The following is a 144,179-nucleotide window of genomic DNA, read 5'->3' on the forward strand; positions in this document are numbered from 1 at the left end:
GGAGGCTTCCCACGGTTCATGTCATCTGGGCGAGATTTCAAGGTTCATGCCCTTGAAAGGAGCTGTGTGTGCACAGGTCCAGCACAACACTCCAGGTGTGCCCTGAATGTTGCCAAGCACATAAACCTTGTATGAATCCTACATCCCCTCCTTTTTTGTTTATTTGTGCTCGGCCATCTCATGGTAGCCATCAATTTTTCTTTTGCAAGCCAATTAACTCCCGGACAGACAAGGTCATAACTCGTGGAGCCTGCCCGGGCGGTTCTCGACAAAGTCTTAACAAAAAGGAGATACATTGCACACAGCAACAGCAAAAAATGAGCTTAAGAAGGTAAAGTGTAATTGGCCGGGCCCCAATTAGCCATGCTAGAGTACTGGGAAGAGAGGTTCGCGTAAGCAGCGAGCATCATCTAATTTCCAATTTCCTCAGGGTGATGACATACTGGAATAAGGCATGTACCTAACAATTCTTCATCTGCTACAAAATCAGATAAACAGAAGTGGGTAACATTTGCTATTGAAGCCAATCTTTCCCATAGGTTATATGTCATTCGGGCGCATAATGGAGAAAGCGCTCCCGAGCCAACCCCTACAGGAAATAGCAGGCACAAAAGGCATACAGTTAATACAGAATTAGCAGTAATTTGGGCGAGAATTGCCACAAACAAAGTCTCAAAAGTCTCTGGCTGTTGGTTTGCTGCCAGTCTTCGCTGAGCCGCGGCGACCAATGCTTTTACTGCTCCCCATGTCACGGGCTGGCTTGGGACGCTACGCCTCCTCCGTTTCCGTCCCGCCGTTGTCGACCCGGGAAGCACTGCGTTCTCCTCCAAGGTCAGCTGAAACTCCGGTATGGGGTTCAACAGCCCCTGGTGCCACGCCATGCTGTTTCAGTGCCGGTCGCACACACCAGGCCGGAACACACAACGGTCCTGCAGGGAGAGACACAGCAGCATATCCCCGACCCCAAGTGATTAGAGGCACTGGGACCAGCCATTGCGGATCGGGCAGCTGACGGTAATAGACACGCGGTCTTTCCAGTACCTTGGATTTATGAAAATGCCGATCCGTGGGGGTCTGCTGATCTGCGTTCAGCGTTAAATTATTTAAAATAAACAAAAGGATATGCGATTGTTGCTGAATGTCTCCTAAGGTTCGGAGACGCAGCTCCCCTTGTTTTAATTCTTTGTCGAGCAAGGTTTTTAGCGTGCAATTTGCATGTTCAACAATAGCTTGGCCTGTGGAATTATAAGGGATCCCGTGTTTGAGACAGACGTCCTATTGGGCACAAAAGATGGAGAGGGCTGTGGAGCAATAGGCTGGGGCATTATCTATTTTTATCTGGCTCGGGCGACCCATAACAGCAAAACAGGCTAGCAAATGGTGAATAACTTTGGGAGTGGCTTCCCCACGCTGTGGAGTCGCCCAGAGGAATCCTGAATAGGTATCAATAGAAACATGTAAAAACGAATAGGGGCGGAATTGTGGCACATGAGTGACATCCATTTGCCACAGCTGATTCGCTGCGGTGCCTCTGGGGTTAACAGCATAAAAAAGGTAGGGGCAGCAGCGGCACAGTTGGGGCAGGAACGAACAATAGAACGTGCATGATCAGCAGGAATGTGAAACTGTCGGGCCAAAACAGAGGCAGACTGATGAAAAAAGGAATGGCTTTCAATGGGGTCAGAAAAGAGGGAATTTACCTGACCACGTAACGCGCGATCAGCGCGCACATTGCCTTCAGTAAGTAGCCCAGGCAGAGGGGTATGACTGCGAATATGAGCAACAAAATAAGGGAAATTACGAGTGGTGATGAGATACTGTAAGGACAAAAACAGCCGAAGAAGGTCCACATCGACCTGAGGGGTAATGAGGGCAAGGGGTAAATGATCACAATTACCTGATAAACATAATGTGTGTCCACAATCAAATTAAAGGGACAATCAGTGAAAAGTTGAAAGGCCAAAATAACAGCAGCTAGTTCCAAGGACTAGTGAAGCTCTCCAAGCGCTGTGCATGCAAATATTGTTGTACAAGTGAATGAAGCGCTTTCAGCTTTTCTAGGGGGAGGGGCCACTGGTCAATCTATACGGGCTCTAAGGATTGCCATACTAATGGTACTGCAGATGGCAAGGTGGGTGAGGGAGGATTTCGGTCCATTATATATTAATATCGAGGGTGGTGTCCAGCTTTGTAAGTAAATCACGGCCCCAAATATTGAGGTGGACAGGGAGCACAAAAGGGCAGATTGTAGCAAGGGCATGGCCTCCTGGTTTAGAGACCGTGACCCAAGACAAACTTTGGCGCCCGGGTTTGCTACCCCCGATCCCCCACAACTCTTTAGAAGGAACTGTTGGCCAACCGACCGGCCACTCTAGATCACGAATCACCGTAACGTCAGCTCCAGTGTCCACCAGCCCTGTAAAAGGAACATTATTTAAGAGAAGTGTTAACTTAGGTTTCGAGGGGTGGACTGACATTGTTAGAGCAACAAGTGGAGAGGACGTGTTGTGAGATGGCGACTGAGCCAGCGTCGATCCAAAGCCGCCTCCGCCCCGGGCTTGATCCTCTGCAGCTGGCACCTGATAGGCGACTAAAATCAATTGCGCAATTGACCGTCCACACGGGAGCGACTGTGGAAGATGGGTCCACACCTGGACCTTAATAATGCCGTTGTAATCGGCGTTAATGACCCCTGGGATGACAAAAACACCCTGTTTCCCAGCGTGTGAGCGAGGGAGAACCAGACCCACAAATCCGGCAGGGAGAGGTCCCATCACCTGGGTAGGTATGGCGCAAACCTCCCCCGGCAACTGAAAATCAGCGTCCTCCTGCATAATCAAATCAAGCCCTGCACTTCCGGCAGTCGCCGCCTTCATGGAGTCTATGGGTTTTAAGGCAGAGTGGGAAACACCCCCGTTTGGCCCTGGGTTCGGGGGGAACCCGTCGTGCGGTTTTCCGACCTGCTACGACACTGATTAGCCCAGTGATAGCCCTTCTGACACTTGGGGCACTTCTTTGAGGGGTGGGCGGGCGCCGTTGATGAGCGGCACTCCTGCTGAAAGTGACCCTCCTTACTACAGCAGTAACAACGCTTCCCCTCCTTCCCGTTTTTCCGCAGGGCGGCGGCCAGAACCCCAGCTTTATGTGCTTGTGTGCCGATGTTTTGGCACGCCTGCAGCATGTCCGACAGCTCTAGAATGCCAGCAGCTTGAGCCACCTGGAGAGGACGGCGGCAATCCTCGTTCGCATTTTCAACCTCCATTTTTAACAGGATCTCCTGAGCTGCCGCAGGGTTATCCACCTGTCGGAGGATAGCCTCCTGCAATCTGTTGGTAAAATCCATAAAGGACTCTGATGCATCCTGATGGATACTGGCAAAGCTTTTGGTAGGCTTGCCTGAATCTGGGACCTTCCGGAAAGCATGCTGGGCGCAGGTGGAAATAATGGGGAAGATAGCCTGAGGGAGTTGAGACTGCATCTGAACGGTAGCAAACTGGCCCTCCCCTGCCAACTGCTCATAAATGATACCTTGCTGTCTATACACCTGGGCTTGGCGTTCCGCCATCTGCCGATACTCACTAAGCCAAATAACATACTGACTGGGCGTCAGCATCATGCGCAACAGCGCCTTCCAATCTTCAGGGATCAGGGTGTACCCAGTACCTAGCCCTTCAATGAGACCACTTACATACGTGCTAGTGAGGCCGAACTCGCGAATCGCTTTCTTTACGTCTCTGACCACCGAGTAGGGCAAACTGACCCAGTTTGCAAGCTGGTTGCCCTGGCCATCATCCTGCCAGGTCACCGGACAAACTGAGACCAGATCAGCCAGCTCCTCTGCTGTAAGATCTGAGCGAGTCTTCGCTGCGTGAACCATTTGTTGCACCAGCGAAAGCCGCTGAGCAGACGCGGATGACCCCCCGGGGGGCCCCGGAGCATGGGGCCCCACGGGGGGAGGGTGATCACACACCGGCTCCGGTGGGGAAGGCCCGGGAGGTGGTGGTAATAGAGGCACTGGGGGCGAAGCAGGGGGAGGGATGGCTGCAGGAGCGGACGGGGGTGGCGGGATCGGCAGCCCCTCTGTTGGCGCGGGAGAGGGTCTTTCCGAGGCGACACACTGTGTCGCATTGCCAGGAGGGGGGATGGCTGCAGGAGCGGACGGGAGTGGTGAGAGCACTAGCCTCGCGAGGGAGGGCCTGTCCAAGGCGACACGCTGTATCGCGTCGCGGCAGAGATGCCAGGCATGTAGAGCCTGCACGGGCGCCCGAGGCTCTTTGTGCAATGTCTGGCCCAATCGCTCCCAGTCCGCTAGCTTAAGGGTTCCAGCTTCAGGGTACCACGGGCATTGGGCACTCACCTCCTGTAGCAGGAGAGTGAGTTCTCGAGTGGGGCAGTCATGCTGAGCCTTATGCAGCAAATACTGTAGCTCACGGCGGTGTTGCACTTGCAAAGCAGAGAGGGACCTTTCCATACTTACCACAATGAAAAATACTCACTGAGATCCGCGAAGTGGATGAGTGACGCGTCTGAAACCCTTACCGGGCGAGGTGAGTGCTGAGGGCCCCACGTTTGGGCGCCAGTTGTGGCGGTTCAATGACAAGACAGCACAGAGCTTTAAACAAGCAAGCAAGCTGGTGTGCTAACGGGCTTGTGCCTGTCAGCTTTCCACCTTCCCCTTTATTCTTTCTCTCCCCCCGCGCATTACATTCTCCAACAGATAAAAGGAATCCACTGGCTTTGTTTAACATTCTTATTTACCAGTTTCTATCTACCGCATTCCTTGCTCTTGGGCCTTGAGCCCAGTCCTGGGAGGCTTCCCACGGTTCATGTCATCTGGGCGAGATTCCAAGGTTGATGCCCTTGAAAGGAGCTGTGTGTGCACAGGTCCAGCACAACACTCCGGGTGTGCCCTGAAATTTGCCATGCACATAAACCTTGCATGAATCCTACATACTTGAACTAGAGAACATCTTTTAGAAACACATCCAATATTGAATTTAAAAGTTCCAGTGATGGAGAATCTGCCATACCCCTTGGAAAATTGTTCTAATAATTAATTATCCTCACTGTTAAAAGTCTTCACTTTATCCATTCCAGTCTGAATTTTTATAGCTTCAGTTTCCAGTCTTTGGATCTTGTTATATTTTTGTCTGTTAGACTGAAGAGCGCAGCTTTTCATTAGCAAAGTTTTGTTCCTAGTATAGGTACATAAGGTATGTCTACACTGAAATAAAATACTCACTGCTGGATCACGTCAGCTGAGTTGGGTTTGCAGTGTAGATGTTCAGACTTGGGGTAGAGCACGGGCTATGAGACCCCAGGAGGCATGTGTGTTTTATTGCAATGTAAACATACGTTAGTGGGTAATTTGATCACAGTCACTAACCTTCCCTTTGTTAGGTTAAACAGATTGATCTCCTTGAGTCTATCACTATAAGTAGGGTTCTAAGAGTTCCATTTTTTAAAATAATTTTGATGGATATTATTTATTTTAAACATTTTTCAATATTTATCAATTTAAATTTTTACAGTTCCAGAAAATCATGGGGAGGCCAGACAGTAGTTATTTCATAGCAGGTTGGTGTTGATGTTCAAAAACCTAAAGCTTTATGAATTCTGCAAAATTATCTGTAGCTCCAGCTCTATTAACACAGGAGTCGGCTATTTTAGCAGAATTGTAAATGTGTGCTTTGTTCAACAGTCATTACAACATCTTTTATATACATTACAGTGGGGATTCTAATAAGTTATCAAACAGAATTTTACTTCGTTTGCCTATGTGCAAATTTATTATTAATTATTATTAGTATTGATGGAAATATTTTGTTGTCTGTGCATGTAAGGTTTCATCAACAATTAGTGACAAAAATCTAATTCTTCTAAGCATAATTATTCAGCATGTCTTCTAATTCTTTACCCATTTCTTGTGGCTCTTCCCTGAATCCTCTCCAATGTATCAACATCCTTTTAGAATTGTGGACAGCAGAACTAGAAACAATATTTCAGGAATTGTCACACCTGTGCCAAACGTAACCTCACTACTCCTACTCAAGATTCTCATGATTATACGTCCAGGGATCACCAGCCCTTTTAACCACAGCATCACAATGTTCAGCTGATTATCCACCATGACCCTCAAGTCTTTTTCAAAGTCACTGCTTCCTGGGATCACAGGGACCCCTATCCTTTAAGCATGGCCTACATTCTTTGTCCTAGATGTATACATTAACATTTAACCATATTACAACATATATTGTTTGCTTGTGTCCAAATTACCAAGTGATCCAGATAGCTCTGTATCAGTGTCCTGTCCGCTTCACTATTTACCACTCTCCCACTCTAGTGTTATTTGCAAACTTGATTAGCAATTTTATGTTTTCTCCCAAGATATTTTAAAGGTTTTAAATTGCACAATTCCAAAAACCATTCCCTATGGAATCCTACTAGAAACACACTTAATCCAGGATGGTTCCCTGTTTACACTTACATTTTGAGACATGTCCGTGAGTGAGCCAGTTTTTAATAGATTGGCTGGGAATTTCTCAATGAAACATCTTTTTGTTGAAACCAAAATTTTTAGTGGGACTATACCAGTTTTGATTAAACTTTCATCAGGAAAAGTTTCTTGGGCCCAGGATGGAAAAGAGTGAGACCCTAGAATAGCCAGTCACCCAGGATGCAAGAGACTGAGCTTTGAGTCACTGCTGTGCCTGACCCAGAGGTACTTGAACCTAGGTCTCTGACATCAAACCCAAGTGTCCTAACCACCAGGCTAGACAGGTGGGGTGGTGGGTGAAAAATTCCCAAAGTCTCGATTTTGTCCTGTTGTGGAAAGAGAATCTTTTTGAAATCTCTAAATTTACATGAGATGGAAAAAACATTTCCTCCCAGGCTCTAGTTTTTAATCCATTTAATTTGTGCCATGTTAATTTTGTATTCTCATTTCTTCATCAAAATAGTAATGTGCACACGTGCACGCACACACAAGCACTTTGACACTTCATTCTGATATGTAATTAAGTCATGATCACTTGTATCTAGGCAACCATTAACTTTTAGTTTTATGATCAATTCCTCTTTTTCTGTCATGATAAGTTCCAATTTAGAATTCCCTCATTCCAAAACTTTCTGTTAGGAAATTTTCATCTATAAATTCTAGAAAATTCCAAGGTTTATCTGGCAGCCTTGTGCTGCCTACATGAGTCACTTAGGTTGATGTGCCCCATGATAATGCAGCTTTTCCCCCCCTCCTCATTTTATACTAGTGATTAAGATTCTGATCATCCTGTTCCCTAGTGTGATTAGATGCTCTGTAGCAGACACCAACTAGTACCTCATCTTGTGTTTTATATGATAAAACTATGATCCATAAGCATTCAAAATCATTTGCTTTCAACTTGTCAACGAGCCAAGAAAAGGTAATGCTGTTTTTGATAGAGTGCCAATTCCTTTCCTTTTTTCCCTACTCAATCATTCCTAAACAGGTTATAAATCAATAATTTTAACAGTTCAGTCATGCAGATCTTCCCGCTGAGTTTCAGTAAACCAACTGTCACAACTTGGTCCATTCCCTTGGTCATTGATTACACTCCTGTGTCTTCCTCCAGATCTCTCCATCATTCTCCATCCTAGCTTAAGTCTCCTGGGAAACCTGCATTTCCTACAAGGGAAGTGGGCCTCTCCTCTATGTCCTGGTTTTGGACTGGTACCCCATTCTTCTTCTTGTCACCTTCATACAGCAAAAAGAGCAGCTGTCTGCTTATGATCAGCAGTTGGCAGAATCCTTTGCAAGCATAAACTCACAAGCATATCTTTCAGGCCTTAATAATTCAGGCTTGGTGCCTGTCTTTCCTGAACAGTCCAATATTCTACTCTCTGCTTGTGGTTTAATAGAGGTTTAGTTACTTGCAAAACCCGCCTTTACAAAACTTAACCCTGATCCCTGCTAATCCCAGCACTACTACAAATATGCTCCTAACCTTTGTTACCAGATACACCCATTACTTTGGGGTATGCTCATTTATTAGGGTTACTCTTCAGGGGCCGTGGGGGAGATTCTGTAATTCTATTAATATACTGCTTATGTCACTTTTGTGTTCATATGGAGCTCTAATCCTTCCTTCTGCAAGTCCCCTCCCAATGGAGCTATCCTGCATTGATGAGGATGAGCGCGTGCACACACACACACACACACACACACACACTAACAGAGCAAATCTGAGCGGAGTGGGTCAATTAGCACTCTTACACTGATCCCCTTATTTGTCACTGTACTCAATGGACTGGGTTAAGCAGCACTTTCAAGCTGTCACCCTCATGTGCCCCTGGGCTCAATAGCCTGGGCTGAGCAGCACTTTCAGCTGCCCCCGCTCCCTTATGTGCCACAGGTTTAACATGTTCCTATCCCACTTTCACATTACACTTGTACTGATAGTAACCCACCTGATGAGCAAACCCCACAATATTTTTGGGCACTACAGGGATCTTTAGCTTACATAAAAGAAGCGTTGCTGCAGAATAAATGAACACAAAACACAAAAGAGTAGAGTTCAGAGACAGAGAGAGGCAACCAGCTTAACCATAAAAGTTATTTATTGAATAACAGTGATAACTACTCAAGGAGAGCCTAAACCAACATAACATACATTATTAAAGGTTAATACCTGAGGTAGAAAGGGAAACAGAGAGAGAGAAAGAGGGGGAATCTCACCCACTCCAGGAGGCTTGAACTGGTCTGGGTTCCCAGGTGATGGTGGTAGCTCAGGGTCCTGAGGGCAGGAGACAGGCAGAGCTCCCAGCACGATCAGTTAGGAGAAGATGGAGTCCCAGTAGAACTGATGCATAGTTTGGATCTAAGCATCAGAACACTGACTGGAGGGTGAGTAGGGATTTTTGTAGAGAAAATACAATGGTTCAAGGGAGAACACTAAATTTGTTTATAGGTAAACTGATGACTCAAGGGTTTTCTTTAGGGTAGACAATAGGAGCTGATCACTCTTGGCTCTGGGTGGTATTTTCTTCCAGGGAGCTCACAATGCAGCTAGGTTGCTTCAGTATTTTGGATATCAATCAAGGATTTATTACTAGAATTGGTCTGATACTTGCTGAGTTGGATGTGTGCAGGCGTAGGTTCATTAACATCTGGAGTAGAGATTCCCATGATGCAGTGTGTCCCTGCTTTTCTGTTCCCAGAGTTCAGCGAGGTTCTCCATTCTGTATGCAAATTGAGATGTCTCCCTGTCCCATTTTTCATGCAGATGAGGGGAATTGTCTCTGTTCTTCATTCTGTATGCTAATAGAGAGGTCTTAATCTTGTCACCCTTGTCAGGAGGCGTCTAGGTGTGTCTCCCAACGCCCTTCACTGCTCTCTGCAAGTTTTTTTCTCTGATGGGTTTTGGTTTAAACAGAGGCTGGGCCGGGATGGGGGGTGTCTTTCATGAGTCAGACAGGCTGGATACTGCACCCTGGTTCCCCAAGAACACAGAGCTGACTGGTATCACCTTCTCTCTGGATGAAAGTCAATGGTGAATGGACCCAACTGCTGAATATCATGTTCGTCTATGCCCCCTGGGTCTGAGTAAAGACTGGTCATTGTTCCTAGCTCTGAGTCTCTCAGGCACAGATTCAGTGTCTGAGACTTCACAGTCCAGGTGTCTTAAACCGAAAGACCAGTGGCTCAGACCTTTTGAGTCCCCGTTTGCTTAGTTACGTTTCCTCAGCATTCATCTGGCTGCGGGAGTGCTGGCTTCTCAATTAACCCTTTCAGGGACAATGTGGCAGAAAAGTAAAGAACATGGACTTAGCAAAGGAATGTCTTAATCACACAGTGATTGTTACTGTTAACAAAGCATCTTAAAGAGTTATAGACCTTCTGGAAAAAAACAAAACTGAAAGAATACCTCAAATTTAATCTCACCCCTGTTGTGGGCCCTGGGTTTAGAGAGAGTTCTTAGGCTAGGCAACCCTTCCTTAGTCTGGTCTTCAGGCACATGATACTGGCCTGGCCCCCTTAACTAAGAGCACTCCCTTTTAAATATAGTCTCTGATCCACTTTGGCCATATGCCCAGGCAAAGGGACTTCCCCAAGTCAGGCTTCAGTGTAGAGTTCAATGTTCTTATGGGTGGGCTGGTAGTTGAGACAGAGTGGATGGCTTTTCATAGTTCTCACATTCATAGTTCTCACATGTTCTGTTCTACCCCCTTCAGAGCAGAGCCATGTCTGGAACAGACTGGCCTTCTCAGGGCCAGGCTGGTTTTGAAACACAGAACACAAAGTGTCAACACACAGAATAGAAAAAACAAAACAAAATGAAGGTTACAACACAACATGAAGGTCACACTGAAAGTAACAATCACAAAATGGTATTCACAGACCAAATTGGACTTCACAATTTGACATAGATATACCTTAAATCTACTAGATCAGTAGATTGAATTTATGCTCATAAACAAGTAACTCCAATTCCTCTTGTTTATTACCCAGGTTCATAGCACTGGTGTATGGGCAGTTAAAATATTTCTTCTCTACATGTGCCTAGGTGCTTTGATTAATTTTATACTTGACATCTTGATTTTGTGTTAAATTAATATTAATCCGTTTCCCCTTTTCACCCACCTCTTTCATCTAGTCTATAAATCTGAACAGCTATCCTCAGGAATGTCCCATTCAGCTCTGCATTCCATTTGAGCAGCTGGATTTTCAGAGACATTTTCTGCACTTTCCTTCCTGAGACCCTGATAATGATTAGATACTTCCAGCTATGTGGAATTCCTCATGGTCCTCTTCTCTCTGATAGTCATAGCCTGCCCACCTTTATCCACCTCCAGATGTATAGATCATCACCTCTCAGAGTCCATTGAAAACTTTCCTGTTTGCCACCCCTGTTCATATGCTAATAAATTCATTTGGCAACTGACTTCTGTATTAAGCCTCTCTGCCAGCTCCACCCCCAGGCTAAGAGGAAGGGATTAATCACTGAGATTTCAGAGACCAGGGCTGATCAGAAACCTAGATTCCCAGCCACATGGTCCTCACCAAGACCCAAATGGACCTGTCTCACTGGCACATGCAGGAGCCCAAACCCTACTTCATGAAAAACAAACCAACCAAGTTCCTTTCCCTCTAAACACTCCCCTGTTGACACTCCTGTTTATCTCCTCTGGTATATATGCTGAAAAGTATGTCTCATTGTTCACTATGATGTTGTATGTATTAGCTTCCATAAGTGCTGGAATTAGGAGTGCTACAACACCCCCTGGCTTGAAGTAATAACAACATCCCAAAATACATGGTTTCCACCTTCAGCACCCTCCCCCCGCTAACATTATTCCAGCATCACTGCCTGATCCTGCATGTAATTATATATCTAATTAACTTATATGTGAAAGTGTTTGAAAACTGGGGCCTGGGTGTTAGACATTGAGTGATATTGCCCTCTAGTGCCTGATCTACAAGGAGGGCAAGAGACTGAGTCCTGCCAGCTACAGGTATGTTCAGGCCATTCTGAAACCTGTGTAGGCAGCTAAGTATTTGATTTATGACTTTTTTTTTTTAAAGCGGGTGATGGCAGAAGAAAAGAGAAGAAGGCAAGCTGCTGTTGATTTGCACTACAAATAGTCACCAGATATTTGGCCTGCTCTAACAAATGTTTTATAATGTGGTTTTGCTCCAATCCCTCAGATAGAGACAAACACCTACAGGATCTCTATCAAGCATTCTTAAAACTACAATACCCACCTGCTGAAGTGAAGAAACAGATTGACAAGGACAGAAGGGTACCCAGAAGTTACCTGCTACAGGACAGGCCCAACAAAGAAAGTAACAGAATGTCACTAGCCGTCACCTTCAGCCCCCAACTAAAACCTCTCCAGCGCATTATCAAGGATCTACAACCTATCCTGAAGGATGATCCCTCACTCTCACAGACCTTGGGAGACAAGCCAGTCCTTGCTTACAGACAGCCCCCCATCCTGAAGCAAATACTCAAAAAAAAACAGACAGTCTCTATGCAAAAGAATAAATGGACACAAATCAGACATCAAGAATTATAACATTCAAAATCCAGTCGGAGGACACTTCAGTCTCCCTGGTCACTCAATAACAGACCTAAAAGTGGCAATTCTTCAACAACAAAACTTCAAAAACAGACTCCAAAGAGAGACTGCTGAATTGGAATTAATTTGCAAACTGGACACCATTACATTAGGTTTGAATAAAGACTGGTAGTGCATGGGTCATTACAAGAACTAAAAACTGATTTCACCATTCTAATTTTCCCCTACTGTTACTCACATCTTCTTGTCAACTATTTGAAATGGGCCACCCTGATTACCACTACAAAAGTGATTCTTCCTCCTGTTGATAATAGCCCACTTTAATTGAATTGTCTCATTAGAATTGGTAAGGCAACCCCCATCTTTTCATGTACTATGTGTATATCTATCTATCTATCTTCCTACTGTATTTTCCACTCCATGCATCTGATGAAGTGGGTTCTAGCCCACGAAACCTTATGCCCAAATAAATTTGTTAGTCCCTAAGGTGCCACAAGTGATCTTCTCTTTGCTTCTGAAGTCCACCACTGAAATGGTTTGATTTTAAAAATAATTACCACCATTTTGGTGCGATCCTATGGAAAGAGAAGGCATGCGTATCTTACATACATTTCTCTGTGTTAATTACAATGGTAAAAACAAACTGCGTCTCCACAAAAATGGAGAAACTGCAAACAGAATACATTGTAATCTCCTGGCACATATCTAGCTACCCAGCTATGTGCATATTCCTGTTATGAACAAAATGCTTGGTGCGCAGACGGAGAAACGGGAGGAAAAAATATCAGCAGAACTGAGTGCAACTGAGTAGAAAGTTAGATGGGAAAACCATTTTGTTGTCAAGGACACGCTTCAAAAGATGGAAAGTTGAGAACAAAAAGTAGCCTCTTCACTCTGCCAAGCCAAGCTGAACATTTCAATGGTTGGTTTGATAAAGGCGTGCCACAGCCAAATACATGAGGAGCCGTAGGCCTGCAGCATATAAATAAAGAGACTTTTCTCATCCTCCTCTGACCATTGCTGGGGATCCACACCAAGGTCTTCTGAAAACTACTGTTTGCTCTTTGGCTTACTATCTGGGCTCTTGTTTTGTATTGTATTGTATTGTCTATGTGGAGCCATGGTCTGGTGACTTACACACCTAAGAATGGTTTCAGAGTAGCAGCCGTGTTAGTCTGTATTCGCAAAAAGAAAAGGAGGACTTGTGGCACCTTAGAGACTAACCAATTTATTAGAGCATAAGCTTTCGTGAGCTACAGCTCACTTCCTCAGATGCATATCGTGGAAACTGCAGCAGGCTTTATATATACACAGAGAATATGAAACAATACCTATTCCCACCCCACTGTCCTGCTAGTAATAGCTTATCTAAAGTGATTTCCAGCACAAATCCAGGTTTTCTCACCCTCCACCCCCCCACACAAATTCACTCTCCTGCTGGTGATAGCCCATCCAAAGTGACAACTCTTTACACAATGTGCATGACAATCAAGCTGGGCTATTTCCTGCATAAATCCAGGTTCTCACATCCCCCCCACCCCCATACACACACAAACTCACTCTCCTGCTGGTAATAGCTCATCCAAACTGACCACTCTTCAAGTTAAAATCCAAGTTAAACCAGAACATCTGGGGGGGGGGGGTAGGAAAAAACAAGAGGAAACAGGCTACCTTGCATAATGACTTAGCCACTCCAAGTCTCTATTTAAGCCTAAATTAATAGTATCCAATTTGCAAATGAATTCCAATTCAGCAGTTTCTCGCTGGAGTCTGGATTTGAAGTTTTTTTGTTTTAAGATAGCGACCTTCATGTCTGTGATCGCGTGACCAGAGAGATTGAAGTGTTCTCCGACTGGTTTATGAATGTTACAATTCTTGACATCTGATTTGTGTCCATTTATTCTTTTACGTAGAGACTGTCCAGTTTGACCAATGTACATGGCAGAGGGGCATTGCTGGCACATGATGGCATATATCACATTGGTGGATGTGCAGGTGAACGAGCCTCTGATAGTGTGGCTGATGTTATTAGGCCCTGTGATGGTGTCCCCTGAATAGATATGTGGGCACAGTTGGCAACGGGCTTTGTTGCAAGCATAAGTTCCTGGGTTAGTGGTTCTGTTGTGTGGTATGTGGTTGTTGGTGAGTATTTGCTTCAGGTTGCGGGGCTGTCTGTAGGCAAGGACTGGCCTGTCTCCCAAGATTTGTGAGAGTGTTGGGTCATCCTTTAGGATAGGTTGTAGATCCTTAATAATGCGTTGGAGGGGTTTTAGTTGGGGGCTGAAGGTGACGGCTAGTGGCGTTCTGTTATTTTCTTTGTTAGGCCTGTCCTGTAGTAGGTAACTTCTGGGAACTCTTCTGGCTCTATCAATCTGTTTCTTTACTTCTGCAGGTGGGTATTGTAGTTGTAAGAAAGCTTGACAGAGATCTTGTAGGTGTTTGTCTCTGTCTGAGGGGTTGGAGCAAATGCGGTTGTATCGCAGAGCTTGGCTGTAGACGATGGATCGTGTGGTGTGGTCAGGGTGAAAGCTGGAGGCATGCAGGTAGGAATAGCGGTCAGTAGGTTTCCGGTATAGGGTGGTGTTTATGTGACCATTGTTTATTAGCACTGTAGTGTCCAGGAAGTGGATCTCTTGTGTGGACTGGACCAGGCTGAGGTTGGTGGTGGGATGGAAATTGTTGAAATCATGGTGGAATTCCTCAAGGGCTTCTTTTCCATGGGTCCAGATGATGAAGATGTCATCAATATAGCGCAAGTAGAGTAGGGGCTTTAGGGGACGAGAGCTGAGGAAGCGTTGTTCTAAATCAGCCATAAAAATGTTGGCATACTGTGGGGCCATGCGGGTACCCATAGCAGTGCCGCTGATCTGAAGGTATACATTGTCCCCAAATGTGAAGTAGTTATGGGTAAGGACAAAGTCACAAAGTTCAGCCACCCGGTTAGCCGTGACATTATCGGGGATAGTGTTCTTGACGGCTTGTAGTCCATCTTTGTGTGGAATGTTGGTGTAGAGGGCTTCTACATCCATAGTGGCCAGGATGGTGTTATCAGGAAGATCACCGATGGATTGTAGTTTCCTCAGGAAGTCAGTGGTGTCTCGAAGGTAGCTGGGAGTGCTGGTAGCGTAGGGCCTGAAGAGGGAGTCTACATAGCCAGACAATCCTGCTGTCAGGGTGCCAATGCCCGAGATGATGGGGCGCCCAGGATTTCCAGGTTTATGGATCTTGGGTAGTAGATAGAATATCCCAGGTCGGGGTTCCAGGGGTGTGTCTGTGCGGATTTGATCTTGTGCTTTTTCAGGAAGTTTCTTGAGCAAATGCTGTAGTTGCTTTTGGTAACTCTCAGTGGGATCAGAGGGTAATGGCTTGTAGAAACTCGTGTTGGAGAGCTGCCGAGCAGCCTCTTGTTCATATTCCGACCTATTCATGACGACAACAGCACCTCCTTTGTCAGCCTTTTTGATTATGATGTCAGAGTTGTTTCTGAGGCTGTGGATGGCATTGCGTTCCGCATGGCTGAGGTTATGGGGCAAGTGATGCTGCTTTTCCACAATTTCAGCCCGTGCACGTCGGCGGAAGCACTCTATGTAGAAGTCCAGTCTGCTGTTTCGACCTTCAGGAGGAGTCCACCTAGAATCCCTCTTTCTGTAGTGTTGGTAGGGAGACCTCTGTGGATTAGTATGCTGTTCAGAGGTATTTTGGAAATATTCCTTGAGTCGGAGACGTCGAAAATAGGATTCTAGGTCACCACAGAACTGTATCATGTTCGTGGGGGTGGAGGGGCAGAAGGAGAGGCCCCGAGATAGAACAGCTGCTTCTGCTGGGCTGAGAGTATAGTTGGATAGGTTAACAATATTGCTAGGTGGGTTGAGGGAACCATTGCTGTGGCCCCTTGTAGCATGTAGTAGTTTAGAAAGTTTAGTGTCCTTTTTCTTTTGTAGAGAAGCAAAGTGTGCGTTGTAAATGGCTTGTCTAGGTTAGAAAATAACAGAACGCCACTAGCCGTCACCTTCAGCCCCCAACTAAAACCCCTCCAACGCATTATTAAGGATCTACAACCTATCCTAAAGGATGACCCAACACTCTCACAAATCTTGGGAGACAGGCCAGTCCTTGCCTACAGACAGCCCCGCAACCTGAAGCAAATACTCACCAACAACCACATACCACACAACAGAACCACTAACCCAGGAACTTATGCTTGCAACAAAGCCCGTTGCCAACTGTGCCCACATATCTATTCAGGGGACACCATCACAGGGCCTAATAACATCAGCCACACTATCAGAGGCTCGTTCACCTGCACATCCACCAATGTGATATATGCCATCATGTGCCAGCAATGCCCCTCTGCCATGTACATTGGTCAAACTGGACAGTCTCTACGTAAAAGAATAAATGGACACAAATCAGATGTCAAGAATTGTAACATTCATAAACCAGTCGGAGAACACTTCAATCTCTCTGGTCACGCGATCACAGACATGAAGGTCGCTATCTTAAAACAAAAAAACTTCAAATCCAGACTCCAGCGAGAAACTGCTGAATTGGAATTCATTTGCAAATTGGATACTATTAATTTAGGCTTAAATAGAGACTTGGAGTGGCTAAGTCATTATGCAAGGTAGCCTGTTTCCTCTTGTTTTTTCCTACCCCCCCCCCCCCAGATGTTCTGGTTTAACTTGGATTTTAACTTGAAGAGTGGTCAGTTTGGATGAGCTATTACCAGCAGGAGAGTGAGTTTGTGTGTGTATGGGGGTGGGGGGGATGTGAGAACCTGGATTTATGCAGGAAATAGCCCAGCTTGATTGTCATGCACATTGTGTAAAGAGTTGTCACTTTGGATGGGCTATCACCAGCAGGAGAGTGAATTTGTGTGGGGGGGTGGAGGGTGAGAAAACCTGGATTTGTGCTGGAAATCACTTTAGATAAGCTATTACCAGCAGGACAGTGGGGTGGGAATAGGTATTGTTTCATATTCTCTGTGTATATATAAAGCCTGCTGCAGTTTCCACGATATGCATCTGAGGAAGTGAGCTGTAGCTCACGGAAGCTTATGCTCTAATAAATTGGTTAGTCTCTAAGGTGCCACAAGTCCTCCTTTTCTTTTTACACCTAAGAATGTTTGTTGAACCATAATGTACAGCACACAAATTTACACCATATATTAACATGTGGATTATACTCTTAAAAATATTCTCTCTAAGAAAGATGATTGCTGAAAAATACACATTATGTATTTACATTTATACACTGTAGGAACCAGGAAACATTGGGTCCTTTCTGAGGTGGGCTTTCGGCAAATGTTTTAAGAACAGAACTGCTGCCAGATGTTCTTAGATTCGCTATGTCAATATTAGGCAGGAATGCACTGCATATACTTTTGTTAAAGTGGAGAAGACACTACACTTGATATTTCTAGGATCCCTGGAGGCAAAATATCATCTAGTTGTTCCTTCTGTTAACAGTTAACAGTTAGAAGAACATATATTTTTGTAAGATGAACATCAAACTTTATCAAGAGAAGAATTCACTGTATATGCATCCAAAACTTGACTACACAGACATTCTGCAGTATTCTCCTAATATTTTTTTCCCAATCAGACCAGAAACTTTTTTGCCAGATTCTGATTAGACATGGGAAGAAATCAGATTTTTATTTAACAAGAAATGTCGTGAGTTTTTTTATTTTTTAATCTATTCCTAAATGGGACAAAAGTAAATAATTTACTGCAAAATAATGTGGGTTGTTGTTTTTTTTTTTGGGGGGGGGGGGGTGAGAGTTCCAGGTCCATTGGAAACATTTTGTGCTGATTTTGATTTTTTTATTTTATATTATATAATATTTAAAACATTGAAATGAAAAGTCATTTCAAAAAGGAAAAGTGAAACATTCCATTCTGTAAAGGCCAAAATGGAATGTCTTGATTCCCCCAAAATGCTTCCTTTTCACCCAATTTTGCTTTTGAAATGAACTTTTGTTAAAATAGATATGTTTCTGCGAAATGTTCTGCTTTCAATAAATTGCAGCTTTTCTCACGGGGAAAAAAAATTCCATGAGAAAATTTCAGACCAACTCTGATTCTGATACCTTACTCAAGATGAGGAGTACCTTATGCCATAAACAACCCCTCTAAAGTCAATAATCAGACTATTTGTGGACTAATTCAGTGTGGATAAGCATATCAGAATTTCACCCAAAGTGAGTGGGGTAATGGAACACTTTGAAACCAGACCCAGAGTGATACTGAATCAATACTTAACCTAAGCTTCCTCCCATCTCGGACATGCTTCTGAAAAAGACTAATGACCAGTTTTTCAAAAGTCCATGAGCACCTTTACATGCACCTGGCTTCCATGCATGCAAATCCCAATTTGCATGGGCATACAGAAAATGCCTGCCCAAGTCTAGGTTTAGCACATAATTGGGAGAGCGCAAATCCACATGTGCACTTCTGTACATAAATTACAGTCTTACCCTTGCAGTCATTTCCCATTGGGCTGCCTATCCTATTCCCTATTAAATTGGCACCTCTAAAATTAGCATTTCCCTCTTGTAGTAAGGGTTGCTGTTTCTGAAAGTATGTATACATTGTGGCAGAGGTAATGAGATTATTAATTCTATATTCCAGATACCTCAAACCCAGATGACTTCAACAGAGTTATGCCAATTTAAAATAGGTGTGGATCTAGCCCAGCACAGTTTTCTGTATTTTGTGGAGTTACGTATGTTTATTAATGTAAAGGTCATATGTGTGTGTGTGTGTGTATGTAAGTAACTCCATATAAACTAATGCAAGGGTCTTTGTGCCTCTGACTGTTACAAGTGAGGTATTGTTATTTCACCTATATGCTATAAACAAACACTGCATCAAACCTGAATCCTCCCTTCACTATGATTGATAAGACTACTTTTAGTTGAACATCTGCAGGAAAGCAGCTATATCCACTGCACTCCTGTGTTCATCGTAGATAAATGTCAAGATAACTCAATTCTACAGTACATTGTTCTACATGGAGGGTAGCATTCTCATGTGGATGCACAGAAAACATATGTAACTCCTCACACATCCAAATGAGAATATAAGGGGAAGGTAGCACCCCTTGGAGCTGCAGTTATGTGATTTTATTGGGTTCTGTTTCCAAATACACTGTGTGACCTTGATAGGGAATAGGTGTACTTCTCAGTTTCCCCATCTGCCTAATAAGGATAATAATATACATCATAGGGACAGGTTTCAGAGTAACAGCCGTGTTAGTCTGTATTCGCAAAAAGAAAAGGAGTACTTGTGGCACCTTAGAGACTAACCAATTTATTTGAGCATGAGCTTTCGTGAGCTACAGCTCACTTCATCGGATGCATACCGTGGAAACTGCAGCAGACATTATAAACACACAGAGATCATGAAATGTTTCATGATCTCTGTGAGCATATAATGTCTGCTGCAGTTTCCACGGTATGCATCCGATGAAGTGAGCTGTAGCTCACGAAAGCTCATGCTCAAATAAATTGGTTAGTCTTTAAGGTGCCACAAGTACTCCTTTTCATCATAGGGACACTGGACTATGGAACTTCAAATTAATTAATAGTGGGTGAAATCAATCCCTGGATATAATTCCACTGAGTGAAGTTATATTTGGAATGAATTTGTCCCTGTGGCTCCAATTCGACAATGCACTTAAGGATATGCTTAATTTTAAGCACAAGTTTAAGCCTCAGTGAAATTTAAGCAGGTGCTTTGCTAGATAGAAATGTAGTTAAGCACATGCTTAAGTGCTTTGCTAACCTGGGGCCTATTTGAGAACATATGTTAATTGCTCTTCCTATTGCTTGCAAATATTTTTTGGTAAAGGAATGCTCCATAATCAGTTGAATAAGGTACCACCATTATAAGTGTAAGTAATAGAAAAGATAATCTTTAGTTAGAGAAAATGAGAACTGTATATATGTTATCAGAGAGAATTCAAAATTACCAAAAACTTCTAAAAGAATGCTGTCAATTTCTTTTTTAATATTTTTCCTCTCTTGCTGCTTGCCACAGTTTTCCCTCAAAAGAATAATCATCATAAAACTAACAATGCAGAATTTCTTCAGAGACTACACTGCTCACACACTGAGAAAAAGTGCTTGTAAGTAGAGGTGGGTGAACAGTTGATTTCTGAAAAAGTCCATCTGGGTCAACAAAGAGAGAGTGGGAGCTTGGGTCCCTTATACACATTAGCCCAGGGGTTAGCACACTTGCTTGGTATATTAGAGACCAGATTTGAAGCTGGGACTTGAACTCAGATCTACACCATTGCTGGTGAACGTCTTAATTGCCAGCCTATAGGATATTATGTGGTACGGTGCTCTCAATCTCTCCTGTTGAAGCTGTTCAACTTTGTAGCAATATCTAAATATTCATTGGGCCAAAGAGGGATAAGGGGGGATTACCGCCTAGTGATTAAAGCACTCACCTGGGTGGTAGGAGATGTGGTTTCAAATCTCTGTTCAGATTCAGAGCAGATTTGAATCTATATTCCTCATGTTAGTACCTTAAACAACAGGTTATAGAGCCATTCTCACTCTCCCTCTTTGGCCCAGGAATATTAAAATATTTCTACAAAGTGGCACAGCTTCAACAGAAGAGACTGAGAGCCACCCTCCACAGAATATCCCAGAGCCTCGTGGTTTGGATGCTTACCTAGGAGGGGGGAAATCTGAAGGTATACCTAAACAACAGAGAAAAACCCATAGCTGGCCTATGCCAGCTAACTCGGGCTGCAGGGCTATTTCATTGTTTTGTAGACATCCAGGCTAGGCTAGAACCCAGGCTCCAGGACCCTGTAGGGTGGCAGGGTCCCAGAGCTAGGGCTTCAGCCCGAGCCCAGAAGTCTACACAGCAATGAAAGAGCCCCTCAGCCAGAGTCAGCTGGCACAGGTCAGCCCTGGCTTTTTCTTTGCTGTGTAGCCCTACCCTGAGTCCAAGTCTCTTCTCCAGAGTGGGGATTCAGATCTTGGTCTCCCACATCCCAGACAAGTGTCCTGACTGCTGGGCTAAAGGTTTTAAAGGTGGATGGACGGACGGACGGACACACACACACACGCACACAGAGTTGACCGTGAAAAACTTTTCCCCAGACAAAACTGCTGTGTCAAATTCATAAATAGTTTTGGGTTGGCTCAAACTGCATTTTTTTAATCAAGTACTCATCTTAAAAATTTCACCCAACCCTATGTGTAAGAGTGCCACTGGTGATTCCTGCCATAGCACTCTTTAAAAGAGGGGTACTGCCATATGTTTGGAAGTATGCTGCCCATTCAATTACTGTGCATACACCGGAACTGCTATAAATAGATTGCACTTGATAAATGTCATCGTCACACTCCTGCCTATCCACAATCACTTTTAATCTAAACTCAGACCTAAATCTTGTTTTGCTTTCTTTCCTCCTAATTTCTTTTAAACATGGCCTCATCCCATTTCACTCCACTGCTCTGTAGTTTCAAGTGTTTTATTTTTGTTTGCCCACTTATCTTCTTTCCTCATTCTTTTCTGGTTTTACAGTTCAAGGCAAATCTGCCCAGCCCCATAATTTCCTCAATTTTTCTTGTTCCGCTTTCTCAGCTCTCCCATTTTTATTGTCATTGATATTGCTCCATCTGCTCCGGAGCCAGATATGGAGACCTCTACAAAGCAGCTGCACACATTCATCCACTGGGTGATTAGTTCAACTGTCTACCTAAGAAAGCAACTGATCTCTGAGAAGAAGAATTAGGCAGACTGTTACACTGAAGAGTAATGAATCTCTGAGTCAAGGATGGTAATTAAAAAAAAAGTCAAATTGATCTGACTGGCACTTTTCTACTCAGATTCATAAAACTGATCTGATCAAAGTCCACCTAATCTCTGGCCTGATCTTGTGTCCATCCTTATCCTGCACTAACTACTTGACTGGATGTGTTAATGAATTGGAAGTCCCCAAATAGGTTCTGTTGCGCCATGTGTCAGGTGTTCTTTAATCATTCCACTTATCTGAAGAAATTGTTTATCTAATCTAATTTTTTGTTACTTAAGGTTTTAGTCATCTTTACAAATGAAAATAAAAGGCAAAGCCTCACATACATTGAAAAGGATATGCATTCTAATCTACGAAGCTTTACGGAAAACATCTGAACTATATATGACAGAATCTCAAGGTGACAATAGGCAAGTTCAGCATATTCCAATATTTTATAATATTATATTATGAATTGAGCTCTTGTTGTTTTGGTGATAGACAGGCTTTCTCAGTGCCTGAAGCTTAGAGCTTCATGTGGAATGAAAAATGCATGAATCTGCTCCTTGAGAGTTTTGTCTTGTGCTCATCCATATTTTCTTATGATGAAAGTCTGAAACTCATATAGACAGTTTGTTGCCCAAAGGTGAAGAAATTTTTGAAAATACACAGGAGTTCTAAGTGGCACACAGATATTACACAAACACATACACACAGAGAGAACACATCCCATTGGCCAGGATAGGTTTTAGGATTTTGCAGGACAATTCAGCTAAAATTAAATTACTCTTCACTTCACGTGACATCTTAATGATGTTAACACATCTGCTCAATTTCCTAACAACAGTTTTGTGTTAACTTTAGTTTTAGTTTATTGGACAACACCTGGTCAGATCTATGACACTCGCTCAAATGGCAATTAATTAAAGGAAGTCCTTTGGGTTGCATTATAAGAAGGGCAGACTGAATGATCACAATGTTCTGTAGTGGCCTTATAATCTATGACCTATACAGTCACTGACTGAATAAACTTAATATCTCACTTGATCTTTTCCTATAATCATACAGTAAGTGGAAAACTCCATGCACCTAGGGAAAGGCTTTCCACATTTCCTTAAATTTAATTTAGTACTTATTACTGGGAGGTGGCTTGCTGAAATTGCTTATGCATGTGGCACTCTATGTTTAGAAACTAATAGATAGCTTTTATCGTAATCTAAATAGAGCTTCTCCCTTTCTGAGTTCAATATAAAGTTAGACTGAAAATAAAAATGATTGGCCATATCCGACTAAAATATTAGAGCAGCTTCAAAGCACAGCTGTTTGGAAGTTCGAAGTGAACACTTCATCTTCACTAGAGAGAGAGAGCAAGGCAGAGAGAGGGGATATGGGCTTTTCCTGTAATTTTGACATTTTGATATCTTATTATTTTGCAAAATGTGACTTTGGATTTGGGAGTAAGGGATCAGAAAACATAGGAATTGCCATGCATCATAGATCAGATCAGTCATCCAAATAGTTTTATATCCTGTTGAAGGCCAGCACCAGCTGTTTCAGAGGAAGTTGGAGAAGAACCAAATAAACCAGCAGTCACCCACCCTCAGGATGAGTTCTTCCTAGTCTCCAATAGTTAAAGATTGCCCTGAAGCATGAGGGTGCATATTCCTTCCAACACAATTTTTAAAATATTTAAAACAATTATGGATATTCTTGTTATATAGATATTCAAATGTCCAATCCTTTTTAAATCCTCTTAGGACCAGTTTTTGAAGGTATTTAGGTGCCCAGTAGGATTTTCAAAAACTTAACTCCTATTGAAATTAATGGGAGTCAGGTGCCAACCTACATCTTTAGGAGCCTAAATACCTTTAATAATCTGCCCTGAGACTGTTATCTTCACTCATCTTAGGTGGCTCATCCCAACACTATTCATTCAAGCTCACAAAGGGCAACAGATAAATCTTAATTTTTCACATAGCAGATATTAGCCAGTGTAACTCTGTGACAACATATCCTTGAGACTATCTTAACACTTCGTTATGTACTACTTCAGGAATTCAGTTTGCAGTCCTACTGAAAAGGGAAGATCCAATAGAACAAGTTTGTGTCAACTGGGCACTGTCCCAAGGAAGAGATCCCAAAGTGAAGTGTTTTTTAACAAATACATAGGAAAGCCTGAGAGAGTGTCTCCTGGCTTGGATGGAGCCTCCCAGAGACAGGAGAGGACAGAGTGAAGGGGTCTCAGGATAAATGTAAGCCAGACCATGTGATAGACTAATGTTGGCTCATTTTCTGTCTTCTCCCATGTCCTTACTCATGCCATGATATTTCAAAGAGAATGCTTGGCCTAGATTCTTTCCTGAATCAAGCATTACTCAGCACAGGAGAAAGGAGGATGGGGATTTCAGGAGGTTAGTTATGAACCCAGCCCTGACACAATTTGCAGAAGCTCCTTGGCTGCTCTAAAAGCAAACATTCCACTGGCTGCACTAGTGGATAATTGGCATAGCAGAACTGTGTTAAGCTTTCCCCCTTGCTGCCTCTCCCCCTCTCACACACACACATACACACCTTCTCCAGCCCTTCTATGCTGAGTGAGGCAAAGGACACTGGCAAAGGATGCAGCAACGTCACACTTGTGCCAGACAGGAGTTCCCCTGTACCAGAGCAATTTTCTTTTGGATATTTGAGGCCAGATTATGTCCTTGGTGACCTAAAGGGGCTGTAACACACAAAAGTATTTGGCCTTCTAATTGTTCTGAAGATACTTATATCTTTCCTTTTATGACCAATTTTCCATAGCATTAATGCCATTTTTTTATAATACATTTTGTGTTCCTTTTTCTTCATTCTGTATTTTTGGCTTGTGCTTGTCCAATCTCAACCTTCTGCCAGTTGTCCAACACTACATTTTGGTGGCTGATATGCACACTGCTCTATAGCAAGGGTCTCTGTAGTTAGGTTTGAAGGTACAATGCCAAAGTGTTAGGGCTAACTGGGTGATGCGTGAATGAAAACCTCAACACCTATACAATCCCCCTCAAGAAAAACCTGGGTGTCTTGCATCACTATGGAGAATCTTTGTATATTTAGAGAGAAATGGGAAAATATATCATGGTACATGGCATGGTCTCAAAATCAGTGTATAAATATTAACTAGTAATTATTACCCATGCTACCCCTAAGTACAATGTAACTATGAAGAAAATGCCATATTTGGGGGGAAAAGAGAAGATATTTTATGTCTTTTTAACAAATTGTAGTGATATAAAATTGTTCAGGGGTTTGGAATATTAGGAGTAGCCCTAGTGAAGACAGATTAGTGGGAATAGTGCATGAGGCAAATGCAATTTGTCACATCATCCTGACATTTATCACCTTAGAATCATAGGAAGGGAAGGGACCTCAAGAAATCTTCTAGTCCAGTTCCTTTGCACTCAAGGCAGGACTAAGTATTATCATCTGGATAATGACTGCAGTCATTATTTAGTAAATCTATGAATCTCAACATGGAACATTTTGGTGGATTATTAATCTCATAGTATGTATTAGTAAAATCTGGGCCAGATTAAGTTATTATGGGAAGGAACCAGACTGCAGAAAAAAGTAATGTTAAGCAGCTGTTGCCAGAAATATTTATATACACATTTTTATTAAAAGGTGTTGGAATGCCATTTGGTCCATAATATTTGTGGTTTTATAGGTCTCCAGCCTTCAAATTATGTTTATGGTTCTTTTCTGAACCATCTCCATTCTTTCCATATCCTTTTAAAAAATGCGGATACCAGAACTGGACACAGTATTCCAGTACTGGTCTCACCAAGGATGTATACAGAAGAAAAATCACCTCCCTACTCCCACTAACTACTCCTCTGTTTATTCATCGAAGAGTCACATTAGACATTTTCCCAACCCGGTTGCACTAGGAGCCCATGTTCAGGTGTTGGTCTGCTATGACCTCTAAATCTTTTTTAGAGTCAGTGCTGTCCAGGATACAGTCCCCCATTCTGTAGATAGAATTTGATATCTCTAGGTCTCCCATACTCTCTTCAGGACGTTTCTTCATCCTTCTCAAAGTGCCCCTGCCTGATATCAATATTCCACACCAACACTTCCTTTAAAGCCTTAATTTTAGATCAAGTAATCATCATATTACTTTGGTATGTCCCAGAATAAACTAAACATGCTCCAGGCTGTCTGTCAGTTGTGCCCTTTTGTGCCTTGTGTGCCACAGCAATACCACTGCACATTCTTCATGGGGACTATGGCTCAGATACAAGCCCTCACTCATCTTGGTGAGTATTCATTCACAAGAATAATACTGTTGATTTTAATGGGATTACCCACATGGAATAAGTTTTCACCAACATAAGTAGTCCCAGTTGTGCAGCCCTATGTGGGAAAAAGGGATTTGTATAAATTTTACTTTGCTGTACTACAGTTAAGGAAGCATGGCATGCCATCAGGGGAGTCCAGAGGTTAGACTGAAGTTTTCACTTGTTCAGACTATAAGCAGTGTGTATCCATATGATGAAGTAAGGTTGTATAAAAGCACTCTATATTCAACTAGCTCCTTCCATGTCTTAGCACTCAGTTGTCCAGCACATGTCAGCAGGACTATAAATCACTTTAATTCAGTCTATGAACAGTTTGTGGAAGCCCTTGAACCTTTAAATACAATCATACAATTTAATGCTCATCAAATTACCACAGACAACTCACTGTAAGCGAGAGCACCAATAACATATGCTGAGATAAAAGCTGTACCTTGTCATCCCCTTTGGAGTCTGACATAGCAAATGAGAAAGCTTGCAGTGTAGCTGTTCTGGAGTCTGTTGTGGAACATACCACGAGAGCAGAAAACCCGAGGCATAAAAGATAGCTGAAAGGTGACTTCAGGCGCTAACAATTACTGGAAAGAGCTTTTTAAAAAGAGGTTATTCTAAGAGATTATGGCAGGGTTCACAGCATGACCAAGACACTTGGACAGAAAGGGAACTGCAAATACTGCTCAAAACCATATTGGCTTCAAACATTTTCCTAAGGCCTCATCGGGGCAGAGAAATAGCTCTCCCTGTACAGTGACCAAACTGAAAGGTCACTCCCAAATACTGGTTACCAAGACTGCAGCACTCAGCACTCCTTCTCAGCTACCAAAAGGCCTATCTTAATGTCACTTTAATTAGTTTCTGCTGGACCAGAATCTCACAAAAGAAGATTAACTCCCATCTAAGTGTCAGGCCTGGTTAAGGATGTTGCCAGTCACAGTACAGTAGTTCATAAAGATGCTATAAGATTGGTAGGATTGGTAGGATCTGCAACAAAAGATTGGTAGGATCTGCAACAAAATTAAACAAAGCCAACAGAGGAGCTAATTCACTTGAAAATCATGAAGGGTTGCCTTCAGCATGTACTCTGATTATTTTACACAGAGTGGCTTCTGAAAACCAGGTTTGTATGTCATGTAATTATTGGCACTAAAATATTATAATGAACAGCCTTTGTGATGTGTTCCAGCATGGGAAGAACCAATCATTTTACATCAAAGATCCTAGCAACACTTTAGAGGGATTATTTTATATAAATCCATTGATATCCAGAGGGAATAAGTGATATTAGTCCCACATAGACAGCAAAAGTGCTTCCTAAGTAATTAGAACATTGGAATTGTTGGACAGAATGATCCAAATTCATCCTTGGCAAAACCTCTCACTTCAGTGCAGTAACAGTAGGGGTAAATTCTGCTGATTATTTTGTTTTTCTTAGAAGTGTGTACATTTATTTCCATATATATATGGAAATTATTTTAAGCTCCATTCTTAATGATTAATGAACTATGTTATAAATGATATGTGGATTCATAAAAGATTTGCATTTTAGTTGAGAGTTCAAAGAATCATTCTGTCTTTATCACAAACAGAAGACCTTACTTCTTAAACAAAATTGTGACTGGAAAATAAGCATATGTAATTCCAATGCAGTCAATGGAATGACTTTTCTAGAATGGCTGATATATGTAATATGTGTAAAATAAAATGAAGTAGCTCTGTTTTGGCCAAGAGATCTCTTGAATGGGAGGTGTTTCAGGTACAATAAATTCCTAGCCACTAATTTGAAACATTTCTGTTCTGTCCTCAATACATTTTTTGCCACTGAGCATAGAGGTTGCCAGGAAACAGGTTTGGGGATGAGATCCAGTGAGGGAAAATTGTACCAATTGTACCAAAAGTATATAAAACATTCTTCTTAAATTGTTTGAGATATATATCTTACAAGCCAAAGGGATTGTTATTAATTTTTGCTGATATATTTCATTCATCATTTAGTACAAACTATGCATCTCTACAAGCAACACTGTGGTGGGTTATTAATCTCAAGTATGTATTAGTGAAATCTGGGCCAGATTAATTTATTATGGGAGTGAACCAGATTGCAGAAAGAATTTATGTTAAGCAGGGGTTGCCAGAATCATTTACATACATTTTTATTGAAATGTATTGGAACACCATCTGGTCCATGGCACTGGTAGTTTTATAGGTCTATAAAGACCTCCTAGACTTCACTTGCAGTTATCTCATTTACAAAACAAAAACAAACAAACAAAAAAAAGCCCACCTAATTTTTCCAGAAGAACAAGGATCTGTTTCTCCCTTGTCTAGGATTTAATTGATTATGTGGGGTGGAGAAATAGATCTGGAAGGGAGTAAGTTTTTAATCATATTGCAAAAACATATTAGTAGTTAGTTGCAGGTCTGTTGTGGCTTGGCTATCTTCCAGTTCTACTTCAGAGTTATGTTATGCCTTGAAAGGTAGGGACAAGAAGTTTGAAATTCACATAATGGATGAGATGGGACTGAAAGTGAGTACAAAGAGCTAGAAGATGACCTTCCCAGCTATGTTTCAAACAGACTGGAGGGAGGCAGTGCAGGAGTCCGGGGGGCCAGAGCAGAGGAAGTTGCAGTAATGAAGGACAAAGATGGTAAAGGCCTCGACAAGAGTTTTTGATGTCTACAGGGAGGAGAAATGTTGGATCTCTGAGATGCAGGATGACAGATGAGTGACTGAAGAGAACAAGTTTTTAAAACTGATACATTTCTTTATTGATACAAATGTATCATTGTTCTTTGAATTATAACAGAGTCTCAAAAGAGAACCAGGATTTTAAGCCTCTGCAGGTGGGGCGGGGGTGGGGGGGTTAATTCTTTGGTTCTACAAAAATGGCCTTTATTTTGATATTTTCTGTGGTTTGTTTCAATGACTGTATATTATTTACCTACAAAATATATATGCAGTTCTGAGATATGATAAATTCTAAGACAATCATTTTTATTAATTGTTTTTTTTTTTTAATTATATACCATAGATACATTTCTCACTTCCATTGGATTTTGTTCAGGTGCTAAATTGACAACACTGGAAACCAAATGTTTTTGCATTCCAAAAGATTTGAGTTGTGCAACCAAATGAAGTTTCCAGTCTCTTCGAACAATTAAGCCCTTCATGTCAGCTAGTATCAAAACATACTTATCTCTCCATCCAAAGATTCTGAAGTGTTCTTTTCAAACAGAATCAAGATGTTAGAGAACAATAAATTCTTTGTAGGTGCCCCAGAACAAAATTACCCTGAATATTTTGTTTCTCCTATTATTTATGCAAATAAGTAAAGCCCCTTAAAAAGAAAACAAAGTAAAAACACAGTAAAACACAAATGAAAGACCTTTCCTTGAGATTAATGAATTATTTCCATTCAAGGACAAGTGTTAGAATTCTATCAGCTCCCAATTTTATATAAAGTGACTTCCATTTAAATTACTCAGATCCTTTACTAAATAATTCAATTTAGAGCCAGTACTATATCACCCTATTCTATGATATGATGCTATGTCCTTACATTGGGAAAACAACAAATTTCATGCTAAAGGAGCTTTGAATATTGAAATTAAAGTGATAAACGTTCATTTAGAAACACATAATTTAAAGGAGGATGGATGATCAGATAAGCTATGCTTTGGTATGGCATCTATACTCCATTGTGCTGAAGTCTAACTATCATATACCTGGGTTTTAAAATGCAATAAATAAAAAGAGTTTCCAGAACTCAGATTTACAAACAGTCCCAAAGATTTTCTTCAGTCTTGGTTGTAAATGAAGTTAACCCAAAGAAGGGCTCTTGCAGCCAATATTTTAACCCATTGAAAGAGGGCTATTTCTGTTGTTATTTCCTCTTTTCCATAAGGAAAGTCTGACTAGGACATACACCTCAATATACTTTCTTCTAATAATATAAGGCAATGCACAACTTGCCATAGCTGGTCACAATCCATCCCTTATAGACTGGATTCCCCCAATGGCTGCATCCAAAGTCCACTGAACTCAGTGGGAGTCTTTTTGTTAATTTCAGTGAGCTATATATCAGGCTCTAATTGAGGAGATGCAGCCGTAGTCTTCTATCTGCTTGGGAAAAGAGGATTGGCTTGCTCCCTGTTGACCTCTGGATGGTTTTTGTGCACCCCCTACAGGGAGATGCTTATGAAATTATATGTGGGAGGAATAAAGCACAGACTTGAACTCATTCTCTTTCCCTCTACCTCAATATTTTACAAGATGTACTGAAACTATTTATTGTGTTAAACATGGAAGAATATAAAATAATGTAATTCCACAGCCCTGCACAAAGCTGGCATCCTTTAGCTCTATAAAGCCCTAGGATGGCAATTTTAATTATGGAGACTATGATCTACAAAACCTATCTGTGTATATATCCCAAATGCAAACACAAGGTAATATGTGCCTCAGTCAGATTTCAATGAAGGCATTGTTAGATATTTATTTAACACCCCCTAATTTGCCAACAATTGTTTGTTTCCAAATGATAAAAGCTCTGTATTCTACAGCTCACATCTTGTTAGGCATGAACCTTGAAAGGTCAGAATTCAGAACCCAATAAACAAACAGAAGTTCTGATGTTTCGCCAAAGCTTACATAAAGCCATTCAGGACCCTCAGCAGCCCTAGGTCTTTCTTTCTTCACACAACCCCCCTTCCACAAAAAGCTCCTTGACTGCCCTCTTAAGGAAGAGTAGGCTGGAAGGAGGTAGTCTCCTCCAGCCTTGGGGTGAAATCCTGGCTCCATTGAAGTCAATGGTAAGACTTCAGTAGCTCCAGGATTTCACTCTAGACCTTCTTTACAAGGAAAGGAGCAGCCACCTCTATCCCAAGTCTCTTCTTCACACTCAGACCATTCTGAACACGTTAATCCACAAGCTAGACACAGATATCTACTGAGGTTGAATTTACACCTTCACAGTAGGTATTTTTTTTAAATCACACATTTCATGGAGGGAACATTTTTCAGTGTTATTTCACTACAACAGGCATCTGAAAAGACAGCTAAACACAGCAAAAAGTAACATATCTGAGACAAAGAAAAATAAAGTCTATTTTTGTCATTTGAAAATGTATGTGCCACATAGGTATATGGAGGGCACTGGGGATATGTGGATGCTACTTCAGACCTTGGGCTGGAGATGCAATGTGAGAGGGCTGTGTTCCAGCCCCATATCCTGGCTCAGGCAGGGGCATTGCAATTCATCTGCCTGATTTTATCTGTGGTACTTACTATGGTGATGGAGATCTTTTTATACACACAAAGCATGAAAAAATGGGTGTTTACCACTACAAAAGGTGGTCAGCTCTTGTCCCCTAATGCCCCTACTCTACTTGCGCTATATTGATGACATCTTCATCATCATTTCTTTTTGCGAATACAGACTAACACGGCTGTTACTCTGAAACCTGTCACTATGGTGATGGGAGCTATATATCTGAGCACCTGATAATCTCCAGTGTATTTAGCCTCACAATACCCCTGTGAGGTCTTTTGAAAAGAATCACCTTGCTTAAGAGGCTGAGAAACGGCAGAGGAGGAAGGAAAGGGTACAGCGTCCTGGCCAATAGTTGTGCTCTTTCCAAGCAACCACCTATCATAGAATATCATAGAATCATAGAATATCAGGGTTGGAAGGGACCCCTGAAGGTCATCTAGTCCAACCCCCTGCTCGAAGCAGGACCAATTCCCAGCTAAATCATCCCAGCCAGGGCTTTGTCAAGCCTGACCTTAAAAACCTCTAAGGAAGGAGATTCTACCACCTCCCTAGGTAATGCATTCCAGTGTTTCATCACCCTCTTAGTGAAAAAGTTTTTCCTAATATCCAATCTAAACCTCCCCCACTGCAACTTGAGACCATTACTCCTCGTTCTGTCATCTGCTACCATTGAGAACAGTCTAGAGCCATCCTCTTTGGAACCCCCTTTCAGGTAGTTGAAAGCAGCTATCAAATCCCCCCTCATTCTTCTCTTCTGCAGGCTAAACAATCCCAGCTCCCTCAGCCTCTCCTCATAAGTCATGTGTTCTAGACCCCTAATCATTTTTGTTGCCCTTCACTGGACTCTCTGCAATTTATCCACATCCTTCTTGTAGTGTGGGGCCCAAAACTGGACACAGTACTCCAGATGAGGCCTCACCAATGTCGAATAGAGGGGAACGATCACGTCCCTCGATCTGCTCGCTATGCCCCTACTTATACATCCCAAAATGCCATTGGCCTTCTTGGCAACAAGGGCACACTGCTGACTCATATCCAGCTTCTCGTCCACTGTCACGCCTAGGTCCTTTTCCGCAGAACTGCTGCCTAGCCATTCGGTCCCTAGTCTGTAGCGGTGCATTGGATTCTTCCATCCTAAGTGCAGGACCCTGCACTTATCCTTATTGAACCTCATCAGATTTCTTTTGGCCCAATCCTCCAATTTGTCTAGGTCCTTCTGTATCCTATCCCTCCCCTCCAGCGTATCTACCTCTCCTCCTAGTTTAGTATCATCCGCAAATTTGCTGAGAGTGCAATCCACACCATCCTCCAGATCATTTATGAAGATATTGAACAAAACCGGCCCCAGGACCGACCCTTGGGGCACTCCACTTGACACCGGCTGCGAACTAGACATGGAGCCATTGATCACTACCCATTGAGCCCGACAATCTAGCCAGCTTTCTACCCACCTTATAGTGCATTCATCCAGCCCATACTTCCTTAACTTGCTGACAAGAATACTGTGGGAGACCGTGTCAAAAGCTTTGCTAAAGTCAAGAAACACCTGTCACATATGTGGAAAAACCTATTAAGCACAAATTGGAATCCTCAGCCATCTTAAGTCTCATCAATGACTTTTCCCTCCGGCAGACAATCATCCTTGTATTGAGGGATAGCCAACGACCCCTATGAGGTAGGGAAGTATTATCCTCATTTTACATATGGGGAACTGAGGCACAGAGTTAATAAAGCCACATCTGCACCACAGGAACTACAGCAGCACAGCTACAGTTCATAGCTATGCCACTGTAGCGTAAACGCTTCCTACTGCAACAGAAGGTTTTTTTCCATCATTGTAAGTAATCCACTTCCTCCAGGGCAGTAGCTAGGTTGATGAAAGCATTCTTTAGTCAACCGAGCTGCATCAACACAAGGAGTTTGGGCAGAGTAGCTATGGGACTGACACCCAAGGGCTGTAGTTATGTCTACCTAACTTTTAAATGTAGACAAGGCTTAAGTGACTTGCCTTGTCACTTAAAGGGGTAGCTTAAACAGTTTGCAACAAGAGCTGAAAGCAAGCAGGGAAATATAAATATTTTTTGGACTTGAAAATGTCAGCCTGTTGTCAATGATATCCAAGTCCTGAATACTGTCATTCAATAATGCAATAAAATGCAATAAAACACTGATAATTTACATATTTACTGAAGTAAAGCCTGTTGTAAGCATCCTTACATTTTTTCCAGTAAATTATACTTTGCTTTCTGTATACAAACAAAGCAGTGTATTATAAACATGTAAATACTTGTTACGACGTCAGTGTGTGCGTGTGTATAGACTTGACAAACATACTCCTATATTAGCTCAGCTAAAATACCTCCTCGTTTTGTGTACTTCCTCTTTCAGGAAACTGATTTGCCATTTGTATCCAAGGAACCTTTCATGATGCTATGAATCTTGCAACAGAAAAGCAAGATGATTGCTCTTGACTAGAGCTGTCAAAGTTTTTACAGGCACGTTAGAATTTATAATTCCCCCTCCCTTTTAACTTGTCAGGCAATGCCTCCCCCATCTCTCTAAAGTACTTATTGACAATATTTATATATTAACAAAATCTCACATTTTTTCCACACATCTTGTAAATGATGGGTTCACAAGAGTGACACCATATTTGAAGTCACACTTCATAGCATTTGATTCATCTCTTTCTGCAGTCCTTAGTCTTGATGCATGCAGATGTTTTCCCCCCTTACAGAAAATCTACTGTGAGCTGTCATATATGCTTCCAGTTAATACATATCTGTCATAGTCCAATGGCTCTAACAAACGGAAAACTATTAACTATTTCTTCAACTTCCCCTAACCAGGTGTTGCCATGGTATCTGATCTGGCAGGCAAAAATTATATGGCCTGTTCTTGACAAGTGTGTTGACAAGCACAAGTGCCTTGTACTAATAGTTGTAATAAATACAACTCTATACTTATAACTATGTGTAAAGCTAATGAAAACATACTGTCCCTTTGGTTAATGTTTGCATATAACTGCAGGAAGAATTTATTATAATCCCATTAGTAATTTTATAGTTCTATCTGCAAGTGGCCATATGTAGACTGCATTTTTTTAACATCTACAACCAATTTGAAACATCAGATCACCTGATTTGTTTTCTTTAAAGGCACACGGTAAACGAATAAGGGAAACCCACAAGAAGTGGTAAAATATTACCCTAAGAGTGAAATTTGTATAGAAGTAAATTTATTAAAATAAAATGGCTTATATATTAGAGTAACATGGACATGTTAAATAAAGACTTGATTAAAAAAATCTTACCACAGACTATTGTTAAATGATCATGATTTGTAAGCCCTTAAATGATATCAAATAATACTTTAATTAAATAATGTGAACTAACTTGAATTAGGTACTTTACATGAAAAGCAGCAGAATTAGTTATGTAGCTAAAGATTAACCTATCCAGATTTATCTGAAATAATGTTTTTATTGGAACTTGCAATTTCAGTTCAGTTCATGCCATACCAAACCCTCAAGTTAGCTCATATATAATACAGAAAAGGCAATTTTTCATTGCACTGCAATTTTCTCAAGGCATAAGGTTTTCCACCTACTTCTTCTCCCCCACTCCACCCGAACACATGCCAGTCTAACTATGGACAACACCACCAATTAGGATTGCTGCTTTTGCTGAAAGACACGTGATACAGGAATGAAAGGAAAAAGTGAGTAGGTAAAACCTACTCAGAAAGTTGGAAACTGAGCCACAGCAATGTGGTGCTCACGAGTCTGCTTCTCTGCTGTATTTGAACCATTTACGTAACAAATAATCTTAAAGTAAGAGTTCCAAAAGAACTCCAGTAGTGCAATGGAGATGTAAAGTAAGCTTAAGAGGCCAAATAAGGATTCTCCTTGCATATGGGAATGCTCTAGTGAGGGAGAACTGAAACAGTTAATACCTAATTTTACTGATAAATAGGAAGAACAAACAAGGTATATATCTGCAGATATCATAAGCCAAACATTTTAGAGAGTAGAAGACAATGGCTTATGTCATAATGGAACTATTTTGGAAACACAGAAAAAGTGCAGAAGAAAGAGCAAAATAAGTTTAAGGGCAAATGTTTAAAGTAGCCTCAACATGCATTTGTCCGTTCAGAATTTCCAGACCAATTGTGTGGTGTTCAACTTTGGGGAAGTCAAGTTGTTACACTCAGAAAACTACCGATTAGCAAATGCAGAGATGGTGGTTAAATGTGTAATTAATTTACATATGCAAATGAAATGTGAGCTCACCAACCCTGGAATGAGCAAGTAAGAGATTACCCAAAACTGCATGCACAAACATTTATGTATATATTTTTATTTGCACACATTTAGTGGCCACATTTGAAAGTGTGTCCCTGGAAAATGTATAGGTTTTTTTCAAAATTCATATTATTTTAATATATTGCTAGCCTTATGTAACTTAAAGGGCCAAATTCTATGCTGGTATTAATGGTGCAACTCCACTTAAGTTATTATATTCACTGTTCATAACTGATCAACAGTTTGAACTATTTCGCCTATGGGTTTTTCAAAACATGTTCACTTTGCTTAGGATTTATTAGTCATGATTTATTTGATTAGTCAAATAATACTCAATATGGTATTTTTTCTCCCTGATTCTGTATTTCCAATGCATTTGTTGTCCCTCGTACTTTAGTTTATAAGTAATTATCATTTGCTATTTTTCAAAATTGTGTGTAAAAATTCAAGTTACAAAACCAACAACGTATTTAAGCCGGTGCTAAACTTTAAACTCAGGAGCATCCCTATAAATTTAAATGGAACTATCCAAATGCTTAAATCTCAGCACATGCTTAAATACTTTGCTGGATCAGTGGCTGAGTTCTCTGATCAGGAAGCAACAATGCCATGGAGATACAACAGTAGGGATAACTATGACATAACTCACTCAAATGATCAACAAACAGTGAAGAACGCAAGAAGCAAACACTTTGTGAACAAACTACAGGCTGAAATTTGGTCACAAATTGAATGACTGTAAACAGTAAATGTATTCATAAAAAGCAAAGGATGTTCAAATATGATTCCTGAACAGAAAAAAGAGCTAAACTAACAAGGGCCAAAATTTTCAAACAATTAGTTAAAGTTAGGCTCTTTTAAGCTTCCCTGATTTTCAGAAGTGCTTAGTACTCGTCAGCTCCCATTGAAGCTACGGAATAGGAGCTACTGAGTGCTAAGCACTTCTTAAAATCAGCACTTGATTAGGAGCCTAAACGTAGATTTAAGAGCATAACTTTGGGCACCCATGTATTAAAAATGTGACCTAATTTTATCTGTGGTGATTACGATAAACAGAAAGATAATCTATTGTCATAACCATACAGCTAAGGGTAGCCTAGAATTTCTCCTTACCTGTAAGGCGTTAAGAAGCCCAAATAACCTGGTTGGCACCTGACCAAAAGGACCAATGGGGAAAGAAGATATTTTCAAATCGTGGCAGTGGGGAAGGCTTTGTTTGTGCTCTTTGGTTGTGTGTTCTCTGGGGAAGCAGAGAACCATCAGGTCAGAAAACTCCTTCTCCTAAAATCATCCTAAGATGAGTCTCAATATTGTAAAAAGAGTAAGTAAATAAGGCAAGAGCACGTTAGATTATCTTTTGTTTTTAGCTTGTGAATTTTCCCTGTGCTAAGAGGGAAGTTTATCCCTGGTTTGGGGTTTTTTTTTTGTAACTTTAAAGTTTTGCCTAGAATCCTCTGTGTTTTTTATCTGATAACCCTGTGAAGTTACCTTCCATCCTGATTTTACAGAGGTGCTCTTGGGTTAAGCTAGGCTAAGTGCAGAAAGGCTAGGATGACGGAAAGGGACATCTAGAAAAAAAACTGGAATTAGCCAGATTTGAAGCAGAGGAAAGACAGAAGGAACATGAAAGACAGTTGGAACTCAGACAGGTGGAGATTGATGCACAAGTGGCCAAAGAAAAAGCTGCTAGGGAGGCAGAAGAGGCTGCCCATGAGAGAGCTATGGAGGCCCAGTGGGAGGCCCAGAAGCATGCTCAGGAGGAGAAGGAAGAGGAAGCATGACCTGGCTGTTACGGAGTTGAAAAAACAAAACCCTTCAGCTGCTGATTCCACTTCCCCAAAAATCCACAAATGGGAGCGACTGTGTCCACAGTATGATGAATCCAGTGATTTTGCAGAATATTTCCTCACCTTTGAGAGACTGTGCACCCTCCATGCAATTCCTGACGATCACAAGATGATCACAGTGGTAGTAAAATTGACTGGAAGGGCTCTGGACATATTCAACAAGAAGCCTATTGAGGATGCTTCTAACTATGGTAAATTTAAGAATTTGGTTTTGAAACAATTTCAAATTACACCTGAAACTTACAGAGTAAAATTTAGAGCTCTTAAGAGTGCTGCTGGACTAAGTAATGTGGCTTATGTAAACCAGATGAAGGATCTGTTAGATAAATGGGTCAAAGGCAGGGATGTAACTAGCTTTGAAGGAATGTGTGATTTGGTTGTCCAGGAGCAGTTCCTGACCATGACCAATGATGAGATAAAACATTGTTTATGGGATAAGAAAATGGACTCAGCAGAAAGTCTTGTTTCTTATGCTGATCAATATGAGCAGTCCCAGACTGTCAGAGTGGTGGGGCAAATCAGAACAAAATGGGTGGAGGTAGCAGAGAGGAACAACCTTGGTCGCAGATTGGGCGGATACCAGAAGGGACACTCTGACACCACACACTACCACCGGGGGCAGCCCAAGGTCCCAACTACACCCCAAGAAAAAACCCAGACACCTTATCGTCCCACCACACCATTCTCCAGCAACCCACCCCACCCCAGTGACCAGTCAGATGGGCGATATTTTAAATGTAACGAGCTGGGGCACGTAAAGGCCGATTGCCCCCAGAACCCCAATAGATTACAGTTCATTGCACCGGGATCACACCAAAAGTCCTCAGGCCCAGATGCCTCTCAGATTCCCTCAGAGCGGACGGAAACTGTGAGTGTGGGCAGGAAGAAGGTTATCACTTGGAGGGACACTGCAGCACAAGTGTTGGGTATTCACCAATCCTTAGTGGACCCCAGCTTAATCAACCCAGAGGTCCAAGTGACGATTCAACCCTTCAAGTCAAACTCTTTTGACTTGCCTACAGCCAAGTTGCCTGTCCTGTACAAGGGCTGGTCAGGAATGTGGAATTTTGAAGTGTATGATGATTATCCCATCCCCATGCTGCTGGGAGAAGACTTGGCCAACCATGTGAAGCTAGCAAAGAGGATGGAAATGGTCACCCGCAGCCAAGCTAAGCAAGCCTTCACACCTAGCTCTCTCCCTGAGCCTTCTACAAGGGCCCCGTCTGTGTTACCAGAGACCCAGACTGAGGTGGTGGAACTGGACCTCATGCCAATGTCTGCAACAGCAGTAGTCGATCCAGTCACGGAGACCCAGCCAGAGCCAGGCCCAGAACTGGAACTGGCAGAGCAACCCATACCAGAACCATTGCCAGCACTGAATCCAGTGCTTGCAACCCCGTCTACAACTCCAACAACAGAGGGCACCACCAAGCCTGCACTGGCAACAGCAGATGACCCTACACAAGAGGCTCAGCCGGAGCCTGAACCACAACACAGTGCACCAGTGGAGAGTGGTTCACAGTCAGCGGAAACAGCCCCATCCCCTACATCGCTTCCAGAGGACCAAGTCCACAATCCAATGAGGAACTGATGTCTCTAGCATCAAGGGAACAGTTCCAGACCAAACAGGAAGCAGATGAAAGCTTCCAGAGAGCTTGCATGGCGGAATGGAGCAACCCACCGCCTCTCAGCTCTTCTAATCGATCCTGGTTTGTTTTAGAAAGAGGACTTTTATACAAGGGAACTCTTTCTGCTGGGCACCAGGAGGACTGGCATCCTCAAAGACAGTTGGTAGTTCCAACTAAGTACCAGGTAAAGCTCTTGTGTTTAGGCCACGATCATCCTAGTGGCCATGCTGGGGTGAACAGGACCAAAGACAGTTAGGGGAAGTCCTTCCACTGGGAGGGAATGGACAAGGATGTTTCTACCTATGTCCGGTCTTGTGAGGTTGCCAAAGAGTGGGAAAATCCCAAGACCAGATCAAACCCCTCTCCAGACACTCCCCATCGAGGTTCTCTTTCAGCAAGTAGCTGTGGATATTCTGGGTCTTTTTCTGAAAAAGACACCCAGAGGAAAGCAGTACATACTGACTTTCATGGATTTTGCCACCCGATGGCCGGAAGCAGTAGCTCTAAGCAACACCAGGGCTAAAAGAGTGTGCCAGGCACTAGCAGACATTTTTGCCAGGGTAGGTTGGCCCTCCGAGATCCTCACCAATGCAGGAACTAATTTCCTGGCAGGAACTATGGAAAGCCTTTGGGACACTCATGGGGTGAATCACTTAGTTGCCACCCCTTACCAGCATCAAACAAATGGCATGGTGGAGAAGTTTAATGGAACTTTGGGGGCCACGATACGTAAATTCGTAAATGAGCACTCCAATGATTGGGACCTAGTGTTGCAGCAGTTGCTCTTTGCCTACAGAGCTGTACCACGTCCCGGTTTAGGGTTTTCACCATTTGAACTTCTGTATGGCTCTGAGGCTCAGGGGCCATTACAGTTGGTGAAACAGCAATGGGAGTATTTTGCGCCTTCTCCAGGAACTAAAATTCTGGACTTTGTAAACAACCTACAAAACATCCTCCAAACCTCTTTAGCCCTTGCTAAAGAAAACATACAGGATGCTCAAAAAGAGCAAAAAGCCTGGTATGATAAACATGCCAGAGAGCGTTTCTTCAAAGTAGGGGACAAGGCCATGGTCTTGAAGGCGCTCCTGGCCCATAAAATGGAATCGTTGTGGGAAGGGCCATTCATGGTCCAAGAGCGCCTGGGAGCTGTTAACTATTTCATCTCATCCCCCACCTCCAACCAAAAGCCTAAGGTGTACCATATTAATTCTCTAAAGCCCTTTTATTCCAGAGAATTAAAGGTTTGTCAGTTTACAGTCCAGGGAGGAGACGACGCTGAGTGGCCTGAAGGTGTCTACTACGAAGGAAAAAGTGATGGTGGCATGGAAGAGGTGAACCTCTCAATGACCCTCGGACATATGCAGTGACAGCAGATCAAGGAGCTGTGTACTAGCTTTGTGCCAATGTTTTCAGCCTCCTCAGGGCGGACCAAACAGGCATACCACTCCATTGACATAGGTAGTGCTCGCCCAATTAGAGCCCAACCTTACCGGGTGTCTCCTCAAGCCAAAACTGCTATAGAACGGGAGATCCAGGACATGCTACAGTTGGGTGTAATCCACCCCTCTAACAGTGCATGGGCATCTCCTGTGGTTCTAGTTCCCAAACCAGATGGAAAGATACACTTTTGCATGTAAGCTAAATGCTGTAACTCGCCCAGACAACTATCCAATGCCACGCACAGATGAGCTATTGGAGAAACTTGAACGTGCCCAGTTCACCTCCACCTTAGACTTAACCAAGGGGTACTGGCAAGTACTGCTGGATGAATCCACGAAGGAAAGGTCAGCCTTCATCATCCGTGTAGGACTGTGTGAATTTAATGTGCTCCCTTTTGGGCTGCAAAATGCACCCACCACTTTCCAAAAAACTTGTTTTGGGCACCCATGTATTACAAATGTGTCCTAATTTTATCTGTGCTGATTATGATAAACAGAAAGATAATATATATATCAGCCCCTGGATTTTTTTTTAAGTAAGACAAATTGCAATATTTATTGCAAAGGAGTTAGATCCCACCAATGACATCAATGAATGGAGAGGTAGATTTTGAAAGACAAGTGCAGAGAAGGGTGATAAAATAAATTACAATACAAGACCTATTCCTTTTCATTCTAAAATTGCCCAACTCTCACTCTTATTTTGCCCTATCTTCTATATATTATATCAGAAAGCTGGCATAGGCTAGTGGTAAGGACATCACTCCATCTCACTATTCCCACTGTTGGGATGAATTTTGTAGATACAAGGAATTATAGCAGACTATGACAGAATTTTGTAAATTCCTGGAAAACAAATAAAACTCTTAGGACTGATACAATCTTTTATCACTTGAATCAGTATAGAGGACTTTTGGATCAACAACATTAATTAATAGATTCTGCTTCTCTCTCGTCAAAACTTTATGAAAAATTAACATTTATTTTGTATTATATTTAAACAACCCAGCCATGGCGGGGCACCATTGTGCTTGTTACTGGACATATGCTCAGTAGGTGACAGTAACTATTTAATATCTGGCATCAACACTTGTTGGAGAGGAAAAGGTGAAAAGTGGGAATGGCGTGGAGAGTCCAACTCAAAAAATAATTAGGAAAAACTGTTTAATGTTGAAATTTTCCTCTTTCATTATCTAATTTTAACATTCTTGATGTGAATGCTCATGAGGTACTGTTCTAGTAGGAACATATGCTATACTGGATCTGTTCCATGGTCCATCTAGTCCACCTCCTGTCTGCAATATTGGCCAATTCAATACAATCCAGAGGAAGCTGCAAGAAATCCAAAATAATAGAATTATGGAATAAATGGCCATAAAGAGGTTTAGGAAGAATGTTGCCCGATCAATTAGTGGTTGGCTATTCCCTGAAGCAAAAAGATTTGTATCCTTTATGATATTTGTTCATTATTTAATATTTGCTAACATAATTTGGGGTGATCTCATTACCTAAGTAAGTGTCTAATCCTTTCACTGAAATTTTGCTAAACTCTTGTGTAATGTAATGAGTCATCCCTGAACTAGAGCATGATTAAGCCACATGAGTTGATGAGTCATTCCTGTGGTACACTCCAGCCATTCCATAAGCCGGTCTGGTGACTCTCAAGGCAAGTATTATATGCCTCACCGGAGAAACAGCAGCTGAGTCTGCTCAGTGTCACTCCATGGCTTGGAACTCTCCCATGACTGACTATGGTAACAGACTCCACAAGCCTTAGACTGCTTCAGCCTTGTTCCTAGTCCTGCTCTGGACTTCTGATTCTGGCTCTGACCACTGACTTAGACCCACTGGGCCTGGCTATGACCACTAGGGATGACCATCCCCTTCACAGTTTCTGACTTCTTGAACTCACTAATGTCTTGTGGTAATGAGCTCCAAAGGTAAATTATGCACTGTGTAAAAGTATTTGCTTTTTCAGCAGTTTTCTGTGTATTGCCTTTCAATTTAATCAAATATCTTTGCTCATTATAGTCTATGGACAGAAGAACCTGGTTTATCTCCTCTAAGCCCTTAGTTCCTTTGGACTTTCATCATGTCCCAGCTTTCTGTAAACAGTCCCAATCTTTACAGTCTATCCTCATTGCCTTTTATGATGAGATTACTGGTTCTGTGGATGAAGGGAAAGCAGTGGATGTATTGTTTCTTGACTTTAGCAAAGCTTTTGACACGGTCTCCCACAGTATTCTTGTCAGCAAGTTAAGGAAGTATGGGCTGGATGAATGCACTACAAGGTGGGTAGAAAGCTGGCTAGATTGTCGGGCTCAACGGGTAGTGATCAATGGCTCCATATCTAGTTGGCAGCCGGTATCAAGTGGAGTACCCCAGGGGTCGGTCCTGGGGCCGGTTTTGTTCAATATCTTCATAAATGATCTGGAGGATGGTGTGGATTGCACTCTCAGCAAATTTGCGGATGATACTAAACTGGGAGGAGTGGTAGATACGCGGGAGGGGAGGGATAGGATACAGAAGGACCTAGACAAATTGGAGGATTGGGCCAAAAGAAATCTGATGAGGTTCAATAAGGATAAGTGCAGGGTCCTGCACTTAGGACGGAAGAACCCAATGCACAGCTACAGACTAGGGACCAAATGGCTATGCAGCAGTTCTGCGGAAAAGGACCTAGGGGTGACAGTGGACGAGAAGCTGGATATGAGTCAGCAGTGTGCCCTTGTTGCCAAGAAGGCCAATGGCATTTTGGGATGTATAAGTAGGGGCATAGCGAGCAGATCGAGGGACGTGATCGTCCCCCTCTATTCGACATTGGTGAGGCCTCATCTGGAGCACTGTGTCCAGTTTTGGGCCCCACACTTCAAGAAGGATGTGGATAAATTGGAGAGAGTCCAGCGAAGGGCAACAAAAATGATTAGGGGACTGGAACATATGAGTTATGAGGAGAGGCTGAGGGAGCTGGGATTGTTTAGCCTGCAGAAGAGAAGAATGAGGGGGGATTTGATAGCTGCTTTCAACTACCTGAAAGGGGGTTCCAAAGAGGATGGCTCTAGACTGTTCTCAATGGTAGCAGATGACAGAACGAGGAGTAATGGTCTCAAGTTGCAGTGGGGGAGGTTTAGATTGGATATTAGGAAAAACTTTTTCACTAAGAGGGTGGTGAAACACAGGAATGCGTTACCTAGGGAGGTGGTAGAATCTCCTTCCTTAGAGGTTTTTAAGGTCAGGCTTGACAAAGCCCCGGCTGGGATGATTTAACTGGGAATTGGTCCTGCTTTGAGCAGGGGGTTGGACTAGATGACCTTCTAGGGTCCCTTCCAACCCTGATATTCTATGATTCTATGATTCTATAACTCTTTGCAGGTCTCTAATCATTTTGATTGCCTGTCCTTGATTTTCCATTCTATATTCTATGATACAATGTCCAGAACTGAACAAAGAATTCCAGCTGTGCTCTTACTACTGATTTAAGGAGTAGCATTGTAATAATATCAGTGTTTTTATTCCAGTCTAACATTGTGTTTGCTTTCTTGATAATACATTGCATTGACTAGAGGTCTTCACTGAGGTGACCTGAATGACATACAATATTTTTCTCTAGTAATTACAATTAATTTAGAATCCAGCAATATGTACGAGTAGTTCAAATTAAACCTTCCAACATGCATTGCATTGCATTTCATCTCTGGTCATGATGACCTGGAGAGAAAATAAAGTTGTGTGTTCATTCACAGAATTAGTATAACCAAAGTCATGTGACTGAAAGCTTCCATATTCTAGGCAGGAACGATGGTCTTGTGGCTAAAGGCATAGGTCTGGGACTCAAAAAAACCACCCAGTTCAATTTCTGGATCTTTCCTCAACTTCCTATGTAAGTCAACAACCTTTTGTTTTTCTCATCAGTAAAATGGGGATAATAATGCTTCCTTTCCCACTCTTTGTGTTGTATTTTTAGGATACATGCTCTTCAAGGCAGGGACTGTCCCTTACTATGTATTTCTACGGTGCCTAGCACAATAGGGCCTCCCAATTCTACCGTACTACAAATGAATGGTAACAATAATTACTTCTCCAGTGTGGCCCAGCACAGTATGAAAGTAAGGTTCAGTGCAAAATAACAACACATAGGAAGAGCTGTAAAACAATGGGTTTCAGAGTAACAGCTGTGTTAGTCTGTATTCGCAAAAAGAAAAGGAGTACTTGTGGCACCTTAGAGACTAACCAATTTATTTGAGCATGAGCTTTCGTGAACTACAGCTCACTTCATCAGATGCATGCCGTGGAAACTGCAGCAGACTTTATTTATACACAGAGAATATGAAAAAATACCTCCTCCCACCCCACTGTCCTGCTGGTAATAGCTTATCTAAAGTGATCATCAGGTGGGCCATTTCCAGCACAAATCCAGGTTTTCTCACCCTTCACCCCCCCACACAAATTCACTCTCCTGCTGGTGATAGCCCATCCAAAGTGACAACTCTTTACACAATGTGCATGATAATAAAGTTGGGCCATTTCCTGCACAAATCCAGGTTCTTTCACCCCCTCACCCCCCTCCCAAAAACCACACACACAAACTCACTATCCTGCTGGTAATAGCTCATCCAAAGTGACCATTCTCCCTACAATGTGCATAATTATGGTGGGCCATTTCCAGCACAAATCCAGGTTTTCTCACATCCCCCCCACCCCCATACACACACAAACTCACTCTCCCGCTGGTAATAGCTCATCCAAACTGACCACTCTCCAAGTTTAAATCCAAGTTAAACCAGAACATCTGGGGGGGGGGTAGGAAAAAACAAGAGGAAATAGGCTACCTTGCATAATGACTTAGCCACTCCCAGTCTCTATTTAAGCCTAAATTAATAGTATCCAATTTGCAAATGAATTCCAATTCAGCAGTTTCTCGCTGGAGTCTGGATTTGAAGTTTTTTTGTTTTAAGATAGCGACCTTCATGTCTGTGATTGCGTGACCAGAGAGATTGAAGTGTTCTCCGACTGGTTTATGAATGTTATAATTCTTGACATCTGATTTGTGTCCATTTATTCTTTTACGTAGAGACTGTCCAGTTTGACCAATGTACATGGCAGAGGGGCATTGCTGGCACATGATGGCATATATCACATTGGTGGATGTGCAGGTATACGAGCCTCTGATAGTGTGGCTGATGTTATTAGGCCCTGTGATGGTGTCCCCTGAATAGATATGTGGGCACAATTGGCAACGGGCTTTGTTGCAAGCATAAGTTCCTGGGTTAGTGGTTCTGTTGTGTGGTATGTGGTTGTTGGTGAGTATTTGCTTCAGGTTGCGGGGCTGTCTGTAGGCAAGGACTGGCCTGTCTCCCAAGATTTGTGAGAGTGTTGGGTCATCCTTTAGGATAGGTTGTAGATCCTTAATAATGCGTTGGAGGGGTTTTAGTTGGGGGCTGAAGGTGACGGCTAGTGGTGTTCTGTTATTTTCTTTGTTAGGCCTGTCCTGTAGTAGGTAACTTCTGGGAACTCTTCTGGCTCTATCAATCTGTTTCTTTACTTCAGCAGGAGGGTATTGTAGTTGTAAGAAAGCTTGACAGAGATCTTGTAGGTGTTTGTCTCTGTCTGAGGGGTTGGAGCAAATGCGGTTGTATCGCAGAGCTTGGCTGTAGACGATGGATCGTGTGGTGTGGTCAGGGTGAAAGCTGGAGGCATGCAGGTTGGAATAGCAGTCAGTAGGTTTCCGGTATAGGGTGGTGTCTATGTGACCATTGTTTACTAGTACTGTAGTGTCCAGGAAGTGGATCTCTTGTATGGACTGGACCAGGCTGAGGTTGGTGGTGGGATGGAAATTGTTGAAATCATGGTGGAATTCCTCAAGGGCTTCTTTTCCATGGGTCCAGATGATGAAGATGTCATCAATATAGCTCAAGTAGAGTAGGGGCTTTAGGGGACGAGAGCTGAGGAAGCGTTGTTCTAAATCAGCCATAAAAATGTTGGCATACTGTGGGGCCATGCGGGTACCCATAGCAGTGCCGCTGATCTGAAGGTATACATTGTCCCCAAATGTGAAATAGTTATGGGTAAGCACAAAGTCACAAAGTTCAGCCACCAGGTTAGCCATTTGCAAATTGGATACTATTAATTTAGGCTTAAATAGAGACTGGGAGTGGCTAAGTCATTATGCAAGGTAGCCTATTTCCTCTTGTTTTTTCCTACCCCCCCCCCCCAGATGTTCTGGTTTAACTTGGATTTAAACTTGGAGAGTGGTCAGTTTGGATGAGCTATTACCAGCAGGAGAGTGAGTTTGTGTGTGTATGGGGGTGGGGGGGATGTGAGAAAACCTGGATTTGTGCTGGAAATGGCCCACCTTAATTATGCACATTGTAGGGAGAATGGTCACTTTGGATGAGCTATTACCAGCAGGATAGTGAGTTTGTGTGTGTGGTTTTTGGGAGGGGGGTGAGGGGGTGAGAGAACCTGGATTTGTGCAGGAAATGGCCCAACTTGATTATCATGCACATTGTGTAAAGAGTTGTCACTTTGGATGGGCTATCACCAGCAGGAGAGTGAATTTGTGTGTGGGGGGGTGGAGGGTGAGAAAACCTGGATTTGTGCTGGAAATGGCCCACCTGATGATCACTTTAGATAAGCTATTACCAGCAGGACAGTGGGGTGGGAGGAGGTATTTTTTTCATATTCTCTGTGTATAAATAAAGTCTGCTGCAGTTTCCACGGCATGCATCTGATGAAGTGAGCTGTAGCTCACGAAAGCTCATGCTCAAATAAATTGGTTAGTCTCTAAGGTGCCACAATTACTCCTTTTCTTTTTGTAAAACAATGGAGATCCACCTTGCAGATGACACTCACATGACTGGAGTACTGTCATGGATGGATATAAAATGTTCAGGAAGGACAAGTAGGGCAGAAAAGGTTGGGGAGTTGTACTGTATGTAAGAGAGCAGTATTACTGATCAGTGCTCTGGTATGAAACTGCAGAAAAACCTGAGAGTCTCTGGATTAAGAATAGAAGTGTGAGTAACAAGGGTGATGTTATGGTGGGAGTCTGCTATAGACCACCGGACCAGGGGAATGAGGTGGTCGAGGCTTTCTTCCAGCAACTAACGGAAGTTACTATATCACAGGCCTTGGTTCTCTTGGGAGACTTTAATCACCCTAATATCTTCTGGGAGAGCAATACAGCAGTGCACAGACAATCCAGGAAGTTTTTGGAAAGTGTAGGGGACAATTTCCTGATGCAAGTGCTGGAGGAACCAACTAAGGTCAGAGCTCTTCTTGACCTGCTGATCACAAACCGGGAAGAATTAGTAGGGGGGAAGCAAAAGGAGATGGGAACCTCGGAGGCAGTGACCATGAGATGGTCGAGTTCAGGATCCTGACACAAGGAAGAAAGGAGAGCAGCAGAATATGGACCCTGGACTTCAGAAAAGCAGACTTTGACTCTCTCAGAGAACTGATGGGCAGGATCCCCTAGGAGAATAACATGAGGGGGAAAGGAGTCCAGGAGAGCTGGCTGTATTTTAAAGAATCCTTATTGAGGTTACAGGGACAAACCATCCCGATATGTAGAAAGAATAGTAAATATGGCAGGCGACCAGCTTGGCTGAACAGTGAAATCCTTCCTGATCTTAAACACAAAAAAGAAGCTTAGAAGAAGTGGAAGATTGGACAAATGACCAGGGAGGAGTATAAAAATATTGCTCAGGCATGCAGGAGTGAAATCAGGAAGGCCAAATCACACTTGGAGTTGCAGCTAATGAGAGATGTTAAGAGTAACAAGAAGGGTTTCTTCAGGTATGTTAGCAACAAGAAGAAAGTCAAGAAAAGTGTGGGCCCCTTACTGAATGAGGGAGGCACCCTAATGACAGAGGATGTGGAAAAAGCGAATGTACTCAATGCTTTTTTTGCCTCTGTCTTCATGAACAAGGTCAGCTCCCAGACTACTGCACTGGGCATACAGCATGGGGAGGAGTGACCAGCCCTCTGTGAAGAAAGAAGTGGTTCTGGACTATTTAGAAAAGCTGGACGAGCACAAGCCATGGGGCCGGATGCGCTGCATCCGAGAGTGCTAAAGGAGTTGGTGGATGTGATTGCAGAGCCATTGGCCATTATCTTTGAAAACTCATGGCGATCGGGTGAGGTCCCGGACGACTAGAAAAAGGCCAATGTAGTGCCCACCTTTAAAAAAGAGAAGGAGGAGGATCCGGGGAACTATAGCCAGTCAGCCTTTCCTCAGTCCCTGGAAAAATCATGGACCAGGTCCTCAAGGAATCAATTCTGAAGCACTTAGAGGAGAGGAAATTAATCAGGAACAGCCAACATGGATTCACCAAGGGCAAGGCATGCCTGACTAATCTAATTGCCTTCTATGACAAGATAACTGGCTCTGTGGATGAGAGGAAAGCAGTGGATGTGTTATTCCTTGACTTTAGCAAAGCTTTTGAAACGGTCTCCCACAGTATTCTTGCCAGCAAGTTAAAGAGGTATGGTCTGGATGAATGGACTATAAGATGGATAGAAAGCTGGCTAGATTGTCGGGCTCAACGAGTAGTGATCAATGGCTCCATGTCCAGTTGGCAGCCGATATCAAGCAGAGTGCCCCAAGGGTCGGTCCTGAGGCTGGTTTTGTTCAATATCTTCATTAATGATCTGGAGGATGGCATGGATTGCACCCTCAGCAAGTTTGCAGATGACACTAAATTGGGAGGAGAGGTAGATATGCTGGAGGGTAGGAATAGGATACAGAGGGATCTAGACAAATTAGAGGATTGGGTCAAAAGAAATCTGATGAGGTTCAACAAGGAGAAGTGCAGAGTCCTGCACTTAGGGTGGAAGAATCCCATGCACCACTACAGATTAGGGACCGAATGGGTAGGCAGCAGTTCTGCAGAAAAGAACCTAGGGGTTACAGTGGGCAAGAAGCTGGATATGAGTCAACAGTGTGCCCTTGCTGCCAAGAAGGCCAATGGCATTTTGGGATGTATAAGTAGGGGCATTGCCAGCAGATGGAGGGACGTGATTGGTGAGGCCTCATCTGGAGTACTGTGTCCATTTTTGGGCCCCACACTACAAGAAGGATGTGAAAAAATTGCAAAGCGTCCATCGGAGGGCAACAAAAATGATTAGGGGACTGGAACACATGACTTATGAGGAGAGGCTGAGGGAACTGGGTTTGTTTAGTCTGCAGAAGAGAAGAATCATAGAATCATAGAATATCAGGGTTGGAAGGGACCCCAGAAGGTCATCTAGTCCAACCCCCTGCTCAAAGCAGGACCAATTCCCAGTTAAATCATCCCAGCCAGGGCTTTGTCAAGCCTGACCTTAAAAACCTCTAAGGAAGGAGATTCTACCACCTCCCTAGGTAACGCATTCCAGTGTTTCACCACCCTCTTAGTGAAAAAGTTTTTCCTAATATCCAATCTAAACCTCCCCCACCGCAACTTGAGACCATTATTCCTCGTTCTGTCATCTGCTACCATTGAGAACAGTCTAGAGCCATCCTCTTTGGAACCCTCTTTCAGGTAGTTGAAAGCAGCTATCAAATCCCCCCTCATTCTTCTCTTCTGCAGGCTAAACAATCCCAGCTCCCTCAGCCTCTCCTCATAACTCATGTGTTCCAGTCCCCTAATCATTTTTGTTGCCCTTCGCTGGACTCTCTCCAATTTATCCACATCCTTCTTGAAGTGTGGGGCCCAAAACTGGACACAGTACTCCAGATGAGGCCTCACCAATGTCGAATAGAGGGGAACGATCACGTCCCTCGATCTGCTCGCTATGCCCCTACTTATACATCCCAAAATGCCATTGGCCTTCTTGGCAACAAGGGCACACTGCTGACTCATATCCAGCTTCTCGTCCACTGTCACCCCTAGGTCCTTTTCTGCAGAACTGCTGCCTAGCCATTCGGTCCCTAGTCTGTAGCTGTGCATTGGGTTCTTCCGTCCTAAGTGCAGGACCCTGCACTTATCCTTATTGAACCTCATCAGATTCCTTTTGGCCCAATCTTCCAATTGGTCTAGGTCCTTCTGTATCCTATCCCTCCCCTCCAGCGTATCTACCACTCCTCCCAGTTTAGTATCATCCGCAAATTTGCTGAGAGTGCAATCCACACCATCCTCCAGATCATTTATGAAGATATTGAATAAAACCGGCCCCAGGACCGACCCTTGGGGCACTCCACTTGATACCGGCTGCCAACTAGACATGGAGCCATTGATCACTACCCGTTGAGCCCGACAATTTAGCCAGCTTTCTACCCACCTTATAGTGCATTCATCCAGCCCATACTTCCTTAACTTGCTGACAAGAATACTATGGGAGACCGTGTCAAAAGCTTTGCTAAAGTCAAGAAACAATACATCCACTGCTTTCCCTTCATCCACAGAACCAGTAATCTCATCATAAAAGGCGATTAGATTAGTCAGGCATGACCTTCCCTTGGTGAATCCATGCTGGCTGTTCCTGATCACTTTCCTCTCATGCAAGTGCTTCAGGATTGATTCTTTGAGGACCTGCTCCATGATTTTTCCAGGGACTGAGGTGAGGCTGACTGGCCTGTAGTTCCCAGGATCTTCCTTCTTCCCTTTTTTGAAGATTGGCACTACATTAGCCTTTTTCCAGTCATCCGGGACTTCCCCGGTTCGCCACGAGTTTTCAAAGATAATGGCCAGTGGCTCTGCAATCACAGCCACCAATTCCTTCAGCACTCTCGGATGCAAAGAATGAGGGGGGATTTGATAGCTGCTTTCAACTACCTGAGAGGTGGTTCCAGAGAGGATGGTTCTAGACTATTCTCAGTGGTAGAAGAGGACAGGACAAGGAGTAATGGTCTCAAGTTGCAGTGGGGGAGGTTTAGGTTGGATATTAGGAAAAACTTTTTCACTAGGAGTGTGGTGAAACACTGGAATGTGTTACGTAGGGAGGTGGTAGAATCTCCTTCCTTAGAAGTTTTTAAGGTCAGGCTTGACAAAGCCCTGGCTGGGATGATTTAGTTGGGGATTGGTCCTGCTTTGAGCAGGGGGTTAGACTAGATGACCTCCTGAGGTCCTTTCCAACCCTGATATTCTATAATTCTATGATTCTATGATCTGAAAACTGATTTTTTTCTTTTAGTGCAAGATGGGTTAAAGAAATGCAGAAAGAGAACTACACTGAAATTGTACAATAATAAAAATTAAAATAGAAGAACAAGCCTTGCATTGCTGAATGATCATTTCCATATGATAAGCTTCTGATTAATAAGATAAACAACAAGAGCAGAAGTATAGCAAGGGATATTTGATCCTTTTTTTTTTTTTCCTACCAGCTAAATGAGATGATGAGCCTGTGAAAATGAAGAGTTTTACCAGACTTATGTGGAGTGCTGAATCTAATCAAACCCTTGAAGGAAGAATTTTAATGCAGTTTGTAACAAGGTTAGAATTACAAATGAATCTTATGATGTATTTTTTTTTCTAGAGCTTATAAATTGCACAAGAGCATGAAAGATTTTTTTCTGTGTTAGAAATCTTCAAAATCCCATGAACTCTTTAGTTTTTATACCACGGATAAGGTGGGATTTTCAGGAAACTAACAAATAAAATTTTTCAGTCATTAAGCTGAAAAATAGTTGAACTCTTCTTTTTAAGAAGACTAAAGAACTACAAGTTTTGAAGAGTAGCTTATACTTAAACTTTTGTAGTGAGTCAAAGAAAATCCCAAAGTTTTTTAAAGCTTAGATTGTGACGTGTAGTGGATTTTTAAGCTTAGAAGAATTTTCAGTGAAGATTTTGCTGTTCAAAGTTTTAGTCTTTCTTTCAGAAAGCTGTGCTTGGAATTTAAATATTTAAATGCAAAATATGAAGGGGTCAAATTCATTCATTCAAATTGACACTGACAGTATCAATATCCTAAGTAACAACATGGATGAATATACTCAAACATTTATCAATCTTGGTAGAGAAGTATTGAAACTTAATACATACATTTCAGATAGAAATATACTTACTCTTTACCTAGACATGCAAAACTTTTGATTAAAGTACAAATATTAGTGAGCAATTTCTCCACTCCTCCACCATAATCTCAAAGCTGTAAACATATTGTACATATATTCTCCAGAGGGTGCAGTGTGCCTGGGGCTGTATACCCTAAAAGCAGTAAAATCAACCAAAAGGTAAGAATGTATACCAGGCTCAGTCACGTCCCATATGCCCCCTTTGTGTCCACGGGTTGCTCTGCGCTGTCGGGCCTCAATCCCTCTGAGTTCCCCCAGAGTAGTTCAGTCATAGTCGAGGTATTTACCATAATATTCCCCTTCTCCCAGGATCTAATTTATTCAGTATCATTGTCCTGGCCTCCCTGTCCCATAGCTCACCCTGGCGGCTGTAACTCCTCATTCTCCTTCAGACCTCTCCCTTATATCCCTAGATCTGATCTCAGTCAGTAACATAACCTTTCCTGTCATGTGACAAGTTATTTCCCCACCTGGGGAGGCAAGTTAAACTTGTCATAGGTGGACAGGCTCATTGCCTCTTAGAGATCCAGTATCCCTGTGACAGAATGATTAGTCAAACACACCAAAAGCAAGCAGAGCAACTTCAAAAGCACACTCTGTGTTTTACTTTTTTAAATTCGGATAAACTTATCATTCATGTGTGTGTACTGGGTGAGAATTTTCAAATGTGAGTGCTTAAGTTAGGAACCTAAATCTCTATTTAGACTCTCAAACAAAAATATCCTGATTTTCAGAGGCACCTGCAACTTGGAGTGAATGCAGTGAGAGTGTAGATATTCTGTTCTAAAAATCAGGACACTTTTGTTTAGGAATCTAAATTAGCAAGACTAATTTTAGGCACTCAGTTATGTTGGCCACTGTATTCATCTGCACTCTTGCAAACTGTTTTGCTGCTTCTGACTCTTTGCACTATTTTTAAAAACAAGTTCTGGTAACTTAAATATGTTTTACTTTGAAATGTATATTATACACATATCTTGTTGCTACCAAAAAACTCAGTCATCACACAGTCAGCAGTGAGTGAAATGTACTTCACTCACGTAGAGCCCAACTTCTGGTGGCTCTCTGAAGATGAGGAAATCTCCTTCAACCACATCATCTTGGTGAAGAGCAGCCTGTCTGCAACAGCTAATTCAGCCCATGGACAGGAAGAGCAGCTACCATTCTTCTGAGCCTACTACACAATGTGTTACAGCCAGCAGGTCCCCATAATCCTGTGGTTCCTGTCCTACAAATGCTGATAGGTTAGTGTAGGAGGGCTGGGGGGCCCACTAGGGTGAGTCGGGGGGAGAACCTCCCTGAGCCCCTTCATGCTGGGCTTTACCTGTCACCTCAGTTTCTGCCCCATTTTTTCTACCCCAGTGGCTTTGCTCTCTCGGCGGCTGTCCCGCTTGCACCACCCTGGTTACGGCCCTGGAATTTGGATTGTGTTGTACCACTTTCTTATTCCTTTTTCTATAAGTAGTCTGTTTGCAATTTTAAGCTTTTTGGGACTCATTCTACATGTGTGTGAAGTGCCCAGCATAACTTTGGGTGTCATATGATAAAACAAAGAATGAAACGCCATACATCTAAACTGATTTTGTTCTTTCTTTTCACTAGTATATTAATTTATAAAAGCAAATCTAATCCTGTCTAATTTTTTAGCCCAACTCTGCTCTCATTTACATCTCATTTAACCCAAAGGAAGTGGGGTTGCTCCATATCAACACTGGTATAAATAAAAGCAGTGTGTGACCACAGTTTCTACCTATCTACTGTATCTATCATAACTCCATATTGCTAAAATGCAATCAGTGCTCTACTCAAATGCTGAGGCCTGGGTGGTTTGGGGACTGGGACTTAGAAATAGTCTTTTATTTCTGTCACTAGGTCAGGTCAGATTAGGTCAGGTTGACAGTGACCATCCGCAGACTATTGAGTGGCCTGTGTTGAATGATTAGCCAATCACAAAAAAATCATTACAGTTATCCTCTTTCCTTTTCTTTTTGTGAATACAGACTAACACAGCTGCTATTAAATATTCCTCATTTTACCCACTCTTCTCCACTATAGAAGGCAAACCTCAGCAAAGTGCAATCTCAGAAAACAAGACCAAGATCTTTTCCTACTTTACATCTATAAATTCTTATATCCCTTAGTTAAATGTCAGTTGGTGGACATGTTGCAGTGCCATTAAAAATAGCTCTAGCTCCCCTTCCAACACATACCATCACCCCTCTACCCCCAAATGCATTATTTTAGTCCCATTTCTGCCATGTAAAAATGTTGCTAGTTGGAATGAGCAAAATTTAAAAGGAACCACAATCACTAATTGTTTTCTCTTGACTGACTTTTGCATTGTATGTGGTTTATTTGCTGTATTAATAATTTATGCCTTTCATGTAGTAATGTTCTTTAAAAAAATTAATAATGATAATGGAAAAAGCACCACTAAATCCATCCATGTGTTTTAATTTAACTTTCATTAGTCTACTAGTTTGCACCCCAACTGCATGAAGTATGGCTTGCTGCATCAAAGTCTGCCCTGACTCTTACCCTTGCTGAGTCCCTTTGAAACTAATGGAGATGAATGGGGTTCGGCAGAACAAAGTTTGTCCTTCATATCCAACTGGGGAAGATAAAGCCTTTCTTAGAAGTTTTTAAGGTCAGGCTTGACAAAGCCCTGGCTGGGATGATTTAGTTGGGGATTGGTCCTGCTTTGAGCAGGGGGTTGGACTAGATGACCTCCTGAGGTCCCTTCCAACCCTGATATTCTATGATTCTAAAGCCAGTTGACCTATTCCCATGGGGCTCCAGACTCCTGCAGTGTTTACTTCCAGACTGTAACAGGTAACTTATATAAAGTCAGTATCTAAATGCCCAGAGATATGGGAAATCCACAGCCTAAGAAATCCAAGGCCAGAACAAACTGGAAAAAGAAGCTTCACAATCCATTGGCAGGCTGATTAATGGTCTCTTCGATATGATTACAGAGATTATACCAAGCTAGGTTAGAAACTTTTACAAGTCTGTTAAAGCACCTATAGAAAAACTAGTAGTCTTCAAACCAGGAAATTATGTGTGTGCTGTCATAAAGAAATCAGAGCTCACAGGACTCATCCATCTCCCATTAAAGCCTATGGGATTCTGTCCATTCACTACACTGAGACTTGAATAAACCACTACCTTGCCTCAAAGCTCAACCCAGGATATTTGCTGTCATGATAACAATGGAGCTGAAGTAAAATTCAAGGCCAGGAAGATATAGCTGCTAACACAACTCAAAATGAGATCAACACTAACAACGACTAAGCTTATTTAATTTCCATGTGAATCAAAGTGAAGGGATACTTCTTGACTATTGGCTGTGTGGTCTCTCTCCCTTCATGTCATTTTTTGTACTGTTAGGTTGTGGGTAAATTTTTGTTCAGAAAAAAAGGACATGTCCCATCAGTAAAGAGAAGTGTAGATGAGAAATTTTCAGAGCTACCAAGCTAAGTGTATAATGGTGTAGACAGGTAGTGTAACCAAAAGCAACATACACTTCCAGGGGGCAGGCGGATTAGCTTTGCTGATAAATCAAATACCAACCACACTGTAAACCTCAGGCTAAGTTTTCTCCCTTTCTTGCTTGGTCATAGGGTTGCCCTGAGGCAACCTCTTTGTCCTAGACTCTAGTTCCCTCTCCTTAAAGAATCACTCACGACTCACTCACTCCCACGGAGCCACTAACAAGCCCCACCAGTCACAATAACTCAGCAGTTAACAGTCAACATCTCTCCACAGGGTTCCGACACCTGTCAAAAGGGTAAGTCAAAAGGAGGCACCCTGCCACACTACTGCACTCTCCATGTAATAATAAGGATCCCTCTCTCTTATTTAGTGCTTTTAATCTGTAGAACCCAAAGCCTTTATCGCTTCTCGGCTCCTCGGACCTAAGATCAAAGTGTAGTACCTTTATCAAAGTACAAATAAATGTCCTTTATTTGAGGACTGTATATTAAATTGATTTTTGAAACAGGGGGGTGGAATGGGAGCTTGTTCTGTCCACCCCATGCATTGACCTGGTATTGCAATGTCTCTGGGAATGGTAAAAAAAAAAAAACAACAAAGCCTTTAACAGAGGCAATTAAGTATCATCAATTGTGGCTGGTGCATAACCTAAGTTCTGGGTTTCGGGCCCATTTGCTGCTTCTGCTCTTCAAATCCAAAGGATCGTGCTGATAAGCTTCTTTGCCTCTCTGTCTCCTATACAGAGTCACAGACAAGCTTCCGGGGTTGGGGGGACTCTGCACTGAAGCTGCTCACACACTCTGAAGCAAACTCTTTATTCAACACCTGAAGAGGCCTGAGAAAGCAGCTTTTGAGTTTGCTCTAGTCTCAGACCTGCTTCATTCTTTCATAAGAAGAAGGCAAGTCACCAGTCCTTCCTTCTTGAACTACTCTCTATGGTGCTGTATCTGCACTCAAAATGCTAGATATTGCCAGTTCCTCCCACTCTGGGTTGCACTCACCCAGCCTGTCCCACTCCACTCTGCCTCCATGCCCCCCATTCCTCATCCTATTCATTCCCCCACCTCCAAACCCAGGCTGCACTGGGAGAAGAGATATTTAGCAGAAAGGTTTTTTACTTTGTTTTCTTAAGAGGGGTTTAATTTGTAGATTTTAGCCTCATTAGCAACCACCCCTATCATAATCCCTATTTTGCAGGTGGGGAAATAGAAGCACAGAAAATTGAAATGATTGACCCAAGATTATGCAGACAGGCAGTGACAGAGCCAGGTCACTTTGCTTCTAGTCCAGAGCCCTAATCCCTAGAACACATTTCCCTCCATCAGGCTTGCTAAAATTCAGTGGTAAATAAGAATACGGCGTTCAGAGTTCATGGATGTTCAGAGGGCTTTACAAGCATTTTTCAATTAATCCTGACATCTATAAAATAAGATCCCAGGATTGTCACTCTGTTTGTCACTCTGAAGCCCATTATATCTGTAGAAACAATGAGGAGTCCTTGTGGCACCTTAGAGACTAACAAATTTATTTGGGCATAAGCTTTTGTGGGCTAGAACCCACTTCATCAGATGCATGGATTGGAAAATACAGTAGCAGGTATAAATACACAGTACATGAAAAGATAGGAGTTGCCTTACCAAGTGGGAGGTCAGTCTAATGAGACAATTCAATTAACAGTAGGATACCAAGAGAAGAAAAATCACTTTTGTAGAGGTAATGAGAGTGGCCCATTTCCACCAGTTGACAAGAAGGTATGAGTAACTGTCGAGTCAGTGTGAAGCAATGGAAATAGCTACAAGCATGGTTGAGGACACTTTTTGTTCAGAATAGATTCAGGTTAAATCATAACTGGGTTTTGCAGTCTGTTACCATCCAATTTTTTAATTTTCAGCCATTTTGATTTTATGACCCACATAATACACGTATTACACACAGGTAAAACATACAGACTTGCATTTATTTATGACACACCAAGTGTCCTAGACTATTGTGATATCAGATGTAACTCAACAAATCACCACCCTGACTCTACAGCTAATTTGCTTGCAACAATTATATTGACTGCATGAGGGAGACTGCACAGAAGGCAGATTACCTGTGCCCAAATCAACACAAACCTTCCAGCATAACGCACACAAATCAATACAACCAACACACATCATAACTCCAAACACACACAGCTCCTCATGACAGACCCCTCATTGGCTACCCACTTAACTCTCTCAGCACAATGCAACCCCCACACAACACCACAACCAGCATACACAGGCACCCCAAACATCACCCTGAAGCCTGGAATGGCTAAAGAGTCAGTATGAAGTAATGGAAACAGCTACAAGCATGGCTCAGGGCTTGTTCAGAATATCACCAGGTTCAATCCTCACTGGGATTCTTTTACTTAGCCATTTTTGGCTTTTTTACACTTGTGATTTTATGAATTACACCCATGTAACAGCATGGGCTTCCAACAACTAATTGAGGTATCAAGTATCAGAGGGGTAGCCATGGTTAGTCTGCATCCACAAAAACAACAAGGAGTCCGTTGTAACTGAGTTATAATCACCACCATTTTCCAGATGGGGAAATGGAAGCAAAGCTGTTAAGTCATTTGTCCAAAACCATTGAAGGCAGAGACAGAATTAGAACACAGGACTTCCCAAATCCCAGACTTGTACTTAAACCACTCAGCTAAGGTGTTCAGCACTTTTTGTTTGTTTTATTCTTACAGAGGAAAATCTGAGAGTCCTCATTCTTTTTTCTGATTTCCCATCCACTCTATTGTGAAGGTCAAAACTATAACAGGATTAAAAAAAAAAAAACTAGATAAGTTCATGGAAGATAGGTCCATCAATGGCTATTAGCCAGGATGGTCAGGGATGCAATACCATGTTCTGAGTGTCCCTTGCCTGTGTTTGCCAGAAGCTGGGAGGGGACAACAGGGAATGGACCACTCAATGATTGCCCATTCTATTCATTCCGTCTCAAGCATCTGGCATTGGCCACTGTCAGAAGACAGGATACTGGGCTATATGGACCATTAGTCTGACCCAGTATGGCCGTTCTTAGGTTCTATTTTATTTTCAGACTCTACATGCAGCAGGGTAATGTTTTTACATACTATCCTCCTTTTCTGCTGCTCTTCCATTATGATAAACTCTGGAGAACTATAGAACAGAAGAGACGTAAAAAAAATGGACAAAGATGGAAATAAAAACATACAATCATTTACAGCAATGCTTTGAAAAATATTTTGGAAGCAGTGGATGTTGATTATAATTCATAAAAGATGTGGAAACTTTATATAAACTAAAGTCTAAAAATTTATGTTGAACAGCAGTTGTAATCTGGTACAAAGGGCAAATCTCCCACCCTTCAATCACAATACTTTGGATAATTGTTTTTGTTGGGAAAAATTTACTCTGAGAATGTGCAGCTGAAAATAGAAGCCAATTCAATGAGGCACACAACACATTATGCTGTGCAGAGATTCTCTGACAGAGCCTTCTTGGAGCTGTTCACTAAACTTTTTTTTTTCCAGATAAACCTTTTATGTTGTATTACTTTCTCACCTATTAAAATCACTGAAATTCCTCTAGATTGGAAATTGAAAAGGAGAGAATGTGGTACAGCATATGTTTATCATATGACATTGACAACATTTATGTATTGTTACATTTGTGATGAAAATGTGATGTAATATTTTTATAGGTTTCAGAGTAACAGCCGTGTTAGTCTGTATTCGCAGAAAAGAAAAGGAGTACTTGTGGCACCTTAGAGACTAACCAATTTATTTGAGCATGAGCTTTCGTGAGCTACAGCTCACTTCATCGGATGCAAATGAGCTGTAGCTCACGAAAGCTCATGCTCAAATAAATTGGTTAGTCTCTAAGGTGCCACAAGTACTCCTTTTCTTTTTGCAAATATTTTTATATTAACTAAAACCTTGCCTGTCTTGCAAAAAAAGATTTTTTCAGAATCCCTTCTAGTAGTTTTCTTTTACTGACTTTTAGATTAGTTTAAAGGAGTCTCTTTTGGGGGGGAATACGGTAAATTACAAATAAATATTTATCTGATGTCAACATATTTTCTTGCTCCACCTGTCACTTCCCCTCAGATACTCTCTCATCCTCCTTATGTTTCATATAATGCATACTCAATTCCTAACTCATTCCAATTTTAAACTGCAGAACACATGCCACTTGCAGCATTGTTAACCATAAAAACTCTTCAGAATTTGGTACCTGACCCATAAACCAGCAGCTTTTCCAATAAGTGAATGGGCAGGATGCCCTCTGAACACATAGATTCTTTCCTGAATTCACATGTTGGCTTGACTTTAGAAAAAAAAATTGCCACCATATAAGGATTTTTTTTTTCTTTTTTTGCTGATCTGGTAGGACAAGGTAGAATGCTGTACAGGAGTGAGCATACTACAGTCCTTCTGAAGAAGTCTTTCATCTTATTTTGGCAAGAGGTACTAAGGTAACAAGCTTAAACATGTTTTCACAGGCACAGAAACAGCGAAGCTATATATGGTTTCTTGTCCCACTTTTATTTCCCAAAAGCCCCCAGTATGAATGGTTGCTATGTGCATTCTGATAGCTTAGTGTGAATTTTGTTTTAGTAGGGGCAGGAGGCGATTTCTGTGATCATAAACATACCTTCTTTGTTTATCAAGAATTAAAATTTATCCTTTTCTGACAGTACCTGAAAAACTATCCAGCAATCTTTAGTTGAGTACATAGGGTAGATGAACCCCTCAAATTTTGTATAGAAAGGACAGTTGACAACTGCTTGGATTTTGGGGGAAATCAGGGGGAAGGTGTGCATTTCGGTTTGATGAAAAATCTGTTTTGGTGCTTCAGTGCTACAGACTCTAAAAAGATCAAAGATACTTTCACCCACTGCACTCAATCAGCATTTTCAGGGGCAGTGTGCCTTTTTTTCAAAGTAAGTGTCATTACAATAAATGCTAATTCCAACTGGCCAATGAGAAAGATGGCTACATTAACAGTAATTTTAAGAAATGGAAGGAACAGGGATGAAAATAGATAAAAGGAAGATAAAGAAGGTAAGGAAAAGACATAAAAAAGAGAAAGAAGAAATGAATAATAATAGGATTCTACTACTATTGAAATATACTAAATCTATCACATGCAAACACGCTCAGATTCTGTATTTTGTAAGTATCACAGCTCTCAGATTTTAACAGAATCAATCCCCCCAAAAGCATTAGAATTACATTTTATTTAAAGCTTACTTTCTGGGGATTGGAGTTCCAATTTTCATTTAGCTTTCTGTTCTGTAACCCGTTACTTTTTATTACTGATAACAAAGTGAACCCCCAGTCTGCCGTGTACAAAACACTCAAAATTAAGGAAGTAATTGAAAAAATGTCCCCCTCTTAACCAAGATAAATAAAAATATAGGCTTAGAAGGGCAAGGGGAGGGTTGTTACTCATACTGTGTCAATCACAAAATCAGGAGTCAGTTTGAAACATAATCTAAATTATGTGCATCTCAATATTTCTGATAACACTGCTCCTCCAACTTTTAGATTAAGAACTTCTGATCCTGTTTGATTCCTGCTGCTAAAAGTGTACATATCTATTGCAATTCAAGGGAATACTTATTAGTTCACCCAGCAGGAAGCATTTGAGATTACAGTCTATTACACAGGATGCACAGAAGTCAAAGAAGGTTTAGCTACACCAATTTGTCATTAAAGAAACTACATGCCAGGGGTGGAGAATTTTTTTTTTGTTTCTTGATAATGAGTAATACATCATGCAGAAGCTCTCTGTTACTAAGCAATCCAGATCACATCTTGTTCCTGCTCTTGATTAGAGGTTAGCAAAATGGAGAAAAACACCCATAAGCAACTGAATTCACCTACAACACAAAGAAATTTGGAGTGGGTGTTGTGAACAGTCTCTCCCTTCAGCTTCTCAAAACCCTGCCTGGTAGGCCCTCTTTCTGAATTAAGCTGCACACACAGTCCACCAAGTATCTGTATTATTGTTTATGTTCCACATACATCATCATGACATAGCAGCAGTTATGTGGTGCTCCCTTCCTGCTCCCTGGCTCAGCCTTTATACAGCTTACTTTCTTCTCAGCACTACCTACCTGATTAGCTCATCAGGCTCCCTATATATATAGATGCAAACTATCCAAACTACCTAAGTCCCTCCTACTCTAACTACACCCAGTGCCCTAGATGTTCTAAGTAACCAGAGTGCTGGCTTTCAAAGTGCTGGATTTATAGCTGCTAACAGTACTCAGTCACAGTATTCAGTGTGGATTAAATTGATCCTCCAGACAGTGGCTCCCACAAGACTCTATTTACTGTTTAAAATCAACTTAATCACTTAACATGGAGAGTAAGTGGGGTCCATTCAAGGCTTTCTGCATAAAAGGGTTAATTTCACCCTAGAAGAATTTTAAACCTACAAATGAGTTGTATAAGAGAGTCATACTCCCATGGGAGGTCAGGGTGCTCAGAACCTCACAATGTGCGCACCCAGTTTCATGCTACAGAACTCTTAATGAGTAAGAACTCTCATTATATCCTTCACCTAGTGCATTTTCACATGCTCATGCAGGGTACATGTTGGGTTTACTGGCAGCTTGGTAAGTGTACTTGACTGCAGTTTGGGAGATTTACAATTTCAAAACTACTTTAAAGTCAATAGATTTTTATTCTCCATTTTTAGGGTAAATGTGTTACTTGCCCAACCCAAGACAGTAAAGAAGATTAAGATACATAGCTTGCAGGGATACATAGCTTGCCAGTCACTGGACAGTGGAAGAGCAGGCACTACAGGACTGCTACATCCTTCTTCTGTGCAGATGGATGGATGGATGTGGAGAGTGGGTGGAGTCTTGATTTCATCCCCAATGTGCTAGTCACCTGAGCTGGTATTATTTGACGTACTGGTGCAGGCAGGTCTAGGCTTGCCCATAACTAAAGGCAGACAAACTGGATGTCATTCAAATGGTATGTCAGGTGCAGCTGGGGAGGCTGGAGGAACAAGGGTAAGGAGATATGGGGTGGAAGGGTGGGGAGTGACCTCTCATAGGGCCCACTTGAGGAAAGTCACAGGAGAAGCAGGAGACAAGGCTGCCATCACCTCCTGGAACACATGAGAGGGGACACACGGGATGGGCATCCCCATCCACTGGTCGAGTGCACAGGGTCCACTCAGTTCCTCTGAAATTATAGTCCAGGAGGTCTCAGAGTCTGGTGATACTAGTCAGGACCAATCTCTGGCCCAGTCCACCAAAGGACACTCCACCCCCTGCGCAATACAATGTGAATTGTGTAGCAGGGATTCTGCAAGAAAGTCCTCCCCATTGATGACTGTTATGAACCTTGTCACTGAAACTAGCTTCCATGTCCTGAGGAAGTCCTGTTAAAAGACTGGCAGCTCAGAGAGGTCTTGGGGGAGACCTCTCAGATGTAGATGAAGCAGCTGCCAGTCGTATTGGAGTCTTTGGATGTGGTGGAGGAAGAGATGCAAATCACACTCAATGCTGGACTATCTGTACTGTAAAGGAGTTTCTGAGGAGCCTGGAGGCAGAAGGTATGGACCTGCCTGTGGATGCATGCCAGTCATTGTCACCTGATCTGGTGTGGGAGTAATGCTACTGTTCAAATATATGAGATACAATGTACAAGGGGAGTCAGGTCAGGAATTGTGGCAGTCATAATTCATTGTTTGGTCTGATCCTGGGGCATCATAGCTACTAAGAGCAGATTGCAAGGTTACAACATAGAATGTAATAAAACAGCAGAGTAATAGCCTTATTACTTTTAGCCGTATTACTTTTAATAGATTCTTTGCTTGTATTAGGTTGTGAAAGTACTTCTAACCTACTCATCCCATCAATATAACATAGAAAAACACATTTTCCTCTAAGAGAAGACATGCACTCCCCTGTCTGGAAGCACGCCAAGTTTCTGAAACCAGTTTGATCTCTCTGTATACCTAGACCCTCTTTGAATTGCACTGTAATGAAACTCTATGCTTATATGGAAACGGGTAATGAAGCCTTCCATGCCTAAAGTTTATGGCCTTGAATTTGTGTGCATGCTAAATGTGAGGAATATTCTGATTATATGTCATTTTCTCTATTTGTTAGTTCGATGAGAATTTAAATAAATAAATGTAAATCTGCATTAGATTAATCTATATAAAATGAATTTACAATTACAGCCATCCTACAGAAAATTTCAGCTATGAAAGAATATAAAAGGCATTAACGTCTCTGGATATAAATAAACATAACTAATACATTTAAATGACTAAATTCCTTAAAAATCTGGCCCTTACATACAAATTAAGTGGCCTGATTTTCAATAGTTATGAGCACACATTTTAAGTGAAATTCTGGCCCCATTGAAGTCGATGGGAGTTTTGCTTTTGACTTCAGTGGGATCTATTTCGTTGCCTAACTATGGATTTAGGATCCCAACTTTAAGCACCTTTTTTTAAAAATAATGGTCCATGCAAATAATACTAGATATTATTTTAATATAAAATTGGATATTCATGAATTCAGCTCAAGGTATATTGTAATTGTCAGACATAGCATGGAGATAAGAATTTTTCTTATATAGATTTTCTGGCTACCAAATTGCTACATATTCCACAACATAGAGATCTTATATTCTGACCCTTGGATCAAATTACTATACAGAATAAGAGACACAAGGTGGATGAGCTAATACTTCTGTCGTGAGAAAAAAATTGTAAATAAATTATATTACCTCCCACACCGTGCCTCTCTAATATCCTGGGATTGACACGGCTACAATTATACTGCGTATACAGAATAAGTGCAGTGTTATGAGGTCTTGGTCCATGATTAGGGCTCCTATGGACTACGGTAATACAAATAATAAACAATAATATTTTCACTTTGGTTCACCCCTTTGGTGAATTATGCTACTGTATGGCACAATTCAGGTGCATAATCTGGGATTAAAGATCTATGGAACGATCATGCAGTCCTTATGCCCTGGGACTCCTTCTGTAAATAAATGTTTTGCCTAGGTGAGGAATAGAGGATTGGTCCAAGCATATCCTGCTGTGTTATTGGAAGCAATGGATAGCTAAAGCTGTAACATTCTTACATGTCTAATTAATTAATTAATTGAAAGTTTATCACTTTATGCTAACAGTCAGGTTTTCTGGATGTGACACAATAACACACTTCACATTAGAGCTAATAAAAGGAGCTCCTGACCCCCTGGTACAAGTTGTTGACTTAGACTCATGATTAGTGTTTTAACAATAATGGTGCAGACTGGCAATGATCAGCCTTGCATTACAATTAGAAATGAAAAATGAATAGATTTGTAGCTAAGTAACTACGTACAGCAATTAGCTGTTTTTCCACTAATAGGCTTTTGCTACATCATAAATCAGCAGAGTGAAGCTTGTGTTTATTAATTCCTATATCACATATACATAATGATATTTTAGAATGTGGATTCAGCAATCTAAAAACAATTTATAAAAATAGAGGCAGCAGAACCTGCTCTTTTTAAAGTATTTTTAAAATTAGAAAACCGAAGTTGAAAGCTTCCCTTAAAGCTTGTGTTTCATTTTTACAGCCAGGTGGTGTTATGGGGCTTATTCCTTCACCCACTCACTTCCCTGGTCCTTCTCGCATGAACAGAGAGCAACAATACCCGAAGTCCAAAGGTGCAAACAATTCGATGTTTATTGGGGTGAACTTCCAGCAAGCTTAAATACAGGTTCCTTCCTTAGTGTCCTCCTTCCCAGCTCTGACACCACAGAGCCTTACACCTATGTCCCTGTTCCCATTCCTGCCCTTAGCCAAACATGATTCTAATTTCCTTACTCCCATTCCCTGTTCCCATTTTCCCCTTTAGCAAAACATGATTCCAATTTTCTTATCCCCATTCCCTGTTCCCATCTCCCTCCCCCACCCCCCCTTCCACTTCCTGATTGACTGCAGACTATATAGTAAAACTTGAGTTCTGCTTAGCTATACCTTAACCAATCATTTTCCTGAAATTTAACTAACCAATCCTAACATATCATAACATGATTATTTAACCAATTATATCCCACCACCTTAATTAGTTTACACCCAGCAAAAGTAATTATACAGCAGACAGGAACAATCACAGAACCAGACAGAGATTATACAGACAAACAATAGCAAAGTGGGAACTATAATGACAAGACAATACAGAAGTGAGGATTTCACATCCCAGCTATTGATAAGTGAGTTCTTGCCAGACAGGATGCTATCAAACTAAGTTTCCTTTTACATTTTCTAGGCACTTCCCTTTCTCTGGGGGTGACAGGAATACAATCCTGTCCTGATACTGCCTAACAGCCCAATAGCACCTTATTTCAATGTGACTAGTTTGGAATGTGAGGATGTGACTGTTCGCTTCCTAGCTTCTGGCTGCCTCTGCTGCTTAGCCAAAGGCCTTAGCCTAAGAACAGGGCCTCAGACTGTCACAGTAAGAGAAGGACCTTACACCAGCAGACAGTGATTTTGATTCTTTCTTTTATACCTCTAGAACTAGCCAAGTGATAAGAATACACCTAAATTCTTAAAGTACAGGCCTTTGCAGTCAGGCCTGAATATCTATATCCTAACAGGTGGTCTGAAGGAGTTTAAGCTGACCCTGATAACCTGCCTGAGAACCTATGCTGCACCAATTTGTGACTACTTCTAACTTTCATATTTTATGAAAAATAGAGTTTAAATCAGAAGCAATAGTCTTTAATAAACAATAAAAAATAAATGTGATTTGGCTGCCATAGAAATGATACAAATCTGTAAAAAGGCCAACAATTTCAGTTTAAAATTAACCCCATATTCCATCCATTCCCCCCTTGGGCTGTTTGTCGAAGACTGATGGATAGTGCAATAACTTTTGAATGTCAAATTAACCTTCTTCCTCCTCCTCTTCCTCCTCGTCCTCACCAATTCCCTTCAGTGCTGGCAACTTTTATAGCCTTCCTCCAAAACTCATGATTGTATGTCTAGCTATCATGCAAATTGGCCTTTCTAAGGTCTGCTGATATCTAGTCTATGTACTGAGTCTTTGGCCTCTCCCTTGATTGTCTTCTGTACATAATCACTGCAAGGGCCATCCTACTAATATAACTCTAAGGTCTCCACTGGACATGTCCGTACCAATGTAGTCCAGCCTCCTGGGTAGTCTTCAGTTTGGGCAATCATCAATAGGCCCCTTCACAACCTCATTTTGTTTCCTATCAAGAAGTGCCCAACCATTTGACTATCTCAACATCTTCATTTCCGAGGGGGAGAGCGTACTGATTTCCTGTCTTGTGATTGGCCAAGTCTCTGTTGCATATATTAAGATGTGTTGAATTACAGTTTTATACACTGTACCTTTTAACTTTATTGGCATATTTTTGTCACAAAGAACTGAGGTCAGCTTCCACCTTTTGCACCAAGTAGCTCAGAGGGCACCATTGTCAGCAACCATTGATCCTAGATATTTAAATTATTTTTCTTTTCTAGGCTCTCTGCCTGTAATATTCTTTATGGGGAGTCTTCCTCCCTCACTTATCATAGCATCAGTCTTACCAATGTTCGCTCTCTCAGTCCCACCTGCTCAAAAGTTGGTTTGCAGGGTCTCACAATCTTCTGCACATATCACTAAGTCATCAGTAAACAGCATATGCCAAGGCAGCTCCCTTTGGATATTCTCACTTATCACAGTCAAGACAACTGCAAACCAAAAAGGGCTCAGCACTGACCCTTGGTGCAGGCCAATGTTTATTAGAAATTATCTGCTGTAGCCCCATTTCAATCTGACGATGGTAGTCACTCCATCATACATATCCTGGACAAGATTGACATAAGTTTGTAGATAGTCTTTTCTCCTTCATATCCTCCTGTTTGGTTACATAGCTCATCATACGTAAAATTTTTAATTGTCTTAACACTTCTTTTGGACTCCTTATATGCCAGGGATCGGCAACCTTTGGCATGCGGCCCATCAGGAAAAGCCGCTGCTGGACCGGGACAGTTTGTTTACCTGCAGCGTCCACAGATTCGGCCGATCGCAGCTCCCACTGGCTGCGATTCGCCGTTCCAGGCCAATGGGGCTGCCAGAAGCAGCGCGGCCAAGGGATGTGCTGGCCGCCGCTTCCGGCAGCCGCCATTGGCCTGGAACGGTGAACCGCAGCCAGTGGGAGCTGCGATCGGCTGAACCCGCAGACGCTGTAGGTAAACAAAGCGCCCCGGCCCACCAGCGGCTTTCCCTGACAGGCCGCATGCCAAAGGTTGCCGATCCCTGTTATATGCTATCTTATCACTGCTCAAGCCACTGGCCTGCAATTTTTTAAAGGTTACCTTTTTCTTCTCAACAGATTATTTTAATAGAGGATTACACCATCAAATCTCCCTTTTGGGCACTGGTTTCTTCATTCCTAGGCTTCACGTGCTGTTTCCAGCAAAGCTGACTTTAGTTTGAACCCATTGTCCTCCACACATCCCTATGGAAGTCTACACATTACTCCTTGTTTAAAAGTTTTGTGGGAAACCCTAGGTCTTGAAGATGGGTCTATGGGGCCCCAGACAGCCTTTGAAGCCCAGCTGCTACCAATAGCTTGCCAATAAATACTGGGATGAGCGGCTAATGGAATCCTGGCACCACCAGAGGCCCTGCCCACCGGGGTCCTGATTGGAGGAGTGCTCAGCCTCATTGATTGGTCTGGCTGCTCTATTTAAGTCCGAAGGAGGCACAGTTCATGAAACTGTGAATTTCTGGCTAGGTGGTATATTGGCTCCTGCCTTCTTGCCTGATCTCTGTTTTCCTGACTTGTCCCTCAGTACTGCTTGCCTGACCTGTTCCTAATTCTTGCCTTGCTCCTTATCCCTGCCTCTGGTCTTGGACTCTGGTTACAGCTCTGACCCTTGACTCGACTCCTGACTCTGACAACTAGGTCTGACTGTCCAAGCCCTAGTTGTGACAGGTTTCTTTTCATTCCCATGCTTATGTTTCCACCACTGGAGCCTTTCTGGTGCCCTGTGGTTCAGATGTTTCTGAAATCCATAAGACGAAGACTGTGTTGGCTCTTGTACATGTGCTACATTTACTCTTCGCCTCTTTAAGACCTCACGTAGCTCCAAGCTTCTCTCAGTCAGCGTTCTTATATTCCAATTTGCACATCTCAGCTTACTCTGTGTATCCACTTGCTTCTTTAACTTGCCCAGTTACAACAGTTGCTTGCAGGGAACGCCTTAGCCCACTGAGGTACACTTGACATGGACCTCAGCTCATGGCACCACATGAGTATATCTACTGGACAAGCTTTGCAGGTCAGCTGTCCAAGCCTGACATCCTTGGTTTGAAATAGGAGTTTTCCTTCTTCTAGGTGAGCTGCCTTCCAAGACTACTGTACTTCACATGGCCAACAAGACTTACTTTAAGGCGGTCTTTATTCATCTTGAGAAACTTGGCCTTCGGGCCTATGTGACATTTTATAGAGGTAGCCATGCCACCAGTTCCCTCACCATGCCCTGCTGAGAGATGTCACCAGCTGAACCACACTGCTTGCTGGATATTCAGAGCTGTCCTACATCTGCAGAATACTCCTCTAGCCACCAACTGGGGATGTCGCTCTTTCAAGAGTCAACGTCAAATGAAAAGGGAGACAAATTATTTAAACTGAAAAAATGGGGAAGTGTTAACATTAATATACAATCTTTGTAGGATCCCTTAAATGCTTAAGGGATGTATCCAGGCCTGTTTTGCCTCTGTGACTGCAGGCCTGTGGAAATTTCACAAACTTCCCACGTGATGCAGCAGGAGTGGGTGCTAACTGCTCTGAGGGGAGTATTTCCCTTTGTCATTTGGCACCAATGATCCTTTTCAGAGAAAGGCCCATGGCTCAGTGGTGAGGCAGCTGGTGTGCTGCTTATTATATCAATCATAAGTGTAGTTTCTGCCTCTCCCCTCTGTTTTTTGTATCTACTAGTTGTCTCTCATCTTCAACTTGGAATGTAAGCTCTGTGAGTCAGGAATTGTCTTTTTGTTATGAATGTATGTGCACACATAATACTCAGAACATTTGGGCTATGACTGTGACCCCTAGATACTAGTGCAATACAAACAACAAGTCATATAGTCATAGATGTAACAATAATCAGAGATGTGACCTTGGAAGATGAATTGAGCATCACTGTACCCAGGGCCAGTTCAGGGTGGTCAAGCAGGGCTGTTGCTTTGGGCAACAACTTCCAGGGGGTGCTGTGCTGCTCGGTGCTTGGCTGTTTATTGTTAATTTTGGCTTGGCCACTCGGGGTGTGTATGTTCATGTGTGTGTGTGTGTGTGTGTGGATGTACCAAAAATATTTTTGTCCCTGACCAGCAAAACAGCTCCAGCCGCTCCTGCCTGTAACCCCAACATCCTAACACAAGAGCTGTCAACCAGCTAGGAAAATAAATGTAAGGGGACTTCATTACAGTAAGGCAACACACACAGCTAACATTAAGCAGTGCAATTCCTAAAGGGTACATTTCTCTCCAAATCACTAAACTCGTGCTAGCGACAGACAGATGCAGTACTTATATGACCCCTCAACCTGGTTTCCACTTATGTTCTTCTACCTGGCCACATTCTTTCAAGCAGAGAGCATAAACATGCCACCACCTTTCAGTGACAAATCCTGAGCCTGTTCAATTTGGCATGTAATTAGAAGATTCAAACAGAAGAGCACACCAGCTGCAGGTCAGCAACAAACTCTTTTGTGTCCTCAGAGAGCACGTAGATGTATTAAGATGATACTGCCACTCCACAATTTTTAAGATATACTGTAAATGGAGAAATGGTCATTCTTTCCCAAACCAAACAAAATACCAATATGTAACAGAGCTGCTACTTTTGGACAGCTGGTTTTGTGTATATGTTCAAACAGCTGCACTGAGCTAGCCAGCACAATAGCTGTTAATTTTAGTATGTGCATGAATGGTTTTGAGTGGCTTGGTGGTTTTTATGTATAATATACGTATGGAAGTATTTAAAAAAAACACAAGACTTATTACAAGATTATGTAGAAAGATTGATTAGATATAAGAGCCATTATCTTTGTGTCTCCATATTGCTTTGAATATATTTGATGCCACCAGAGGCCCATGGACGAGAAAGTGAAAGAAACTAGCTAAGGCCACTATCACATTTTGCACTATAATATTTTTTAAAAGCTTCCTTTTAATAAAAACTAACTATTCACAATAAAAAAATGTCCATGACTTTCCCTGCAGTGTTTGTAATGCTGTGGGACTGCATGAAAACTTGGAAGGTGAAATTGACAAGGGATGGATTATAAAACAAAAATGAAATTGGCTCATCTGATTTCATTTTGAATCTAAGAGAAATGCAAAAAGTAAACTGATTAAGTAGTGAGAAGTAAATTAGATTTATTTTTTTTTCCATTTTCAATAATCTCAGTTGCTGTCAGTAATGATACCATAGATAAGGACACCTGCTTTGAAGATTTCACTTTTAACCTAAGAATGCCCCTCTTTTTTGAGAGACAGGGTGAAATTCTAGCCCCATCAAAGTCAATGGTAATTTTGGCATTGATTTGATGGGGCTAGAATTTCACTTACAGTCTTTAAAATTATTAGAATTCATGGAGTTACAAGTTTATAAACCTCTACACTATTTTGCAATTTGCAGAATTCTCTATATAGCAGAAACAGTATGTATTTGGAATGATTGCCTCAAACATTTTGATTTTGCAAGCCAGACAACCAATTATTAAAAGAAAACAGGCTGAAAATATGTTTAAAATATGCAATGGCATATACATTGTGAAGTTCTAGCGTGTGTCCTCTTTTCTGGCTTTAGGAGTGTTTGAATGTTTTCTTTTTTTCTCCCGAAGAGTTTTGTATGTTATTACTACTTTATTTAAAAAAAAATTAATTCAGAACAATTATTCAATTATATGTATATTAGGGATGTTAAGTGATTATAAAAATTAATCATGTAATTAAACAAATTAATCGTGTGATTAATAGCACTGTAAAACAATAATAGAATACCATTTATTCAAATATTTTTGGATGTTTTCTACATTTTCAAATATATTGATTTCAGTTACAACACAGAATACAAAGTGCACAGTGATCATGATATTTATTTTCATTACAAATATTTGCACTGTAAAAAACACAAGAAATAATATATTTCAATTCACCTAATACAAATCCTGTGGTGCAATCTCTTTATCATGAAAGTTGAACTTACAAATGTAGAATTATGTAAAAAAAAATAACTGCATTCAAAAATAAAACAATGTAAAACTTTAGAACCTACAAATCCACTCAGTCTTACTTCAGCCAATCGCTCAGACAAACAAGTTTGGTTACAGTTTGCAGGAGATAATGCTGCTTGCATCTTGTTTACAATGTCACCTGAAAGTGAGAACCGGCATTTGCATGGCATTGTTGTAGCCATCGTTGCAAGATATTTAAGTGGCAGATGCAGTAAAGATTCAAATGTCCCTTCATGCTTCAACCACCATTCCAGCGGACATGCATCTATGCTGTTGATGGGTTCTGCTCAATAACGGTCAAAAGCAGAGCAGACCGACGCATGTTCATTTTCATCATCTGAGTCAGATGCCACCAGTAGAAGGTTGATTTTCTTTTTTGGTGATTCGGATTCTGTATTTTCCACATCGGAGTGTTGCTCCTTTAAGACATCCGAAATCTGAGACGGACGAGGTGTGGAGAATGCTTTCGGAAGGCACTTCAGATTCTTAAACCTTGGGTGGACCGCTGTATCTATCCTTAGAAGTTTCACATTGGTACCTTCTTTGTGTTTTGTCAAATCTGCTGTGAAAGTGTTCTTAAAACGAACATGTGCTGCATCATCATCCGAGACTGCTACAACATGAAATATATGGCAGAATTTGGGTAAAATAAAACAGGAGACATACAATTCACCCCCAAGGAGTTCAGTCACAAATTAATTAATGCATTATTTTTTAACAAGCATCGTCAGCATAGAAGCATGTGCTCTGGAATGGTGGCCGAAGCATGAAGGGACATACGAATGTTTAGCATATCTGGCATGTAAATACCTTGCAACGCCAGCTTCAAAAGTGCCATGCGAACACCTGTTCTCATTTTCACTTGACCTTGTAAATAAGAAGCAGTAGGCAGTATCTCTCGTAAATGTAAACAAACTTGTTTGTCGTAGCAATTGGCTATACAAGAAGTAGAACTGTGTGGACTTGTAGGCTCCAAAGTTTTGCATGGTTTTGTTTTATGAGTGCAGTTATGTACAAAAAAATCTACATTTGTAAGTACACTACAGTACTTGTATGAGGTGAATTGAAAAATTCTATTTCTTTTGTTTATCATTTTTAGAATGTAAATATTTAAAATAATAATAATATAAAATGAGCTCTGTACACTTTGTATTCTGTGTTGTAATAGGTATCAATATATTTGAAAATGTAGAAAAACATCCAAATTTCAATTGGTATTCTATTGTTTAACAGTGTGATTAATCGTGATTATTTTTTTTTAACTGCAGTTAATTTTTTTGGAGTTAATCGCTTGAGTTAACTGCGATTAATCGGTAGCCCTAATATTATATATTCTTGTTAAAACTCATTTTTGTTTAACAAAATGGTAGCACCTACCAACAGAAAAGTCCTAATCCAAATTCCATTGAAGTCAATGGTAAAATTCCAAACTTGAAGATTACCATTGTCTTCAATATGCTTTTGAGCAGACCCTAAGATTTTTACAGTATATTAGAAAATATCAGCAACAAAAAAAGTTTGACAGAGTAATAAACATGAAAATAACAAATCTACCTTCTGTTGATGATAAATGTGAATGACGCCTACTCAGGCTCATCTTGCTTGGTCATTACTATGCATACTCATTGTAGGCAGGTAAATACAAATGTAACTCACAGAGCATCCCAGACAAATTCCTTAATGAAATACTTAAGTGTTTGTTTCTATTTTATTACATTGCTTTAAGGGCAGCTTTTCACATTTTAACTACAGCAGAAGTTGGGGATGGAAAGCAGATTGGCTATCCTAATTTCAGTCTTCATTCAAAAGCAATAAAACCAATCAAGCTATTTGACTTAAATAGTCAAACTGAAACATGCTGAAACTTGTATTACAGTAGCAGCAAGTTAGCCCAATGACAGGAAGCAGGAATAAAAGGCAGCTGGAAAGCTGAACCAGAACCCTGTATGGAAGACCGAAACTGGATCAGAGGAGAGACGTTACAAATCCATAACTATTGTGATACAGGAGGGCCAGGGAGCAGTGGAAGAGTGCTAGAGGGGAAATATATAAGCTCAAGGCTAATTAAGGTGTGGTTCCCAGTAGACTAGGGAAGGTGGCTGCAGGTTAACTGGAGCACCTGCAGTCAATTAAGGCCCTGTTAGGAACCTAATAAAAACCCCGGTGTCAGACAGAGGAGGAGGAGGAGGAGGAGAAAGGACTAGGATGTGTGTTGAGAGATTTAGAAGACCTGAGAACTGGAGTAAGGGAGACCCTGCCCAGCAGGACAGGGAGATTCCCTTCCCCCCAGCATCTAAGGACCGAGGGTAACCCCACCTAAGGGGGTAAGAAACCCACAGAGGTTGAGAGGGGCTGGGACTCAGAGTGAGGAGCAAACCCAGACCCCTCCCCTGCTTCCCTCCTCTACCACCTTCCTGGGCTAGTAGCGGGGCCCTCAGCACCCAAGAGCAGGGGGCAAAGGGTGGCATCTTAGCTCCCCGCCAAGAAAAGCGCAGGATCCACCAGACTAAAATTGCCACACGTGGTGTTAGCAGTAGGATTTCTGAGCTGTGAACATAGTCCAGGGGGGTTTATTAAGTTCCTAAGAGGGCCTTAATCGACTGCAGGTACTCCAATTAACCTGCAGCCACCTTCCCCAGTCTACAGAGAACCACGCCTTAATTAGCCTTGAGCTTATATATTTCCCCTCTAGCGCACTGCCACTGCTCTCTGGCCCTCCTGTATCACACTATGCACAGACAAAATCTTTAAGATTTGTTCCTAAAGTTCAGTAATTTTAAAATAGTGCTATAATAATGATATAGCTATTGAAGATAATAATAATAATAAATAAAATCAGAAAATCTAGAGCTTCCTCAAACAAACTAAACTCTGACCTTATGTCGCACCTCTATATGCAATCCACCAAATGGAAATACTTTGTTACAACAATTTTTTAAACTCTACATGTCATTGATTACAACTGAAAATAAAACTCTGTCTTCACAATTGCCTCAGCACGTTTTAATGTTAATTGCCATCACTGGACATATTACTGGACATCCATCCATCAATCAAAAAGAATTAGATTAGCTTTACAAAAATATAGGAGAAAGTACTACATGACTCACTATAAGTACCTTAAAACTAAAAAAAAAAAAATATTCCCTGAGCTTAATTCAGTGGAAAAGATGTTGGCAGGCATGATCACCAACCAGTGAAAAAGTATGTATAATATATATTAGAGAAACAGGGTGGCTGAGGTAATATTTTTTATTGGACCAACTGCAGTTGGTGAAAAAGACATGCTTTCAGTCTCCACAGAGCTCTTGCTCAGGTCTGGGGTGATGTATATTTTACACATCTCATTATATTCTAACAAACTAACTTCCTTTCCTTGTTACAGCATAAACATTTTTCCCATGAGTCATTTTTGGTGAAATATGTCAGAACACTTTGTTACCGAGCCCTACTTTAAGGAGAATATTGACAATCCTTCTAACATTATAGATTCTGCATGTTTACTTTGTCCCACGATTTCCTGTTAGAAAGTTGCACAGATTGTTTCTATGGAAATATTTCGGCATCTTTTGGGTGTTTATAATGGATTATATAGCCCACTTTTTCATATGTGATATGTTACCATGTGGCAAAGTCTCCATCTTTAGGAACTCTTTTTTTTAATTGATTCAGTAATAGCATTTTAATTCCTATGGCTATATCCATACAACTGACTCTTTTCCTTACTGAGACATACTGTTCTGTTGTCTGACTATACCTATTGGGTCTGAGTTAAATTCTCAATATTCAGAAAAGTTCTAAGGAATTTATTGTCAAAAAATGTTTCTAAACTTTAAGATTAAATATTGCCGGTTGGCCTTTTTAAAACTTTTCTCCCACCCTTTATTTGCATTGATTTTATTTTTAAACAGATGCTTAAAATGAAGTGGCTTCTTCACCATGGAGTCTTGAAATACATTTTTTTTAATCAAAGTTTTAAGAATTTCACATTCCTAGAGCTCAATTTACTAAGGAAAGAGTCACAATATATATTTTAAAAACAGCTCAAACTGCAACAACTATATCTGCATAAAAAAAGGTTAAACAGGTGTTTCTCTTGTAACAGTGTGAAACCTTCTAAGAGAAGAAGGATGATCAAGTGGTTAGAGCACTAGCCTGGGACCTGGGTTTAATTCCCTGACCTTCAGCAAGTCATTTACAGCTTGTCTACATTACCCGCTGGATCAACGGGCAGCAGTCAATGCAGTGGAGGTCAATTTATCGTGTCTAGTCAAGTACTCCACAGGCGGAGTTGACGGGGGATCGTCAGTCATTGACTTACTGCAGTGAAAACACCACAGTAAGTAGATCTAAGTACATTGATTTCAGCTATGTTATTCACATAGCTGAAGTTGCATAACTTAGATCAATTTCCCCCGTGCTCCAGTGGAGACCAGGCCTTAGGCTGTAAGTGCCTCAGTTCCCTATCTCACAGGGATGTTGTGAGGATAAATACATTAAAGATCATGAGGTGCTAAGATACTACAGTGATGTGGTCCATATAAGATCTTAAATAAAGCCTTAAATAGATCCAGGCTGGGGGAAAAAAAGGAAACCTAGCTAAAATAATTAAGGTGGAGAAACTTACTAGGAAAAAGGGAGTTATAGCTTGGAGTAGTTGAAAACAAAATGGCCACTGTAGGATGCAGGTCTCTTTCATCTGTCTCTTCCATGTTACGAAAGCCAGATAACAGAGGAGCATGGCAGCTATAACAAGGAAAATTCACACTAGAATGGTCAGAAAAAGTATCAGGTCAGAAAGGGAGAGATTTTATGCCTTTTACATGCCCCAGAGTTGTTTGGTGGAAGGTATTTTGAAACTTTTAATGTTGGAGCCATGTGTCCTGTTTTCTTTGGCTGCAGCTGCTTCAGGTGTTCAAAGATTGGTACTGTTGCATCATATCCTACTCTGAAATACATTTCAGGGTCTTTTGTTTTAAAGGCTTGCCGTAATTCAAGACCTGAAAAATTTGCAGGCTGAATAGTTAGTAAAAGTGTGTGTAATTTTAAAGTTATTTTATCTGAAATATTAATAAGGTTAAATTTCATTACAGGAGACTGCATAAAGTTTTTGTATTAACTATTTTTACCCATGGAGATTCTGCACTGGACATTAGTGTGATGCCTGCCACAAGCTCTTCTGCACTGTATTTACCAAATCAAGAGTGACCTTTGCAGCATCCCATGATATCACCAGGTTCCAGTATTTTTTTTTTGTAAGTTTAAGTGCTTTATTACTGAAATAAAATGGCCCTGCTGTAATAAAACAGCCTTCTCAATGCCAGACTAGATCCTTATATGACCTCCATTACTACAGTATCTGAGTGCCTCACAATCTTTACCATATTTATCCCTGTGAGATAGGGAAGTATTAGCCCCATTTTATAGATGGGGAACAGAGGCACTACAGGCATGTCTACACTGCAGTTGAGTGCGAGCCTCTCAGCCTATGTAGACAGACTTCGGGTAGCTTGACTTGAACTTGATAGGGTGAGTCCATGCTCAGGCGACTAGCCCAAGCCACCATCCCTGCTGCAATATCTACACTGCCGTTTTTAGCTGAGTTAGCATGAATCTATCTACCTGAGCTGGGAAGCTTGCTCCCAGCTGCAGGGTAGGCATACCCAGCGAGACAAAACAACTTACCCAGTGTCACACAGGAAGCATCTTGCAGAGCAATGAATTGAACTTCCATCTCTAAAGCCCCAGACTAGCACTCTAACTACTGTGCCTTCCTTCCTCTGATGTTCAGCTGGGTGCAAGTTTTGATAGGGACCATTTTTATCCTCTTTGGTCTTTACTATGACTCCAACTTGCCACACACAAACTTGCCACACACAATCAATGCTGTTTCTGAGTCATAACTAAGGCACATTCATTTAATTTTTTCCATATATGAAAGGACTTCAAAACCCAGTTCTAGTCTAGCCAGTGTTTATACCATTGTATTTCACTTGATGAATGTACAACTTGTATTTTGGGCTTTAATCCACCGTGACAGAGTTTGTCCCTCTAGTGTTCTTGTTTTATGTGACCTTACTTTCTTGTGATGGACTGCCTGTATTCTTCATGGTACACATATTTTGACAATCTGGTGGTATTAATTGGTCTCTCTGGAGCTTTCTGTAATAAATCTGTCTCACTGGCACTCAGAAGTATGTGTGACCTCTCTGCCTTCCTTATCTTCACTGTTCAGCGGAGACCATATGAGAGAGACATGAGGAAACACAACAAAGCTGGACTGGAAAACACTTTTTTCCTCCTTTGCATGTAACCATACTGGATGTAAGAAATGAACAATGAGGAGCTTATTCTATTTTAAATCTATCTTTTCTACCTTTTCTTCCATTATAATTAATATGGAAGTCTCATACTGCTGAATCCATTCTTCCAAGATCAGCAGCTTTTTTATATATCTGTACCCTAGCTTTCAACCTTGCTAAAAACAAAAAATCGAACTAAACAAAAAAACTGCCCAGTAATAATATTCAAGCAGGTTTCCGGCACAGAAATGTTAGCAAATGTCAAGATATAAATATTGATGCAGCCAATATTTTCATAGAGGGATTTTCTGCAATAATGTGCAGGCTGTCAAACTAAACCCATCATTTCATCTATACCTATGGTAGACAAAAAGTTCGAGAACTAGTGAGCAGACATTGTCCACTTTGAATGCATTGTGGCCTAAAAACAGACCTACTGTGGGTGTACTTAGAAAGTTCATTGTGGATTGAGCAGTATTTTCAATTTGAACCATTGGAATTCTCTCTGAAACATTAATATCTCTAAAATCAGGATGAACTTTTAAGTGTATGCTATATAATTCATATTAATAGAAGGTGAAATTTATGTATACATCTTTTCTTTCCAAATGTCTTAATACATTTTAAAATAATGTCAAGATAAAACACATTTATAAAATCATACAGAAAACACATTAAAATTATTAAATAAAAAAGGACTGTCTGGGTTGAGCAGTAATCTTTAATAACATGTTCATCATATTGTATCTCTTTTTCTGTTCAGAAATACAAACAGATTTGTTATTAAGGATTATTTTGACATTTCATGGTGAAATTTATTTCCCTAAATGAATAGTTCCTGTACAATTTGTTGGGACTGTTATTAGAATCCAGACTCTGAGCTATAAGCTATGCCAGTCATAAGATGTGATACTGTCCTTGTTTCCTCATTGAAGATTTACAAATTAACCAACACAGTATAGGTGAAATCCTGGCTCCATTACATTCAATGGAAGTGTTGCCATAGAATTAAGTGGGGCCAGGATTTCCCCCCTTGAGTTTGGAAGTACAAATATTACTATCAAATATAGAATCTGAAATTCAATTCTGGTAAATATTTGATCATTCAAGTTTAATTTCACTTTTTGCAGGCATTTAGAAAAGTAAATTTCAACCACTCCAACGTTCATAATAACTAACATGAAAGGTTTGCACACATGGTCAGCATTAGGTTTTTAATTTGGATGAATATTTCTGGAAAATACGTTCTGCAAATCTCTTAATTCCAACATTAGGTTTGCTTGGTAACAGCAAGTATGTTTTCCCCTTCATTTTAAGGTTACATAAATGCTTGTATTTCAGGGATTGGTAATTTAGTTACTGTGAGGGCTGACATACATTTTTTGCAGTGCTGTAGGGATAGATGCTATAAGATGCATGGGGATGGATAAAGGTTTTTTATTCTAATGGAGTCTTCGTGTCTGATTCTTGGAAATACCAAAGACGATAAACACTGGCTGTCTTACTAGTGTCTTCTACTAGCCAGAACATGGAACTAAACTGTATGGCTTAACTTCATGTAGAAGAACATTATGGGCTACTAGTTCAATGCATAATTAAGACTGTTTAAAATATGACTCTCTTTATCAGGCAATTTCAGGATGAAGGATTTCTTAAAAGGTAAAATCTGAATAAATTAGACTACAATAGCAGCTTTTGAATCTTTATATTCCATAATATCAAAACTTACTTTAATCATGTATATGTATGGATCACTGACCAAATGTATTGTAATTAAAGGCTATTAATGGCTCCGTAGCCTGTGATCTATTGGGTCAATATGGAGATTCTGTATGTCCAGTGAATCTGTGCAAACAATTCTAATGATATTTTCAATCTTCTTTATGAAATGACAGTACTGTAATGCATCAGCTCTTTCTAAAAATGAAACTACTCAGTGGATTTTGTATGAAGCATGGGAGAGAAGATGGGGGTCAAATATTGAAAATAATTAGACTCAAGTGTAATTGCAAATACTTAAGCATATGCATATGTTTTATGCATGTGAATAACCCCACGAAAGTCAATGGTCCTTCCATGTGCATAAAGTTATGCAGGTTTACAAGTTTTTGAAGGACGAGAAAATAATTTGTTTTGCTAAACGATGCTGCCTCTCTATATAGAACAAAAAAAAAACAACAAATAAACCTGATAAACTGTTATTCCCAAGACAAAAACATATTAAACTGAAGTTAATCACAATGCTTTATAGCCTTCCCCCCCTCCAAAAAAATTGATTCACAGTAACAACTTTAACAGTTTATTTCAGAGAAAAAGAAGCTTGAGGTTTGCAGCAAAGATTAAGATATTACTTCATTTTATTTTTAAGCTTTCACACCTGTGAATGTCTTCTCTGATGTGTCTAATATTCCACAGAAAACAATATCCTGCAACAAGATTATGTGAGTTTTACGTTTTGGGTGAAATAGTTTAGTTTAGGTAAAAGGACTTGATTATGGGGACAATAGCATATCTCCATTGTCCACACCAGCCTGTTGACTTTTACACTGAACTCAATGAAATCAATGAAAACTTTTTAAAAACCAATGACATGTTGTGGCCCCATAATAACTTTCAATGAACTATAATCCTTGTTTTGTTTTGTTTTTTTCATTTTAATTTAAGTGGCTTCAGCTGACAAGAAAGTCCAGCAACTTTTCACACCTGAAATATAAACTCCCTCAAACAGAAGTTCATTCTGGAAAATCTGACAGACCCTAAGTTAAAGTAGTGCAATGGTAGTGCTTTCATAGAATCATCGAATATCAGGGTTGGAAGGGACCTCAGGAGGTCATCTAGTCCAACCCCCTGCTCAAAGCAGGACCAATCCCCAACTAAATCATCCCAGCCAGGGCTTTGTCAAGCCTGACCTTAAAAACCTTTAAGGAAGGAGATTCCACAACCTCCCTAGGTAACCCATTCCAATACTTCACCACCCTCCTATTGAAAAAGTTTTTTCCTAATATCCAACCTAAACCTCCCACACTGCAACTTGAGACCATTACTCCTTGTTCTGCTTTGATCTTGTAAAACGTAAGTCAATGTCTATTTTTCTAAGATGGTTTTATCCTGTGCAACTTTTGCCAATTTGTAGGCCTAATGTAACTTATTCACTCATTACCTTATAGTTGAGTCTAGTATAGAAATGCAAATGACATCAAAGAAGCCAATACTGTCTCATCTTTTTTAGACCAATTGGAATATAATACATTGCGCTGACTTTGTTCACTTTTCATATGATTTTATGTAAAAAAATAGGTATGATGTTCCAAAAGAGATGCTATTCAAGCAAAAATCCCTTTCACAGTATGCTATCCTGCAGGAGCATCATAAAAAAAAAACGAAAAAACTGAGCAAGAAGATGAATATTTTAAAAGTGCTTTGGGTAATGTTCATTTGATTTTTCCCTGTTTCATATGAGAACACAGCAATTATTAATTACTATTTACTAGCAGTAGCACCAATATTAGGGTCAATACTCCTTTGTGAGAATGTGTACTTTGAAGATATACTGGTAACAAAAGACAGATATGATCAAAGAACATAAAAATGGAAGGGATTTCCTGAAATTCATGAAGTCCAGTCCCCTGCCTACTCCATCATAGATACATGTTGCACTGATGTCATACAGAGAATATGTATGGGATTTTCAAATCATTCAGTGCTGGCCTTATTCTGCTCCCACTGAAATCTATGGTGATTTCAGTGGCAATAAAGTAAGGCCAATGCAGAGTGATTTTGATAAGCCCACCCTTATTCTCTCTGTGCCTCGCTTCTTCATCTGTAAATCGGAGGTAATAAAACTTCCCTACTTTACAGCAGTGTTCTGAGGATAAATTCATTAATGCTTCTGAAGCTGTCAGATGCTGTAATGGTGGGTTCTGATACCCTATCTGGATGTTTATCTTATAACAATACAGGTCAAACATATGAGAAAATATGAACACCTAACTTGAATATATTGTAAATATAATGGGCACTCTTGAAAAAGCTTTTTGCCATTCTGTCATACTGTATATTAATGGCATGAGCAAGTATCCCTCATTTTAAGTTTAAGAAATACCTTCCTTCATGGTAAAAAGCTGAAGGAAAACAATTTAAGGGTATTTAGCTCAAGTGCCCATATCGTCTTGTACTCTCTGATCTGATTTCTGTTATAATTTATTGAACATTCTGGGATTCAGAAATACATAACTTGTCTCTCTATATATATTGTAAGTTCTTTGGATCAGGAACTTCTTCTTACTCTGTGTATGTACAGTTCCTAGCATAATCGGGTCCTGAACACAACTGGCCTATATTTGCTATTGTAATACAAATAATAATTTACTCACTGATCTACACTTGTACATTCCGAATCCATGTTTCTTCTGTGCTGATATCATCTATCTTACATAATACACATCTTTCACATTTGACCTGACTGGCTACAGACAATGTGCTATGTTTAGGCTCCCCTGGAGCTACAAATGAGGGGCTTTTACACCATTTGGGTAAATATTTAAAACTCTGCCCACGTCTATACTTGTCTCTCATAGAATCACCTCCACCAACAATGCCAGCCTTTTCTACCCACTCATCCGCTTCTTCCAAAAATTGTCCCCACACTGTCCTTGATGCCATGCCTCCTGAATGATTCTGTAAGACCACTAACATCAATTCAAGACATGTCTCTGCTGCAACACCCATAGAAATCAGCCAGTTTATGGTGGGTTGGTTGCAACTCAATCAGGTATAGCTGATTCAATGACAAGAGAAAAGCCTTCAAGTTGTGCCAATAGCTACCTACGTAACAAACCAGTCTTATTTCCATTTCCCCCCTTTTATGTATTTCATTTTTACTTTCCATGTTTCATCTCAAATTAGATCTTCATAGTAGAGTATCTCTCTCTTACTATGTGTTTATACAGTGCTTAACACAATAGGATCCTTACCATGAGTGGGGTCTCTAGTTGCTACTGCATTACAAGTAATAACAATAATATTGTCTCTTTCTCATATGGAATATCTGCATTGACTCAAAAGACAGCAACAGGCTGCTGCTCACATTCAACATTTGTGACTATGATGGGATATTTTTGTTACTCCTTTTCTGGAGTATCTCTTTTCCCCCTGTCATTTTTTTTTCTTTTTTGGCTTTAAATTATATATTGGATCATCTGGCGCCTACTTGTGTTTTCTGAGTGTGACAGAGTATGCTTTTACTTTGCCATATTTGATTTTCAGAGACTGTGGATGCCGCTACAGTCTTGGCTAATAGTTCTGTTTATGTCTGCCAGGAAAATCAGCAGACCAAGATAGAATTATGTACATGAAACTCCCTATTCAATCATCAAGCACATTTTTGGGATGCAGAAATCTTATTTGGCATTTCTCTCCACATTTTTAGGTGTAGTTAGCACAGCTCAGAAAAGGCATGTGACATCTGTGCAGCTTTATGTCTTTAGTATAACATTCTAAGGCCAGAAGATCCCATAGATTCTAAGGTCAGAAGGGAACATAGTGGTCATCTACTCTCACCTTTTGTATATAGCACAGGCTAGAGAACTTCTCCAAAATTTCAAAAAAATATATTTTAGAAAAAAACCTGGATTTAAAAATTCTCATCGATAGAGAATTGACCACAGCCCTTGGTAAATTGTTTCAAAGGTTAATTACCCTCACTGTTAAAAATGTATGTCCTACTTCCAGTCTGAAATAACAGAACACTTATATGTCATTTTACATGAAGAGGCTCAGATAGAAATTGCTGTATGGCTAGAGCTCTTCTAATTGACCCTAATCAATTTTGCATTTGTTCATTACATCGAAAAAATCTGCACTTCCAGTGCCAAAAGACTGAATGACATGTTTTGGAGGGCTGTGCAAAATATTTCTGTCTTCTGCTAACTCAGGAGGTATATACCACCTCAGGCTGTGATTTCATTTTGCATAAGCTAAGCAGTGCTGGCCTGGTCAGTGTGAAGGATTTTACTCTTTAATTTCTGAATAACACTTCTTTCCAAACATATCCGCTATCCCCAAGTTCTCTGTCATGTTCCCCTCTGGAATGAGGGATTATGGCAGCTTAATTTCCGTCATTTTTATTCAAAGATTCTATTCTACAGTGGAGCTGTGAGAGCACAAAGCAGCCCTTACAGCAGCTTAGCCAGCTACTGAAACATTCCTGTGGCTCAATGGGATTTCTCAGATAACACACAATTGCCACATTGGCTCCTACGCCAACCCCTTACTAGCCACCATCACAAATATGTAACTAGAATAAAGGGGATGTAGCCAAAACCCCAGCAATCCAAGACGCAGGAACTGCCCTTGAGGAACACTGGAAACCTGTGTAAATAGGAGCTGTAGTCAAGGTTGTATCATATAATCATAGAAATGTAGGGCTGGAAGGGACCTCAATAAGTCATCAAGTCCAGCCTCCTGCGCTGAGGCAAAACCAAGTAAAACTAGACCATGCCTGACAGCTGTTTGACTGGGCTTAGTCTCTATTAAATCCATGAGCTACTGTTACTGACAGTCCTTGTGTCGAGCTCTCTAGGGAAAATCAGATGTTGATGGTTTGGGAAATGGCAGCCTGGCCCTCATAATCTATATTTATTCAACACCATAAAATGTCCATAAGGGATAGCGTGCTTTTGGAGGTTTCACCTTTTGCACAAAATGAAAATCCAAAACCTTGACCACTCAAAGATCCCATGACACTTTTTGTAAGAGCAGGGCTATCCTTGCAAAATTTGAGGAAGATCTTATAGGAGTCATACCATTCTTCTTCTACCTTTTTTGAGGAACCATGTAACTTTTATATTGCTATAGGCCACGAGTTTTAATAAGACATTCTATATGCTTAAAATCCCTGCTACAGTTTCAAGTGATACAGTATTCTTCTACATAGAAAGAAATAATCTTCCTTGGGAATATGTTCCCACATTTGTAAATTGATCTGAGATCCTCAGATAAGACACAAATCCTGCCCCTGTGAAGTGAACGGGAACTTTGCCATTGACGTCAATGGAGCTAGAATTTCACCATATGTAAAGTGTGTGCAAAATATTGATATTATTATTCATTTATTTTACTCTTTTGTATTGCTATGCACAGTTAAATGTTTGAGGTGTTCCATCATTAATGTGGTTGTATTTCAGTATTTTAGTGCCTGCATTATAGCAAGAGCCAGCAACTGTACAGCTGGAAAGGTGGTAAGTCACTAATTTACACAGGACACAGGTGTTGTTGCCACTGTGATGTGAAAACACACTTAGGTTTGGTTGTCCTTTGCCATGAAAATTCAGAGCCGAGGACCAGTGTTTTTCTGACAAAATTTTAAAATCAGATATGCTTGGCTTTAGAGTTGCACACATGGAAACAAAATTAGAAATTTGCACTTTCAAATGCTCTTTTGTATTCCTGTAACTCAAAAATGGCTCTTTCAAAAAAAATAAGTCTTTGGTGAGAAAATACAAAAGCCATTTTGTTAGGAAAAGCAGCTACTGCATACGCATGGGGTTATTACTCAGCAAAAATTCCTAAGGCCTTTCAACACATGAATTTAGTGTGCACGTGTCGCAATCTCTCTGACACCATAAAGCGACAAAGGCTCCATTACTGTCTCCTGGTTTATAATCTGTGCACTAATAAATTACATGATAGACAGAGTTGTTACACAGTCTATTTTTCCAGCATTATTCCTTCTGGGTGAAAATTAAACAAATGATATGAAATAGAAACATAGGTACTAACATCCAACAAACCTGTTTAAGAATATTACAATGTATTTGGCTTAATACTGTACACTAATGTGTCATTTAAATGAAGAAATCAAACCAAAATAATCATTTAGATTCACCATTTTATATTAATTACTGAAAAAGAATACATCCAACTTCAGCTAATAAGTAGGCTTGAAAAGTCACTTTACTAAGGCACATTCCTTGAGAGTGTAGAAGAGGGAGTCAAACTTCATTTTACAGAATATTTTGTAGACTGAGAAAAACATGCACACATTAATTTCAGTCCTTTGTAAATCGGCTTTAGCCCCATCAGTAAAAGTGTCATGATGTCAAGAAAGCACTTTTAGCAATGGAGCTATTTTTGGGTCAGATGCTGTATGTTTGGCTGCCAAAGCGTGCTTAATCATACCCAGCTTCCTGTAATCCAATTCTACATTATTCACATGAATAATCTGACTGGCGTCAAAAGGACTGTTCATATGAGTAGGCTGCAGGATCAACAATTGTATCCTTGCTTTGTAGAAACTTGGAGCCAAGCTCTGCTTGCCTTGCTCAGAATAAGCCAATGGACCAAATTCTGACTTCACTTACATCAGTGTAAAACTAGAAGAACTCTATTGACTTCAGTGGAATTAATATCATTTTAACTTATGTAAATGAAAGATCAAGAGAACTAGATTGTCTCAAGGAGATCTACATCCAGAGAATATCTTCTCAGTAATGGATTTTTCTCCAACCTATGTGTGAGAGAGGTTCAACTGCCTTCACAGATGTGTATACACCAGGATGTGTGTGTGTGTGTGTGGGGGGGAAGGTGGTAGAACTCAACTTGAGACTAAGTGTTGCATGACCTACACACTAAGGAATACACTGCCCTTTGATGATCTGGGATCAGTGGTGGGTGGGGGAGTCCCTGTGAGTAGAGGCTAGGAGCCCCAAAGCTCCTAGAGAAATACAGGACACGCACATTCCTTCTTGAAGATCCTAGACACCCTCAGTTTGGATGCTGAACATGTTACCTACTCTATTGGACACAAACTCTCCCATCTCCCACCACTGCCAAGATTTGTGGAAAGCTCTGCAAGAGAAGTTTACACACTTTTCCCTTTTCCCTACCCAGGTCATTTTCCACAGAAGAGGATGACCTGAGCCAGAATTTGGCTCGTTGGGTCTACCTTGCATAAATAAGGAAATCAAGATTTAACCACCAGTGGAACATTGATGACATAATTAATCAATCATACCTTATATGACTTGTACATACAATAACAAAAACAGTAGGATCTGGCCCGCATCGGGTGTAAATCAATGTACATTGGGATCACTGAATCATTGAATCATAGAATATCAGGGTTGGAAGGGACCTCAGGAGGTCATCTAGTCCAACCCCCTGCTCAAAGCAGGACCAATCCCCAATTAAATCATCCCAGTCAGGGCTTTGTCAAGCCTGACCTTAAAAACTTCTAAGGAAGGAGATTCTACCACCTCCCTACGTAACACATTCCAGTGTTTCACCACCTTCCTAGTGAAAACATTTTTCCTAATATCCAACCTAAACCTCCCCCACTGCAACTTCAGACCATTATTCCTTGTCCTGTCCTCTTCTACCACTGAGAATAGTCTAGAACCATCCTCTCTGGAACCACCTCTCAGGTAGTTGAAAGCAGCTATCAAATCCCCCCTCATTCTTCTCTTCTGCAGACTAAACAATCCCAGTTCCCTCAGCCTCTCCTCATAAGTCATGTGTTCCAGACCCTTAATCATTTTTGTTGCCCTTCGCTGGACTCTCTCCAATTTATCCACATCCTTCCTGTAGTGTGGGGCCCAAAACTGGACACAGTACTCCAGATGAGGCCCCACCAATGTCGAATAGAGGGGGATGATCACGTCCCTCGATCTGCTCACTATGCCCCCACTTATACATCCCAAAATGCCATTGGCCTTCTTGGCAACAAGGGCACACTGCTGACTCATATCCAGCTTCTCGTCCACTGTCACCCCTAGGTCCTTTTCCGCAGAACTGCTGCCTAGCCATTCGGTCCCTAGTCTGTAGCGGTGCATTGGGTTCTTCCGTCCTAAGTGCAGGACCCTGCGCTTATTCTTATTGAACCTCATCAGGATGAAGTGGAGAAACTGCCCACCAGCATGGAAGGATGCTAGCTGCCTCCCTACCTGAGGGGAAGGGTCACTAGCATGCCAGCCAAGGCAGCCACCAATGAACAAGCACAGTCTCCCTTGCCAGAAGAGACCAAGAAAGAGGCCAAGGAGTACCCGGCCTAAGACAAGACCAAGTGACCAAAGCCCAGAAACCTTATGTGGGGTCCAACCCCACCAAACATACAGCTGCCCTGCCTGGAGAAACCAGGGACTAGAGAAGGATGCCACCCAGGGTCTGCGATGAGGCACTACTAGAGAGAAGCCACCACTACAAATTGGACTATAGGACCCATGCCCTAAACTGAAGGGACTGCAGCAGGAAGCAGCCCAGGGCAGTGGAAGTAAACTTTCCACTGGCAGGCCCCTTACTCAGAGGTTGACTGACATAGGCCCCTAGGCTGGGACCTGGTGGAGTAGGAGGGCCAGGTCACCCTACCTCTCCCCAGCCTTAAAGACTGACACACCTCAACCAAGTAGGAAGCCGGAAAAAAACACTCCAACCACTAAGCCCCCCAGCCTTCCTAGCACCCCTGTTTCATATCTCCACTGACTTCAAGACAGCTACACCGATTTACACCATCTGTGAATCTGGTCCAATATGCAAATTAGTAAGCTGAGCCATAGTGCCCATTTCTTCTGTATATTTTTGACAGATTAAGATATTTACCGAAAGATGAAAGCCTTTAATATTTCAGTCCTTTAATAGGTTTCATAAGCAAGAATTTGCCAACATGTATGGATCGGCATTATTTTGTATATTTTGCACAGATGTTCGTAAAATTAATGTAATCTTTTATAATTGCACTTATCATTTGGCCATACACAGAAGAGTATTGACTTTAATTACAAAACTCATGTGCATACTGATGAAGGTTCCTTTATTGCTATATGAGTACACGCTATAGCCTTTGGAATATTGGCAAATCCTGCAGTATGGCTAAATCCTTCTATTCTGTGCAGATAGTTTTGGGAAACAGGAAAATTAACATACATAGAAAAATTCTATATTTATGCAAGAGCAGCTAAAAGCTGGTTGGAAGCACCTTGACAGAGAGGTCTTGGCTTATTGCAACAACATCCCAAAATGCCTTTGTTAGGTGCCAGCTGGAAGCTTGACATGAACAAGTCAAGCATAACACTGGCTACTAGATGACTTAAGGTCATATTTTAACAAGTCAGAATATTGTTTTGTCTAAACGATAACATATATTTCCATCTGATGTTCTTCAATTTTAAAACATCCACAATGAATAAGCCACCAGTTGTTACACAGACAATCTTTCCTCATCAAAAAGACAAGCTGTTGCAAAGGTTATTTGTGGAGAATTCCTCATAACGCTAAAGCGTTTATAGTTTATTTTTGTCTTTCAGGCTAAATTCTGTTTGCAATTGTCATAAATGTAAAGGGAAGGGTAAACCCCTTTAAAATCCCTCCTGGCCAGAGGAAAAATCCTCTCACCTGTAAAGGGTTAAGAAGCTAAAGGTAACCTCGCTGGCACCTGACCAAAATGACCAATGAGGAGACAAGATACTTTCAAAAGCTGGGAGGAGGGAGAGAAACAAAGGGTCTGGGTCTGTTGGTATGCTGCTTTGCCGGGGATAGAACAGGAATGGAGTCTTAGAACTTTTAGTAAGTAATCTAGCTAGGTATGTGTTAGATTATGATTTCTTTTAATGGCTGAGAAAAGAATTGTGCTGAATAGAATGACTATTTCTGTCTGTGTGTCTTTTTTGTAACTTAAGGTTTTGCCTAGAGGGATTCTCTATGTTTTGAATCTAATTACCCTGTAAGGTACCTACCATCCTGATTTTACGGGGGTGATTCCTTTACTCCTATTTACTTCTATTTCTATTATAAGTCTTCTTGTAAGAAAACTGAATGCTTTTTCATTGTTCTCAGATCCAAGGGTTTGGGTCTGTGGTCACCTATGCAAATTGGTGAGGATTTTTACCAAACCTTTCCCAGGAAGTGGGGTGCAAGTGTTGGGAGGATTTTGGGAGGAAAGACGTGTCCAAACTACGTTCCCAGTAAACCCAGTTAGAGTTTGGTGGTGGCGTTGGTTATTCCAAGGACAAAGGATAAAATTAATTTGTACCTTGGGGAAGTTTTAACCTAAGCTGGTAAAAGTAAGCTTAGGAGGTTTTCATGCAGGTCCCCACATCTGTACCCTAGAGTTCAGAGTGGGGGAGGAACCTTGACAGCAATCCTTTGTTCCGGAGTTACAATGGGAAGGTGCCATGTGAAGGTTTGAGCACTTCAGAAATTCGGGGTATGTTCTGACCCATTGACAGCTTACTATCACTCACAGAAGCACCACTTTTCAAAGATTGTAATTGTATTATTCGCTTCAGAATGCTGTTTGCCAGTGGGCCTGCAGGTATTTTGGGAATGCTCAGTGATAAGATGGGGTTTTTGAAATACCTGCTTCTCTCCTTTACTGATTCATTAGCAAAACCAGTAATTAGCATTGACTGGTTTGCCTTGAAATTGTCCACATGATAGGTTTATTATTACTCATGACTTTAAAAGATTAGAAACTTTTTGAAAGTGAATGTGGCTATTAAGAACAGCAAATATTCAAAATATTGATTTTCCAGCACATATCTGATGATCACATATATTAGGTTATTAGACTGGTCCTATTAAAAATTATCCCTTTATATTTCCTCCACTGTCTGTAATTTTTATTGTGTCGTTCAGTTCAGGTCTCTTGAACACATTTTAAAGATCCGTCATTGTACTTGCAAATTTTAGAAGACTAGAAGTTTCCATTGATGCTCTGGATATATAAAAACTATCTTAGGTTCAATTGTAGTGAGGGGGAGGAATTTTTTAATACTTCATAGCAGAATCAAACTCTGACTAGCTACTTTTCACATCTTTGGCACATCTCTAATTCAAACACAACCATTATAAAAGGAATTTCTTTCTACTGCAATCATCAAAACCTGAATGCTTTATTTTTCCATTGTGATAATGATGATGTCTCATGCCTCGTTTGCTCACAGTAATAGACATTTACTCTTCACTGGTAAGGAATCCAGAAGCATTTAGTTCCTGTGGGTTAGTAAAATGAGTCCTCTAAATTCTTTCATTTTCTTGTTAATTTGAACTTGTATTTTATTATTGGTTTTAGTGTTATAACCAAACAAGCAATCAAACAGATGCGCTCAACCCTCATGAAGCACCAATACAAAAACAACTTACTGCATCAGATATTTGTCTTGATCTGTCACCCACTGGGTCAAACTTAATAACCAGCAACATTTCAGGAAAATAGAACAAAGTATTTTGGTAACATTATTGTCCTCACAAAAGAGTCAACTGTTAAGCAGGACTTATATGCTCCAACTTTGTTGCTAAATTTAAAGGTAGCAACATATTTCATTTTTCATAGAATATCAGGGTTGGAAGGGACCTCAGGAGGTCATCTTTTTCCTTTACTTGCATTGTTCAGATCTCCCTTATATTATAATGCTGCATGTCCAAACACTTTACAGTTTGCCATAAATATTCAAACTGGATCATCTTATTCTGGAAAGTACTCAAGAATCAAGGGATTCAAATAATTCTCTCTTTACAGGATAGAATGGCTCATGTGCATATGTGTGCATAACATGGGAGTGAACACTTGCTATGTGTTTCCAGTTGCACCTTGCCATTATTCCATCAAAGAATAGCTGACTACAGCATGCACAGTAACTAGTTGGGATTGATGCAGTTTGAAATGGCAGTATGGTATTTATACATTAAATTATCTCATAAATGCAGGTCTCCTATTAAATAGACAATATTAAATAGACTTATTTGGAACCTATAGAGGATGAGGCAGAAAAGAAAGAAAAAGAGGCCAGGAAGGACTAAGGTACAGGGGACATATATTGAGGGTTGAAGCATGGATTATACAAGAGGAGAAGCCCTGGGTTTTATATCAAATACTGAAAAGAGTCCCTAAGTCTAGGAGTTGTGAGTTAGCCCTAGTGTAGAGAGGAAAACCTGAAGGAAACAGAGGTTCTGTAGAAGATATGTTTCTAGGAACACGTATTTAGTATCACATAAGAGTAAAATGAAAGACTCTGAGAAACTTAAAGGTGGGTATTACCAAGGAGCATAGTGACAGAAGGAAAGAAGCACGGGAGCAAAGAGAGGGAAAGACCCAAGAGTGAAAAAGAAAAACGGATTCATGCACATTTAGGGGCAGGAAACCTTTGTTTCTACTATTTGATCATGGTTCCCAATGTAAAATAATCAATTTCATTTGATTTGTAATAAGATTGTCTAAGACAGTGGTTCTCAACTGTGGTCCACCGTTTGTTCAGGGGAAGCCCCTGGTGGGCTGGGCCAGTTTGTTTACCTGCCGCATCCGCATTTCGGCCGATCGCAGCTCCCACTGGCTGTGGTTTGCTGCTCCAGGCCAATGGAGGGTGCAGGAAGCGGCGCGGGTCAAGGGATGTGCTGGCCGCCCTTCCTGAAGCCCCCATTGGTCTGGAGCAGCGAACTGCGGCCAGTGGGAGCTGCGATTGGCCAAACCTGCGGACGGAGCAGGTAAACAAACCGGCCCGGCGCGCCAGAGGCTTTTCCTGAACAAACGGTGGACCACAGTTGAGAACCACTAGTCTAAGACATGAAGTTTTTATAGAAATAATTTTATGTCTTGCTGCATTTGCATCCGTGATCCACAACTACAGGGGATCCCACAAAACACCTATTTCCTTTAGCAATTTACTGAGTAATGCAAATATAAATATTTGGTGCAATGCTTGTACTACAATAATCTATTTGCAAAAAAAAAAAAAAAAAAAAAACATTGCACATTGTCCTGCATTACTGTACACTTATGAGATACCAACAATTGAATACACCATTACTAATGAAAGGGTGCATTGACTGAGAGTGTCTCTGTTTTGTGGTTTCAGAGTAACAGCCGTGTTAGTCTGTCTTTGCAAAAAGAAAAGGAGTACTTGTGGCACCTTAGAGACTAACCAATTTATTTGAGCATAAGCTTTCGTGAGCCAAGCTGTAGCTCACGAAAGCTCATGCTCAAATAAATTGGTTAGTCTCTAAGGTGCCACAAGTACTCCTTTTCTGTTTTGTGGATTTACAACTCAAGTTTAACTTCATTTTAATGTCGTTTTTCCACAGTTGTTTGTATTTTGATATAGTGTATATAAAAACTGCAGTATTTGAAACGGTCTGCTGTTGTAGCAATGCATAAAACTAAGGCTTGTCGGAAGAGTCTTGAAGTACCAGAGCCCAAATGGGACTGTAAGCTTTTAAGATAAAGCTCTTTAAATTTAGCTCAAAGCTCAGAGGGATTTCTGCAGGGAGTTGAGCTTTATATCATCTTGGATAAAACAGCTGTAGTAAATTGTCAAGCACTGCCTTTATGAAATGGCATAAAGTTATTAATTTTACAAACAGAAATTGTTAATACAAGTACCTTCATGCAAGCAACTATAGAATATTTTTAAGGACAATTTCAGTTTTGGATACTTAAACTTTTATCTTGAAATTTCAAGCAACATTAATTACCACTACCCTGTATTTCATTTTAGTACACAAATACAATGGGCTCTTTTTTCTCATGTGTGGAGGGCAAACTGGGATGCAATTGACTAAATATTAGAATGTGGCACTGTACCTTTACTTTTCAATAATTTTCCACACAGAATAAAATAGGGTTGGTACATCAGAAGATAGCTCTGCCAAATTACACTTGATGTACATTTATGCTCACTTGTTTATTAGGTTATATTCATTTCCTCTTTGGGAAAAGGAAGGGTCAATGAAAGAAGTCACCTGACTTTTTCATCTTTGACTTCCTGTCTCCTCCCTATTCCCTCACTGAATCTGTTTATCACAACTTTTTCAAGTACTGTGGTCAGTTCCCCTAGACATGTCTTTTATTTCTCTTGTCCCCTAGTGATCTCTCTTCCTTAGCTACTATAAGCTCCTCTGGTTGGATCTCATTTTCTTCCAGTTATACTGCTTACCTCTTTCATGCTACTGTCCATTCTGGATCTCTCTTACAATTTTATACTGTCACCCATCACTGTAGTATCTGAGCTCCTTCCAAAACTCAATATCAATAGCAAAATCAAGTCCCCCCCCCCATGTTGCACGATTTGCTTATTAGCTGCATTATTTTCTCTTTCCCTTCCTTTGTTGTCTCTTCACTTCGCTTTTCATCCTTCTTTTTGCTCAAGCTCTTCCCTTTTTTTAATATTTTCTTTATGTAAGCAGGGGAATAGTCCCGCTATTGTGGGGAACTTTCCTGTCTTCTGCACTACCCTGGTGAAGTGGGCTAGCGAAAAGATATGAGTCCTCGCTCCCACTTCCTTTACCCAGGGGTCTCCCTGCCCTTGAGGACTCCCCTTCCACTCTCCTGTCTGGCAGAGTCCTCGAACCCTAGCTAGGTTGGGCCCAGGATTCCTGGGGGGCTCAACCCCCAACCCTGCTGTGGTCACCTAAGACAGGAGCTGGGGTGTCCCCACTCTGGGGTACTCTCTCTGCACTGGGCACTTCTCTGACCATTGCATACAATTGGAAGCAAATGCAAGTTATTTAATTAAAAATTAATTTTAAAAAGAATAAGGGAAAATGGGAAAGGTTAAAGGAAACACATCACCCAGCTCTGTGGCAGGGAACATCACAAACAGTGTCTCTGGAATGTCAGGGCAGTTCACAGTCTGTTCCTTGTAAGTCCCAGGCCTTCTTCTCAGGCCCTGGCTGTTCTGTAGGGATGCTGTGGGTTGGACACTTGCTCTGGTGGTGGCCTCACGCTCTCAGGCTCTAAGTGGTAGGACCCTTCTTCCCAGTGTCGCCCCCACCCTGTTGGGGTTATGATCCAAGCATGGCCTGCAGAGCTTCTTGGCTGAGGCATCTCCCTGTGCTGGGCCTGCTGCCCAGGGTCCCCCTCGCTCTCCGCAGCTGCTCACCGCACCCAGCTCCAGACTGCTCCAGCCCCAGCTCCACCACTCTGTCTCTGCACTCCTGCTGCTGCTCTGCCTCCAGCTCCCTGGGCTGCTTCTTTGGCCCCTCTGGCTCTGGTTGCTGCAGCTCTGCTCCCAGGACAGGTCTGCTCTGCAGGCTGCTTCTGTGACTCTGCTCCCAGCAGTGACCTGCTTCGTGGGCTGCTTTTCTGGCCCCTCTGGCTCTGGTTGCTGCAGCTCTGCTCCCAGGGTAAGTCTGCTCTCTCTGGGCTGTGCCTCTGGCTGCGGGGCTGCAGCTCTGCTCCCAGCACAGGGTCTGCTCTCTCTGGATCTGGCTCAGCTCTGCTCCCCAGCTTAGCTTGGTCCCCTGCTTTCTCCTTAGCTCGGCTCCACTCTGTCTGACCCAGGCAATTCCAGCTCACACGGAGGATGGGAGCTCCCTGGCCTCCTGACTCCGTGATTAGCCTGCCCGCCCTGTCATTAAGGCTGACCTGGAGCATTGGCCTCTCCACATTGTTCCTGGGGACTGTCAGTCTCAGGGTCCTGATTTCCCATAGACCCTTCCCCTTTTAGTACTGGGAGCTAGTCAACCAAAACACCCCCACTGAATGTTAGTAAGGGGGCAACAGTCCCCTTACAGTTAGCACCACTTGGATTTGCTCCCCTTTCGTTCTTGTTTTTGTTTTTTTCATTGAGTCTCTTTGCTTTTTTGCCTGATTTGCTTCTCCTAGCCTGACTATGAAGAAAGTGAAAATAAAAACCGTTGCATGCCATTTCCATTGTTAGTTGCATATATCACATTGGCTTTAGGAAACAAAATGGAGACCAGTGTCATTCAGCTAGACCAGGGATTGACAATGTTTGGTACGCAGCCCGTCAGGGAAAGCCACTGGCAGGCCGGGACAATTTGTTTACCTGCACTGTCCGCAGGTTCAGCCGATCACAGCTCCCACTGGCCGCGGTTTGCCACTCCAGGCCAATTGGGCCTGCGGGAAGCAGTGTGGGCTGAGGGATGTGCTGGCTGCTGCTTTCTGCAGCCCCCATTGGCCTGGAGCAGCGAACCGCGGACGGTGGGAGATGCGATCGGCCGAACCTGTGGATGCTGCAGGTAAACAAACCATTCCAGCCTGCCACCAACTTTCCCTGATGGGCTGCATGGCCAAAGGTTGCCAATCCCTGAGCTAGATCATCAGTAGTGTGTTTTATTTTAAGGTCACAGTGGAGCAAGTGCAGCTGAATTCTGTGAGAGAAATTTGAGACATTTTATTCATTATTTGTGGGAGTGTGAAATGACAGAACTGTTGAATTTGGTATGAGGGGTTGAGAGGGACAAGAAAACTCATTCAGGATAATTAACCAAACACTTCCTCAAATGACTTTTTTTTTACTTTCTCAGATTACCATTAAATAGCCTTAGTAATGAGTATAAACAGTTTCTACAAACTTGTACTTTTGTTTTTGTTGGGAATAATACGGGTATGTCTTTGGATTGGATAGTATGGTGAGTATTGAGAGATCCTGGGGAAAGCTTCATAGATTCAAGAATAGCAGGAAAAAGCATGGGTACTATCAAAGTGTCCTGACATTTTTACTGGATTAAAGGGAGAGAGAGGAAATGCAAAGACTATTGGATAATGCTAGGAAAGGTTCACTTATAATTCACAAACTTTCCTATATTGTATCAAAAGTGAAATTTGGGTCACATTCTTTTAAGACTCTGCATGGCGTTAGCAAATCTACTTGATATAGATGACTTTAGCTGGGTTTCAAACTATATTTTTATTGATAACTAATGTTAAATTGGAGCAGCTCTGCTAATATAAAACTGCACTTGCTAGATCTTCGCCTTCTTTTTACATCCCCTCTATAATTTGGCAAATCTCTCTGAACATAATTGTTCTTATTGCAATAAAATACATTCTAAATTCCCTATGCAATGTACTATATGTGTGTGTTGCTTATAATATGAAAGTGGCAACTGGTCCAGCAGACATTAATAGATCTGTTAAAATCCCTGTTAAGGATTTCAATAATAGTAGAAAAGGAAGGACATACTTGACCCAATTTCAAAAAAGGTGAGGTATGGTTGGTTTCTGCTGCCTCATCTTTTTTCCCTCTCCCTGGTTCATTCCTCTCTATTAGAATCTCTTATGAATTTCATGGAGTGAAAATGTTCTTACACTTGAAATAATTAGATCTTATTAATATGAATTAGTCATTAGTCATTTAAATATTTATTTTAAATGAGCAATAAAATATCAGAGCTTATTTGTTAACGTTCCTCAGCTCCCCGCCCACAAAAAAAATTAAAAAAATAAAGTTCCCCTATTCAGTTTGGGGGCTATTATCAGTAGTTTTACCCCATCATTGTTCTAGTAGAACTGTTGTCCACCGTTTGTGCAGGGAAAGCCCCTGGTGCACCGAGCCGGTTTGTTTACCTGCCACGTCCACAGGTTCAGTCGATCGCAGTGCCCACTGGCCGTGGTTTGCTGCTCCAGGCCAATGGGGTCTGCGGGAAGGGCGGCCAGCACATCCCTTGGCCTGCGCCGCTTCCCACCCCCACCCCCATTGGCCTGGAGGGCGAACCGCGGCCCGTGGGAGCCTCAATCGGCCTAACCTGCAGATGCGGCAGGTAAAGAAATCGGCCTGGCATGCCAGGGGCTTTCCCTGAACAAACAGTGAACCACACTTGAGAACCACTGTTCTAGTATAAAAAAAAAAATATGACCAGGAAATCTGTGGTGAAAGCAACAATGTGTAATTACATTGGCCCAATTAATTCCCAGTCACCACCAATCATTTTTACACAGTCCTGATAGCCATGGGGTAATGCAGTTCATGAAAGTCTGACTAGCATACTGAGCAGTCTCCGGAATCACTGCTTCATTTACTTGGTGATAACACTAAGTCAGCAATTTGTGTGGGTCACAGTAAGGAGTCTACACATCGGTCAATCATTTGGAGTGTAATAAAGAGCAGATGCAGACAGACTGTATGCTAGTTACACTGTAGGCATCGGAAGCAGGTACAACAAAACAGCACTACTTACTCTCATGCCCCATGATTCATCGTATCACTTCTGCAAAATGGAGTCATCATTCCATTAAATGAACATGCTGCCACTATTTAAAATAAAGATCTTAACTACATCTACAGAAAGCTGAAAGCCTCTTGAGACTATAAAATCCTCTATGTCAACCCTCTCCTACTTGATTGTGGGCTTTTAATTTTTTTTTTGTGCAAAACTCAGTTAGCCCTTCTACTCATACTTTGGTCAGTCCAGCTGCAGAAGAACAAGCCAGTAGAAGATGCAAGTCCCTGTCTCATGTTTAATAATGTACAGGGTAGCAGAGCAAACATTTTCACCTCCATCAACGCTGCGGGAGGGGAAGAATTTTTCTCTCACACACACACAGTCTCTTTAGAATCTGCAAGAAGCAAAGCATACCAGGCTTGAATCTCATTTACGGTAAAGACCATTTAGTCTGCTTTGGTAGCATACAGGGGCCTTATAAGGGGGTATCAGTGTAAATGACCCTTCGTGTAAATAAGGATCTGGCCCAGCAAATTCTTGCATTGGATTATTTTTCAGTGGGCAGGGGAAAAGGAGGAAATGAAAGGTCATTTTCACAAGAGGAAAAACTCCTTTGCATGAGAATTTTTCAACATTGAAAATTGGAAATTTCACACACCTCTATTATAGTTGTGGAGAATCATCTGCTTCCACCTGGCAATGTGTTTCAGTCCTGTTTATTTTAGTTTAAAAAAAGCTTCCTCCATCAAAGTTTCCATTTGTAGTTTCCAACAAATTCTTCCATCAAGGATGTGCAATTTGTCCATTCCCTATAGCAAGTGCTCAGATGCAAAAACCAGCAGATTTTAAATATACGAGGCCAGGGTCAGCCATATTGAGACCCTTTGTCTAGGGTTTCAGCTCCTTGACAGAAAAGTTTGCAGGACCCAGGATGCTAGAGGTAGGGTGACCAGATGTCCCGATTTTATAGGGACAGTCCCGATATTTGGGGCTTTGTCTTATGTAGGCACCTATTACCCCTCACCCCTCTGTCCCGATTTTTCGCACTTGCTGTCTGCTCACCCTAGCTAGGGGCCACTTCACCGGCAGCTGCATATCAGGAAGTTCCACAGCAAAAGAGAGGACTCCAAGTCGATCAGTACTGACAGTGATTCTTATTCTTTCCCAACGCAGAGGGTGACAACAAGGTTCTAGGACAAGAGCTACATTACTAAAGGACAATTTAAATAGTCAAATCACCATAAAAATAAGGGGTATCTTTTGTAAGTAAAAGCCATGTTATGTTGTTATTTAAGTAGGACATTTTATGATCTGTGACTATAGAATGCCTCGTTCAAACACAGTGAGTTCAGTTCTTCAGTGTACATATTTTATTTCTATATATTTAGCAATGGTGCCATGTGAAACTATAGAAAACAAGCATTACAAATATTGCCAATACAGAGGAAAGCATTTTGTAATGGAGAGCTAAGTTGTTTCACAATTACAAATTTTGATTTTCTGGGTTAACTTCATATTGAGAATTTTGTGTGTAACATTTTTCTATCATGATATTTTGCTATGGCACTTTAAGAAATGTCCGTTTTAAAATGTAAGCCTCATAAAGTTTTACACTTAATCACAGCGCAGGTTAAGTCTTCACTCACTTTGGTATGCCCTCATAAACAAACCCTCTTGTGAATAACTAGCCATAAAGAACACTGCAGGTATGGATTTTTCTTTCATGAGGTCTTTTATAAAGCTTTGTGGAGATGACATTTCAATACAACTCCTTAGAGGAAATCCTGACGATCCTTTAAAGTGCACTGTTATTGGAATATGGTTAGACGTTTCAGTTTTAACATTTTAGGCACATCTGGCTTTTCTAAAGCTACAAGTATCAAAAAGAGGAGATTCTATGGAACATTTGATATCCAAGCTTGTCATGGAAGGCTTTACTGCCTTCACTGAGAAATCTCTCTTTCAGTTCAGTTCCATCCGAGAATAGTAATGTTACTTACTGGTAGAATCTAACAATCAAGTGGAAATATTACTGAAGTAAGCTAAAGACACAGAGCAGCATACTCTGACTCTGCTCTGCAGCTGTGTATGATCATGAGCAAAAAACAAGCCACTAGGACTAGTCACATCTTCCAGAAGACATTTACAATATAAAAAATAATAATAACCTCACAAACAATAAGCTGCAAAGCAGAGAATTATAAAGCCAAATCAGAAAGAAATCTTATATAAAAACTAGAGAAAGAAGAAAAGTTACTTCTCAAATAAAACCAAACCAAAACAAAAACCAAAAACAAACATTCCCCCCATCCCCCAACACACACACACACAACAGAACATCTCTACTTCATACATCTGCCCCAGGGAATGATTAAAATCATGCACTTTTAGTGGTATATTTGTTATTTTGCCTTCTTCAGACAAAGAACAACTAACTGTTTTTCTGCGTGAAAATTTTACAGCTGCCTCTCTCTCTCTCTCTCTCTCGGGCTGAAAAGTTATATTTCAAGTTTAAAATCAAAGAGATGTTTTATCCTCAAGCTATATAATCTTTCTGTAATAATCTAGGCCAGAATTTCAGCTGATGTAAAATTAGTACAGCTTCAGTCACTTTTTAAATGAAAAACATGTCCATGCAGATTATTCTTTCAGTAAAAAAGTGGGAAAATTAAGCATAATTTTTAAATTGTACCTCTTCTTATCCATTCATATATAAATTATTTTGATTCCAATAACAATATATACAACATCAAATAGGGACTTCGTTAGGGAGCTTTGATAATTTGAGCATAAGGAAGTTAGGCACCCAACTTCCAGTGAATTCCTATTTGGCTGTTTTGAAAATCCTGAGTTATAGTGCTGTGAACATAGTTTGCCTATATGAACACATTCTAATTAGTGGAACACTTATCCTCCCTAACCCATTTCTTCAAATTACTTATTATACCCAGCCATTGCATCTAGTCATAAAATAGGTTGTAAACTACTTGGGATAAAGGCTCTCTGAATATTTGTCCGTAGAGCACATTGGAGCCCAATCTTGACTGGAGCCTCCTGACACCATTTTAATATAAATAATAAATAAGTAAATAAATAATAAATATAAATTTTGTTTAGTTCAGCTGCCTGTAAATTGAACACAGTTAGCCACAAACTCAGAAATGCTCACTGTAATGAAAAATTCAATATTCCAACACATTTTGAAGAAAAAATATTTTGACATAATGAACTTTCTGTGGATGGAATTGACCCTAATGTGCCCCAGATTGACAATGTGGTAAACTGCTGTAGCTCAGTTGAAATGAATGGAACTATGTTTATTTACACCAGCTGCATATCTGACCCCATAAAGTGTCTAAGTACCTTTAAAAAAAAAGTTTGATTTTCCTTTATAAATGTAAGTAAAATGATTCCAAGCAAAAAATGCAGTGTCATTATATGAGCCAGAACAAATGTATCAACGTATGCTTATTTGTTTCCAATTTTGGAAATATCTGTTGACTTTAAGGATTAATCGAGATGCAGAGCTTAGAAAACAGGAAGGAGGGAGGGAGAAAAATCCAGCATTTACTAAGCAAATTTTCCTAAGCTCTCTCTGCTTTACTATTTACAAAATGCAATTTATCTTTGCATATCCTCTTTTATACAATAGTATTACAAATGCTTCACAAATGAATGTAGACTCTATATGGTACTGCTGAGCATGTAGTTTCCACTATAATGTAACTGGTGGCCTGCTAGATCCGGTAGAACATGTGTGCGGGGAGTTAAATGGCAAGTTAGAAGGACAATAACTGAGTATTAGGCAACTAGGCAAACAGGGAAAACAAAGTATGAGACCCTGTCAGCTCTTTTGTTCAAATTAACAAAAACTTTGTGCTGTTGTTTCATGTTTCATTATTTCTTAGCTAACCAGACTGGAGGTTTCAGAATAAAGATTGCATTGTAAAGTGGCAGTCAACTAAAAGGAGTTGTCCTCCATCTCCTATATCTCATTATTAATATGATTTTCACACTTCTAGAATCCCAGGCCAGAAGGGGACATTGCGATAATTTAGCCTGACGTCCTATTAAAAAAAAAAGAATCCATTTTCAGGGCTAGCTGATTCAGCAGATATGTGGTTACACACTCCTTAGTGGATTCCAACTTCTGTGGCTACTGTCTTGCTGACTATATCAACCAGCATGTTTTTTGGGTCCGCTGGGTATCAGCATCACACCATTTAACCCATCATTCAGTTCATCTAGAAGCAGCAGTTCTGCTTACCAGAAGTGGCCCATTAGGCACTCACACTCCACTCCTGGCTCCACACCAGCGAGCCGGGCTTCTTACCCACTTAAAGTTTGGAAATAGGGTGAGATAGTTTTGGCCCCAAATCTAATAATTTGCTTTACCAGATAAAACTGTGGCTACAGATGAGTAGTAGCTATCCTGAAGGAAACCATAGAGGGAATCATAGAATCATAGAATATCAGGGTTGGAAGGGACCTCAGGAGGTCATCTAGTCCAACCCCCTGCTCAAAGCAGGACCAATCCCCAACTAAATCATCCCAGGCAGGGCTTTGTCAAGCCTGAACTTAAAAACTTGTAAGGAAGGAGATTCTACCACCTCCCTAGGTAACGCATTCCAGTGAAAAAGTTTTTCCTAATATCCAACCTAAACCTCCCCCACTGCAACTTGAGACCATTACTCCTTGTCCTGTCATCTTCTACCACTGAGAATAGTCTAGAACCATCCTCTTTGGAACCACCTCTCAGGTAGTTGAAAGCAGCTATCAAATCCCCCCTCATTCTTCTCTTCTGCAGGCTAAACAATCCCAGTACCCTCAGCCTCTCCTCATAACTCATGTGTTCCAGACCCCTAATCATTTTTGTTGCCCTTCGCTGGACTCTCTCCAATTTATCCACATCCTTCTTGTAGTGTGGGGCCCAAACCTGGACACAGTACTCCAGATGAGGCCTCACCAATGTCGAATAGAGGAGAATGATCACCTTCTAGATTGATTAGTCTTTAGCTCCTGTATCCAGGCCAGATGACTGATTTACATGTCAGGTTTGCTACAGAACTCCACGACTGTTTTCCCTGATTTCGCCATGCCCAGGCATAGTTCAATATCTGAAAAGGAGTATTAGAGAAAACCATTTTTTCCATACTATGGCCTAACTATGGGCAGGACAATAGTGGAAAGCACAGATTTCTCATACAGGGAATAGGGAGCATGATATGAGTGTACAGCAGAGATTGTATCATGTAATAGCATTTTTATTAACACAGTGCAATGGGCTATAACAAGATGGGTGTATAGTTTAAAAGCAAAAAGAATGGGCTGGCTCCCAATCTGCTGACTGCAAATGCTGCCACAGTAAAATGAACTAATGACTGAACTACTAACTGTGGTTTCAGAGTAGAAGCTGTGTTAGTCTGTGTTCGCAAAAAGAAAAGGAGTACTAGTGGCACCTTAGAGACTAACCAATTTATTTGAGCATAAGCTTTTGTGAGCTACAGCTCACCTCATCAGATGCATTCAGTGGAAAATACAGTGAGGAGATTTATATACACACAGAACATGAAAGAATGGGTGTTATCATACACACTGTAAGGAGAGCGATCACTTAAGATGAGCTATTACCAGCAGGAGAGCACCATAGTGTCCAGGAAGTGGATCTCTTGTGTGGACTGGTCCAGGCTGAGCCACTACGGTGCTAATAAGCGATGGTCACATAAACACCACCCTATACCAGAAACCTACTGACCGCTATTCCTACCTACATGCCTCCAGCTTTCACCCAGACCACACCACACGATCCATCGTCTACAGCCTAGCTCTACGATACAACCGCATTTGCTCCAACCCCTCAGACAGAGACAAACACTGACAAGATCTCTATCAAGCATTCTTACAACTACAATACCCACCTGCTGAAGTAAAGAAACAGATTGACAGAGCCAGAAGAGTACCCAGAAGTCACCTACTACAGGACAGGCCCAACAAAGAAAATAACAGAACACCACTAGCCATCACCTTCAGCCCCCAACTAGAACCTCTCCAACGCATCATCAGGGATCTACAACCTATCCTGAAGGATGATCCATCACTCTCACAAATCTTGGGAGACAGGCCAGTCCTTGCCTACAGACAGCCCCCCAACCTGAAGCAAATACTCACCAGCAACCACACACCACACAACAGAACCACTAACCCAGGAACCTATCCTTGCAACAAAGCCCGTTGCCAACTGTGTCCACATATCTATTCAGGGGACACCATCATAGGGCCTAATCACATCAGCCACACTATCAGAAGCTTGTTCACCTGCACATCTACCAATGTGATATATGCCATCAAATGCCAGCAATGCCCCTCTGCCATGTACATTGGTCAAACTGGACAGTCTCTACGTAAAAGAATAAATGGACACAAATCAGATGTCAAGAATTATAACATTCAGAAACCAGTCGGAGAACACTTCAGTCTCTCTGGTCACTCGATTACAGACCTAAAGGTCACAATATTACAACAAGAAGACTTCAAAAACAGACTCCAACTAGAGACTGCTGAATTGGAATTAATGTGCAAACTGGATACAATTAACTTAGGCTTGAATAGAGACTGGGAGTGGATGGGTCATTACACAAAGTAAAACTATTTCCCCATGTTTATTTCGCTCCCCCACCGCTCCTCAGATGTTCCTGTTAACTGCTGGAAATGGCCCACCTTGATTATCACTACAAAAGGTTTTCTTCCTCCCACCCCCGCTCTCCTGCTGGTAATAGCTCATCTTAAGTGATCACTTTCCTTACAGTGTGTATGATAACACCCATTCTTTCATGTTCTGTGTGTATATAAATGTCCTCACTGTATTTTTAGTGGGGGAAGCAAAAGTGGATGGGAATCTGGGAGGCAGTGACCATGAGTTGATTGAGTTCAGGATCCTGACGCAGGGAAGAAAGGTAAGCAGCAGGATACGGACCCTGGACTTCAGGAAAGCAGACTTCGACTCCCTCAGGGAACGGATGGCCAGGATCCCCTGGGGGACTAACTTGAAGGGGAAAGGAGTCCAGGAGAGCTGGCTGTATTTCAAGGAATCCCTGTTGAGGTTACAGGGACAAACCATCCCGATGAGTCAAAAGAATAGTAAATATGGCAGGCGACCAGCTTGGCTTAATGGTGAAATCCTAGAGGATCTTAAACATAAAAAGAAGCTTACAAGAAGTGGAAGGTTGGACATATGACCAGGGAAAAGTATAAAAATATTGCTCGGGCATGTAGGAATGATATCAGGAGGGCCAAATCGCACCTGGAGCTGCAGCTAGCCAGAGATGTCAAGAGTAACAAGAAGGGTTTCTTCAGGTATGTTGGCAACAAGAAGAAAGCCAAGGAAAGTGTGGGCCCCTTACTGAATGAGGGAGGCAGCCTAGTGACAGAGGATGTGGGAAAAGCTAATGTACTCAATGCTTTTTTTGCCTCTGTTTTCACTAACAAGGTCAGCTCCCAGACTGCTGCGCTGGGCATCACAAAATGGGGAAGAGATGGCCAGCCCTCTGTGGAGATAGAGGTGGTTAGGGACTATTTAGAAAAGCTGGACATGCACAAGTCCATGGGGCCGGACGAGTTGCATCCGAGAGTGCTGAAGGAATTGGCGGCTGTGATTGCAGAGCCATTGGCCATTATCTTTGAAAACTCGTGGCGAACCGGGGAAGTCCCGGATGACTGGAAAAAGGCTAATGTAGTGCCAATCTTTAAAAAAGGGAAGAAGGAGGATCCAGGGAACTACAGGCCAGTCAGCCTCACCTCAGTCCCTGGAAAAATCATGGAGCAGGTCCTCAAAGAATCAATCCTGAAGCACTTGCATGGGAGGAAAGTGATCAGGAACAGCCAGCATGGATTCACCAAGGGAAGGTCATGCCTGACTAATCTAATCGCCTTTTATGATGAGATTACTGGTTCTGTGGATGAAGGGAAAGCAGTGGATGTATTGTTTCTTGACTTTAGCAAAGCTTTTGACACGGTCTCCCACAGTATTCTTGTCAGCAAGTTAAGGAAGTATGGGCTGGATGAATGCACTATAAGGTGGGTAGAAAGCTGGCTAGATTGTCGGGCTCAACGGGTAGTGATCAATGGCTCCATGTCTAGTTGGCAGCCGGTATCAAGTGGAGTGCCCCAAGGGTCGGTCCTGGGGCCGGTTTTATTCAATATCTTCATAAATGATCTGGAGGATGGTGTGGATTGCACTCTCAGCAAATTTGCGGATGATACTAAACTGGGAGGAGTGGTAGATATACTGGAGGGGAGGGATAGGATACAGAAGGACCTAGACAAATTGGAGGATTGGGCCAAAAGGAATCTGATGAGGTTCAATAAGGATAAGTGCAGGGTCCTGCACTTAGGACGGAAGAACCCAATGCACAGCTACAGACTAGGGACCGAATGGCTAGGCAGCAGTTCTGCGGAAAAGGACCTAGGGGTGACAGTGGACGAGAAGCTGGATATGAGTCAGCAGTGTGCCCTTGTTGCCAAGAAGGCCAATGGCATTTTGGGATGTATAAGTAGGGGCATAGCGAGCAGATCGAGGGACGTGATCGTTCCCCTCTATTCGACATTGGTGAGGCCTCATCTGGAGTACTGTGTCCAGTTTTGGGCCCCACACTTCAAGAAGGATGTGGATAAATTGGAGAGAGTCCAGCGAAGGGCAACAAAAATGATTAGGGGACTGGAACACATGACTTATGAGGAGAGGCTGAGGGAGCTGGGATTGTTTAGCCTGCAAAAGAGAAGAATGAGGGGGGATTTGATAGCTGCTTTCAACTACCTGAAAAGGGGTTCCAAAGAGGATGGCTCTAGACTGTTCTCAATGGTAGCAGATGACAGAACGAGGAGTAATGGTCTCAAGTTGCAGTGGGGGAGGTTTAGATTGGATATTAGGAAAAACTTTTTCACTAAGAGGGTGGTGAAACACTGGAATGTGTTACCTAGGGAGGTGGTAGAATCTCCTTCCTTAGAGTTTTTTAAGGTCAGGCTTGACAAAGCCCTGGCTGGGATGATTTAACTGGGAATTGGTCCTGCTTTGAGCAGGGGGTTGGACTAGATGACCTTCTGGGGTCCCTTCCAACCCTGATATTCTATGATTCTATCATTCTATGATTCTATTTTCCACTGAATGCATCCGATGAAGTGAGCTGTAGCTCACGAAAGCTTATGCTCAAATAAATTGGTTAGTCTCTAAGGTGCCACTAGTACGCCTTTTCTAACTGTGGTTTGTAATCTATCATTTAAATCAGCTTCTGTATCAAATTACCGGAGGATAGCTAATGTGATGACAATTTTTAAAAAGGCCCCAGGGCGATCCTGGCAATTACAGGCCAGTAAGCATGACCTCAGTACTGGACAAACTGGTTGAAACTATAATAAAGAACAGAATTGTCTGACACATAGATGAACACGATTTTTTGGTGAAGAGTCAACATGGTTTTTGTAAAGGGAAATCATGTCTCACCAATCTACTAGAATTCTTTTTTTTGGAGGGGGGGGGTCAACAAGCAAGTAGAGAGGGGGATCCAGTGGATGTAGTGTACTTAGATTTTCAGAAAGCCTTTGACAAAGTCTCTTAAGCAAAGTAAGCTGTCATGGGATAAGAGGGAAGGTGCTCTAATGGATTGGAAACTGATTAAAAGATAGGAAACAAAGGGTAGGAATAAATGGTCAGTTTTCAAAATGGAGAGAGGCAAATAGTGTCCCCCCAGAGGCCTGTACTGGGACCAATATTCTTCAACATATTCATAAATGATCTGGAAAAGTGGCAAATAGTGAGGTGGCAAAATTGGCAGATGATACAAAACTACTCTAGATAGTTAAGTCCAAAGCAGACTGCGAAGAACTACAAAGGGATCTCACAAAACTAGATGACTGTGCAACAAAATGTCAGACGAAATTCAATGTTGATAAATGCAAAGTAGTGCACGTTGGAAAACATTATCCCAACCATATTATATATATATAAAATGGAGGGGTCTAAATTAGCTTTTACCAGTCGAGCGAGATCTTGGAGTCGTCATGGATAGTTCTGTGAAAACATCCACTCAATGTGCTGCGACAGTCAAAAAAGCAAATGGAATGTTGGGAATCATTAAGAAAGGGGTAGGTAATAAGACAGAAAATATCATATGCCTCTATATAAGTCCATGGTACACCCTCATCTTGAATACTGCATGAAGATGTCATTGCCCCATCTCAAAAAAAGATATTAAAAAGGTTCAGAAAAGGGCAACAGAAATTATTAGGGGTATGGAACAGCTTCCATATGAGGAAAGATTAATAAGATTGGGACTTTTCAGCTCGGAAAAGAGATGACTAAGGAGCAATGTGATAGAGGTCAATAAAATCATGACTGGTGTGGAGAAAGGAAAGAAAGAAATGTTATTTACTCCTTCTCATAATACAAGAACTAGAGGTCACCACATGAAATTAATAGGCAGCAGGTTTGAAACAAACAAAAGGAAGTACTTCTTCAGACAAGGCATAATCAACCTGTGGAACTCTTTGCCAGAGGATGTTGTGAAGGCCAAGACTGTAACAGGGTTCAAAAAAGAACTAGATAAATTCATGGAGGATAGGTCCATCAATAGCTATTATCTAGGATGGGCAGGGATGGTGTCCCTATCCTCTGCCTGACAGAGGCTGAGAATGGGGGACACAAGATGGATCACTTGATTTTTACCTGTTCTGTTCATTCCCTCTGGAGCTTCTGGCATTGGCCATTGTTGGAATACAGGATACTGGGCTAGATGGACCTCTGGTCTGACTCAGTATGGCTGTTCTTATGTTGTAAGTTCTTCTCTGTTACTGTGAGCACATTGTTAGAGTAAACAATTAGTAAACACCCCACATCATGTAATGGCAGAATTTCTCTTACTGTGGGTGTAAATGACAGCATTCCAGGGAAAGTGATGTGGTTCCTTATGAAAAGTTTGCCACAATATGCATCTGTGTGCATTGGTACTATGGCTTTAACTACAGTCTTAGCATTTTACTCACCCTGCCTGACTCCTTATCACCACTTATCCTTTTTAACTTTTCACTGGCATTTTCAGCAAAAGGACAGCATGAAAGCCATTTTTATTAATAATGTTAGTATTTTTATGCCAGTGACATGAGAAATTAAAAAATTACCCTTCATTCCTCTGGGTAGTCATTGCCCTAATGTTAATCATGTTGAACTCATTTGGTACAAATCTGAGTGCACCATGTATTTTCATTATAATTGGCATTAATTAATTAATTCTATTTTCTACACAGAAAGCAAACCCCAGACATACAGTGAGAAAGCTTCTTAAGGACTCTCTTTGATATCACTAGTTCAATCAAAACTAAACTATTCTAAATTTTGCATATGGCAGGTTTTTGCTGGTACTTTGGCACTCCTGACAGTCACTGACATACCCAAGCATCAGAAACATAAGCATGTGGGGGGAGGGTAGCCAAATGATAGGATTTTCTTTGATAGATCTAGTTCAACCTAAACTTCAAAAAGTATTTAGATTATTGTAAACATGCCAATTTTCCTGTCAGTTTCAAGTTGGCTGCTTTTTGGTTCACTTTGAGTAAAGGCAGACTCTTCTCAGTAAAAGCAAAATAGAGATATATAGATACACAAAAGATGTGCATCTCAAAAGTCCCTTTGATATGATTTGTTTAATAATCAAGGAATCCTCTTTTTAAGTAGATTAGGTAAACTTACAGAAAATTTATAATAGCTGGAGACCCTGCACTCAGCAAACACCCCAATACATAGGTTTATAAATAATCAGAACATCAGTTAGTGTAAATCAGTGTAGCTCCATTGAGGTATCTGGAGTTATTCGGATTCATACTAGCTGAGGATCTGGACTAATAAATTTATCTTTTCATTTTGCATTTTATAGAAACCAAGACACAGAACCAAAAGAGATGCACAGATGAGTTTTACCCATTGTAGGATGCAGCTTCCCTGTTTCTACATTCCTTTTTAATGGTGGAGACATATCCCTCCAGTGAAATTAACCTCTAGGTACCTTTAGCAAGTTAGCCCTCAGCCAGTAGTGCAGTTAAAAAGATAGTAAGCATCCCACAGTTAAATCTAATTATCTCTCTGGATGACAAATTAAGCTGCATTGGGAGCCTTTCATGCCAATTGACATAAGACTGGCATCCTCTATCTAGTCCATGCCAAAGGGAGAGCATTAGCAGCAGGTGCAGATTAAACAGGCATGAGAGAAATGTTACAGGACATTAGGAAGTCATCTTTAAGAATTATGGAATTTCAGAGGAGAGGCTGATAGATACAAAGAAAGAAAGAAATTGCTTTTAATTCCTTGGAGTTCCTTATATATAAAACTTCATGTGTGTCTTAATTTTTTGATGAGAAATTCACCTCACATGGCACAAAACTCAAGTAATTTGGCATGATGCAGGTAAATAAACATGGGTGAGGAGAGACTATTCACCTCCCAAAGTGCAGGTATCCCATGAGGCTTTTAAACAGTCACTGCAATCTCTATTCCAGCTTTTAGGCTTGTAGAGGCGGAAGTACTCACCAGGCATTCCCTGATCCTCCACAGCCCACTCTAAAGCTCCCCCTCTACCATGCTATAGTAATTTAACTTAGACCTGATCCAATGCCCACTGAAAGCAACAGAAAGTCTCATATTAAGGTTCAGTGGGCATTGGATTAGGCCCCAGACACGTGTGTCGTGGTTATGAGGAGCAGCACATTCCGTAAGACTTAAGCATGCCATTTAACACCCTACCTATATAGCACAACGCCCTGCATTAGGGAAAAAGTAGTACAGGGGTGTTTTCAGGACCTCCACAAATGGCTGAACTTGATTTAAAAAGCCATTGTTTGATTGAAAGACCTCATGAGAATGAAAAACAGTGAAAAAACATAACATTCCAGGTGTATTTTATTGAATTCCCAGGAAAAAAAACTCCAGCTGGCAATCCCTATTTTGTTTACTTATTAATGAGGTAGCAGTTACTGTTCAGCGAATTTCCTCTTCTCTGTATTATTTCCATGTGTTATTTGAACAGATATAAAAAACTCATCACTTCACATAATAGCAACATCAGCATTACGATATAATAGACATTTAAAGAACAACAGATTTTAAAAATCCCACCGGAATATTCAACTTTCAGGGCATGAATTCTATGCATTTTAATAAGATTTTCTCCCTTGATAGTTCACACTGACATTTTAAATATTCCCTATGATTCTGCATTCCTTAGACTGCTAATTAACTGTCAATAAATCAAACTGTCTTTTTCTTTCTTAAGGTAAGATCCTAGTGTGACAGCTGAAACATGAACAATAATTACACAAATCTGTGTTCAGCTACTGACAGAAATAGGAGGATCAAACAACACTTTTAAGTGATAGTTTTTACTTTTGGAATTTGAACTTTCATTCTACTTATTTGCTCCTGAAGTACTCTTCTAGTGAGGTCTATCTGACTCTTCAGGCCCTTGGACATAGGCATAATGGAATTGGTGGGTTATTCATTTTATGCTGCAAAGACCTGAAACTCTGAGGTGTAGAGCAGCTCCTACTGGCTACCCAGCATCTCCCACTCCCTGCAGGTTTAGGTCCTAGGTTTGTGATTTAGAGATTTATGGGCCAAATCCTGAACCTTGCTAAATTCATTTTGTACTGCCAGAAAGGTGAAAAAAGTGACTAGCAGGGAGTATCTGAGGATTCCCCCACTGGTGAAGGGCTTCCTGGTTCAAAGGATGTGTCTCAGCCAGCTGGGGATGTTCTAGGGGAGGGAGAGCAACACACTCAACCAATCCTATGGACCATTCTAGCTGGTACAAGTTAGAGCAAAATGTGGCCTTTATGTTTCTCAAGCCCTTTATGTCAACTTGCTCCTATGATCTGGGGAGCACCATAGAGCATCCTCAGACTCTGGCAGGCAACCCTTGAAGACATCAGAAAAGGGATAGCTCATTTATTCAAAGATATCACCATATCCTGGGCAAGATGTTCAAATCACTTGCACTTGTCAATACAGTACTTGCATATAACAGACAAATATGGCTTTTCTATCCAGCTAGTTATTTAGCTATTTTTCCATAGTGTTAAGCATCAGACATTGCAGAGCTCAGAAAATTCTGTGGAATTTTCATGTTGCATGATTATCCATGATCCTCCATTGTGTTCTTAAAGGATAATATTTTTACATTAGGGTGACACTTGGTTGCTTCCTAGCCATGCTGAGAAAAAGATTATGCAAATGGGAGCTCTCCTTCCTGAATCAAATTGGTGTCTAGGTTTGCATCTAAATATTTCTGTCCACCTTGTACAAAGATCTACAATGGATATAAACACTCTGTCCAAGTGGAAGTCTCATTGAAGCAGACACCTGTGCAGTCTTGTAACTTAATTGTAATGTACAGCAAAGACTGATAATGGTAAGCCTGCTGTTTGTCTTATTCTTCCTCAGCAGGTAGTGTCCTATCTGGGATATATCATGTTTGAGCTAAGTTGGTTGATGCTGATGGAGAACATAAATCATGACAGTAAGTGAATTTCAAAGGTTGTTGTTGAACTCAGGTCTTCCTAGCAGTAACACACTGTTACAAATGTTGTTGCTATTCCTATCTATATATTTTTGTTGTTTTTCTTATGCATGTCACCATCAGGATGAAAAATTGCCTGACTCCAAAGCACCACTTCTCTAGGCAGAGACCATAACGATGTCAAAGCAGTTGTATATTTCATGAGCTACACAAAGTACAGAGTTGAGAGAATTCATATTATCAGACCTAACATATAATTAAAAATGGTGGGTTCTAGATTTAGAGGAGAACTCAAATCTACAAACTTCTCTAGCTCTAGCAAAAAGTGTGTTCATGTTTTTAATATTATTCCCTGAGTGATTCTAAATTCAAGATAAGAAATTACTTTCAAATAAGAATCTTTATTGTTTCCTTTCCAATGGCCAGATGCTGATTCCTTCACTCACGCTGAGTAACACTTTACTTCACTAGTTGCCCCGCAATTTCAATGGGGCTGCTTGAGAAGCAGGACAACATTCAACATCAGTAAGTGTGGCAGAAAGTGGCTGAAAGCTTCCATTTAGTGTGAATATGAAGATTTTTATTTGCTTTTAAATAAGATTTCCATTTGAAGACAATAGTTTAAGGCAAAATATATTTTATGATATTTGAAAGTTTCATTAAACACCAAAATCTTTTTTTAAAGAGTCAAAGTTTTGCACACACTATCAAATTCTATCTATTGTTAAATATAGTATAATATGAATAGCACGGATGCAAGTATTACTCTTATTATATATCAGATATTTGATTATATATCATATAATTATCACTGTCTATTGTGAACTGCTGATATGTACATTATCACTGATATATGGCTTCTATGTAGAGAATCAACATTTTAACATTGTAACATTTCACAGAGCATCATCTCTTTAACTGAACACAGTGGCAAGGGGGTATTTCATATTAAGAACTTTCCAACAATGCAGTTTTAAATTGGTATTAGATTTTAAATAAGGTCATAGTTTTTCAGGCGATAAGGGACCATTATGATAATCTATTATAACTTCCTGATTATCTTCCAATCTGATCTGTTGCAGCATATGGGGAGCATAAAATAGTACTTTTATGAAAAAGGAATACTCCTGGAGATGTTTTAGCTTCATGCCTTACTTAAAAGTTATTGGGCTGCTATTTGTTAGAATGCCCTGCTCCAGAATTGTTCTCGGCTCTTCATAGGATCATTCCTAATTGTTCTTAGAGTGATACCATTCTGTGATTTGTCATAGACTGCCTTCCAATAATCTATTAAGGATAGGTTTGTTTCAGGTTTTTTTTAAAAGGAAAACCAAACATAATTGTACTCCTAAATTAATATCATGATAAAACAATAAATACGATAGGATTATGAAAAATATTACTGCAAAGAATGGGAGCAAATAAGAAAGTGAGGCAGACACAGCAACAAAATGAGGACAGAAAAATGGATGGATTGTGAGCAGCAGGCTTCAACTTGATTAAACTTTAACACAGGGGTGGCGTGCTACCTGCCCATCACCCATACTCTCCTATACCAGACATTTAATTGGTTTCAGTGTGGGGGTTACATATAACCCAGAACTCAGGGTAGGCTCTACTTAGTCTACCCCAACCCCCCGGACTTAGCTATTTCTGAGTCCTAGCACCCTCTTCCCCATCCTGCAAAGGGAACAAAGGGTGCGGAGGGGTGGGGACCTTGGCCTGCGAGGGCCACAAGGTCTGGCTTGGCTTGTGAAGACAAGACCCATCACCAAAATCCCAGGTCTTTTACCTCTGAGAACGTGTAATTTTATTTTAACCACACTGGAAACTGAATGCAAGTTGCAATAAATAAATGACTTACCCTAAGTATCTCAGTTAGGCCCTAAGCACATTCCTACCTAACTGACTGTGGCTGAGAGGAAGGCAAAACACTCCCTGGTCCTCTACCAATTGGCCCATTGGAGAAAAAATTCCTTCCTGAACTTCAAATGGGTGATCAACTAACAGGTGCTGGAACTAGGGATGCTGCCACACCCCCTGGCTTGAAGTAGTACTTCTGGTGGAATTCTACATCACTGCATGTGTGCAGAATTCATGTCCCACGCAGATTTATTTTGTTTCCCTGTAGAAAAAATGACTTCTGACAGGGAAGCAAAGGGAAGACACAAGAGTGGTCATGAGTCCCACCGTGTCAGCACAAGCAGGTTGGTTTGGGCATAAATCACCGCCTGGAGGGGGGGTTGGCAGTCGTTCAAGTGTGTGAGACAGAGAGACACTCTGTCCCTCTCGCTTGCTATTGCAGCACATTCGGCATGGAGGGGCAGGGCTTCATGATGTTTCTGTGGAGGTAAGCGTAGGGCAGGCTCTTCCCCTAGGTCAGAGCAGAATGTAGCAGTCTGCTGGCTTAGTGAATTGTTCCTATTGTCTTTGTGAATTCCGCCAGGAGTATAAAACAGGTGTAAAGGTTTTAAGGTTCCTTTAGATTGCCAGAGTGCTGTAAAGGACAGTATGGCCTTGTTAATGCTTATGGTGCTTTAGTGATTAGAAGTGATTTACATTTTTGAACTGAAAAAAAAATCCTATGAAAATGTGCTCCATGACCTGTTTGTTACTGATCTTTCTGGAGGTGTTCAGTAGCCAATATAAACTGTGAGTTAGATTCGCCACCCCTCACTTGCTCTTCAGTTGCCTATGATGTAACAGTGAGCATATGGCTGCATATATTTATTGACTAATAACTAGAAATAAAGGGTCAAACCTAGCTCTATAACTATTAGGCATGGGGATTTCCTCCAATGCTACCCACTCCTATTCTTCATCCATTGTATTGTAGTTTAAATACATTACAGAAATAACTGAAACCAGAGTGATTATACTGTGTTATTTTGATAAATAAAATATTCAGAATTTTGTAGAATTTTAAACTATTGGGCACAAGAATTTTTAAATTTTGGGGCAGAAATTTTAATTTTTGGCACAGAATCCCCCCAGGAGTAAAGTGGTTTCCATCATATATAAGGTGTACAGTTTGGTTCAATGGCTCCCAATTACCCCCACTATATGAATTGTTCCAGCACCCCTGGATCAGCTAACCTGCAGCATCTGTCAGGCTGCATTCCCATTCCTAGTTCAGTATGGGTAGGGTTCAGCTGCTGGAATAGAGACCAAAAAGGCTTCACATGTCCCACATGCTAGGCTAAATCCTGGTAGCTGGGGAATACTGGCCAATCAGTTTGTGTTCCCCGCTGCCCCACCCCCGACAGCTGGCCATTGTGTACCAGAGACTCCCCAGGAGAGGACCTACCTAGTGTCCCTTAGTGAGTATCTCCCTCCTTCACTGGTAGCCCCACCCACGGAGGTAAGTGCGTGGCATTTGTAACGCATCTGGTTTAGAGTGATGGGTAAATTTCAAAAGGTAGACATATACATCCTAAAGTTTATCAGAATTATCCAGACAGACTTGATTCTCTCCCCAAAGTCCAATGATTCCACCCTTGACACCTCTGACCATCAGTATTGGCCATTTGGTTGGGGAATGCCTGTGGCTTCCTACCGATTGGTCTTCTCTGACTTCATTGAGTGATCTAAAGGGTTCCTCCCATCCCCCAAGTATCTGGTTGGGTAGATGTGGAAAGGAAGACACTAGGAAATCTTCTTTCTCTTCTGAGAGCTTCTTTTCTTGGATCTCCCCAGTTGCAATGACAGTACTAGAGTATAACACCTCCAGAAGGCTCCATTAGATCATGCAGGTACTTCATTCAGATCAAGTGCATTCGGAAATGCACTATCTATTCACAGCAAAATGGTTTCTGTACCCAGATCACAAGAGTACTGAGCTGAACACAACTGAGGGCTCAGCAGAAACTTTTCCCATAATGTAATCTCTCCTAATGTTAAGTGCAGAGAGCACAGGCTGGTGGGAGGCCTTTTTGGCAGATGTGGAAATGAGTAGTTTTAGTGAGACCTGCTTCATCTCTGTCTTCGAGATGGAGACTAAACTTTTCCTAAAGAAAAAGAGTCTTGGTTCACGTCAGAGAATTACAAAAGTTTCTGATAATATGTTTTAGGTTTATCTGAACTGGTTTCCCAATTTCTCATGATTGTCACAGAAAATTCACATGTACAGGTGAACATCTAACTTATTACTTCCTAAACTAAGGAGGGCTTTGACAGTATTTAAAAATAAAGAGGTAAAGGATTCTTAAATAAGTTTGACACATGTAGTAGAAAACAAATTTTATTGTAAGTGAATTTAATGTAGTGTGAATGACAGCATTGGCAAATGAAGCCAGGCATTTATTCACATCAACAGGCACGGCACAGGCTGTACTGTTCAAGTATTTCTCACAAACACTTGCTGGGTCATTTTTGTAAGGAATGCCATATGGTTTGATCACTGTCTGAATCAACCTTAACTGAAGCATCATTACTGTGATGCTATAATTTAGCATCTTAAATAACAATGCCAGAAGATGCACATGTTTCCTTGGTTCAGAATTAATGCAGGTACCGTTCTTTTGTCTGTGTTCATCAGCTGGGTGACACCATTTTGAGAGATCCTAACAGCTTTTAACAGTGATATGTAGTGCTTCCGTTACTATCCTCTTGCTAGTTATCCATCTCATGTACTTGAGTGGAAAATTGATTTGTGTGTTTCATAATGAACTTTCATATTTTACCATTGAATGTCCCTTATTTTATACATCAATTTATTGGCTATTTCTATTAAAAAAAAGGTGCAGCATTAACATGGTGAGAGCAGCCTGAGTATATCAAGCATATTTTCCTCAACACATATTCTCTAGTGCAGAGGCCCTGATGCATTGCAATCCTTTCAACTATCTGACTATTTCAATGTGCCAAGCGTATTATCCATGCAACCCTGCACTGTAAAGTAAAGGTTTGCTTTAATAACATAGAAAAAAAATCATGTACAGAAACAGTTATTTCCATTAAATTTAACCCAGTGATGAGGCAATTGACTTACTATGAGTACTTGCAAGTCATTACAGAAATTGGAGACCTTTTTTCAAGTACTGCATTGCCTGCAACACATACCATACAATAAAGATAGAAAACCTGCAACTCTTCTTTAGTTTTGATCTTGTAGAAGACTCTGTTTAACAACTTCAATTTGTTTTCATATGGCCAAGGCTAGAATTGCTATGCCTGATACTGCTTTCGTATGCAACTGCACTTTTTCTACAGTGAAGTACTGATAAATCTCACTTTAGAAACACAATGGATGACAGCAAGCATACCAAACGTAGGTGCTCTGAGAAATGAATCCAAATGAACAAGATCATTGGACCTTAACATTAAAAGAACTACCTGGCTGTATTTTGCAGAACTAAGTTAATTGAGACTCCCTTCTTTGATAATTATAATGCAGGTTGTAAAACAAACAGCTCAGCCACATATACAGAGGGATGCAGTCTAGCAATCACATTGGAAGTACTAGAATTGTACAGTATTTGTTCAAAAGGCAAAGGAAAAAAAGCCCTACTAGGTGGGGGTGGTTTGTGGAGGTGGTGGGTCTAGCAAAGGATCTGATACTGCAGAAGTGAAAACCTCTAGATTTCTAAAAATCATTCCCTGAGAATAAGTTCTGCCAATTAAAGTGAATGTGTCCCATTCTCTGCTGCTCTTTTGGGTGGAAAAGTTATCTAACTATATAGGGATTAAAATGTTAGGTTTCTATGCAAACTAAATAGATTTCTACAGAAGTTTCTCTAAACACCTATAGAATTCAATAGAGAATGACATTCTTTGCATAGGTGTAGTCCTCCTGCCCTGTTGGGGGTATGAAAGAAGCAGCTCACACAGATAGCCTCACATCGGCTGCAGAAACTGAAACCACCTGGTTTAGCCTCTATGAGAGACCACAACCAACTGTGGCAGTTGGGATAGAGGAGGAGTTACCAGGACATGGTGTCCCTATTCTCTGTTTGTCAGAGGGTGGAGATGGATGGCAGGAGAGAGCTCACTAGATCGTTACCTGTTAGGTTCATTCCCTCTGGGGCACCTGGCATTGACCACTGTTGGTAGACAGGATACTGGGCTGGATAGACCTTTGGTCTGACCCAGTATGGCCATTCTTATGTTCTTATGACAGAGCCCTGACTGCCATGCCTGGGCAACTAACTGAAGGCCCCAATAGTCTGCACATTGCTGAGACTGCCTGGACATGTGACTAAACATGGACAGACACCGTGTTTGGGGGAAAGGGGCTTGCTACTGGGTGTCTGCTTCCAGCAGCACAAAGAAACTTAGTTACTCATTGCTTAATAGGGGAGCGAGAGATTTGCCAATTAGAAGCATCCAGCTTCACGGGGGATGTCCCCTCTCTAGGGTGACCAGAGGCTAAATCCAAAATATTGGGACCACCGCAGGGGGAGCGCCTTTTCAATTGTTACACTCACCCGGCCCATTCGGCGGCAGGAAATAAATCTTGCTGATGAAGAAGGAAGTATCCACTGCTGAAATGCTGCCGAAGCCTGTCAGCAACTGAGTTTCCTGCCGCCGAAGTGCCACCGAAGACCCGGACGTGCCAGGCTCCCCCGGCCTATCACCACCACCTAAGCAAAAAAAAAGGGCTGCCTCGCCCAAAACAGAATATCGGGACAAATATCGGGAGAAACTGCTCAATATCAGGACAGTCCCGATTTTATCGGGACGTCTGGTCACCATATCCCTCTCAGCTAGCTGTTCCTGGAACAGTTTGGTTATTTAAAGCTTCAGGCAGAAATAGAGAAGCCAGTACTCTTAGGATCACCAGTCCTAAGGTTGACAGATGTCCCAAGCAGTTAGATGTCTTAACAGTAAATATTGGGATATTTGACCTAGTTAGCCAAGGGCATGAGAGTGAGGTGTCTTTTGGAACCACATCACATACAAACTACAGTCAGGTGCATGCCTCCCCATTTTCCTTGGAAGACTGGAGTTTTAAAACACAACATTATGTGCACTTCTTTCATGAAAGAAAGAAAGAAAGAAAGAAAGAAAGAAAGAAAGAAAGAAAGAAAGAAAGAAAGAAAGAAAGAAAGAAAGAAAGAAAAGCTCTTGGAAGATTTATTCTCAGGTTTCTCTTGGGATCTATCTTTTCTTGTCTGGAGGTTGATGAACATAATAAAGGCAGGAATTACAGGATCCACAGAAGCTGTAGCTCACGAAAGCTTGTGCTCAAATTTGTTAGTCTCTAAGGTGCCACAAGTACCTCCTTTTCTTTTTGTGAATACAGACTAACACAGCTGCTACTCTGAAACCTGACAGAAGCTTCAGTAGACCATAGAAGATATGTACGTGAATCAGAATCATGTGTGTCCCTAAATAGGTACAAACCAGGAAAGGAAGGTCCTGAGATGTTTATGGATTTTCAATGGATTGTGATGGATGAGGTTATGAATGCAAGGGGATTTGCTGTAAAGTCTTAGTGCCATATTTTCATGTGGTGTTGGACTCACCTTTCCTTTCTTGCAACTGGATTGATGGGAAAGAAATGCACATAAAATAAAAGCACCATCTTCTTGGGAATTAAGAGAGGTTTTGGAAGATTAAAAGAGCAGTGTGCACAGAAATCTCAAATGTCAGGCAGGAATCAATGAGGTCACTAGTTCACATGTATGGTATACAAACAAGGCCATTTTCCGTTGTGCAATTTCAGATGGAATGTTAAAATCAATACCTGATTTCACTTAGACTGCGCAAGAAGGTTCTGACAGGGGAAGTACACGGATTACTTTTAATATGTGATAAAACTCAAATGATAAAACTTTATTTCCGGGCATCTAAAAATTAGAAGTACCTAATTTTCAGGCATGTAATTTAGTCGTCAGTCCAAGGCAAAATAAGTGTAGGATCTGGGTGTGACATAAGAGATAGCTAACATCTTTAAGCTATGGTAACTTATGTTATGAATAAAAAAGTTAGATCATATTGTACAGACAAATCTTTGTGTATACATTATAGAGTACAGTGGATCTCTTGAGCTGGTTTACACTTTTTTTTCCTGGAAAACCTTTCTAAAAGAAAAAAAATGCATTTACAACTAAAATTATGTAGGAAATTTCTAAGGAATTCCTAGGCAAAATTTAAGACGGGAAATTAACTTAACTAAGAAACCCTTCTTGCATACAGGCTATTCAGGCTGAAAGTTAGAATCTTCATGAGAATGAAATTCAGTCTGAAAACAGCTATTATGTACAGTGAGACTGATATGAAGTAACTAATTTTATTGTAACTGTGTGCACTATTATGATAACTAATGTTTTCTAGATTATGGGGAGATTAATCCCTATGAAATGGTTATTTTATTTCTCACAGTAGTAATGTGAAATTCCTAGATTCACAGATTCCGAGGCCAGAAGGGACTGTTGTAATCATCTAGTCACATCTTCTATAGAAGATGGGCCACAGAATTTGCACAAAACAATTCCTAGGCATATGTTTTAGAAAAACGTCCAATCTTGATTTTAAAATTGTCAGTGATGGAGAATCCACCATGACCCTTGACTAGTTGTTCCAGTAGTTAATTACTTTCACTGTTAAAAATGTACTTCTTATTTCAGTCTGAATTTGCCTAGCTTTAACTTCCAACCCCTGGATCGTGTTATACCTTTCTCTGCTAGATTGAAGAGTCCATTACAAAATATTTGTTTCCCATGGAGGTTCTTTGACTGTTATTAAACCACCCTTTAGCCTTCTCTTTGTTAAGCTTAACCTGTTTGAGTCTGTCACTATAAGGCATGTTATCTAATCCTTTTATCATTCTTGTGGCTCTTCTCTGCACCCTCTCCAATTTCTCAACATCCTTCTTGAATTGTGGGCACCAGAACTGGAAACAGTGTTCCAGCAATGGTAACATCAGTGACAAAAACTGAGGTAAAATAATCTCTCTGCTCCTACTTGAGATTCCCTTGTTTATGCATCTGAGGTTCTCATTAGCTCTTTTGGCCACAGTGTCACACTGGAAGATTATGTTCAGCTGACTCTCCACCATGACCCCCAAATCTTTTTCAGAGTCACTGCTTCCCAGGATAGAGTCCCCCATCCTGTAAGTATGGCCCATATTCTTTGTTCCCAGTTATATACATTTACATTTAGCCATATTAAAACAAAACAAACAAACACATTAAAAAATTCCTATAGTTAATTTCCAGCTAGAGCTGATTAAATACTGAAAGCAATTATTTGCTAAATAATTTATTCAACAAAGAATAGCAAAATTTCCCCCAACTAATGTTTTTGACTAATAATATCCAACCAGCTCTAATTTAAACTAACAGTTCAAAAGACTCCCTGCTGTTTCTAAATTAACTTTACCAAAATGACAGCTGTATACAGCCAAAGTCTGAGGCCATCAGATAGAAGAATTTTTCAGCTATTTTATTTTTCTGATAAGGAAGATAAGATACAAATGTTGACAGATATGGTAATTTTCTATAAATCTCTGGAAGACTTTACTGAATTACATTTAAGAATCTTTGGAGTCCAGTGTATTAGATGAATGGTTGATGTGTTATTTTTAGCTGAGATTGTATGCAACCTCTCAAGAGAGCAGATGTGACAGATATTAGGCCTGGGAGTTCAAAGGACTATATTGAAAATGTGCCAGACAAGAATGGACTTTTGGGGTGATAAACATGAAGTGGATTTGATGGGGGAATACCTATGTAGAGGATGCAAATTTACCACCTCCGATTATGCAAAAACCCAGCCTTTTGAAGCTACAGCCTGAGGAGTCTGCTAACTACCTTTTCCTAGAGACAAGATGATGGGCCTGAGCTGCATAAAGAAATAGCTGAACAGCCCAGCCTGGGTTCTGATTCTGAATCTTAGACAGTTTTTAACTTGTAACCATGGGGAAAACCCAGACATGTGTTCTGAAGGACTGACACTTACTGGAGTCAGAGGATGGAGTTAGAATGATATGTGGTAAGCTTTTTAGCATGTGCGTAGGTTCTTTTATTATTTTTAATATGTTTTCTCAGTAATTCTTTCTCCTTCAGAATAATGGTGCTTCCTTATAAAGAGTTCTGTGGTAATTTATAACTGTGGGAAATACAGTGGGTATAATCTCTGGAGAGAAAATAAAGTGCAGATGCTGACCTTGTAGGCAGTCTGTCTTGCCGGGCATATCACAGTGTAAATTAGGGAGTTGTGCGGCCTTAACACCCTGGTCTTGGGGGAGAGAGACCTGGGATTTCTGCCCAAGAGACGTGACAGTTCAAGAGCTGGGATCCTAGAGCGGGTGCTCTTGGTGGACTAAGGGGGGAATATAGATGCCATTGCCCTGAGCTATGACATGAATTAAATCATAGACCTTAGAGCCTATACTGCCATATAGGGTGCCAACGAATCACGCTTAGCTGGGCTGAGCCACACTTCTCTCATGGAAAGATTTCCCAATAACCTCTGTACTTAAAACAAGATTTTATTTTTCCACTACTAAGGGAGAGATTTTTAACCATGTTCTTGCTAAAACCTAGGCAGGGTTTACAGTATCTTCCCCCATTCAGTCACAAGCCCAAATTTAATGCTCCCATGTATGTGATTTTGATCCCTTAGGTCTGATTTTCCTCTCTATTCCATAAAGTTACTCCTGATTTGCACCAGTATATGTGAGAGAAGCAAGCCTACAATTTGCAGGTGTCCTATCAGTATGGGTACTGTGTAGACAGATGGTAAATACATGCTTTTTTCTAACTTGGCTTGAGTCAATACTATGACTTATTTTACAGTTTCTAAACTCAAAGTATGCACTATAAAGGATGCAAAAATCATTTTACAATGCAGGGTAGGGGGAAGGGTGGGATAAAAACACACACCAAATTTTAAATGAAGAGAGTGAACAGCAAAGTATCATCTAGGCAGAGCCACAATACACTACATCAGAACACACCAACATTGACATTTCTGGGACAATTTCATCTCTGAAGGTTCAGGAAGTTTCAAGTCAAGCTTCCTGTATCAGTAAGGCCCATGACAGTGAGGTGAGCAGCAATGTATCCACAGGGTAATGCCCCAAAGAGTCCATCATGGAAGGTAGCTTTAGCCCTCCCTGTGGCGGCAGCACTGGATATACTGTGAATCATGCTCCTCTATGACCTGCACACAGCTTGCAGATAACTTGTGGCACCACAGTCACTTATCTCTAGAGGCTCCTCCTTCAGAGCCTGCACTGGGCAAGCCAACACGACCATGTAAGAGATTCTGGCCCTCATCTGTAAAATTCGATGGTTTGTGAGGTTCCTGTGGTAGAGCCAGTGGTTTACTCCAGTGTATATGCATTATATATTTATATTGTAATAAAGAATATTTTGCGGTCCTCTTCTATTATGGAGACCTTTTACTGCCTCAAGGTATCCACATGAAAAAGACAAAAAGTCTACAGTCCTGCTGCATGTAACCCATGTGGCTGTAGAACTCCTCGCTAGAAGAGATCAGACAGCCCAAGCCTGATGTGGCTTGAAATCAAGATTAAACCGTGCCTTTTAAATAAAAACTTTGAATCAATGTTCTTAGAAATAATAATAAAAGGGAGAAGTAATAATCTCAATCACACTCCACTGCCGAGAAGAAAGGAGAGAGTTTTGTACTCTGTAGTTATTGAAGTATTTAGATCTAAAGGAACTGGAGAAGAGGGGCTGTTAATAAACAAGCAGAAGGTTAGCGAAAAGGCCAATATGTCCATTTACTATACAGATCTGCCATGTAAAACCCCTGCTTGGGTGAGCAAAATGGGCTGTGGCTGCTATTATAATCCTTGGGCTGTAGCATTTGGTCATGGAGTGTGCAGGTGTTCCAGTGTTAGGAGGAGGATTCCTTCCCCTCCACTCCAGCACAGTTCAGCCTGACAACTTTTAAAGGAATTTGCTCTCTGTATTTGTTTGGAAGAAAAAATAACTGAGCAACATTAATGAAGTCAGAAATGAAGAGCCTGGGAAGAATATCTGTCTGCAGCTATATCAATTGCATCCCATTGTCTGATATTTTTGGCTAACGTTAGGACATATTTTGTTAAATGTTTGCAAATCTAAATGGTTTATTACTCTTAGGTTTAGCATAATTAACTAAGTTAAGGTCACAAAATGAACCCTCAGATCATAGAAACATAGAATATTAGGGTTGGAAGAGACCTCAGGAGGTCATCTAGTCCAATCCCCTGCTCAAAGCAGGACCAACACCAACTAAATCATCCCAGCCAGGGCTTTGTCAAGCCGGGCCTTAAAAACCTCTAAGGTTCGAGATTCCACCACCGCCTTAGGTAACCCATTCCAGTGCTTCACCACTCTCCTAGTGAAATAGTGTTTCCTAATATCCAACCTCCCCCGCTGCAACCTGAGACCATTGCTCCTTGTTCTGTCATCTGCCACCACTGAGAACAGCCAAGTTCAATCCTCTTTGGAACCCCCTTCAGGTAGTTGAAGGCTGCTATCAAATCCGCCCCGCACTCTTCTGTTCTGCAGACTACATAAGCCCAGTTCCCTTAGCCTCGCCTCGTAAATCATGTGCCCCAGCACCCTAATCATTTTTGTTGCCCCTGCTGGACTCTTTCCAATTTGCCCACATCCCTCCTGTAGTGGGGGAACCAAAACTGGATGCAATACCCAGGTGTGGCCTCACCAGTGCCAAATAGACGGGAATAATCACTTCCCTTGATCTGCTGGCAATGCTCCTACTAATACAGCCCAATATGCCATTGGCCTTCTTGGCAACAAGGGCACACTGCTGACTCATATCCAGCTTCTCGTCCACTGTCACCCCTAGGTCCTTTTCCGCAGAACTTCTGATTAGCCAGCCAGTCCCCAGCCTGTAGCGGTGCATGGAATTCTGCCTTCCTAAGTGCAGGACTCTGCACTTGTCCTTGTTGAACCTCATCAGATATCTGTTGGCCCAATCTTCCAATTTGTCTAGGTCACTCTGGACCCTATCCCTACCCTCAGCGTATCTACCTTTCCCCCGCAATTTAGTGTCATCTGCAAACTTGCTGAGAGTGCAATTAATCGCATCGGCCAGATCATTATTAAAGACGTTGAACAAAACTGACCCCAGCCCCTGGGCACTCCACTTGATACCATTTAGATGAGTCTAAGTATCCTTTTAAACTGGCTAAAATTCAAAATGAATTATTAGAACATGGAGGAGTTTTTAAAATGTCCTAATTTATCAAACTGCTAAAATAATCTCAAATTACTCATACACCCTGAGGTTTTTTAAACATTCCCTCTTTCAGTATCCCTCTAGAACATTTCCATTTTAAAAGTGTCATTATTTGTAACACACTCTTAAAAGCTTGAACATAACCATTGTTTAACCATTTTACTTACAGATTTTCATCCAGCAAACAATGCATTGTTTTTGTATTTTTGAACAGGCTTATGACTTCCTACTGCAATGTTCACCAACATCCCCAAAGCTTGTTAACACTGCTCTTGAAGCAATAAAATTCTCAAAGCCTTACACAAGTAAACTTCATGCAGTAATCCCAATGAGATCTAGACAAATTCTCAAATACATTGGGTAAAATTTTCAAAGGTGCCTAAGTGACTTCAGAGCAAAAGTCCCATTTTACAAAAGTGACATGCAATTAGGAATCTATGTCCCGTTGACCATCAATAAGTTTAACTTTCAAGAGCCAGTGTTTTGCTCCTTCCCACCTAGTTTCAAAATACACCTAACTCATGGGCAGGCTCCCAATGCTCCCAAAACATGAACTCTCTCTAAAGTTGCACAGCCGCTTTGTGCTTGACTCAACCATCATTTCAAAAACAAAAAGTATATGCATAAATGCACTTAGTTAGGTGCCAAAAAAAGGTTATCTACCTTACAGTGACTATAGTTCTTCAAGGCGTGTTGTCCATATGGATTCCTTTCTTAGTGCACATGAACCCCATGTGCATGAAATCATGTCTTTTTGCCCAGCAGTGTCTGCTGGAGATGTGCCTGGGCTGTAGATATCCTGAGAGCAAAAAGGAAGACTGGGCTCAACTGTCCCTCAATTTCTTCCCTATTACAGAATCCTAGAGGAATAGGAGTTTGTAGTAGTGGGGAAGACAGGTGGTCATGGAATCCATGTGGACAAAACATCTTGAAGAACCACAGTTACTGTAGTATATGTCACCATTCTTTCTTCTTTGAGTGATTGTCCACATGGATTCCACTTTTGATGACTATTAGACAGTTATCTATTTGCTTGGAGGTGGGTAGTAGGAACATCTCACTACCAATGCAGACTCCAGAGCTATACCTGTATCCCTCCTTTTGGTGTCTGAGGGTGCTTGTCTAGAATACTCCAAGAGAAACAATTTTAAGTGGTCTTCTCTAGCTTTTTGAGTCTGCTTAGAGAAGGAGCAACATGTAATAGATTACTGAGGAATATATCCCTCTGCTAAACAAAATAGGAACTTACAGTGCCCACCACTGAGTGGCATTGAAGCTTCACAGGGAGGGCAGGTTTTTAACTCTGTAGATTTTGCTTTTGACATTGTTAGTCTCTCCACATGGACAGGGGATGCTGTGGAGCGGGAGGGGCTCAAGGGTAAAAAGCAGAACCTGATTAAACTATTTCTGTATGTGTCTGGCCAATGGGCAACAAAACTATCCAGCACAGTATGCAGAGAAGCAGGTGGACATTGCTGGGGTTCTGTCTTGCTGCCACGGGTGGCAAGAAGAAACTGAGGGATGGCTAGGCCCACTCTACCCTTTATGTCCTTGTGAGGAGGGTAAGCAAGGACATCCAGGGTGAAGGTACAATCCCAGTGGATACTGCTGGCCAAAAGAATCCAATCTTGCGTGGTTGTGGGGTGGGAGGCATGCACAACAAGAGTTGAATCTGTGTGGACAATCACTCAAATAACTGTTGTGTTTACAAATGAGATTTTCCAAATCACTCAGCATTGGCGTAAAACTCCAATTGACTTAAATGGGAGTAGAGTTAGGCCAATGTTGAATATGTTTGCAAATTGCACTCTGCCTGCCTATCTACCTCTGAAAGTCTTGGCCAGTATTTATTTAGATTTTTAAAAATTTATATGAAAAAAAAATACAAAATATAGTGAATATAAATTCTCATTATAAATTATAGACATTAGGAAGAAGCTTTCTCTATGGTTAGTTTCTTTAAAAAATTGCCCATTATTGAGGTTTCTTGTACCTTCCACTAAATGTTTAGTGCTGGACTATATTGGAAACAGGATATCAGACAAAATGGGCAACTGATCAGATGTGGTATGATGATCTTTGTGTCCCTAAATTAACTAGTTTACAGGTAGAGTTTTCAACCACTTTGTACCTGAATGGTCCAGCAGACGAGAAGAATGTTTAGATATTATGGTGATGAGAGCTGTGGAAAACTAAGATCTACAGAAAGATGGAAGTCATGTATTTCAGATGTGTTGATAGAATTTATAAGCTCCTTAAACCTTAGTGGTTTGGTCTACATAGGCTGCATAACCTCGCTGTCTGGGCAAGAACATCTCAGCTGATGCAGTTTATAAAGTCTGCCTGACCCCCCTTCTCTTTCATGTTGTTTCAGTAGTATACGCTCTTATCATAAAGTGGATTGAACAATTTGAACCATTCATTGGATATTGTTAGCAAAGTCTGGAAGCAATAATATGGCATATTGATGCTTTGGTCAGTCTGGTAAGACATAAATATATGAAGAGGCATGTGGGGGAATAGTTTTTTGATGAACATGTATAATTCCTATTGACACTGATTGGAATGCTGTGCCAGTATTTAGAGGAAAAATATACTCCATAATATTGACACATTTCTGGCATTTACGTCTAAATATAAAAGGTTAGTTTTTTATAATGTGGCTATTGAGAAAAGCCACACACAGGGATCTTTCTTCTAAGCAGTTTGATTTAATCATCAGTAGAAAAAGCTATAATTACATTGGCTCATTAAAGCCAACATTCTTAGTTTATTAGATTCTGAGGATTGGTTTTCTTGTTGGTTGGTTTGCTTTGTTTTGGAAAGTAGGGCAAAGAAATTAGAGCATCACTTGTTTCCTCCTGTATGAAAAAACATTACTGGGCCTCAATAGAAATTATGTTTGTTGTCATCTTAATTAAAATTTTTGAATGTCAAATGGGAAAAGTATTATTAAACCAAATTTACATGTCTGGTAATTGTAATGAAACCCTTTGTTACATAGTCTATGACACACTTTAAATTCCAGTTTAATTACTTAAGTCTCATTCTTTCTTCTATAGATGTTTATTGTAAAATCTCTATTGACTTCAGTAGTGCATGATAAGATCCTAAATTGTGCCCTTGGTTATGTGTTTGCAACTCAATGGATTTTCATAAGAGTTGCAAGCATGTACCTGGAATATCATGTGGCACCATGCTATTTTTGCAGGCATATAATAACTGTAAAAACATGAATCACTAATAATCGTATTTATTTAAGATCATATAGTCTCATGGCAATGGCCTTATCTACACTCATTATTTTCCAAGTTTGAAAATGGTTGGGCACTATAGGATATTATGCAGAGCATAGTTTACACTGACCACTGAACTGTGGTCAGCATTGGCATCTAACTTGATTATTCACAACAGTGTTCAAACATGAGAAAATTGTATAACATATATAAGATCACTGAGTAAAGATTTATGCATAAGATTCACCACGTATTGGTATGAGAATGAGTTCCTGAATATTACCTCTCTCTTCTTGGCATTCCAAACGCTCCTTTGGTAAGCAGAAAAGAACCAGTCTCAGCTGAACCTTTGACACTTGCTTTGGTGAATTCCATCTGACTTTACATTGAGATTTAATTTTTCTCCCATCCAAAAATCATTAAGTGAATCTAATAATCAAGAAGGGCACCTGATCAGGCACTAAAAAAAGTAAAATATTTTATTTATCCACAAAACAGGACTAGAACAACTCTAATTAGGCTTGGCCCTAGGTATTTTTCTGAGCATCTAATTTCCGATATACCAATGTTTTTCATAGTTATAAAAGGATGGAACTGTTAGAATTTAGAGGATAGCAGTATTTTCTGGGTTTACCTCTGGTAGGAAATGCCCTTTCTTCCTTCTTGTTATCAGTAAGGTCATGAAACTAACCCCTTTTAAAATAGCCCTGTATAACACAGCTTTTTATGTCAGAAAAATCTTCAACAAAGAGCCTTGATTTTATTTCTGACCCTACACTAATATTTTCTCAATGCTGTATGTTTTCAGTCTTTTCCTCAGTGTTTGTGTAACAGTAAAAGTAGCTAGCCTATGCATAATCCAGCAATATGAAGCAGAAGTTTGCGTTCTATGCTGTCCCACCAATGTACCTCAAAGATTAATTAAAGGAAGCTTTTTAAAAAAGGTGTGTCTCCATGACCATTTGATTCTTGGCTTCTTTCTGAGACTTCCAACAAGGTGCCACTTAATGCCATTTGTGACTGGTTGGTGATGTAGTCATCAGCCTGCTGGAAACTGAATTGTCATGTGAATGGCAGAACCCAGTTTTCCTGTTATTTCCTATAAGTGCTTCTTGCTCTAATATCTTTCAACATAGAAAGGGAGAACATTTCTTTCAGAATCATTGTTGCTGAAAGTTATTTCATTTCATGCTAGATTAGAGCATTCAAGGTTATTTCTCATTTTTATCTCTTTTTCATTTCTGTTATCTATTATATTTTTATTTCTCATGTTTATCTAATTTCTTTGTGCAATTCAATTAATGCTGCATCTTGTTTTAAAAAGTACATAATTCAAACTTAAAAAAACCAAAACAAAACACAAAGACTTGAATACTGGCATAATTCCATTGATTCCTGTGGAGCTATTCCTGATTTCTATCACTTTTAAGATATAGTCCAATTCCCATTTGTAGTTGATAATGAAACCTATTATTAATATGTTTATTATGGTAGTGACTAAGGGTCAACCAAAAATAGGTTGGGAAAAGGGATATAACACACAAGCCGAGTGAATAATGTGATGGCAGCAAGTGTCATGTTAGTTACACAGGTTTCAGAGTAGCAGCCGTGTTAGTCTGTATTTGCAAATATTTTTTGTATTTGCAAAACACAAAATACCTGTGGCACCTTAGAGACTAACGAATTTATTTGAGCATGAGCTTTCATGAGCTACAGCTCACTTCATCCAATGAATGCATCCGATGAAGTGAGCTGTAGCTCACGAAAGCTTATGCTCGAATAAATTTGTTAGTCTCTGAGGTGCCACAAGTACTCCTTTTCTTTTTGTTAGTTACACAGTTTTTGAGGGGAGGAGATATGCTAAGTGGATAAAAATGAAGGGAGTGAGGGAAACAGGGTAGGGAAGAAGTGGGTGAGAAGGGCAGATGAGGAGTGAAGCTGAGATGAAGACACTCAAGTCCCAGCCCTGTGTCCCTATCTATGAGCCTTTTCACAGAAAGTTGGATCATATCCTAGTGAAATTAGAATCAGGCCCTTCCATTATCTTTCACTGGGTATTTTAAAGCACAAATATGTCCAGGACATGAATTGCATTTGTGTGGCTTGAAGACTACAGACAATCTATTTACAAGATTGCTAGTGCCTGTGATTTCCAAAGCAGCATGGATCTATCCACAGCTCCTGGAGCCTGCAGAGTGGCTCAATATCTGTCAAAACTTAAGACTCAGCAGCCTTACTTCTGATGAAGGCATTATGAATTTGATCAAGCCACTGTCGAGCTGTGTTGGGTTGTATTACTGTAACAACCAACAGCAGCAAAGTCAGAGTCCATTCACATCTTTAAGTCCCAGTGTAATGAATATCTTGAAAATCAGCTTTTACCCTTGAAGAACCTAAGATGAGTACAATTAACCGTAGTAAAATATACTTAGGACAAATATTTGAGTTCTGGAAACCTTAGGCTACTTCATTCCTCCAAACAAATGGCCTATTCCCCATCTTATTACAGTTCCCTTCTTTACGTTCTTCTGCCAACCACCCAGCTTTCTCCTAGCTCTGAGTACAACCACTGAAGAGCCCTTTGCAACTGAGTGTGCACCGGGTCTAATTTCTCACAGCCCACCTGTTTGTGGCAGCTGTCTATTCTTCCTTATGGCACATACAAGCACATGATGTTTTGCCCCAACTGCTTTGCAGCAGAGAGGTGTATCTCAACCTAGTGGGCCAGTTGGCAAAGAAGTGGTCATTTCTGAAAAGGAGGAAGTGGGGGTAGATGGGTCATAAGCCACAGACCCTCCCCGCCCTCCCACAGCACAGCCACCAGTAGTGATCTCACAAAACCCCCAGAAATTAGATTGTTCCCAGAATTTATTCTCCTAGGAAACAGAAAACTCCCTGTAGACTTAGAAGGAAAAGGAAGCCACTGGATGCAAAGCAAAAGAGTAGTCAGAAATATATCTTGAGCTGAGCATTAATAACCAAACAGTTCATGTGGTTCACAGTTCATTTTTCATGTGCATTCCTCCTTTTCCCCATTTTGTAGCCATTTAGATAAACTATGTCAGAAGGGCAAGCCTGAGCTGGAACAACACTACCAGCAAGCCATTGTCTGGTGCTAGCTAAAGTCTTCATGAATCTGTTCAGCTCATCCCTGCAGACAGTGAACTGTATTTATTATTACTGCTTATTTGTATTATTAATTGTCAATATATTCCAGCCTTCTGTCTACCACACAGTGTGAGAGTGTGCCTGTTCCTCAGACATAGGGAAAACATGACAGAAGTTAATAATTCTTACCAGCCAGAAGGGAGTTAGATGCAGCAGCCAGGGCCTAAACAACCATTTTAGGGCTGTAGCTTTTGCCTCTGCCAAGTTTAAAGGGCCAGCCCTCAAAGAACATGCTGGGAAAAAAGTTCCTATAAGAGGGTCAGTACAGAGTAAATACTCCCAAAGGAAGGGACTACTGCATTTTTTGTACATCAATACATATCAGACATGCACATTACAAAAGGGATCAGAGCTGAAGTGCCTACGCACACATTATTTTATAACTGTAGAGTTTTTTTCTTAACACTAAAATGATAATGTCTTGCTCTATTTATTCAGACACCTTCCTAAAGCAGAAATAATAATGAGTGCTCTTTACAGGTGCTAGAAATTCTTTTTTCCTTAAAATACCTTAAAAACACAACAAAAACAAAAAACCCTAAAGATGAGCTGTTTTATAGAGACTTTACCAAAATATAACTGAGGCTTTGTACATTTATAGTTTTAATATGGGTTAGATAAATGGCAGTATTTACTCTATTTGTACAGCGGTTTGGATTTTGAACATTATATCACATTACCCTACATTGTTTGGGGGGAAAATGGACTCTAATGGTGCAGTTTATTTCTATTTAATTCTGGGTGTTCAATTACAGGCAGTGAGAATTATTAGAGACAGAAAAACAGTCATATGAATAGAGATTTTGAAAAATTGGGACTGTTTATTAAGAGAAGAGGGAACATGATAAAATATGCAAAATAAAGAATGGCATGTAGAGAAAAAAAGAGAAAAGAAACTTCTATTCACCCTTTCATAACACAAGAACAAAATGGCATTCAATGAAACTGAAAGCTATTTCAAATCTAATACCAGAACATATTTTTCTGCATAAAGGACTGATATCCTGTGGAACTTATTGCCACAAGATATTCTTGAGGCCCCGACTTCAGCAGGATTCAATAATGAGATATCAAGAATATTTAGAATTACAATAATAAATATTTTTTAAAAACAAACAAACAAGAGTTTTGGAAAGGATATAAACTCTCAAACTTCAGGACATAAACTAACATCTAACTATTGGGAGTCAGAAGGAAACTTTTCCTGAGGGCAGGTTTCCCATAACTTCCTACTGCTTCCTACTTTCTCTGAAGCAGCTGGAGCAGACCACTATTCAAGATATGATACTAGACAAGGTGAATCATTGGTTCTGATTCATCATGGTGATACCTATGTTCTATACAAATTCTGATAGCAAACAATTCATACTTTTAAAATTACAATCAAATAGCCACAAAAGCCCTGTAACACTTTGAATTTGAACTTTTAGAGTTCTAAAATAGTTAGCATTAAGATGAATAATTTGCACTTCGGATGAAAATATTATAATCCTTTTACTTTGATCTATATAGCTATAATACACTCCTTAGGTTACAAGACACATGCAATTTGCAACTCCTGTCTCTTTGAGGCTATGTCTGCACTGTGCATCAGTGGCATTGGCATGTAGGATATGTGTATCTGCACACCACAGTGGAAAAGCTACGTCCACACTGCAGTGTGTAGCTATGTGTTTTAGTGAAAGGCTTTGTCGGTGGGAAGCAGCAGGGAAAGGCTTCAGCATCTCCCCTCTTCACTGCCAGAGCCTTTCCCCTCTGCCTTCCCACTGCCAAAGACTTTCCCTGCTGCCTCCTCTACCAGAGCCTTTCCCCACCGCAGGAGACTTTTCCTGTGGTGGGGAAAGGCAGCTGGACACTACCCAGCTAAAAATAGCAATATAGATGGGGGAGGCACTGTTCGGGCAAATAAAGAACTGTGTGGGTATGCACATGGGTATATATGCACAGATTTCAAGCCTGTATTTACTCTGCTGTCTAAGCCGGGCCTCATCATCCACACTGCTATGTCTACCCGAGCCAAGGGGTGTACCCACGTACGTACTCTACACAGTACCATAAGGAATGTGCTGTTTAGATATACCTTGAGTTTTACGAAAGGGCAAACTGTAAGATCCCTGAAAACATATAAAAGTTCAACTGTCCTCACTGCTTAAAAATTCCTATATTTTAAGATTTTCCTCAATTATTATAGAAGATTGGACAGTCACAATCAGAGAAATCTAGTGTCGACATGAGAGAAATTTACTGCAAGTGACACACAAAGGTGCTCCAAAATACTGTACATTCATGGCAGCCACCATTAGGCTTAGACAGTCTTAGTTCCATTCCAGCCTGCTCCATTTTAGTAGCTGTGTGGACAAATGTCCCTAGCACCAATAGTTCAAATAGTCCTGCCACCAGCACTGTGTTATCCTTCCAGGCCTTCAAAATTGGCTTGTAGGAGCTGTGCTGGGAACTGCAGGACAGGTATCCACGGGGGAATATAATGGTATGTAGGACAGCTCTACTGAGGACATGAGGTATTGCTGCAATGGTTCCTAACATGAACCTGCATGGTTAGTGTGCATGAACTCAAATGTAAATACTGACCAAAAAGTATTTGCCAATGTGCTATCAGATAAACATTTGTGATGATACTCATGGCCCTTTTTATTTGCTTTCTATAAATATTCATGACTGATACCCCAGTGACCACAAACTATGATCATGCCTGGTAGTCTGAGCTGTGCTTAAGCATCTCCATTCTTTTCTCTTTGAGAGGCCTTTAGAGTAGCACTGAGTGATTTACTCCTGTGCCCTGCACTGTGACATTCCCCTCTGGTATTACACCCAACATGACAAACTTGGCATTAGATATTATAAGGATGAACATGGGGCTGTAGAGTGTTCCCCCACGGTACAGAATGTCACACTCCACAAGTTTCTGTTCTTTCATCATTCATGTACACTCTGGATGGGAGGCTGACGTGGGAGTCAGGGAGGCTGTTTGGGGTTCAGTTCTACCGCTGTGCTGCCATTTGGCATTTCTGCTTATTTAGCTATCTAAACCAATGTGTTTCATTCTTCCTTTTAAAAAAAAAAGTTAATTGTACTGTCTACTCCTCTTCTTCCCCTCCCTTCTCATTTGTTCCTCTCAATCCCTCCCACATTTACCCTATACTTGCTTCTCTATCATCTAGACCCTTTTCCTTCCCTCCCTCTATAGATGTTTCCCAGTTGTCTGATCCCCCACTTCTGCATGTGCTTCCCTGCCGCTTGATGTCATTTCCCTGGACAGTCTTGCCAATCATCTGGTCCTCTTCTCTCTCTCCTTCTCAGCCGCCCATCTACCATATTTGTTTCTCCCATGGGCCTTCCTCTCCCATGGATGAGTCTGGCCCTGAGGGTGAAACCTGTTTCCTCTCTTTCTCCATTTATGTAGCAGTGGATCCTGGCAGAGGTAGCCAGCCTGCTTCTTCTTTCTTGTTTTCAGATACTTTTTTTACTAGCCTTCAGGCTCTTTGCAATAAAAGATGTAGACACCTGTAGAAGCAGCTGGAAACAAGGAGGTGAGCCAGTAGCATGATACAAATCCATTCTCCATGGACCAGTTTTAGGGAAACACATTCAGTGAACAGTTCTGAATTATATCTAGATTTGTAAAACACCAAAGTCTCAGAGTCCTAATATCAGAGAGTTTTCAAAACAAGAAAAGAACTAAAATCCTTGTGATATATTACTCTGAATATTTCAACAAGCACTGCCCAATGATCTTAAACTGTTCCCAAAACGTAAATTTTCACTAACCTAAAGCATAACTTCCCTTCTGAACTGAGAGTTCACATTAGTCCAGATCCTTCACAGTAAATGTTATAAAGCTAAAGGTGCTGTACAAACTGTAATTGTTTTATCTCATTCATAAAAAAAAAAAAACCCTCTTACACCCTTTGGTAGGCAAGGTGAGACAGGTATACAAGTGCTTTATTGGTGGCTGAAGGCATTTGAACTTTGTTCCCTGCCACTGTCTCATAATGTACAGAATGTATGTAGAACTGTAAACCTTTTGGACTAGCTGCTTCACCCATCCCCTCCTCCCCCCCAAATATACTTGTTACTATTGCTATAAGAAAGCAATAATCTCATTTCTGAAATTTTGAATCACAGCACGTTATTTATAGTTAGATGATGTCAACTTGACTTGGGTATTACCCCAGAGGAGATGTTTCTATGTTCTAACCCTATTTAGCTCACTGTGATTTTTGGTCCACAGGTTTCCTGAGATAGTGCTGGGAAAGAACTAAAACTCTGAAAGGATTGGGAAGTTTACAACTGCCTCTGAAGAAAAGCTTGTGTAAGCCTTTGAGGAGAAGTTAAAAAGAAATGCAACAAATATTTCAAAGTACACAGGTGACGTCCTGCAGTGGATACTGACCTTTCATGCTTGACCTAAGATTCACATATAAATTGTCTATTTTTACAATAAACTCATGCTAGATAACCTGGTCAAATTACATGCAAAAAGAAAAGGAGTACTTGTGGCACCTTAGAGACTGACAAATTTATTTGAGCATAAGCTTTTGTGAGCTACAGCTCACTTCATCGGATGCATATCCACTGAATGCATCCGATAAAGTGAGCTGTAGCTCACGAAAGCTTATGCGCGAATAAATTTGTTAGTCTCTAAGGTGCCACAAGTCCTCCTTTTCTTTTTGCGGATATAGACTAACATGGCTGATACTCTGAAAACTGGTCAAATTATATTATTCTTGTTTATTTTAGTATTTTAACTTGAAAAGAAAAACAATAGTTGCATATGGTTTTATGGACATTTTTATCTGGTTGCTATGTTTGCTAATTGTGGACACATAATGCCATATATTGTTCTTTTTTTATAAGAAAATCAGAGTTGTTCCTTTAAGACATTTATTTATTTGTAAAGGCTTATATTTTCCCCATTCTTAGAAATATGGCTGTTCATTTCAGAAAAGCCTCACAGTCCTACAACTAACTTCATCTCAGGTCATATATATACTACTACATAATATGGAAAAGAAAAGTAAACTACAATGTATAGAGAGCTCTTCTGTGCCCTTGGTTTCTCTTTACGGCCTGTTAGTGAGCAGTAGGCTGCTTTCCCATTTGCTGTATGTTAAAGGGTGGGACTCATCATCCCAGCATCACCCCAACAGAGAGGAAGACTGAAAAGGTAACAAGACAGTGGGTCCAGTGTGTAAAGCTGTGTGCATTCTAGGTTCTCTCTTTTATGACAGCCTTTGCCAGATCTCCTTTACAGATACACTATTGGAGTGGGAACCCTCAGGTACACTTTTCCTCAGGGTAGAGAGAGAGGCTTATTAAGCGGAGGAGCGATAGAGAAAAATGAAGGGAATTCAAAAACTGGTGGGAAAAAAGGAGAATAGGAAGCAGGACTGCATTAAGGAAGAGTGTGTGTGAGGGGAAACTGGGCTAAACAACCCCACATATAGCCCCACTCCCAATATTTCTCTGTCCAATTTTTGCAGTGGGGGTGACAAAGGCCACAAAATCCATACACTGCAGTGGCAGGGGACACGAACTATTCAATTGTAGATGGCTGGTGGTTGCCCTATTCCTTGTCTTTTAGTGGGCTACATTCAGGAAAAAGGGAGCCCTGGACTGTATTGCCAACCCCCAAAATTGTGAGTCAGGCCCTTCCAAAAAAATCATGAGATAGGCTTCAAAATAATGAGTTTTAAAACATATTAATGTGGTTTGGTTTATTTTTTATTTGCTTTATGGTTTCTGAGCCCTTAGGATGCATTCCCTTCTAGTTTCTATGCTTTTCTATGCAACCATGAGTGGTAGAAACTTCATCTTTTAATGATACCTGAGATTCTTGTGCCATCTGTTGATTCCAGCATTTGGGATTTTCTGAAAAACCTAAGTATTGTGAGGCTCATGATAAAAATCACGAGAACTGGCTACACCGAGACTCAGTTGCATGTAGAATCTCTCCTGCCATCCCAGCAGAAGGCACTGTGTGGAAATCTCCTCTTGACAACAAACATGTGCTTTTTATAAGGGGCTTTCCTGCTCCCCACCTGCCATCCCAGCATAAGGTCCCATGTGAGGAGCCCTTCTTGCCCTCCCGCCCCAGCAGTAGCGGCACTGTGTTGATGGGGGAGAGAAGGGGCACCGCTGCTACCACAACAGATGGAACTACCTCACAAACACAGAGTCTTCTGGTGGGGGAGGGAGGCAGGAGAGATTCTCTACACAAGGTCCTCTGCTGGGATGGCAGAGCAGTGATGGGGGGAGGGATCCCCACACGTGTAATATCTTTGGCTGGTTGGGGATGGCAGGGTGGGACCTGCACACAGGGTTCTTTGCTCCATGGCCTCCGCTCCAAAATAAAACAGAGGCAGTTCTCCACTCCCTACACAGGGCCTTGTGTACGGAGGGTTGCTGCCTCCTCTGCAGACCCTTTTCGTTAGGATTCTTTAGTCGTGTGTAGGGAGTACTCTTCCACCCTAGTTCCCTACAGGCATTTCCCCAGATATGGCATCACCAGCTGCAGTAGGCTGGGTTGTACGCATAGCCATAGTTGTGGAAGCCAGGAGCTTCCTCCTCCCTTGCCATCTGAAGAAGAGGACTGGCAACAGCTGGGGAGGAGGAATATGGTCCATTACTCACTTCAAGAGAGACAGGAATGGCAGTGACAGCAGTCAGGTCCCTATCATCTCCAAGCGCATAAAGAGTGGCACAGGAATAGTAGGTGGTCTCTTCTTCTTCCCTGGCCTCCTGAATGTCAGCTGCAGCACTAGGGTTCAACCTCTCCCAATCCATGGCTGTCTAAACAGTAGTGTCAGCAGATGGCAGAAGGTCCCTTCATTCCTGACCTCCTAAAGAGCAGTGGCACAGAGTTAGGAGCTCCTGGGTATCCCAAGAACAGCATTACTAGTGGTCACAGTTCATCTGGCCCCTCCTGACCAATGAAAGAATGATAGCACAGGTTTCTGGGTATCATCCCCTCTGCAGGTACCTAAAGAACAGTGCCACCTGAATTCCTCTGTCCTTCCTCTACCCCTTGGTGAGTAGCTGTAGTCGTGGTCTGGAGTCCCTGGTTTATGTTCTGTCTGATTTTTGGCCAGCAAAGCTCCTTTATAACTTAATCCAGCTGGGCAGCAATTGGTTACACATGAGATAGAAGTATTAGGAAAATAGTTACAAATATTTACTCATCTTTAGTACAATAAATATTTTGTCTATTTTGAAAACAAGTTAATCACCCTGTTTACTCTTCCTTTAATTTCCCCTCACATCTTTTCTCTCAGCTAGAAGGGCACCATGACATGAGCCAGCTCTCTGCAAGCCAACAGGAAGTTGTCCATGGACAAAGGTTTGGGATTTGCTCTGCTAGATGTTCCAGTAAATTAGACCAGAGTTTGTTACATAGAGTGAAAGTTGTAGTGCCGGGGAAAAAAAGCCTGAGCCTTGAATAGTAACTTCTGAAATAATATATTTGTCTAAAATTGCATTTCTTTGATGCCTCATAATAGAACAGTTGAATTAACCCCTGGCTCTGCAAATCTTAATTATTCCATTCACTTGGTGAAGATACCCTACAGATATTAGCCGGTGCAGCAAACAGTGAAGAAAAGTTACTTATCTGAGAAACAAAATTATTCTAGCAATGGTATTTCTTCATTTCCACTGATTTTTAATAATAATGCTGAATTTTAAATAAAGGTGAATAGCAGAACATGGGCTGGTTAATTATTTTTTTAAGAGGTATTTCATCTTCACAGTGAGAAATGTTATTCACTTCATTCCTTAATTTTTACACTTGAATTGATGTGTGAAATCTCTCAGGTTCAAATACCGTAAGTTTTTATATCTCTCATTTTCTGGCCCAGATTCACTCTGGTTTCTGCAAGCTGCTTTCTAATGCATATCAAGGCACATGGTCCTTGGCAGTAGAGTCCCTTAGTAAGGAGGTGCTGCAACTTCCCCTCTGTCAGGGAGCCTATGGAAGCTGGCACACCCTGAAAAGAGAACAGTGCTATGCAGAGATGTGGCCAAGATTCTGTGAATCCACTTGGCAGCAGCTGCTGATGGGGCTATTATGGAGCTCTAGTGTTGCTTTTAAAGGTGCTCTTCCCTACTTTAATCCCATAAAGGAGGAGAGTGGTGGAAAATCATCTGCCCTGACCTAGCAGTCACTGAACCACAAGCCTAGGGTGTAAGGAATAAAGGGAAAGAGAATGGAGGAAATGTGGGGCAGAACGTTTGTATGTTTACAACTAAAATGCATGCACATTTTATATTAAAGAGTAGTATAATAATTTTTGACTGTATAAAAAGAGTTTTCATTTTTAACATATATTTATTGGATTCCCTCAACAATCATCACTTTCATTCTCTCAGCATCTGGAAGGATCTATAGCCATCTCAGGAATACATTAAAAGGAAAAACAGGAGAAAAGTATAAGAAGAACCAAAATACTTACCAGCTGAAAGGAAGGGAAGTTCAACCTGTTTTAATTTACAACAAACATATTAGAGCTGCAGTTGATTGTTGTATTTAATGTTAAAGGGTTAGTTACCAGTGAGGAGCATGCAAAGAAAGAGTTCATTGGTTGCCAGGTAGCTAGAATAGTAGCTCACTGAAAGGAGTTAAATTCTTAACCCTAAGACACAGGGAGTTGGATGTACATTATTCTCTTAGACAGTTATAGCCTGGTGGTTCAGGTAGCTGGGATACTTACGTATGGTTTTGTTGCATTAATGCAATAAAATCCGGAATTCCTAATATTACCTGAAGTCTACCACTACACACTCAAAACAAAGGCATTTCTAGATATTACAGAAAATTACACACAAACCTATGTTAAAATAACATTCAGGTTGCAATGGGGTCATAGTTCGTAACTAGGGCTTCTCAGGCGGCCTTGGGTGAATATAAAGACATTTATAATATTTCACATATTAAAAGAGGGAGAAAAAAGCTTCCAAAATATTGCTGATTAGAATGAAGAGAAATGTGTCCAGACCCAGGGTAAAAAAATAATCTAAGAAACTGGCATATAAGAGCAAAGATACAAGACAATCTTTGAACCTGGAAGCTTCCGGTATCAACCAAGGTCCTTCTCAATAAGGAATAGGCGAGCATGTGATTATGTGATGGTTTGAAAGGAGATGCACTGCACATAAATAAAGGAGTCATCCAGGGCACTCTGATTTAATTAGTACATATTTAGGTATTTTAAATAGTTAATTTTAGAGATATTCAGGCAAGTCTTATACTCAAAGTGAGCAGGGAGCGAAAAGAAGCTTGACTGCCACTACTTTCTCCAGCAGGAGATGAATCTGAGCATTTTTTGTGAATTTAAAGAGACAAATATTTTACTGTTTCATTTGACTAATTTTGGAACTGTTGATTTATTTTAACTATGATATGATTCTGACCCATTGAAGTACATGCTTAACTTGAAATCAATCTGACTTGAATGTATGATGAAATGCTTTGATGAACTGGGGCCTTAAAAATCAATTAAAAATTAGATTTTCATTGTGACCAGTAGAGCTGGTCAGGAATTTTTTTAACAAGAGGGTTTTTCATTGGAAAATCCATTTAACTGAATCCAAAACTTTTCATGGTAGTGTATCTGTTTCAATGAAACTTTCACTGGGAAGGTTTATCAGGTCTCAAATTGAATTTCTCATCAAAACCAGAGAGCATCCACCCTAGAATAGCCAATCACCCAGTGATAGGTCAATCAAGTGGGTTATAGGAGACCAAAGCTCAAGACCCTCAACTCAGCCAGGTTCTCTCAGTCACATATGTCTGGCTAAGTACATGGATTATTAAGGGCAAAATTTGAAGAGGAGGAAAATGGCTAATAAAGTCCTTAGAATAATTAACAAGCAAATATATGAATTTAAAACTGTTAAAATAAAACCTGCTTCTGTTGCAGTGCGTAAGGCAGGCCGAGTTAGAGTGCAATTTTCTTTTGTGGCAATGATATTCTCATCATGTCCTTTAAACATAAATGAAAAGCTGAGATTTGTTTATAAAGAGAATGAAACCAGTCCCTCCTTCAATTAATTGGCAATTCTGGTTCAATTCTTAACTGCATACTGAGATAGATACCTTTGTATTGCTGACATTCTTTTCAGTAGAGTGACCTCAGTGTGGTGTATTGAAAACTGTGTAAAAGTAACAAGCAATCACTTTAACGTTGAAGGGGTTTCCTTGTCCTGCTTGCAGGCTAGGGGGCTGTGAGGGAAACAAGTGATATGTCTACACTGCAGTGTAAACCCAGGATAAGGAGAACTCACGTTAGCAGACCCTGGATTTGTTAATCTAGGGCTTGAGCATCTACACCTGTAGTGGGCAACATGCGGCCCGTGGGCCATACACAGCCCATCAGAGCAATCCACTCGCAGGCCGCGAGACAGTTTGTTTACATTGACATGGCCGCCCACAGCTCCCAGTGGCTGCAGTTTGCTGTTCCCGTCCAATGGGAGGTGCGGGAAGCAGTGTGGGCTGCAGGGATGTGATGGTCACTACTTCCTGCAGTTCCCATTGGCTGGGAATGGTGAACCGTGGCCATTGGGAGCTGTGGGAGGCCGTGCAAATGTAAACAAACTGTCTCGTGGCCTGCGAGTGGATTACCCTGACGGGCTGCAGGTTGCCCACCACTGACCTACACTCATTTGTAACCGCAGGTTAGGAACTGTTAAACCACGAATCCCAATTTGCAGAATGACCAGAGAACAAAGAAAGTCCGCCCTTGGGATTGTGGAATACTTGTGGTGGATTCCCAGAACATAGGTCCAGTGCGGAGCTCTACACTGAAAAGCTATAGGACTTGAACCCTAGCCCCAGGCTTGACTCAGTCTCTAACCCTCCATGCCTGTGGGGTCCTGGAACCCTGGGTTTAAGCCCTGGATAGATTAAGGGAGGGGGTTAGGTTTCAGACTGAGTTTGAACCCTGGTCTTATATTGCAGTGTAGACGTACCGTAAATCTTCTGTAGTCTGTCTACAAAGAGCCAGCTTAGAGCAAGGTGGACTGAGTTATGCTTCTCTTCCTCATAAAACAGCGTGCTTTCTCTGTGTTTGTTTGTTTTTCGTTCTTGTGTGTCACTGTTGACGATTTTCAGAAATCAAGTAGTGTTAAGTTGCAACTTTCCATAAAGAATATTTTATTTTTGTCCAACTTCTATGTATATTTCATGAACATAACCGAGAAAACTGGTGCTGAAGGAGGGATTATAAAAGAGAGAGAAAAATAAAATTGCTACATATGGCAAAATGGATTTTTTTCCAAATGAATGAAAAAGAGAGATTTTGCAACATATACTGAGAGTCTTGAACAGTATATTTGTGCAAATGTTAAAGAAGACACTGATAAACAAAGGACTGTTTTCCTAACTTTGGTGGAGAAAAACAATATTTGCAGT

This window comes from Lepidochelys olivacea, assembly GCF_965140295.1.
Source record: "Lepidochelys olivacea isolate rLepOli2 genome assembly, chromosome: 3".
Lineage (NCBI taxonomy): Eukaryota > Metazoa > Chordata > Testudines > Cheloniidae > Lepidochelys > Lepidochelys olivacea.